Below are 144,179 nucleotides of genomic sequence, written 5' to 3' on the forward strand. Positions count from 1 at the left end.
TAGGCTGGATAATAGAAATGACACAAAGCAATGATTCCACATCATCATTCTTTCTTGAGAGTTCACTTGCAACAACATTTTTCTTCCCTTTTTTGTAGATAATTTCAAAGTCATAACCCAACATCTTTCTGACCCATTTTTGATGCTCTTTTGAATATAATATTTGTTCCAAAAAGTATTTAAGACTATTAATATCTGTTTTTACCTTGAAGTGTCTTCCCATTAGGTAAGGTCTCCATTGCTTTAGTGTATGTAGTATTTCCAACATTTCCTTCTCATAAATAGGTTTGTGTAAATACTTTCCTTTGATGGGATGACTTTCAAAAGCAATGGGTCTTCCTTATTGCATTAAAACAACACCAATTCCATTTCCCGAGGCATCACATCCAACAACAAAGGTTTTTGTGAAGTCTGGCGTAACTAAGACTGGTGCTTGGCACATTTCCTCTTTAATATGTTCAAAGGCTTTAGTTGCTTCTGGAGTCCAAGAAAATGCATCTTTCTTCATGTTGTTAGAGGTGCTGTTAGTCTCCCATAATTCCTAATAAAATTACGATAATACCCTCTCAACCCGACAAATCCTCAAAGATACTTTATGGTTGTGGCAATTTTCCATTCCTTAATGGATTTAATTTTTTTAGGGTCTACCTTAACACCCTCACGAGATACAATATGACCCAAATAATCCACCTCCTGTGCTCCAAATAAATATTTTGAGGTTTTTGCATATAATTGTTTCTCCTCTAATAGTTTGAGTGCCTTGTCAAGATGTTGAACATGATCATTCCAAGACTTGTTGTAGATTAGTATATCATCAAAAAATACTAACACAACTTTTCTAAGGAAGGGTTTGAAAATGGAATTCATCAAACCTTGAAATGTAGAAGCTGAATTAGTAAGGCCAAAAGGCATGAAAAAAATTCATAATGACCCTCATGACTTCTGAATGTTGTTTTAAGAATGTATTTAGTCTTTATTCTAATTTTATGATATCCTTAACGAAGATCCAACTTGGTGAAGCTATCCAACAATTCATAAATGACAGGAATGGTAAATTTATCTTTAATAGTGAGCTTGTTGAGCTCCCTATAATTCAGAAACATACGCCATGATCGATCCTTCTTGTGAAACAATACTATTGGAGCAGAGAAAGGACCTTGACTAGGTTGAATTATACCAGCTTCTAGCATTTCTATAACCATATGTTTAATTTCACTCTTTTGGGCATAGGGATATATATAAGGTCTGATGTTTGGAGGAACACTTCCTGGAATCAAATAAATAGCATGATCATGAATAGGTGGGAGGCCTTTAGGAGTCTCAAATACCTTGGAATGATTGTCTAAGAATTTTTGGAGATTTGGAGAAATAGATGATTTCGATGTTTGAACCTCTAATGAGAATAATTATAAAATTACACCCTATTGTTATTTCTTCAGAAGATTTTTCATGCCGTTATAGCTAATTATCTTTCATGGTTTCCCTACGATACCCCTTAATTCAATTTCCTTTCCTTTCTAAAACATTATTAAGAAAAGCTTTCGAAAATTAAAATCTATCATCTCTAAAGATTGTAACCATTGGAGTCCTAGTACAACATCAACACCACCCATTGGAATTAAAATAATTGAACTATTCAATACATATTCTCCCAGGGTTAGTTTTATATTATGGCACTTTCTAGAGCAATTTATAGCTCCATTTGCAACCATCACTTGACACTCTAGTGTTGGATATAGGAAGCAATTCAATTCCTTGGCTATCCAACAATGAATAAAATTATGGGTACTACCTGAATCAATCAACACTATTACCTTATTCTTCTTGATATATCCTTCTATCTTGAGAGTTTGAGGAGTGGTAATTCCTGCCAAGGCATTAAAATATATGGTCAGATTTATTTATTCTTTCTATGGGGTTGGTTCTTGGTGTATATCCTCCTCTTTTGATGTTTTTTGTTCCTTTTCTTCCTCCTCTTCACAATTGATGTAGAATAATTTCTTCTCAACACACTTATGACCTTTAGTGTATTTGCTATCACAAATGTAACAAGGCCCTTTTGTTTTTTTTCCTATAATTGTTGTGGCATCAACATTGTAGGTTGTGGAAGGCTAGGAACAACAACACTTCCATATTTATAGTTGTGAGTGGTAGACTTCATTGTTGCCACAATTTTGGTTTGAACTCTTTTTTCCACCTTGAATGCCTTCTCCAATGAATCAAGTTACCAAAGGCGAACCTCATGTTGGATGTTATCCTTCAAAATTTGTATGAAGACATCAATCCTATGCTCCTATGGAATATCATTTACCCTGATATTCAATTTTGGAAGTCCTCAATGCACTCCACCATTGATATTCTTTTTTTGAGATTTGTTAATTGGCTAAAGAAGGTGTTGCTCTTTGTATCCTCATAATGTGATAACATTTCCTCCGTAAAAATTGACCAAGTGACAAGTGGTTTACGAGAACAAATCCATCGATACCATACAAACTGATTGGGTTCTAAATATAAATATGCAATGTGTACCTTTTGTGTGTATGTTTCACATCATGGAGATCAAAATATTGTTCCATCTGTGGTATCGATGTTATGGTATCCTTACCATCAAACTTTTTCATATTGATCTTTGGAATGTGGTGGGTATCAAAACCAACACTGGTGTCTCTAAAATCATGATTCATATTCCTTTTGTTCTAATAATGAGTTTCATGGAATACCTTTTCACCATTAGGAAGAATTTCTTGTAGTAACTTTGTTAAACCTTCCTTCAAACCTTCCATGTATGCTTTAAAACCAATCATGTTGCCTCTTATTTTTGATTTTAAACCATCCATGTCACCTTTTAAGGCATCCATGTCCCCTTTTAAGCCATCCATGTCCCCTTTTAGTTCATATTTGGTTTCTCTTTGTGAGAGAGAAATTTGTTGCACTTGGTCCCATAATTTTGATATATCATGTTGCAATTCTTCCTCTTCATAAGTCACAATAGAGATTTATGAGGGCTTAATGGGTGTAGCATTATTTTTTTGGGAGGAATTTGATAACCAAATACTGATATATATGCTTCAATATGCCCTTTGAATCACACCAAACTGATTTTCAAACAAAAGTTATGCAAAATTTTAAAACATACACACCTTTTTCTTGCTTTTTAGGAGTTCAATATTGAAATTGATGTATCTCTGTAATTTCGAATCTCTAAGGTCTGAACTTTTGTCTTGTGGTATTCCTCTGAGTCTTCTTTCCAACCCCATAAGTCAAACTGATATTGGATTATTCAAGAAAGAGTTATGCACAATATCCCATGATGACCTACTTATAAACTAGTTTAGTAGAGTGAACTTTTATGGAGCACCACATGTCACTGTTTCTACCTTAAACCCTAAAAATAATAGGCAAGAAATTATAATATGTGCACTTATATTTAATTTTTACAAAATTCAAATTAGATGTTTGGAGAGAAATTTATGATGATTTTCCCTAGGTCGCCTGTTTGAGATAGAATTCTAAAGCTTACAAAAACCCTAACTTCCCTAGATCATATCTCCAAAAATGTAGCGAACCATATTCTAAAATTCGTACATGAAGTTCAACAATATTTTGGCTTCATGCGGTTGCAATTTCAGCTTCTAAAGCCTCGCAGAAAAAGAATTATAGCAAAAATACCAAGATGCCTTGTTTGAAGAAGTGAAACACTGAAATCTAAAGCTCCCATACCAAATGTTATGCAACCAACTCACAAAATAGAAGAAAAGATAGATCAATGACTTAAAAATTAGCCTCTTCTAGAGGTAATCCTCCTTTACATTACATAAATGAATAATTCTTGTATGATACAAATGATAAGCCCTCCTTGGTATATATAGGAGTCTAAGGAGTCACAATATAATCAAAGCCTACATAAAAATAATAATGTAAGGGCACAACAATAACAATAATGAGATTCTATGGGGTGCAACAATAATAACATGGGGGATACACGAGCACAACAATAACGACAGGGGGATACACTAACAATAACAATAAGGTAAATACACTAGTATTATAGGGACCTAACATCTTGAGAACATGTATTTGAAGAATTAATAATTATTCAATGGCTTTGAATTTGGAAGAAATATTAATTTTTTACAAGGATCCTAATTTTGGTAAAAATAACTCTTGCACTTTTGATATATATAATTATTTTCACCAAATGACCAAAATATAATGACAAAAAATAAGTTATATGCTTATTTTCATATAAATTAATGGTCATATTTGGAATCCTCATCACTTATATCATAGTGCAAATGTTATTTTCTCCCTTGAAAATGCTATCTTCTTTTATGTATTACTTTATTTAATGATTTATGGTTCTTTTTGTTATGAGTAAGTCTGCCCAGTTTTACCACCAATCACAAGCTGACTTTTAATTATAGTTTAGTTTTACTTAGTTAATTTTTACAACTTTGACTTATTTATTTTAATTTTAGTATTAATAACTACTAATTTAGTTTTATCCATATTATTTTATATTTTATTTAGTTTAATTAAATTTAAATCTCATTGTTTTACCATGAATCACAAGCTTACTTTTAATTATAGTTTAGTTTTACTTAGTTAATTTTTACAACTTTTTTATCCATATTATTTTATATTTTAGTTAGTTTAATTAAATTTGAATCTCATTGTTTTACCACGAATCACAAGCTTACTTTTAATTATAGTTTAAGTAAATCCATATTATTTTATATTTTAGTTAGTTTAATTAAGTTTGAATCTCATTTTTAATTATAGTTTAAGTAAATCCATATTATTTTATATTTTAGTTAGTTTAATTAAATTTGAATGTCATTGTTTTACCATGAATTACAAGCTTACTTTTAATTATAGTTTAGTTTTACTTAGTTAATTTTTACAACTTTTTTATCCATATTATTTTATATTTTAGTTAGTTTAATTATAGTTTAAGTAAATCCATATTATTTTATATTTTAGTTAGTTTAATTAAATTTGAATGTCATTGTTTTACCATGAATTACAAGCTTACTTTTAATTATAGTTTAGTTTTACTTGGTCAATTTTTACAACCTTTTTATCCATATTATTTTACATTTTAGTTAGTTTAATTATAGTTTAAGTAAATCCATATTATTTTATATTTTAGTTAGTTTAATTATAGTTTAAGTAAATCCATATTATTTTATATTTTAGTTAGTTTAATTAAATTTGAATGTCATTGTTTTACCATGAATTACAAGCTTACTTTTATAGTTTAGTTTTACTTAGTTAATTTTTACAACTTTTTTATCCATATTATTTTTATATTTTAGTTAGTTTAATTAAATTTGAATCTCATTGTTTTACCATGAATTACAAGCTTACTTTTATAGTTTAGTTTTACTTAGTTTAATTATAGTTTAAGTAAATCCATATTATTTTATATTTTAGTTAGTTTAATTATAGTTTAAGTAAATCCATATTATTTTATATTTTAGTTAGTTTAATTAAATTTGAATGTCATTGTTTTACCATGAATTAAAAGCTTACTTTTATAGTTTAGTTTTACTTAGTTAAGTTTTACAACTTTTTTATCCATATTATTTTATATTTTAGTTAGTTTAATTAAGTTTGAATCTCATTGTTTTACCATGAATTACAAGCTTACTTTTATAGTTTAGTTTTACTTAGTTAATTTTTACAACTTTTTTATCCATATTATTTTATATTTTAGTTAGTTTAATTAAATTTGAATCTCATTGTTTTACCATGATTTAATTAAATTTGAATCTCATTGTTTTACCATGAATCACAAACTCGCTTTTAATTATAATTTAGTTTTACTTAGTTAATTTTTACTTTCTTTTAATTATAATTTAGTTTTACTTAGTTAATTTTTAATTTCTTTTAATTTAATTTAGTTTTACTTAGTTAATTTTTACTTTCTTTTAATTTTAGTATTAACAATTACTAATTTAGTTTTAGTTAATTTTTTTACTAATTTAGTTTTAGTTAATTTTTACTTTCTTTTAATTATAATTTAGTTTTACTTAGTTAATTTTTAATTTCTTTTAATTTAATTTAGTTTTACTTAGTGAATTTTTACTTTCTTTTAATTATAATTTAGTTTTACTTAGTTAATTTTTAATTTCTTTTAATTTAATTTAGTTTTACTTAGTTAATTTTTACTTTCTTTTAATTTTAGTATTAACCATTACTGATTTAGTTTTATCCCTAACCATTACTGATTTAGTTTTATCCCTATTATTTCATTGTGTACATAATACTTTTAATTTAGTTTTACTTATTTCATTGTGTACATAATACTTTTAAAATTTTATTTCATTGTGTACATAATACTTTTAATTTAGTTTTACTTATTTCATTGTGTACATAATACTTTTAAAATTTAGTTTTATTTAGTTAATTTTTAATTAAAATTTAGTTTTATTTAGTTAATTTTTAATTTCTTTTAATTTTAGTATTAACTATTACTAATTTAGTTTTATCCATATTATTTCATTGTGTACATAATACTTCTATAACAAGGAATCCTCATTCTATACCTTCCATAACTTGTTATACAATTTATGTTGGGAGGAAATAACAATAAACACCGAGAAATATGTTCCCACACTATATGTGGGATAATGAATTAAATTTGTAGATCAACCATCAAGATTAACCCACATAGTAAATCAATGGTTGTTGAGTGCTCTCTTATGGTGGCCATATCTTTAGTTCCCAAAGGACGAATTGAGTGATAAATAACTTGTTGGAAAGATAACAATTTAATTAATATGTTGAAATAATTTTTATTGAGTGAAAAATTGAAAGAAATAAGTGAATTTTGGATTTTATTTTTCATATTTTATTATTAATTTTTATTTTGGTCTTAGGGTAATAATTTGGAAAGACAAAAAAATCGTACAAAGTGAGAAAAATGAAATGATATTGAAGTAATTATCAAGGGAAAATAAAAGGAATAAAATCCCATCAAATGAGGAGAGAATAAACAAAAAAAATAAAGTAGAAGATTGGAGTTTGAGATTTATTTTCAAGAAAATTTCTTAGAATTTTACAAATTTTTATATTTAAAAATCAGTTCGAGGAAAACAGGAAGAAATATTTTTGTTATCTTTCATATTCTATTATTTACAAAACTCTTTTCAATGACGAAAGGGTTGGGAATCATTGTATTGCAATCAAGAATGATATCTTGATAAGAAGTTGTTGTTAATTTTTGAAGACATGGGAGTCAATTTAGTAAATTCCTCTATGTATGGAGTATTTTAGGTGTTAAAATTATATTATATGCATCTTTCTTTTCCATTTCCACAAACTTTTATTCATTTAACTACTTCTTGAAATCGATTATTAGAATGTGTTTTTCTTTTCCTTTTAAATGAAATAAACAAATGTTTTATTAAGTCATTTGAAGTATTTTAGATTAGTTACGAGTCCATGAATATACCAATTTTCATTATTTGGTATTCACTAGACTTGTTCTCACTCTTGAGATAATGTTTTTTTTATGTAGAGTAGACTGAATATTGCATGCAGATAAACTCATAAAAATACAAAATATTTGGTATTTAGTAGACTTGTTCTCACTCTTGAGATAAATGTTTTTTTAATGCAAAGTAAATTGAATATTGCATGCAAATAAACCCATAAAAACAAAAAAAAATACAGTTTGTTAAATCTCTCTCCCATTAGAACACACACTTCTTAGGTAGCTAACTGAGCCTACATATCAGTTAGAAAGACTACTACCCCAAACAACTGCAAAACTCTTTAAAGATTGTATTTGGGTAATGTTTCCCTTACTCCTGTTGATTAGATAAAATAAGTTCATCTAAAACACATACAATTTGTATAGATTACGTAATATTTACTTGTAAATATTTTATGTCATATATTTCCCTAGTTTAAATTAGCTTTTATCATTTCTAGGATAGATTAGTACAAGCAAAAAGACCTACATTTTGATGAGTATCACCATACCATACAAAAGGGGATCTGATTGGGACCTTGATTGGTGTGACATCCCTTGTGCAATCACCTTTACGAACATGATTATGTTATTATTTACTTATAAATATTGTTTGGACATGTTGACAGTGGGGCCATGACTTTAAGTTAACTGATTTATGTAAAAACATTTTATGATGAATAAATGTTGATTCTTTTGGGAATAGTATGGGAAATAACATGTGAGTAAGGTGGGTTTCTTGCTGTCCAAGAATGTATTAAGTGGTTAAGTCCAAATGGTGGACCTTTCCAAATTCTACCAAAATTCCTAGGAGAAATATTGCCATGAGGGAAGCATCAAAACTGGAGAGACATGTTATGTTGAGTGGAAAGATAAGGTTAGCAAGATACAAATTCTAATTTGGGTAAAAGGATAAGCATAAACAAAACTAGAGATAAATGAGTGCTTATGAAGGAAAAAGGAAAGTTTTTTCCTATCTTTAAAAAAAAGCACAGGTAAAGAAAAAATGAAGCAGACCTTAAAATCAGGACAATGCTAGAGAAAATCTACTGGGAAGAAAATATTATATACCACTGAGTGAAATAATTTGGGGAGTTTATTGTTGTTCCAAGAGAATTGGGAAAAAGAGGAAGCACGAAGTCTGAGCTTAGGGGAGTTACTTTGTACATGACTCGTTGGTTGGGAGGAACGTGCCATCTCCCATAGTTTTCCTCAAATAATTCTTTCTGGTCAGATAAGTCATTATTTGTATCTAAGAGGAGCGTTAAATATATTTTGAATTATATTATTGGTTTGAGTTTTGTGAATGATTGTTTATATTATGGAATTCTCAAGCTAAATTAGTGAGATTTATTTATCAGTAGTAACCATACAAATAGTATAGTCAAATGGTAGTAGATTATTCAAACGAATTGCATAAGAGATAAAGGTTACTATTGGATGCCTTCTTGCATGCAAATAATGTATTTAAGGGTTAAAACTATAATTGTTCTTAAATATATCAATACTTCTAAGTGTTATCCAAGTAGAACTTGACTGTAATAGTAAAGGGAAAGGAAACATGGAATATAAAATTGGATATTAGCTTATCTTCTAACAATAGTATGGAATAATTCTAAAAAGAATATCTCTATATATTAAACATTTTCAGGAGACTTAGGTATGAAACAAATCTAAAGGTTCTCCATGGGAAGGCCTATCAGAACATATTGTATAACATTTCTATTTCTATATTCTATTAATAGTTCCTATGATGCACTTGGGAGTCCTAAAGAATCCATGTTATGGTTCTGAATGTAAATGTAACATGAAAAACATTTTAATAAAGGTGGTGGCAAGTAGTCTAAGGAAGGGAATGTAGGATGGTATCAATCCATAATATATAATACATGTCATATTGAGTAAACACAAGTTCAACAGAACACATATAGATCTTATAAGCCCTTATATTATATACATGATAACATAATATAAAATGAACAGAACCCATAGATAATTTATTGTATTTTTGCCTCTGTTTGTGAGTCTAAATAACAAAGAGAAAGCATAGTGTATGTAAGTACATTACAAAATAAAGTAACTATGGACATATAACTAGGAACATAGTGATATAAAAGTAATTCGGTAATTACTATCTCTAATATAATAACCTTAATGTTTATTTGAGTGCTTATCTATTTGGTTTATCCTATCATCATTGTCACCGTACATAGTGTTCGTAATTATATATCATTCATCATGTTATTAATAAGCCTCAATTAGATGAACGATGTTTATGATAAAAATTTTCATCAAAATACATTATGTCACGAAGTTGCACTAATGACTATTTCGTTATGGAAATAACTATTTTCATTTCTACAGCTACTTCACTTAATGATTGTGATTATATCATTTGATGATTAGTTAAAGAGTATGTGATAAGTCATTTGTGGGATGCTATACGTTGATAAAACTTATAAATCAAAAAAGAAAAAATCTTGTGTATTTTGTATGAGGTATATCAAGGGATCTTATAGTGAATTCATGTTTGGGAGTCCCTATAGGTATATGTGGGATGCAATCCTTGTAACATCCCTCTAAATCATCTTGAAATTACTTATAAATTACCAATGATTTTTTAAATACCTTTATTCAAATCTAGACATATATCATAACATGAATTACTTCAATGACTGAAACCCTGCAAGCTATTCTTATTATTGTATTTGATTTAATTCCATATCTCTCCTTCTCAAAAAAATAAGGGTTCTTTATGGATTCTTCTATCTAGGCTGAGATATGACATGGTTCTCCACTTGAGTTAACTTATTATGAATTAACATTATCCTTACATTACTTAAAATATATTTATTTGAAGTGTTGGTCAATCAAACCCTTCCAACAATCAAAGGTTTATGTGATGCTTGCATATAATATACAAATTCCACCATCATTGTACATTCCAATACCAAATTAAGTGTTATGTTCACCCTTAGTCTATATGGACCATGCATTCGACCTTATGCTATGTTATTAATAATTAAGAGCAATGCCAAGGGTTTATCTTATATACATATAGGTTCTTGCAAACTTTCATATATATATGTGTGTGTGTGTGTGTGTCGAAAAGGTTCTTGCATTGATTAAAATATCCTTTAGTAGTGTTAATTGTTTCTCATTCTTTCAAGAGTTCTAGACTCCTCGGAGTCCTTTGTGGCTATTCAACATGTCATGGAGGCATTTCCACCCTTAGCTCATGAAATTTTGATGTAAGTGGTGGTATGGTCTACCTGCCACTCTGCTTGATGACGTGAAGAGTTTCGATGGTCTGGATGGCTTAGATGTTCTGACCCATGATGATTTCCTTTTAGTTTAGTTTTGAGTAACTATCCCCTTACAACCTCACCACTGTCCTGGTCTCATTTTCTCATGCATTGTTGGTGAAACATGCTCTGTAACTAGAATTTATAATTTGGAAAATAGGGTTTATCCCTCAAATCCAAGGGTTAGCTCTGTAATTTTTTGGTTGGCTCTTTCCCAAATGCTTCGAGAAGAGTATTTTCTTGTGGTTGAGAGTAAAGATTAACCTCTAGGTCAGTAATTGACCCTAAAAGCACTCATTTTTCTTTTATTTTCATGTATATTTCATTCTTGCAACTAATTGTTTATGAATTATTATTATTATTATTATTATTATTATTTTTTCCCGGATAAATCTTAGTTCTCTAATAATTGGTATCTTTGGTTAAAATTTCAAGTGAAACACTAGCCTTTATGTGGCCTCCTGGTTACAATGTCCACTTGTTCCAAGATTTAATACAAAGCTCCATACCCTTCGGTACTTGTAAAGTAAAATTTCCAAAACCCCTTTATGCAAGATGTTGCAATAGGGAATTACTAGGGGGGGTGAATCAGTAACAATGAGATTCTTAAAAATTCTTCTTAATATGCTTGTAGTCCTATGTTTATATACTGTTACTTATTGAGAGAATTCATTCATAAAGGAGATGAGAAACAAGGTTAAGAATTCATGTTTATACAACCAAACACATGAGAAATAAACACATTTGACATAGTATTTTCACGTGGAAACCCAGAGGGAAAAAAGCAACAAATTTGTTGTTTGTTTATGATGTAAATTAATCACCTACTTAATTAGATCTATTTTTTTGTGACCACCCACTCACAGGAGGCACCGACCCCCTTTGGTAAGAAAGCACCAACTTGACAAGAGCCACCAACCTCTTTTGAATGCAGGCACCAACCTACTCTTGCCACTGCTCTACTTTTTCATACAATTTTCAAACTGCAAACAAAGGCATGTATATTACAAGTATAATACCAAAATGGTTGGTTGTAGAAAAAAATTCTGCTCTCTATCTTCTGTTGTTCCACTGACTCCCTTTGGTCTCATGCAACTTTTCTTTACTCGTTGCTCATAACAACATCTCCTCAACACTCTACCTTCTCTTGCACAGGCTCTCTGCCGCAACTCTCTCGGTTCAACTTCACTTCCTTTGTTGCATAAGCACTTAGTAAAATTTCGATGCTTAGACCTCTCTGTCTCTCCCACTCTTCAACACAAACACAATAGTATCAACTCCACACATTTCTCCATTGCAATCGATAATTTTGATCCATAGATACATGCTCCGCAAGGCTATCTTTGCTACCTGTACTCATACTACTCAATTGTACTTTGGAATGTCTCCTCCTGCTCTTGTTATGTATTCAAATTGAAACCTATCATAACATTAAACACAAAGATGAGATTTCTAGTTCTTTACTGTTTGAATACATATAGCTCCATGTTGAGAAATTAATTCTCAGGTGACCTGTACACTCCTCCGAGACATCCATTCTCATTTATCGCTCCACAGAGCTTGACAATTCACCAAGATGACCACTGTTATCCTCATTTAACATGACAAAATATGTACACAAAGCAATCGATTTCTTCCTTCATTCACCCAAATTTTTCTCTGTCAGAAATGTCAACTTGGTTGCCTTGTCTCAGTCTTCTACATGTCTAATTAATTTCAACAGCCAACTTTGTCATTCTGCATTCAATTTTCTAGCCACCGACCCATACATCAATTAAGCTCGTTGTACTTGCGTCATCAGAACACAACATATCGTAACTTACACATGAGGAAAGTTATGATATTGCATTCTCTGATATACTTGGCCCTCTAGGCCTTGACTCCTTTGGAATTTTCTTCCTCATGGGACCAAGGCCTATGAACATTGGCTTATCCCTATATTGGATCCCTCTCTGTATTGTAACTCACACAATTGAAATGTTACGATATTTCACTATCCGATATCCTTGGCTCCCTTAGCACTTAGCTCCCTCTGTGTTTTTGTTCTCATAGGACCGAGGGCTGTGACTAGGGGCTTGGACCTAGGTGCTAAGACCTATTGTTCCTTTTGGGGGTTTATACTTATCCTTTTAAACCTCCTTCACCCTTGGTTCCTTTGGGCTCATCACGACCGAGCATCAAACCAACATCGGAGTGCTCTTCATAAGAACCTCTTTAACCATTATTTTCACAAGATTTACAATATTACAATCCTCTGATATGATGTCATCACTAGCCACTATACGTTCTCAGACTGATTGTCCTACCGCCATGTGTCCATCTGGATTTTAGCACTATCAGCCTTGCTGGATAATGTAACTTCCTAAAACACATCTGTTTAGAAGTATAGATATTTCGATGTCCCAAACCTTATTATCTACTCTGATATTCGAATTTCTGATATGCCACCTACTCCGATATTTCGGTCTCCAATACTTTGGTCTCCTGGGTTCCAGTATCGGGTCACAATGGGCTCTGATTTATGATATTTCATCCTTCTTAAGACTTCAAGTCCATGGACTTTGACATACCATATCTTTTGATCCAAGAGTCTATATTTATACTACCACATACCTTTGGAAATCTCTTCTAGAGCACTTTCCAATGGAGAAGGTCTGATGTAGGCTTTGAGCCCATCTGCTACCTCTAATATGGTTGCAAAATATCTGCTACAATTTTTCTCCTTGCTTCTTTTTCTTGTGCTTGGAATCCTAAACTCCTAACCACCATAGTCATCAATTTATGGCTTCTCCAGTAAGCCTGCTGCTATGATGACTCTCGACTTGAAGCCTGTAGCTACCATGGGATTCCATCTAGACCATTACTGTAGTCATCATTTTATGGATTTTCCAATAATCCTTCTACTATGATGATTCTCTACATGAAGCCTACAACTACCATGGGATTCCATCTGGACCATCATCATAGTCATCATTTGATGGCTCTTCTAGTAAGCTTGCTACTATGATTATTTTCTACAAAGCACTCCAGTAACCATGAGATTTCTCCTAGATTCCAAATCATCATACTGACCCTGGTTGACATCAATCATCATGCTGAACCTGGTTGACATCAATTCCAACACTAACACAACCACCCATACACCACCACTTGTCCAACAATCTCCCCCTTTGCCATTGATGGAAACATCATAAGCTCCCCCTCAAGCTAGGAATGGTATTCTCCGATGCTAATCTTCTCCCCCTTTGACATAAATGGTAAAATAATACTTCTTGAATACTCCCCATGAACCATTGCAGCCTACTCTTCCATGAGTCCCACATGCTGAGTAGATGCCACCACCTACCGAAAAAAAGTCATTTGGAGGGAGGAGGCACAAGTCCAATATGCTTCTTGAGATATTCAAATGGTTCTCATATCAATGTCTTAGTAAATATATCTACAAGTTTCTCTTTAGTGGCTAGATATTCAAGTCTGGAAATATTGGTTGCAACTTGTTCCCTTAAGAAATGGAACTTGATAGGAATATGCTTGGTATTTGAATGCATGAATGGATTTTTGGAGATGCTGATGGCACTTGTGTTGTCACACATAATTGGAATAGGACCAGTCATCTCTACCTGAATATCTTTTAAAGTTTGCTTCATCCGTAGAATATGTGTGCAACAAGTAATAACAACAATATACTTTTCTTGAACAGTCGATAAAGAAATGGAGGCTTGTTTCTTGCTAACCCACTAAACCAAGAATTTTCTTAGGAAGAAAGATGCACCAGAGGTGCTTTCTTGTCATCAAGACTACCAGCCCAATCAACATCCGTGTAGGCCTTCAACTTGAATTTAGTTCTCTTGGCATACCACAATCCATATTATACTATTCCTTAGAGATATTTGAAAATTCTTTTAACAACAACAATATGGATTTCACGTGAGAAAACTTGAAATCTGGCCACAAGACCCACTGCTTGCATGATGTCTGGCCTTGAAGTTGTAAGATACAACAAGCTTCCTATCATTGATCTGTATGCAGTCTGATTTACCAGCGGTGTCCCATCTTCTTTGCACAACTTGTAGCCTGTAGTCATAGGTGTGCTTACTGGCTTGCAATCTTCCAGCCCAAATTTCTTCAGAGTTTCCTTGAGATATTTGGATTGGGATATAAACACTCCTTGTGGAGATTGAGAAATTTGCAAACCCAGGAAGAAGGAAAACTCTCCGATCATGGACATTTCAAACTCTGTCTGCATACATTTTGCAAATTGATGCCCCAATTGTTCCATGTCACTGCCAAATATTATATCATCCACATACACAACTACAATTAGTAGATGGTAACCGTCAAATTTGACATATCTGGGAGCTTATTTTAGTCCTTATAGAGCCTTCTTTAATTTGCATACGAACCCTTCATCTATGGTGAATACAAATCCTTCTGGCTGGTCAATGTAAACTTTTTCTTCCAAATCTCCATTGAGAAATGAAAACTTCACATCCATCTGATATACCTTGATGTTGTTATGGGAGGCAAGAGCAAGAAAAATTCTGATGGATTCCAGTTGTGATACTGGTGCAAAGGTTTCTTCGAAATCTACCCCTTCTATTTGGCTTTGCAAACCAATTGGGATTTGTTCCTGACTACTTGACCCTGCTCATTCAGTTTGTTTTTGAAAACCCATTTGGTTCTAATAACATTTTTCTCTGTAGGCCTTGGAACAAGCTCCCAAGAATCATTCTTTTCAATCTGGTCAACTTATTCATTCATAACTTTCATCCAGAACTTATCTTCAATCGCTTGGATGAGATTCTTGGGTTCTATCTACAATAACAAAGCCAGACTTGCATAACTTGTATTTACAACAAGTTTTCTCTTGATTTAGACACCATGTCTTTGATCTCCAAGTATCTGACTCTCAGGATGTTCTTTCTGTATGTTCTCAAAAGATGTCTTTGGCCTTGGTGCTATGCCTTCTTCATCGTCACTACCTGAATATGTTTCTTCTAGATCCATGAAACTCATATCTAAACTTTCTTCATCATCTGAGTTCATATTTATTTTTGAGGACTTAGGTTTTGAACCTATTTCATCTACTATCACGTAAATCAATTGTCAATCTTCTTTCAACACTTGTTGTAACACTTATATCTTTTACTTCGAGTAGAGTACCAGAGCAATATTCCTTCATCAACATGAGAGTCAAACTTTCCAAGATTCTTATCATTCCTTTTGATGAAGTACTTTCTTCCAAACACCTTAAGGTGTTTAACTGATGTAGGTCTTCCCTTCCACAACTCATAAGGATTTTTATTACTATTAGGCCTGAGTTGAGTTCTATTTGACAGATACACTGTTTCCTATGCTACTTCTCCCCAAAAGATGTGAGACACACCTACTTCTTCCAACATTGCTCTGGCCATTTCTTGGATTGTTTTGTTCTTCCTCTCCGCTACCTTATTTTTCTATGGAGTTCTTGCCATTGAATACTGCCACTTGATGTCGTTCTCTTCATATAATTCCTCAAATTCTCTTGAGGTGTGCTCTCCTCCTCTTTCCGATCTTAAACATTTTATCTTTAAGTATTTCTCATTCTCTAATTGAACTTTAAATGTATTGAAATGCTTGAATGCTTATGAATTTTCTCTTAAGAGCACGATCCAAGTGGCCTTGGTAAAATCATCAATGAGAAGCATGAGGTTTTTTCTCTAGTTGGGCCATAAATGTATGTGTGAATGAGCTCCAGATCTCTGGATGAAGAAAAATATTTTAACTTGAAGTGAGTCCTAGTTTGTTTTCTAAACTGACATGACTTACAGATTGAGTTATCGGGCCTTGACAATCTTGGTAATCCTCTCATGACTCCCATATTTATAAACTTGATCAAACTGTCAAAATTCATATGCCGAAGCCTCTTGTGCCACAACCGTGCTTCACTCGTTTTTCTTAAATAACAGTTAACCTTGAAATCGTCAAACACATCTACATTATTATGGGTTTTGTTTTCTTTTCCCGCCAGTTTTCCATTCTTCATGTTGCAGATCTCACAGTCTTTAGATCGAGAGGTCACATCGTAGCCATTATCACACATTTGGCTAGCACTAAGTAGATTATGCTTGATACCTTCTACATACAACACATTTTGTGCTTCTTCTTTTTGATCAAGACTGACTATGCCTTTACCGTTGATTCTTGTTGGAGCATTGTTTCCAAAACTGACATTGTTTCCTTTGTGCTTTCCTTTTAGCGACATAAAATTTATTTTGTCTAGTCATATGTTTGGAACAACGACTATCCACATACCATTTGTTTTCTTGATTATGAGTCGATAAAGCAAGTCCACACTGCATGCTCCTTTTAGTCTTTCATTTCCATCTCCCCTTATCCTGTTGAATAGATGACTATCTAACATTTTGGAACTTAGACTGGTATTCAAATATTCTTCTACACTCACTTGCTTTGTGCCCAAAATTATTATATTTGAAGCATTCTACTTCACTTAACAAGGGAGAGAAGACATTCTGATCTCTAAGAGAATAGTTTGGAGATTTAAAGTTCTGATACTTATTATATCTAGGGTTTTCATCTCTTTCAACTTTGATTCTTATACAATCAAAAAATTTATTTCCAAAGATATGAAACTTATAACAGTGACCATAAAATAAATATGCATGCCTATTGTTGGAAGTCTTATGAGATTGTGCATGAAAGTACCTTGGTTGTCTGACTGATTGATTCATTCTCCATTGACGATCTCCTCTTTGCCCTGCTACTCTTTTGTCTACATTGATTCTTTCATGATGCTTCTTCCCATATATATTTGGTTCTTTGAATCCTACGAACCTGGATTTTATCTTCTCCAAGGAATATTACTGTGTGTTTGAGTATCCCAGACCGATTTTGATTCCTGAGGGCCTTTGACTACTTAGAATCTGATCTAGTCTCCTTGTCCCTTCAACAATTTTTTCATTTAAACTCTTCTCGGTATTTGTTCTCTCAAGATATGTTCCCAGAGAGATAACCTTTGCTTCAAGACTCTGACCATTCTCTTCCCATTCCTGGATCCTCACTTTCTTTATCTCATCAAGGGCATTGATGAGTTCCCCTTCAAGGTCCACTACTCCTTCTTCTTCCTCTTCAGAGTCCATAATACCTTGTTTCTTGGAGTCTGTTTCGAGAGCCATAAGGAGATACTTATCTGAGTCATTCTTCAAAGAGTTTTCACTACCTGAATTTGGTGCTAAGCTATCCTGTTTGGAGTAGAACCCATTTTACTTATAGATCTTTTTCTTCTGATGTGTCTGAGACTTCTTTCCAAATTTCTTATCCTCTTCCTTTCTAGCCTTTTCCTTATAAGGGCATTTGAAAGAGAAATGTCCAACTCTTCGACAATCAAAACACTTAAAGGGAAACTTCCCTTTATATTTTCCTGAGCCATGCTTTAGTTTTTTGGCTAGTTGAGCTAGCTCCTGATCAGATTCACAACTGGAGTAGTCTTGATGATCTTTGTGCTCCTTGGATTTTTTTGATACTTTGAATGCTACTTCCTTAGGTTCAAAATTTTATATTCCTACTCTCATCTCATAAGAAGTGAGAGTACCATGCAACTGTTCCATCTTGAGATCCTTTTAATTATCCATTTCTTCAATAGCTGAGACTTTGGCATTAAATCTCATGGGAAAAGTTCTTAATATTTTATGAACAATCATCTCTTCCTTGACCTCTTCACCAAGTCCTATAATTATATAAGTTACTTCATCAACTCTGAGGAAGTAACCTACTATGATTTCCTTTTCACTCATTCTCATGCTCTCAAACCTCATTATGAATGTTTGAAGTTTTTTCTTCTTGAATTTTTCATCTCCTTCATGACTCTGATTAAGCTTTACCCATACTTCCTTAACAAACTTAAAATGCATAAATTTTACAAGTTCTGATTGACTAATACCAAAGAGAATGACATTCTTGGCTTTAGCATTATTTCAATATATTTTTTTACCATCTGCATCAATGGGAGGAATATCAGGAAATTGTAGTTTACTAGCACTGAAGTCCAAACATTTACTCCTAGGGACATAATATACACTTCCTTTCTTACTTTCCAAAAGGCATAGTTTGTCCCATCAAAGACTGGTATTCTACTTGAGTAAACCTCTTGACTCTCTTTCCTAGAAATAATTCCTTATAGATCTACCTAATAATGATTACACTATTCCTAAAAGAACTTAGCTCCGATACCAATTTTTGGAATAAGGAATTACTGGGGGGGGTGAATCAGTAATAGTGAGATTCTTAAAACTTCTTCTTAATATGCATATAGTCCTTTATTTATATATAGTTACTTATTGAGAGAATTCATTCATAAAGGAGATGAGAAACAAGGTTAAGCACTCATGTTTATACAACAAAACGCACGAGCAACACAGACATTTGACACAATATTTTCACGTGGAAACCCAGAGGGAAAAAGCCACCAAATTTGTTGTTTGTTTATGATGTAAATTAAGCACCTACTTAATTACATCTGTTTTTTGTGATAACCCATTCACAGGAGGCACTGACCTCCATTGGTTAGTAAGCACAAACTTGTTAAGAGGCACCAACCTCTTCTGAATGCATGAACCAACCTGATCTTGCCATTATTATACTATTTCATACAATTTTCAAACTGAAAATAGAGGCATGTATATTACAAGTACAATACTAAAATGGTTGGTTGCAGAAACAATTTTTCTCTCTATCTTTTGTGTTCCACTGAATCCATTTGGTCTCATGCAAATGCTATTTACTCGCTCCTCATAGAAACATATCCTCAATGCTCTGCCTTCTCTCGCATAGGCTCTCTGCTGCAACTCACTCAGTTCATCTCACTTTGTTCTTTTTATAATAATCACTTCACTGCCTTTGCTGCACAAGAACTCAGTAAAATTTTGGTGCTTAGACCTCTCTGCCTCTCTCATTCCTTAGCACAAACGCAATAGTCTTAACTCCACACATTGCTCCATTGCAATTGATAGTTTTTATCCACAGATACATGTTGTGTAAGGTTGGCTCTGCTACCTGTACTCATACTGATCAAGTGTACTTCGACATGACTCCTCCTGCTGCTATTACATATTCAGGTTGAAGCCTATCTGAACATTCAACATAAAGATGAGCTTTGTAGTTCTTTCCTATCTGACTATGTAGAGCTCCATGCTAAGAAATTAATTCACAGGTGACCTGCACACTCCTCCGAGACTACCATTCTCATTTATCACTCCATAGAGCTTGATAATTCACTGAGATAACCATTCTAATCCTCATTTAAGACAACCAAACATGTACAAAAAACAACCAATTTCTTCCTTCATTCACCCAAATTCGTCTTTGTCAGAAATGTCATCCTGGTTGCCTTGTCTCAGAGTCTTCTACAGGTCTAGTTAATTTCAACAACCAACTTCACTTTTCCTGTATTCAGTTTTCTAGCTGTCGACCCATACATCAATTAAGCTCGATATACTTTCCTAATTGGAACACAACATATCATAACTTACATAGGAGGAAAGTTAAGATATTGCATTCCCCAATATACTTGGCCCCTAGTCCCTTGGCCCCTTTTGCATTTGCTTCCTCATGGGACCAAGACTTATGACCATTAGCTTATCCCTATATTGGAGCCCTCTCTATATCATAACTCACACAATTGAAATGTTACAATATCACTGTTGGCTATCATTGGCTCTCTTAGTGCTTAGATACCTATGGTTTTTCCTTCTCATAAGACTGAGGGTTATGATCAGAAGCTTGGCCCTAGGTGCTAAGACCTGTTGTTCCTTTTGGGGGTTTATACTTTTTCTTTTAAACCTCTTTCACCCTTGGTTCCTTTGTACTCATCACGACTGAGCGTCAAACCAACATCAGAGCCCTCTTGATCGGAACCTCTTTAACCATTATTTTCACAACAGTTACGATATTGTGATCCTCCGATACACTGTCATCACTGACCGTTGCATATTTTCACCCACTGACCTTCCGCCACATGTCCATCTAGATTTTAGCACTATCGAACTTTTTAAATATCATAACTTATTAAAACACCTTTGTTAAGAAGTCCCGATATTCTGTTGTCTCGAACCTCCGATATTATATGCTCCGATATTCCAATATTCAATATGCTACCTGCTCTAATATTTTATTATCTGATACTTTGGTCTCTAAGGTTATGATATCGGGTCTCAATGGGCTCCGATTTTTGATATTTCATCCTTCTTAAGACTTCAAGTCCTTGGACTTCGACATACCATATATTTTGATCCAGGAGTCCATTTTTAGACTACCACTTATCGTTGGAAATCTCTTCTAGAGAACTCTCTTATGGAGAAGGTCCGATGTAGGCTTTGAGCCCATATTCTACCTCTAAGATGGCTGGAAAATCTATGCCACAATTTTTTTCCTTGACTCTCTTTCTTATGCTTGGAATCCTAAACTCCCAATCACCATAGTCATCATTTTATGGATTCTCCAATAAGCCTGCTACTATGATGATTCTCGAGATGAAGCCTACAACTACCATGGGATTCCATCTAGAACATTACTGTAGCCATCATTTTATGGCTTTTCTAGTAAGCATGCTACTATGATGATTCTCTACATGAAGCTTGTAATTACCATGGGATTCTATCTGGACCATCACTGTAGTCATAATTTTATGGCTCTTCCAGTAATCTTGCTACTATGATGATTTTCTACAAAGCACTCTAGTAACCATGGGATTCCTCCTCGATGCCCAATCATCATATTGAACTTGGTTGACATCAATCATCATGATGACCTTGGTTGACATCAATTCTAACACTAACACAACCACCCATAAACCACCAATTGTCCAACACAAGAATCAAATCCTATTTCTTTTTTTTTTAAAGAAGGGTTTACCATTACAATATAATCCTTGATACTAATATTTCATGTATTCTGGGGTAGTGTTTTGGACTACGAGTCCACATCAATTCGTCAGGTTATTTCCCTCATTGACCTTAATTATATTTTACCATGCTACTTTCATAATAAGGTCTTGAGAAATTTTCAAGGTTTCTAACCAAATTTCCATTTTACCTGCAGGCTAGTTATGGCTATGGATATCTCTATTGAACCTTTCCTGAAATGGATTTTCACAAGTTTACTTTACTTGGCTTCATGTTCATTTTAGGTGCTTATATAGTTTTTGTTTCTTTTCTTGTTTTCTCATACTCTGTATGACTGAGATCCTCCTAGAATTTCATAGCTTAGGGTTTAATGAAAAGGCCCTAGGTCATCTTGGTTCTATTTATTTTGTAGCTCTATGTGTAGCTTTCTGAAAGTTATATACGTATTAGAAGTCCAAACTTTGTAGATGATATTCTACCACTATTGGTTGTTGCTAGTGTTTAAGGGTCCTTTCCCACTTCAGATAAATTTATACAATTTTTATATACATTACTATGTGTTCAACCAAGCTTGCATGAGCATATTTGTAAATTCTTATTTACATTATATATATTCTTTCTTTCCACCACAAAATCTATAATATGTTCTTGTTATGAAAAGCTCTATTGGTTATTAGATAACAATGCCCGACAAGGTTTATTTTTGTTTTTTTCTTTCTAAATAAGTTGCAATTTAAAAGAAGGTCGTGAACCATGTAGATATAGATTAAATTTTTAAATATTTGTTCCATTGGTAAAATGCATAACTATGTAATTTATTTCATAGAAAAGATTCTATAAATTATTTGTTTCATTTCTACAGGAATTTAATGCCCTTACAACTATGGTTTCTCCACTTATTTCTATAAACATGCTTGCCATATTTTCGTTCTTTAAATTCTATGTAGTTATGATTATTTTCTTAATATACATACTTTGTAGATAGTCTATGTGATTTATGTGTACCTTAGAAAATATTTAATTAGGAGTATTTGATTACTATATACTATATTAGGCCTGAGACCTAGTAAATTATGTTATGGAAATTGCTATAGCTTTTTCTTTGAGCCCTAACCTCCTAATGTTTAGGAGTGCTATTCCTGGGTTAATGAATAAGGTTTTTCACTGGTTATGGCTTGGAGCATCTAACCTAGGCACACTCCCTTCTCCTTCCAGTCTTAAGTACCCCCCCCACCTCCACCTCTATTTATATATATATGTGTGTGTGTGTCTATATATATATATATATCTATATATATATATATATATATATATATATATATATATATATATATATATATATATATATATATATATATATATATATATATATATATATATATATATATATATATATATATATATATATATATATATACACATATATATAGCTAGTTTTTTTGTTCTATTATTATCAATATCCTATTTTGCTACCAAAACGAATTAAATAGACAGAGTCAGGTCTATAAGTTTTCATTCTTAAAACTTATTGGTATCACCTTTAATTGAGGTGACATTCATTGGGAAATTCCAAAGTGAGTTTATATTTAAACCTCTTACCTATCTCTTCAACAAAGGTAAATCTTAACCTACACCTGTAGTCTTCCAACTACCTGTAATAGATTAGAGGAAGATATACACACTAATACAATCACATTTATACATATCTATTTGTTACAACTATAACCATTATGAATATTTTCCCATAGTACTAACGCAATATTAAACCTCTAAGGTTCCTAATAACAATCTTTTCCATTTCCATAAATAAACTTGAAAACATAAAATTGAATAACATCTATATACTTATGTAAGGATTCCTGGAAATATGCTAAATGCTTCTACATTCCTCCCAACCATGAACTAGATTTTCTAGTTAGTTACCCCTCATCTCCACTCCTCTCTGTTAGGAAAACAAATCAAAAATATTTATCAGAATTCATCTCCTAATCCCATTATTATCATTTCACTAATTCTTTGGTTTCAAAACCAGTCTTTCTCTCCCATTGGTCTTATTCGTATGAGAAACTATATTTATCTCCCACAATTCTCTTGTACAGGTTCCACTCATGACATCTATCTCTAGTCATGAAATTTTTTTGGTGGTTCGTCTCTTCCAATTTCTGCCAAATAATGGAAAAAGGAGGATTTCTTTCTTCTTTTGTTCCTGCCCCTGTCCCGGGAATAAATAATTTCGACTATTTTCATGACAGTTAGGAGTTAAATCTCACATGAAAACCTTTAACATATTTTCAAGAATGTTAACACATAAAAATAATTTCTTTTTTTATTATTTAAAATTATATATTTATATTAGCATATCATGTCATTTGTCTTTTAATCTTTTTAGCCAATAGTTAAATGTAAAAGTCATAAAATAACTTGTCCAAGGGTATTACAATCCTCATGTGAAGAGCCAACCAATACTTCCTCATCAAGGATGGGAAATCATTCATCATGAATGTACACAACAAAAATTCAAAGATTCCATTGATAAGTTCCAACCAAGCCAAGAAAATATTAGTTCCATTACAAATTGTTTTAATTTTCTTAACAGAAAATTATTCTAGCTATAAGTCTATATGGGAAAAGGCATCTCTGGAGGGTTGTAATAAAGAATAGAAAGAATAGTTGGATGGGTTTCTACAAGCATACAAGTGATTTTTATAAGATCCTAAAGGGGTACCACCTAAGAGGAAGTGGAGCATGAAATCCAATTATTTCTAGAATCTCCATTGCCAAACATTGGGCTATATAAATAATCTATTCTTGGAGAAAATAAAGTGAAGAATAAATTGTAATAACAACTATAGTAGGGTTTGATGTGACCAAGTAACTCAACTTGTGGGTCACACATCATAATTATGCAAAATAAGGATGGGACTGTTGAGTCAAATTATAGCCTTATAATTTGATTCACATAAATCATCAACCCAGGGCAAGTAAGCTTATGAGATGCATGCAAAATATATGAAGGCTTAACACTATAAGTGCTTATATATCTAACCTAGTCAATCACACAAAACCAATGACTCTTTCCTGCATCAATCACTTAGCAGCAAAGGCTATAGAGTGGATCAAACTTCCCTCTACAACTCTTAAGATTGCTGATGATGATTAGGAAAAAATAAAGAAATCAACTTACAACAAACTTAGAAATTCAATCAACATTAGAAATCAAATCCTCATTAACTAAATTCCACACATGAATAGGAAACTAGTTCATTTAATCCAGTGCTGTTGATATATTAGAAAGAGTGCATTAGCTGTAAAAATAAATTGTTGCTACATAACAGAAATAAAATGCATAAATACTAAACTATGGGAGTTGTGAGCAAAGGGGGCCCTCCCTTACTCACAACCCCTTCAAATTAGAAGAGATTGCTCACAGAAGTAGATAGAACATATAATATTATATTAATTTGAAAAAGATACAGTTGAGTACAATCTGATACACAGTCTTAGCTGAAAACCAACCCAACAATCTAACAACCCCCTATCATAAAAACTAGGACAAAATTTATACATTTACAAAAGCCCATATATGGCTCGAAGTAAAGGAGGCTACTAATCTAAGCCATCATCTAACATAACTGTTACAAAATATCGATTTTAGCCATACTGAGTCTAATCCATGACTGAAAGCATGGATTAGACGAAATTCATTACATGGTTGTAGCTTTCCTCCAAACGGCCAACGAGAGAAGGTTTTTGAATTTGAGTGGTGTTGTTGGCAGATCTGAAATGACAAATAGGACAACAACCATATATGATATATTCCACACAAAACCCATGTTCCCATTTGACTTAGATATTCATGGAACATGGCTAACCGCCGATGTTGTTGCAGGAAATCCGGGCAGTTACAGGAATCCGCGACTACAGGAATTCCAGAGTGTTTGCAGGAAATAGGATCGCACAACTGTTTGCAGGAATGATGGGTGTGTTTCCGAGTAAAAAAAATCTACACAAGAACTCGAGATTAGTTGGCATGGTAATTAAATAAAGAACAACTAGCTAAGGAATACTCAAAGTAAGGTAAAAGACGCTTTTTAGTGTTAATTTGCATACCTTCAGCCTACGACACCCTTTTGGCAAAAACATAAGTATTATAACCGAAATATGCATAATAGGGGTTAAAGATAGTTCAAAATGGGAGAGGTAAAGTATAGAAAAGGGGGTTAAAATCGGGCAAAACCAGGCCCCAACATCTCCCCCACACCTAGCTCCTTGCATGCCCCTTATGCAAGCAAAACTGTTGCATATTCCCCAAAAAGAAAAAGGAAATTATTCCTTATCCTGAGCTGCAGCTACTGTAGCCAACTGATCTGCTACTTCTGCCAACTGGTCCAACTGGTTACCACTAGATTCTACAGGAATTTGACCCTTGTATAATTCATTCTTCTTTTTCAGATGGTCAATCCTAGCCTACTTCTTTTTCATAATTCAGGCCGCTTTCTGGACCCACTCTTCATGTTCTTTTTGTATACGCAGGCTGTTCTCCTTCAGGGTCTCATTTTCCTTTCTCAAGGCTCTCTCTGAAATGGTGAGCTCGGTGATGATTTCTTCCAATTCCTGCAGAGACCGTCTCTTCTGAGGGGTCACTTCCCCTTCCTGATGTCCTTGGAGAGATGGAGGGGACCCAAGGTCCTCCTCTGCTTGTTGTTCTCCTTTTGTGTTATTCCTGCTTCCATGCAGTGGGGAGTCCTGAAAGGACATCGCTTCTTCACTGATAAACTCAGCTGACTTGATCTTCTCTTTACCTTTGGGTGGGCTGTGGTGTTTCTCCTTCTTCTTATCTGGTGTCTCGGGAAATACTTCTGCATCTGCAGTATATTTATAGCTAGTTGACCAACTTGGCTTCTGGTAAATCTTTTTGTAGAAGTGGAAGTGCCATTTTTCGACTTAGGCTATTTGCCCACAGTCTCCCTTGTCACCACCACTTCCTCATCTCCTTCTGCTTCCTTCATCTGTAGCCTGAGGGTCTGAGGCTTCTTCTTCTTCTTTGGTTTTTCTACAGGCTTCTTCTTAGTGGGCTTCAGAGAGTCGAGGTCATCCCTTCTTTCCTTCTTTACCAGTGGCCTCTGAGTCTGTGACTTCTTCTTCACTTTTTCCACTAGTTTTTCTTCTGTAGACTCTGAAGGGTCAAAGTTTTTCTCTTCCTCTTTTTCTGTTATCTGTAGCCCATGCGTCCACAACTTTTTCCTTGGTTTATCTGTCGGTGCTTCCTCCATGGAATTTGAGGAATCATAATCCTCATTTTCTGCAAAGTAGTTTTCGGCCAGGAACTCCTCCCATGTCCACTTTTTATCTTTCAAAACCTCCACCAAGATGATTTTCACCAGCCCGTGGTGATAGAGGTTCTCCTCTAAATTGGCCCCCCTCTCCTTGGCAGTCGTCGACATCTTCATCAATGACATCCTCAAGTAATAGGGAAAGTTTAACGACTTGTCATGAAAATGGGTGAGGAGTCAAATATGAAATAGGAATGCAAGCCCAAAGCGACCTTCACACGTTATGTATTTCTACAGGAAAAAAATAAGTTCTGGTACTTATTTTTCAAGAAATCCTACGAAATTCCCTTACTCTTGTTGGGGTCCGCATGCTCTTTATGGTGGAAGGATGTGCACAAGCCTTTGTCGAAACGCTGGTTCTTAAACCAACGTTCTCCCAACTATGAAATCCCGCATGCTCGTGCTACCAAACCCTCATTCAACCTAAATTAAACATCCCCAACTTGAGCCTTATCGCCATTCAGGTTTAGGGTGAAATATTTTGTCACTTCTAAGTTGCAGTCGCTGAATCATTGGAAAAATGGTAGCCACCCTGCTTTTTCCAATCTCACCTTACTACGAGAGTCGACGTCCAACAACTCAGGCCCTTGCAACTCAAAGTGGATGGGGGCACATATTTTCAACATGGTGAAAGACTGGGAGATAGGGCGTATGCACTTCTTTGGAAATATCAGGTTTGAGCTTTGTAACGGACTCGTGCGACAAGGGAGGGCTTATTATAGAAAGTTATCGCAAAGCACAGGATTTTCGAGAGACAGGTCGTGATCATGATTATCATCATGATCTGACCTGCAAGAAGATATGGGGAGTACATCTACCAGTCGTGTTAGAATCATGGCGATCAGAGGAGGAGCTGGTCATAATGCACCGGATGACGGCTACATTTTTCTGCAAGGGTGACCATAGCCGAAAAATCATACAAATGTTAAAAATTAAAGCGTTAATTACCCTTTACCTCAAGTGTCCCGTCGCCGGCTGTACTTTACCTTTCTTACCTTCCAACGGTCTAGTACTTCCGATGATGCGTGCATGTCCTTGAGATTATAACTCACCTAATAGCTAAATCAGATATATGACTTCATAATTTATGACCTCGACTAGTAATTAAAATTTGTCAGTAGTTTTTAAATAAATTTAAATTAATGCTCTGTCTATGCTTTTTGTTTTTCAAAAAACTAGGGTGTTGCTACAGGAAATGGAACTAGGACTGCTGAGCTTTCTGCAGGAAATGGAACCGCGACTGTTGAATCTTCTAGAAAATCGAACTATGACTTTCAGAACTTCTACAGGAAATCATACCATGACTTGCAGAACTTCTGCAGGAAATCGGACCATGACTTGCAGAATTTCTACAGGAAATTGGACCATCAATCAATAATTCTTCCTCGTTTGTGTACAGTTCACTACACATGAATAAAGGTGCTGATGTTGAATGTGCAATGAGCTCATTGGATTACCAGCCATTGAGGTCAGCTGTTAACCAATGTGAGGCCCATCACCTTTAATGAGAGCGAGGACCAAGGTACCCTGATGCATCCTATCAGGTGTGAATTAATGTGCTGATGTCGAACCCCCCTATAGGATCCAATAGTCAAGGAGCCATAGTGATTCCCCATTGCTGCTGGTGAGATAACTTGTCATTAGGGCATACAAGCTTCAAGGCATCATAAGACTCTGATCTTGCACCCAGATAACTTGTTGATGTTGATGGGCCAAGATTGTTGGAAGGAGGGCCTTAAGAAATCCCACATCAATCCAACATGAGCAATCCAGATTTAACTGAAAACAAAATTTATTGAGAGAACCTACTGACCTGTAATTTTAATGAGCCCAGGGTAGTCCATGCTCGCTATATTTCATTTTTAGAGAGTCTGAAATACTTGGAAAAGAAGACTCCAAGGGGGCTCCTTTTCCGTAATTAGTCCATTGGGCCCGGAAAAAGGAATAAACCTATACCCAATAGACATTCCTCTCATGTTTTACTGAGCATGAGGAGGAACAGAGTGAGCTCATTGTGTCAGCAGGAAATCAAGAAGAGATAGTGGAAGGAATGACCCCTTCTCTCACCATCTCCAGCTCTCTTTTCTTCACAATTTCTTCCACAAATTCCTCCTTGGATTGGGGTTTTTGATATAACTTGAGTCTGTGCCCATTCACCAAGAAGGTAACATTCCCATCATCAATGGTTTTAACCCAAATAGATCCATTATCAAAGACTTTCTCAATTTCATAGGGGCCCAACCAATGTGTGTTAAATTTTCCTTTAAAGTTCTTAAATTTTGAATCATACAACAATGCCCAATATCCCTCTTTGAACTGCTTCTTTTTAATGTATCTATCATGCCATTTATCCCATTATTGCTGAATCAAGTCAGTATGCTGAAAAGCATCCTGCCTAATCTCATCCAACTCATTGAGCTGTAGGATTCTTTGTTGTTGAGCTTCGTCAAGGTCTATACCCAAATCTGCTGCCATTTTAAAGGTTTTGATCTGAAATTCAATGGGCAATAAAACTTGCTTTCCATACACCAATTCGTATGGAGAAAAGCCAATGGTATTTCTCCATGTGATCCTGTAGGCCCACAATGCTTCAGGAAGTCGGTCAGACCAATCCTTCTTATGTAATTGCACTATTTTGGTAAGGATTGTCTCCAACACCTTATTTGTTGATTCCACCTACCCATTGGCCTGTGGATGATAAGGGGTGGACTTCCGATGAGTAATATGATATTTATGCACAATTCCCTACATAAGCTTTGACAAAAATTGAGTACCTTGATCAATGACTATTTCCCTAGGTACCCCAAATCTTACAAAAATATCAGAAAAAAGAAAATCTACCACTGCTTTCTCTGTTGCTCTAGGTAGTGCTCTTGCCTCCACCCACTTTGTAACATAATCAGTACAAACTAAAATATACTTCTTACCTTTGGACATAGAGTTGATGGGACCTACAAAATCAAGAGGCCACCTCTCAAAAGGTTCTATGAGAACCTATGGCTGCAAATGCATTTCGTTTGATTGTACATGCCACCCCATTCTCTGGCAGCTATCACACTTCTGGACATATTCCCTTGCATCTTTGAAAAGACTTGGCCAATGGTAACCCAAGCGAAGGATCTTGTAAGCTTTCCGCTTGTCTACAAAATTTCCTCCACACGGTTCATCGTGACAAGCTCTCAAAATGTCATAGATCTCATCTTCCTAGAGACACCTGCGGATAATCAAATCAGGTCCAGTGAAAAAAAGATCTCCCCTAATCCAAGAGTAATCAACACTTTTTCTAATAATTCTCTTTTTCTGATTAGATGAAAAGTAAGGAGGCAACTTTCCTGTAGCAAGGTAATCAGCCATGTCCGCAAACCAAGGTGTTTTAACAGAAATAGCAAACAAATTTTCATCTGGAAAGCTATCATTAACAGAACACACCTGCATGGTTGAGTCTAGATAAGAAATCAGCTACCTGATTTTCCTTTCCAGGCCTATCCAATACTGTGATGTCAAATTCCTACAGCAACAAAGGCCACCTAGTGATTATGCCATTAGTAACTAGTTTATTCATGAGATATCGGACGACAAAGTGACCGATATGTACAAAAACTTCATAGCCCGTGATGTAATGTCTAAACTTATTAATAACATAAATCACAAGAATGAATTCCTTTTTAGTTACCATATAATTCAGTTTTGCAGGAGTTAAGTTTTTACTAACATAATAAATAGCATGGGTTATAGGATCCTGCTTTTGTCCCAATACTGCTCCTATGGCTGAATCAAAGGCATCAGTGGAAATATGAAAAGGTAATTTCCAATATGGGCCTCTCAAGGCTGGTGCTGAAGAAAGTTTTTCATTGAGTGTAGCAAATGCAGTTTGACACTCATCATCTAAATGAAATGCAACTTCTTTAGTCAATAATTTAAATAATGGAGAGGCTACCTTTGAAAATTTTCAACAAACCTTCTATAGTAGCCTGCATGTCCATGGAAACTTCAGACTCCCTTCTGATTGGTTGGTGGGGGTAGCTTTGTAATGACTTCAATCTTCGCCAGGTCAACTTTAATTCCTGCAGCAGAAACATGATGACCCAAAACAATACCTTCAATCATAATCATAAAACATTTTTCATTATTCAATGAGAGGTTAGTTTCTCTACATCTCTGCAAAAATTTCTCAATATTATGTAAAGCTTCCTCAAAAGCATCACCCATGACTGTAAAGTCATCCATATAAACCTCTACGCAATCATGCAAAAGATCAGAGAAAATACCAAGGACCGCCTGCTAGAATGTGGCTGGTGTGTTGCATAGACCAAATGGTAGTACCCTATATGCATAGGTGCCCTAGGGACATGTGAATGTAGTCTTTTCCTGGTCTTCCGGAGCTATCCTAATCTGATTGTACCCGCTGAACCCATCTAGGAAGGAAAAATATTTTTTTCCTGCTAAAGTGTCCAACACTTGGTCTATAAAAGGCAAGGGAAAGTGATCTTTCAAGGTAGCCTTATTTAGTTCCCTGTAATCCACACACACTCACCATTTACCATTCTTCTTGGGGACAATAACCAATGGAGATACCCACTAGCTATCTGAGATAGGATAGATGAACTCTACATTTAACAATTTCTGCAATTCATCTTTCACAATTTCCCTCAAAGCAGGGTTCATCCTCCTTTGTGGCTATCTCACAGGCCTGGCTTTCTCTTCTATATAAATATGATGAATGCATGTGTCTAGGTGAATGCCTCTCATATCTGTGTATTCCCAAGCAAAAGTATCTGAAAAGTTTTCAATGCTTGAATTAACTATTTTTCTTGCTTAGGGGTTAAGGCATAATTAATATTCAAAGGTTTTTCAGGAAAAAATTCAACTACCTTACTCCCCCATTCAGTCATGGAATATGTAGGAAATGCAGATAATAAGGATGAATGTAGTTTGACTGCTGTACTATACTCATGAAAATCTTGCAGATTAGTAATGCAATCAAAATTATGATTAGACTACCCTCCTTGTTAAAAAAAATCAGGATTAGAAATACAACAATTTATCAAATTTTCTTTTGAGTTTTCTTTAAGGCTCATGGTTTGGGCGATTGTCAAAACTGGTTAGGCGCATTCTGAATCATGCTCTTCTTCTTCAACCCAATGTGTATTTTCTGATCTTAAGATAGGTTGAGCAGGGGGGTACAAATTAATGTGCTTTATTTCAGTCCGATGAGTGATGGTCATGTTTCCGGACCTACACCCTATATAAGCATCTGCCATGGCTAACCACAGTCTCCCCAAGATCAAAGGATGCCCTCCTAAGTTAGTTTTAGGTTGAAGAACATAAAAATCTGCAGGGTACTTCTAGGAATCTAATGATATGACAATGTATTCTAATACTCCCTCTGGCTTTACCTTACACCTATCTACTAATTCTAACATGGTAGGAGTAGGCAATAAGTCAAAGGTTCCTATTTTAGACAGAGTCTCCATAGTCATCACATTAATGGCTGCACCCAAATCAATTAAAGTGTTTTTGTAAAGGCTGTCCATTGATAAAGGGGGTAACCATTGGGATTCCAAGGTATGCATATTTTTCAGTAACAAATATGGTAGACATTAAACTTGCAAGCTTTCAACCTACTTGAATTGTAGAGAGTTCTCTCTTTTGTCTTCCTAGTCTCTTGGTACGTTTCTCCCTTATTGTTTTAGCATAGATTGGGATATATTTAATTGCTTACAACAATGGGATCTTAATGCATACATTTCTTAATTTAGACACAATATCAAAATCGCGCTATTTTAGTCTCACTTCCAACCTCTCTAGAAAAGGAGGCTGGATCGTATGGGATGAGGAAGGTTCTTGTAGCCTTGAAGCAAGTTGTTTTGCTGGTTCAGGTGTGGTTTCAACTTCAGGCATTTCTAGAGTATATTCCTCTATAATCTCTTCAATTCTTCCAGGATGATTCACCACTTTTCCTGACCTCAGTTGGATTTCCTGCAGTGATAGAGGAAATTCCCGTAACACAAGAACAAATATTTCCTCAAGCAACTGTGGTACAATACAATAGGCAGGAAAAGTGGGATAGGTGACCAATCCAATGTTGTGAGAAGATTGGATGGTTTTATTATTGGGGTTAGACACTGGCTGGGCAGGGAGTTGCTGATCTGAAAAAGAGATCTAAGACAATAATAAGGTATTACAGACTTATGTGCATGGATTTGTCTATGTCATTTTATGCAATGGATCGATAAGATTGTGAAATGCACAGACAATGAAGCAGTAAAAAAAAAACATAATAGGCAACACATGACACAACAAATTTAATGAGGAGTTCACCCAATACTCTTGGGCTACATCTCTTGGTCTAGCCTTCAGTGGTGGCCTCTCTATTATGTCTTCAAGCAGAGTTCTTTTTACAATAGTGAGCTCAATTTGAGCCTCACACACAACATAATACAATAACAAGAGCTTTACTTGAACCTCTCAAGTTTTCTCTGAGTACATAGACTCCCTCAATGCTCTCTGTCTCTGTCCTAACTCTGTCTCAGCATTTGCCTGCAATACTGCTTTCTTTGTTGCGCTCTCTGTCTATGGCTTTAAAGCCAAAGATGTGCTGCCTGTTCGTTTCAGATTCTCGTCTCTCGGTCTCCCCGGCCTCTGTCTACTTTGAATCCCTCTTCCAGCATTATACAATCATTGCTTAATGCATAGAGAGGAGGTGGCCACCTATTCTGTAATGTAAGAGTGCCTTGGGCCTCTACAACTCTTGAAACAGCCGTGCTCTGTTTTCACAGTGAAAATGTATTTTAATAGAGAAAATCTACCAAACTCAATGTATCGGACTTCAAAAGCCCTTAAATCCACCCTATTCTCCCATCGGGTCTGCCTATTGGTCACTGTTGCTTATCGCAATGGCTCTGTCCCTTTGTGTTTCATAAATATATTAAAAAATGTGAAAATGCATTAGAATTGGCTTTCCTCCAAACTTGAAACTATATATAATAGCCTTAAGGTACCCTTTCAGGTCTAGCTTATTGCATCGGTGCTTTCTCCTTCGCATTTCATTTAACAAATGAAATTGTGAAAATACTTTAAAAATGGTGTTTGATGGATCTTAAGATCCATACAATATGGCTCATAATATTATCGGGTCCGGTCCATCAGATTGCATATATGCATATATACATAAACCCTCGCTCCTTTGTATTTGCCGATTATGATTTGGCGATGCAATGTGGTTGACCCCGCCAGTCGCCATCGCATCTCCTATGAGGTCTTTGCCGATAGCCGTCATAAGCCTTATGTGGATCCTACCGATATCCGTGGATTGCTGTCGTAAGTCTTATGTGGATCTCGCCGATATCTACCGAAGGTTACCACCGATTGCAATTTGCCGCTCTGATCTGGACCGTTGATTAGCCAGATTGGACGGCTACTGTGCATTACTTTGTTCCGCCTCTGATACTCTATTTTTTTCACTGATTTCACGGGTTTTTGCCTCCCGATAATATTCAGAAAGGCTTCCTTACGCAATTTTCTTTGGTCTTTGGCATGATTTTTGAGTTTTTGAAGACAGAGAGAGTGCTTCTTGGATCCATTTGGATCATGCCTTCCCACTGAAAAGGCTTTTGGACCGCCAAAAGTTGGTTTTCAAGCATTGTTTAAGTGAGGATACAACTGTCTCACTTGTCCAATCTCTATCCATTTTACACTGCTGGGTTTTGAACCTTTGAGTCCAATTCTAAGGTACTCCACATCCCATCTATGCATAGTCCTCACCTTCCCGTCCAGAACTGTATCTTCCTACAGCTCATTGAGGTAGTTAGGCAACATATCATCAATGGAAGGCAATTGACTTTGCTCTTTAGGATCTTCAATTAATGAAGGCTCAAACAGTCTTAAATTTTCTGCATTTACTACTGAATAGATGTGCATGTATGCTGGCAGATCAAGGTGGAAAGTATTCTCACCAATTTTCTCAAGTACCTTAAAATGCCCATACCTTATTGGCTTCAGCTTCTTCCCTTCACCTTGCATTCTGTCCTTGCTGATATACAACCAGACTTGATCACCAACTTAGAAGCTGTGCTCCACCCGGTGTTTATCATGCCTTGCCTTGTATTTGGCTTGGCTCTTTTCCAGCTGTTCTTGCACTGCCTGGTGAATTTCTTGGATCTGTTCAATGAATCTAGTTGCTTTGTCCACATCACTATGTCTAGCAACTGCTATGTCTTTTTCAAAGACAAAATCCAAGGGAGACCTTGGTATGAAACCAAAACAAGTCTCAAAAGGAGATCTCTATGTAGAAGAATGTTTAGCACGGTTGTAAGCATGTTGCACATAACATAAGTGTTCATCCCAAAGCTTGGGATGCTTGCTGCAATAACCCCTGAGCAACTGGATCACTATCCTATTGACTACCTCTATTTGGCCATCTATCTGTGGATGAAAGGCTGTGCTTTTCTTCAGTCTGGTGTCCATTAATTCCCACATACTTGACCAAAACTTCCCAACAAATTGGGAGTCTCGATCAGATACTATGGAAGTGGGTAACCCAAAATGCACCCAGACATGCTGAAAGAACAATTTCGCTATTTGTTCAGCTGTAATCTGCTTATTACAAGGTATTAAAATACACATTTTGCTGAACCTATCCATAATAACATATAAATAGTCATGTCTCTTTCTATATTTTGGCAATCCCCCAACAAAGTCCATGGAAACACTTTCCCAAGGATGGGAAGGAACTGGTAGTGGAGTGTACAAGCCTAGTTTTCTATTGCTGGGGTTTCTTTTAGCACACATGGTACACCCTCTTACATATCTAGAAACTATTTCATGCATTTTTGGCCAATAGCAGTATCTTTGCAGCTGTGCAACTGTTTTGCTTACACCAAAATGACTTGATATAAGAGAGGTATGTGCCTCTCTAATTATGTTAATTCTCTTTGTTTGTGAAATGCATAGCTTCCCCAAATGATACAAGAGTCGGTCCTTAACATAGTAATCCAATTCTTCTACCTTTTTGCCATTACTTAAAGCTGCATATACATCTTTAAAGTCTACATCTTGAGCATATTTTTTAGTGTAGCTTTCATGCATTACTGAGCTATGCTTAAGTATAGTAGATGCATTTATGATTGGTCTGGACAACATATCTGTAACTTTATTGTGTAAGCCCTTTTTATATCTGATGACTAAATGAAACTGCTGTAGGAAACCCATCCACCTATAGTGTCTTGATTGCTGCAATTTAGTTTGTGAGTGCAAGTACTGAAGTGGCTGATGATCAGTATGTATTATTGTTTCTTTGCCCATTAAGTAATGTTTCCACTTCTTCACACTCTGAACTAGTGCATACAATTCTTTATCATATGTAGGATAATTAACTATTGCAGAATTAAAAGTCTTAGAATGGTAGCATATGGGTTTACCATGTTGCATCAACACTATTCCCATGGCATAATCACTAGCATCTGTTTCGATCTCAAACGGTTGTTGAAGATTTGGCAATGCGAGTGCTAGTGCTGTACTATTTTTTTCTTTCAAGGTGTCAAAGGCTTTCTGCTATTTGCCTCCCCATTGAAACACCTTGTTCAATCATGTCAAAGCATGCAAGCGAGCTGCAACTAAGGAAAAGTTAGCAATAAAATTTCTCCAATATTGTGCTGCTCCTAGGAAGCTTCTAACTTCTGTAGCAGACTTGGGTTTAGGCCAGTTTACAATGACTACAACCTTAGAGGGATCTATCTTCAATTCACCACCCCCTACAATATGACCCAAATAATTCAAAGATGTTTTACCAAATTCACACTTTGATAATTTAACATAGAGATTTTCTTTTTTCAAAACATCTAGAGTCTGCTTTACATGCTTTAAATGTTCTTCCCATGTTTTACTGAATACAAGAATGTCATCTAGATATACAATTACAAAATCATCAATAAAAGGCCTGAGTACATCATTCATAACCCTCATGAAAGTGGCAGGAACATTAGTTAAGCCAAAAGGCATAACTAGCCATTCATACATCCCTTGCTTTGTTTTGAAAGCAATCTTTGATGCATCTTTCTCTGCTACTCTGACCTGATGGTAACCACTACGTAGGTCCAACTTGGAAAAGTAAACAACCTCTTTCAGCTGATCCAATATATCATCAATACGAGGAAGGGGATAACTATTCTTGATCGTTATTTTATTCATTACTCGGTAATCAATGCACATCCTCCACGAACCATCTTTCTTTCTCACCAACACTATTGGAGATCTGCATGGTGATGTGCTTGGTCTTATGAACCCTTTCTCGAGAAACCCCTGTACCTGCCTCTTGATTTCTGCAGTCTCTAAAGTGGATAACCTGTACATTCCGATGTTAGGCAATGTAGCATCTTGCTGCAAATTAATATCATGCATAATTTCCCTTTTGGTGGTAGACCTTTAGGTTCTTGAAATAAGATATCATATTCTGAAACAACTCTTTCTAAATCAACTTTTTGTTTAGCATCACAACCCTCAAATACATTGGTTTTTTCAGGTTTCTTTTCCTTTACAACCATCGGTAAAAATTGCTTGCATGAATTTACAATCCTTTTCATCTGCCCTGAGTTTATGAGGGTATAATTATTTTTTAGTTTGTGAGCTCTTACAATATATTCTATTCCATTTTTAACAAGTTGATACTTATTTTCAGCTCTATAGAAAATGGCTTTTCTATCATACAAGTAAGGACTTCCTAAAAAAATTCCACATATATCCAAGGGAATTACATCTAACTCAACCTCATCTACAAATGCTGAACCAATGGAAACCTAAGTTTACATTGTCTAGTCACTTGTAGCTTTGCTTTATCACATAACCAACCCAATGGATATGGCTTCTTGTGAGGTGTGGTTAGTAATCCCAGCTTCTACAATTGCTTCAGAAATTAAGTTTACTTGTGAACCACTATCAAACAAAGTATCAATCTTTTGATGCTTGGAAATAACTCTAATATGAAAAAGCTCATGTCTTCTTCTCTCATTTTCTTCACTATCAGTAGTTTGGGTAGAATTACTAGTAGATGCTTTAGAATTTTTACCTTGTACCTGTGGCTATGACGGTTGTTTCATCACCTGAGTCTAACCCTAAATCTTTCTGAACAACAGTAACAACCTTCTTCTTCTTGCCATCGAACTTCTTGGGTTTCAGCTCCAGATGCAACGACCATTAATGTTCATCATCATGTCCATCCTTCTTGCAGTGAGTGCATGAAGGTTTGGCCTTCTGTACAAAATTTGCCTTCCTCTCTTTCCATTTCTGCTTCCTCTTTTCCTTGTTCTTGCTTGCAGTGGGTTTAGATGATCCCCCAATCTCTGGGTTCACATTCTTGCCTCTAGCCTCTAGATGGGTAGCCTAAACATATACCTCATCTATGCTAGTAGGGTTAAACATGAGAATGGTGTGCCTCAAATAACTATGCAAAACACCTATGTACTTCAAAAAAGTTTCAGGTGAGTCTAAAGAAATACCTAGAATCAAAGCTCCTTTTCTAAATTCCTTGGTGTAGCTTTGTACACTTTGCCCTTTTAATTGGCGAAGAGATTTCCAACTCATCATAGCTTACTGCATATAAGCTAGTGGATATAATTGTTTTTTAATTGCAGAAACAAATTCACTCCAGACAGAAAGAATTTTACCATGCTTCTTCAAGTCAACTTGTTTCCTACCTTCCCACCATACCAAGGCAGTTCCTCCAAGGTGTAGGCTGGCCAACTGAATTTTACTCTTGTTTGAATCAATGCTCTGCACCCTACAATACACATCAATCTGTCTAATCCAGTTATCTAGCTTCTCTACATTTAACTCTCCATCATATATTGGCAAATCAAATTTAACATCTAATTTAATCAAAGATGTTTTCTTCTTTTTATTTTCAGGGTTGTCAGGAGGTGTGGATAGAGGAACCTTTTTTCCTTTCCCTTTGCCTTCAGAATGACCATCTATAAGAGATTCTTCTATTCCTTTGTCTTGTTTGGAGATTGAAGAGTCTTCACTTCGACCTTTCTTAAATTCTCTATACATTTCTTCTACCATGGCTCCCATGGTCATGAAATTGTCCATGAACTGAGAGTCTGATTCCAAGGGGTTTTCTTTTGCATTTCTCTCCTAGGATAGACTCTACCAATTTCTGTGTTAGTTTCAACCAGTTCTCCTTCTCCTAATTTAAGCTTTGACCTAGTTATCATACAAACAGTCCAACACAAGCTTGTCTAACCTTAGCAACCTAAAGCTCTGATACCACTTGATCTGAAAAAGAGATCTAAGACAATAATAAGGTATTACAGACTTATGTGCATGGATTTGTCTATGTCATTTTATGCAATGGATCGATAAGATTGCGAAATGCACAGACAATGAAGCAGTAAACAAAAAACATAATAGGCAACACATGACACAACAAATTTAATGAGGAGTTCACCCAATACTCCTGGGCTACATCTCTTGGTCCAAACTTCAGTGGTGGCCTCTCTATTATGTCTTCAAGAAGAGTTCTTTTTACAACAATGAGCTCAATTTGAGCCTCACACACAACAGAATACAATAACAAGAGCTTTACTTGAACCTCTCAAGTTTTCTCTGAGTACACAGACTCCCTCAATGCTCTCTGTCTCTGTCCTAACTCTGTCTCGGAATTTGCCTGCAATACTGCTTTCTTTGCTGCACTCTCTGTCTGTGGCTTTAAAGCCAAAGCTGCACTGCCTGTTCGTTTCAAATTCTCGTCTCTCGATCTGCTCGACTTCTGTCTACTTTGAATCCCTCTTCTAGCATTACACACTCATTGCTTAACGCATAGAGAGGAGGTGGCCACCTATTCTGTAATGTAAGAGTGCCTCAGGCCTCTGCAACTCTTGAAATAGCCGCGCTCTGTTTTCACAATCAAAATGTATTTTAATAGAGAAAATCCACGAAAACTCAATGTATCAGACTTCAAAAGTCCTTAAATCCACCCTACTCTCCCATTGGGTCCACCTATTTGTCGGTGTCGCTTATCGCAATGGCTCTGTCCCTTTGAGTTTCGTAAATATATTAAAAACTGTGAAAATGCATTAGAATTGGCTTTCCTTCGGACTTGAAACTATATATAATAGCCTTAAGGTACCCTTTTGGGTCTGGCTTATCGCATCGGCGCTTTCTCCTTCGCATTTCGTTTAACAAACGAAACTACGAAAATACATTAAAAATGGTGTTTGACGGATCTCAAGATCCATACAATATGGCTTATAATATTATCAGGTCCGGTCCATCGGATAATGTATATGCATATATACATAAACCCCCGCTCCTTTGTATTTGCCGATTGCAATTTTGCGATGCAACATGGGCCATCGATCTGTGCACTTGATCGACGGTCCTTGTTGACCTCGCTAGTCGCCATCGCATCTCCTATGAGGTCTTCGCTGATCTCCGTTGCAAGCCTTATGTGGATCCCTCCGATATTTGTTGATTTCTGTCGCAAGTCTTATGTGGATCACGTTGATATCTGCCGAAGGTTACTACCGATTGTGATTCGCTGCTCCGATCTGTACTGTTGATTGGCCAGATCGAATAGCTATTGTGCATTACTTTGTTCCGCCTCCGATACTCTGTTTTTTCACTGATTTCACGGGTTTTTGCCTTCTGATAGTATTCTGAAAGGCTTCCTTATGCGATTTTCTTTGGTCGTTGGCATGATTTTTGAGTTTTTGAAGACAGAGAGAGTGTTTCTTGGATCCATTTGGATCAGTTGCATAGGACAAGGTTGATTTGATGGGTCAAGAAACTGACGTTGTTGCTGTTGAGGTTGAATCATTTGCTGTTGTGTGGGCTGCGGAGGATAAAAGTTTTGAGAAGGAAAATTCTGAGTGGTAGGGTAAGAAAAGTTCCCTTGCCAAGGTTGTTGTGGAGGCCAAGGCTTCCACAACATTGGAATATGTAGAATTTCTTGAAAATTCTCTACAAATATACCTTTGAGATCTATGTAGAAAATCTGACTGTAGATTAACTCGATAATGCAATATACCAAAGAAAAATATTATAATCTACTTCTACTATCAAACTTGTGGAAGCTTAATCGATTTGAGAAAGATCAAGCATAACACACATAACCAGAAGAAGAAGAATCAATGCATAATACACATGAAAATACTTTGGGGAAAGCCTCAGCTAAAAACCCCACTATCTGTATTATCATACAAGGTGGAAATACATCAGAATTATAAAAAGCCTTAGCTCTCACAGCTAGCCAACTCTCAGTACAATCCTCCTAGATTCTCACAGGAAATCAAAGCTTCTCAAAAGCCTTCTCCTCTACCCTCCAATCTCCTATTTCCTTCCACAGTTTCACCTAGGTGATCCTACTATTACTAAGTGTAACACTGATCACTCACACGATCTCACACCCTGTAAAATTGCGCAATCCTCAAGGAACCTTGTTCCTTTTGCATGGATGAGTTTCCTTTATAGGAAAACTCATGCAACTGATAGTACAATGTCCCTGTCTTTAATCTCAAATGGGTCTTTGTCTGAATTGACATGCATGAGTTATTTTTGAGAGAATTATCTGGAGTACACTAGTTGCATGCATGCATGCATTAACTGACTGAACTCACAATTAGTTCCTTAAACTGTTTGGAACTAATTTAACTGGACATAACTCAGTTAACTGAGCTAACTAATTAGAACTCAAACACAACTCATCTTTATCTCCTTAATTAAGGGATAACTTCCTCAATCAAAGGGATAACTGTTGCATGACTTCACAAAGACTTCATGTTTGATTTTCACCAACTAATTAACTCAATATGAATTAATTAATTATTTTTCAAATAGCTGGTGAGACTAAATTCGAATTTTAATTCTCAATTTTGATTCAAGGACAAATCAAAATTGGTATATATCCCGAAATGCTATTTATAGCAATGCTAATTTTATCATTTCTATTTTTTGCTATTTTCGACAGAGTTGGAGTATATCCTAAAATGCTATTTATAACAATGCTATTTTTATCATTTCTTGTTGCTATTTTCAACACTCCCTCTCAACAAGAAAGGAATTCAACTCGATCCCGATCCTGAACCTTTGGAATGTTCTGCATGCAACACTTCTCTCAAGTGTTGTTGCTCCAACAACTCTAGAAACAACAAAAAAATATCCAACCTGAATCAGAATGATGCCTCTATCATCAAAGTCTCTGACTGCTATTGCCTCTATCGGCTGAAAACTCTGCACCTTTGTGCTCTTCAATATCTGACTACTCTAGCCTCTGTCACTTTGATCTCTGACTGCATCAATCAAACTGATTCCTCCTACTGCATCTGTGCTGCTGCTGGTCCTATCTCCCAGCACTGCATCTACACTGCACCTCCTCTCATCATGTTGAATCATGTTGCCCACTGCTGCACTGTAACTCAGATACTGAGAAGGAAGTAACTGATCTCCCAACTGACCTACCTATTGTGCTAGAAACACCCTCTGATGCTGAAGCTCCCTCTGCCGCTCCATCTGCATCTATCTCTACCCACTCAACCAGTCCTGCTACTCCTCGTTGGGGCTCCTGTAGCAAGGTATAATCAAAGAGGTTTGGTACTTCAAGGATCCTGTCCCTATTTCAGCCTTCTTGAGACTATCGCTTCACATCACCCCACCTCACACCTGGAGGTATGGCTGCATGTGATCCCTATACCCACTTGGCTCGAAATTCCCCCTATTGGAGGTCTCTGCATGAGTGGATGCCACCAATCGATCTCCTCAGCATCTCCAATTTTGGCTCCTCCACAATTGCTTGAGACTTCTTTTGGGGCTACATGTCGAGAGGTAATGTAATCTCCCTCTCAATTACCAAGTCTTCAACATTTTCCTTACTCCTCAAGGCTTTGCATGCATCTTGAACCTCAAGAGCATACAGGTTCTGTACCCGTGAACCGATCTGTTTCACCTGACCGGTGGTGATGTGTCTAAGGAAAACCTTTCCCTTAATGAAGATAACATCGTAGCCTTTGTCCTCCACCATCGCGATCGATACCAAGTTCTTCTTCAGTCCAGGCACATACTTCACATCTATCAAGGTGATACGAGCTCCATGCTCTCTTTGAAAAGCAATCGCGCCCACTCCTGAAACACTATAATTTTCATCATTACGCATCTCTATGCGCATCTGGAGGTCTTTCTCCTCTAAGGTATTGGATAAACTTTTATCACCGATCATGTGGAATGAGACTCCACTATCAAGAAACCAACCACAACCCATCATCGATGAAACCATGCATGCGATGAGGGTAAAATCCAATTTGAATTGAGAGGCCAATGCCTCACCTTCAGATCCTTCCAAGGATCCCTTCTTGGACTTCTTCAATGGACAATTAGTTGCATAATGGCCCAACTCATGACAATTAAAGAATCTCACTTCAAATTTGTCAATCTTCTTCCCTCCATGGGAAGAACTCGATTTGGAATGAGAATCCTTCTCCTTCCCTTTCCTTGCCTTACTAGCTAAGGCTAGATTTTCTTCATCATCCTTGGATGAAGAACTATCTCTGGTGCTCCTCCTAATCTCCTCCTGCATCAGATTCGACCATAGTCATTCCCAATCCGACAGTTTCTCTCTTCCATTCATTGAGTCCTGATAGCTATGCCAACTCTTAGGAAGACCAAGGAGAGAAAGACTCACCATATCATCATCAGCTGTCGTGATTCCTACACTTCCAAGCTCATCTCTGTAGGTGGTGAGCTTTTTCAGATATGTAGAAATCGTGTTGCCCTTTTCACACTTGATTTTTCGAAGCTTGTCTTTCATCGCTAGCTTCCTCTGGTTGCTACTATTCTGATATAGATCCTTCAATGTCTTCCACATTGAAAACAGAGTCTCCTTCCCATGGAGATTCGAGACAATATGGTATCGAACTCCCTCCAAAAGAATCCTCCTCGCTCTTGCCACACATTTCTTCCATTCCGCCAATTCTTGGGCATTAGCTGCTGCTAGCTTGGGAACTTCTTGATCAATGAAGTCCTTCAAACCATTGTCCTCTAATATCGCTTCCATGCGATCCTTCCAAGCTATGTAATTCGAGCTGCCATCCAGGGCATACTCGAGTCTCAAGCCATTGAACGCCATTGGTGAACTTTGAGATGTGACAAGAAATTGATTATGTACCTACAATCACGAACTTCAAACTTTGAACTTCTCCCTTCTTTGTATACTATTCTCCGCTTTGATCACCTTTGCTCTGATACCATGTAGAAATTGTATAAATTTCTCTATAGATCAGCTAGCTCCGATACCATGTAGAATTTCTAGCAAATTCTATACAAATCTACCTTTGAGATCTATGTAGAAAATCTGACTGTAGATTAACTTGATAATGCAATATACCAAAGAAAAATACTATAATATACTTCTACTATCAAACTTGTGGAAGCTTAATTGATTTGAGCAAGATCAAGCAGAACACATATAACCAGAAGAAGAAGAATCAATGCAAAATACACACAAAAATACTTTGGGGAAAGCCTCAACTAAAAACCCTGCTATCTGTATTATCATACAAGGTGGAAATACATCAGAATTATACAAAGCCTTAGCTCTCACAGCTATCCAGCTCTCAGTACAATCCTCCTGGATTCTCACAGGAAATCAAAGCTTCTCACAAGCCTTCTCCTCTACCCTCCAAGCTCCTATTTCCTTGCGCAGTTTCTCGTGGGTGATCCTATTGTTACCAAGTGTAACACTGATCAATCACACTGATCTCACACCCTGTAAATCTGCACAATCCTCAAGGAACCTTTTTCCTTCTGCATGGATGAGTTTCCTTTATAGGAAAACTCATGCAACTGATAGTACAATGTCCCTGTCTTTAATCTCAAATAGGTTTTTGTCTGAACTGACATGCATGAGTTATTTATGAGAGAATCCTTAGTTATCTGGAGTACACTAGTTGCATGCATGCATGAATTAACTGACTGAACTCACAATTAGTTCCTCAAATTGTTTGGAACTAATTTAACTGGACATAACTCAGTTAACTGAGCTAACTAATTACAACTCAAATACAACTCATCCTTATCTCCTTAATTTAGGGATAACTTCATCAATCAAAGGGATAACTATTGCATGACTTCACAAAGACTTCATGTTTGATTTTCACCAACTAATTAACTCAAGATGAATTAATTAATTATTTTTCAAACAGCTGGTGAGACTAAATTCGAATTTTAATTCTCAATTTTGATTCAAGGATATCCTGAAATGATATTTATAATAATGCTATTTTTAGCATTTATATTTTTATCATTTCTTGTTGCTATCTTCAACAGAATATTCCACATCTGATTTTGATTATAAGGAACTTGAAAATGCGACTGAGCCATACCTGCAGCACGTGGTTTCCATGGTCTTTGAGGTGCCATTGCATAAATTGCATTGACAGCTCCTTGATTTGCTAGATATGCTACTTTGATTTCAGGAAGTGAAGGGCATTGATCAGTGGAGTGCTCTGCTTCACAGATTCGGCATACCTCTATGCTATCTGCAGGACATTCCCTCAAGGCATGCTTCTTCCTGCATTTCGAACAAAACATGGCCAGGGATTTTTCTAGTTCCTCCTGTTTTTCCTTTTTCTTCTTAACTTGCAAAACATCGAATTGAGAAGATAATGTGCTAATAATATTAGTTTTAAATTTTTCAAATAAATTACCCATTTCAGCTTTGGTTACTCTAGCTCCAGCAACTGAATTGACAACCCTGGAAGAAGTATCTCTTGTTCCTCCTCCAACTTTAGAATTTCCTCTTGAATATCACCAACATATCTCACATACTTCATCATAGCCCAACTTTGATATGTCACCTCCTCCCATCAGATTCAAAATCTCCAGAGATTCTGGTCTGATTGCTTTGAGCAAAATTGTTCTCTTTGTATCCTTGCTTAGTTGATTCATTTTGGATCTCTGCAAATTATACTGAAATCTCTCCACCAAGTCCTCAAGACTCTCCCCCTCCCTCTGAGTCATGCCAAAGATCTCTTCTCTGAGGTCCCTAGTCTTGTAATAATCTTGATACTTTTTTAAGAATACCCTTTTCATTTCCTCCCAAGTTGTAATGGAGTTTGAAGCCAACCCCATAAACCACTTGAGAGCCACACCCTTCAATGTTGGAGGAAACAACTTCAGCTTCTGAGCATTGTAAGAATAGTCATAGCTCCTACATAATACATCGAACTCAAATAGAAAGGCATCAGGATCTTCACTGGGAACCCCACGAAAGTTAGGCAAGGCTGAAGGAGGAATATTCTTCATCTGAGTAGCTCCACCAGCCTCCCTGATAGGGAATTCGAATGTGACCAGTTCTTCTTCCTTCTCATCATATCCATCTGTGTGACTAGTCCCCTCTTCATGAGCCATTCTGGACCAAAAGGAAGTGGGGCCTTTGTAAACTATAGATTCTGTGGAATCAATGGTTTGGAATTCTGGTTCTTGAATAGGATTGCCAAGGAATTCCTTTTCAGGCTGACCACTGAGAAAAGATGTTGTTTTCCTTGTGATACGAGATTCAAAGTGAGCAACAACCTAAGATTTTCCTACAGAAGCTACTACTGTAGAAGCGAGAATATGTTCTAGGCTCTTTTCAGGACCACAGACCTCCTAACTGGACTCTTCTTCTCTTGTTGCCTTATATCTTGTAGACTTCTTTTTCCTTGCCAGTGTATTAGTAAATAAAGTGGTGGTCACACCACCAAAAAAGAAATTTGTAGATGCTGGACCTGATCATCTACTATGCAAATAAATTCAAAAGAAATTATTTACCAAACAATCAAGACACAACTTTGGCAAAATTTTGACCTCCTTTGGTGCGTGAGCTTTTCCCTTCGTCTTACCACTTCGAATCCCCCAGTCTTGAAGAATTCCAAACAATGCATGTAATATAAAAACACTTCAGTATTATCCCTTTAGCACCTCCTCGACAATGACGCCAAATGTTGAGTCAAATTATAGCCTTATAATTTGATTCACATAAATCATCAACCCAGGGTAGGTAATCTTGTGAGATGCATGCAAAATATATGCAGGCTTAACACTGTAAGTGATGATTTATATAACTTAGCTAGTCACACAAAACCAATGAATCTTTCCCACATCGATCACTTAGCAGCAAAGGCTATAGAGTGGATCAAACTTCCCTCTACAACTCTTAAGATTGCTGATGATGATTAGGAAAAAATAAAGAAATCAACTTACAACAAACTCAAAAATTCAATCAACATTAGAAATCAAATCCTCATTAACTGAATTCCACACATGAATAGGAAACTAGTTCATTTAATATAGTTCTACTGATATATTAGAAATAGTGCATTAGTTGTAAAAATAAATTGTTGCTACATAACAGAAATAAAATGCATAAATACTAAACTATGGGAGTTGTGAGCAAGGGGGCCCTCCCTTACTCACAACCGCTTCAAATTAGAAGATCTTTCTCACAGAAGTAGACAGAACATATAATATTATATTAATATGAAAAAGATATAGTCGAGTACAATCTGATACACAACCTTAGCTGAAAACCAACCCAACAATCTAACAAACCCCTATCATAAAAACTAGAACAAAATTTATACATTTACAAAAGCCCATATATGGCTTGAAGTAAAGGAGGCTACTAATCTAAGCCATCGTCTAACATAACTGTCACAAAATATTGATTTTAGCCATGACTGAAAGCATGGATTAGGCGAGATTCATTACATGGCTGTATCTTTCCTCTAAACGACCAACGAGAGAATGTTTTTGAATCTGGGTAGTGTTGTTGGTAGATCTGAAACAACTAATAGGACAACAACCATATATGATATATTCCCCACAAAACCCATGTTCCCGTTTGATTTAGATATTCATGGAACATGGATTACCGTCGATGTTGTTGCATGAAATTCGGTGGTTACAGGAAATCCACGACTGCATGAATTCCAGAGTGTTTGTAGGAAATAGGATCGCACAACTGTCTGCAGGAATGATGGGCGTGTTTCCGAATAAAAAGAAAATCTGCACAAGAACTCAAGATTAGTTGGCATTGTAATTAAATAAAGAACAACTAGCTAAGGAATACTAAAAGTAAGGTAAAAGGCACTTTTTAGTGTTAATTAGCATACCTTCAGCCTATGACACCATTTTGGAAAAAACATAAGTATTATAACCAAAATAGGCATAATAGGGGTTAAAGATAGTTCAAAATGGGAGAGGCAAAGTATGGAAAAGGGTGTCAAAATCGGGAAAAACTAGGCCCCAACAGGGACTTGGCGAATGTGCATGGATTAATTACTGTCAAGAATAGCTACCCTCTTCCTAGGACTGATGATATATTATATAAGTTGTAGCAAGTGAAATACTTCACATAGAACTAGGTTTGAGTTAAAGGTGAATAGAATTGGAAGACTACCTTCAAAATTAGACAAGGCTTGTAACAATGGTTGCTCATGACATTTAGTTTATGAAGTGCACTAGCTACATTTATGAGACTAATGAATGATGCATTATGCCATTATCTAGATTAATTTGTTATTGTTTATTTGGATTATATATTGGTTTACTATTTTGCATGGGAGGAGCATCTCACACTTGATGCAGGTGCTAGAGACTTCGAAAAAGTTCCAATTTTTGGAAAATATCAAGAACTATGGGTTTTTGGAGTAGTCTTTAGTGTATTTAGGCTATGTGATTGGAAAAGGGAGATTAATATAAATTATATGAATATGGAGGTCATCATGAAGTGGATGGTGCCTACAAATTTCACTAAGGTTAGGAGGTTTAGGCAACACAATACTTGAGGAAACTCATAGCTTCGTTTTTAGCTACACTACTTCATGCATTGCGGGAATTTTGAGGTAAAAAAGTGCCTCAAAACAAAAAATTTACTAAAAAAATCAACTTTAAAAGAACCATTAAAATTCAAGAAGATAATGTCATCCTAAGGGATAAATATTTTTGGAGGGAAAAGAAGAAAACTATTTTTTAAAATTGTATTTTTAGCCTATATTCTTATAGGTTTACTCAAATGTAATTTTTAGGCACCCATTTTGAGTAGACTTACATAAAAAAAGAAGAAAATACATGACAAAAATGTGTTTTTTCAAGAATCACATTTTTTTCATTTGTTTTCATTTTTTTTTTCTAGTTTCATTCTACTCAAAAGTATATAAAGTGGGTATTCATTGGATGTAAATTTTAGTTCTAAATCCAACAATATTCTACACTTAAAATTTCAGTAAACCTGCAAGGAGATAAGTTAAAAACACAATACAAATGGTAGGTTTTCTTTATTTTCCTTTAAAAACTCATAACTCTTATTTTATTATTTTACTATTTAAAATATCATTTTATCGTTTTCCTTAGGAGGCCCACTTTAGACCTCAAAATTCCCCTAATTCCATAATGGTGAGTGTTAAGAGCTTCTAGGGGGGGAAGGGTGAAAAGAAGGATTTTCATGAGTTGAAGAGAAAAAATAGGCAAGCACCAGTTCTTGAATTACCAAACTTGTAGAATCCATTTGAAGCAAAGAAAAATGCAAGTGGGTATGCCATGGGAGAAATATTGATGCAAGGAGGAAGGTTTGTATGCCACCATTTCAAAGTATTTCATGGGGAAATTCTTAATTATGTTACCAATGAGAAGGTGATTTGCACTTTGGTACATGTTGACAAAAAGTCGAAACATTGTCTAATGTACAAGGATATCATCGTCCACATAGATCACTAGCTACTATAACACATTTAGGGCTAAAGTAAGGTGCAATAGAACAAATATTACATATGGATGGGGTTGTTATAGTAATTTAATGTAGTTATTAAGTACAAGAAAGGAAACAAAATTAGGTTGGTAGACATACTTGCAAGGCCACTTGCATAAAACATCATAGCCTTGGGAACCCTAATGCACATGGAACCTTTCACCCATGATGCATACAAAGAGACATACATAGAAGACCGTGACTTCAAGGATTTATTTCAATTGATATAGGGATATAACGTGATGGTGAGAATATAGTTGACTATAATCTCTAGAGTGGGTTACTATACAAGATGGACACACTTTATATTCCCAATGGTGAGTGTTTGCAACTGATTAAAGAGGCCCACACCTCTAAGGTTGTAGGCCATTTTGGTGTCGAGAAGAGATTTTCCAACTTATATAAGTATATTTACTAGCCTAGAATGTAAGAAGATGTAGCAAGGTTCATTAGAGGATGTATTATTTGATGTATTAGCAAGTCCAACACTAAGAAGTACAGTGTATACCATGCATTACCTATACCCACTTATTCTTGGGAAATCATTTCCAAGGATTTTGTGTGAGGTTTACCAACTACTAGGAAGGGACATGACTACTTGTTTGAAGTAGTTGATAGGTTCATCAATAGGTGAATTCTCATGCCTAGTAAAAAAGCCATCAAAGGGAAATAATCAACAAACTTGTTCTTTGAATAGGTCTAGCTACACTTTTGGATACCAAGGATAAATATTTTAGATAGGGATACCCGATTTCTCAATGCATTTTGGACAACATTATAGGAGAATATGGACACATATTTAAAGATGTATACAATATTCCATCCATAGATAGATGGGAAAAACAATAGTTAACATGAATTTGGTCTAGATTTTGAGGCGATCATAATAAGAAGCATACAAAGATCTAGGAAGAAAATCTGGTATATATAAAACACTTTTATAAGAGAGAATTCCACATTTCTATTAGTAAGTACCCATTTGGAACCTATTTTAGATATTCCCTCCCTTCACCTTTGGTTGTGGTATATGGACAATAAGGAAGAGAGAGGGAGTATCTCACAGTGGATGCATTAAAAGTAGAAAAAATATTGATAATATTAGGAAGATCTATTTGAAAGTACAAGATATGTTGATGAAATCATAAGAAAAATACAAGGCTAACCATAATCCACATAGAACAAGGAAGTCATCCAAAGTGGAGATAAAGTATGGATATAGTTGAACAAGGAAACACTATAATGTCTTGGTGATAAGATCAAGGACCTATAATATGGCCTTTTTGAGATATTTGAAAATGTTGGGAAATAATTCCTACTGACTCAATATACCCCCTTACATGTGCATTTGCACATTAAAGAATGTGGAAATCTTATACACTATGAAGCTTCCATGTTGGATTAGGAAGATGAGTAGGTCCTACTTTACATAGAGGACATAGTGCTATATGGACAGAGAGAGTTGAAAGAGGATACAAATTTGTGGAATAGGTCTAGAAATATAATATATGAACAATGTAACCTTTGGTAGATTGGGTTGAAACAACAACGTCTAGTAAAAGTTAAATGGTACTACAAGGAGAAGGTGGAGGAAAATTTGTTCACTTGATTTAGTAAAGCTTTTGGGCACCAAATTCCTCCTTAAATTGGGAAATATGATTTGATTGGATCATCATATTATTTTTCATCTATTTTGATTTTTTTATAATAGGAAAATGGGAGGGTTTAGCTTCTAGGGTCAATTTCACCACACACTTATCTTAGACACCCTGATGTTATTCTACATTTAGATACCTTTCTAATGGTGAAAGAAGTAGGGAAAATTTTAGGGGATAATATTTGTAGATGGGCTAATTTTCCATGCCTTTTCTAGAAAAGAGATTCACCAATTTCCATTTTTTCGAAAAATGTTTTACCCAAATTTTATAAGTTAAAATGATTTTACCATAAAAATCGCCAAAATTTTGTAGAGGATATATAATTTCATTATAAATTTGAATATTTTTACAAACATATTGGCAAACATTGAACAAATTGCATATTAGTGACTATTAAGTTTTACTAATATTTCTAAATTTTAAAATAAGTTTTTGTCCTTAAAACTTTCACTAGAAAGAAGTGCATCAAAAAGATTTCATATTCAAAATTTATTCTTCCCATAAGTTGAACTACCATGTTGAACCTACTATATGAGTGGATTCCACATCATCCTTTGCTACCCACATATGTGGGACTTTCCATGTGTCGTGTTTCCAAGTCTCTAGAAGTTCAAATAGCATTTTCACTTGTTTATGGTTGAGGAAGTCAAATATTAGCACTAGATGGCTACTTATATATTTTGAATGCCAAGATATTAGGAGGAATAGGGGTTATGTTGTATGCTGTTTAATTTTTTTCCATAGAGAGAAGAAAATGAGTGGGAAATTCGAGATCTTAACGGAGGGGTTGATGTTCTGTAACATCCTTATAAGCCACAAGTTTGAAGCAACTCCATAGTGAGTACCTCTTCTTTTGTACTTGCACATTTCCATAACAGAGAAAAGAGAGAAGAGAAGCTTCATATTCTAGCTAGGTTTTCCCCACAAGGGTTTCCAATGCAAGCCTTTGTGTCTATTGTGGATAGTGTGTGTATTTATCTCTTTTTGATCTATTTCTCGTATTTCATCTAATTTAACTAATTAAGGAGGAAGACAAGATAATAAAAAGATCTGGAATCAAAGTACAAATTATTAGTAAATGTTTTAGTGATATTTTCACATCTATTGTGATGAAATATTGTAGTAGATATCAATGACAATTTACAATTCGTATCGGTATCAAAGTGATTCACTGTGTGTTGTAGTGATGATGTATAGGTTGAAACCTCCCATAAACTATGACCCATATATAACCTCTTTCAATTAATCCTTGGTAATATCAAACTAAAGAATCAAGGAACTATGGCAGTGGGGTTAATGAACATTAATTTTTTTTGAGAAAGGGACAACACAAATATTTCATTGAGTTTTTTTTTTTTTTTTTCAACAAAAAAAATTAAACTGTAAGATGTCACCATTCCCATTGACATTATTAATCTTTTTCTAAATCTCATCAATCTCCAAACAACATTAGGGACACTAAACCTCTTGATACAAAAGGTTGTAGAAGAGGGTGGGGATGAAGTTGATAATATTACACTAGAAGTAGTTCTAAAGCCTTACATGTTTAGGCATATGAAAATATTGTTTTAAGGAGATGTTGGTCCCAACATGTTGGACCTAAGAAAATAGTATTTTAAGAATATGTTGGCCCTGAATGGTATGGGATTTGGAGCATGGAAAGAGCACATGACTCATTCATTAGATGCATTCTAGGGGAACTTAGAGAGAATTTCGCATCAATGGAAATCATGGAAACCCAAAAATTAGAAACCTTCTCCTTGATCATAGGTACAATGGGCTGAATATTTATGGAACAAACAAGGGAAACAATAGCCATGGGTAAGAGGGTGGTAGTTCCCCCCATTCAAATGTAAAGGATGATTATCCATGTAAAGGTACATAAATAAGTTCTTATTGTAGGTAGGAGAGGAAGATATTTAGATGCAAAGATGAAAGCATTGCAAAATAATGGTTATAGGGAGTGAAACCATCATTGCATGAAGGAAAGCTTGACGAAACTAATTACTAGTCATTGAGGGCTGCTCATCCATGGTTCTAATGAACACACACACACACACACGATATAGAATTTATATTAAAATATACAAGAAAATTAATTAACCATCCTCTTGCCAATAAGAGAAAGGAGGGAAAAGTTCCAAAACTAAGAATTCTATTTTTCCTCCTACTTCATGAGAGCAGGAGTAAATTTTAACAAATTGCTTGCACATGAAAATGAAAAAACATAACATTTCTATAAATTTCTAGAAGATGGCCCATGGGAGTCTGGACCAAAGTTCTTTATAATATGATATTTCTGGCTTCTTGTTACTAGTGGGAAGGAGCACTACTTTTTAAGAAAATATGAATAGGAAGGGGGAGAAGAGGAGGGATTTTTCTCGGTCCCCTTACCAACTTCTTCATGTTTTAAAGTAGGATATACCTTTGGGGAAAGATTTACCACCATAGGTGTTTTCCTTGGAGGGTCCTAATTTGGTTCTTCTTCATCAATTGAATTAGGAGGGGCCATTGGAAAATGATTATTTGGTTGATTTGCTTCGGCCTCAGGATTCTATCCTTCTTCTGAATTTTCATCTTTTTCCTCAGGAACATTAAAAACTTCAAAGTTGTTTTTAGAAATAGGTTGTTGCTAAGATTCAACCTTATATGGTTGCTTCTTCTTATTTCCATGCTTCTTGTGTTTCCTTTGATTTGGAGTGAATCCTTTCTTATTTTCTCCTTGCTCTTATGGAGGCGATAGGTCAGGGGAGCTTTGAGAGGTGAAAGCTTTTGTATAATTTTTAGCAGTGTCCATACTAATGACACATATTGCATTTTAAAGGATTATGTTCATATTCCATAGCTTGGAGGTGAGGCCATCCATCTAGAGTTAGCTGAATTGCCTCTGGGAGGCCTTTTGAGAATTCCATTTCCATACAAATTCTAGCATACAAAAAATTGTTCCCATCATCTGTAATAGAGGAAATAAATATTCCCAATCTATCTCCTTGTGGTGCAGGTAAATTCTTATTGCAAACACAAACAATTTCTCTAGCCCAAGAGAGCGGGTCTAGCCATAAATAAACAATCTGTGGTAAATATCCTTAAGCTAGAATCAAATAAGAGGGCCTACCTCTTAGAACACTATTTCGCTTGCTGATGATCCTATTTCCTCACTCCAGCTACATTTCATTTCCTTCCTTCAAATACCTGAAACAAGAAAACAAACAACAACAACAAACGTGATAACATACAAATTACATTCAACTTACTTAACAGGTCAAGGAACATTAAGCCATCAAATGTAAGATAACACTTCAATGTAGGAAATCAATCAATAGTTGTATTCATATAGGTTAAGAAAGGGATTACAACCAATGCCTTTGACATTGCTGGTCTCCTCTGACATATCTGGGTTCCCACACTTCTGCTAGCATCTCATGGATAGCCCCAAAAATGGAAGTTTTAAGGCCTCTTCCCTTTAGTCTCAAACCAAATCAAACACACTATTCTCCCTCAAACATAGACTAGATAGCTACAAGCTATAGACGTCTTGCTAATTATTCAAGCTCCAAAAATACCAATACTGAAACTAGTGAAGCTTGTAAAAGGAGGGGTTTATATAGCTTGGATAGAGGGAGATGGTTCCTCTTGTCATGGGAGAAGGCTTTATCTCTTGGGTTGGTTCCATCCTAATAGGGGAAAGGAGCCCAAATTGACTTCCTCGGCTCCATCCAGCCCAACCATTTACCAGACTTTCGTTACGAAGCTTATAGACTTGGAAGCTTCGAATCCATATTTAAAAAACTTGCCAAAATAGGATCAATGAGATTGAGAAAAGGCTCAGTAGCATCGTATGACGCTAGTCTTGGTTTTAATCTCTTCAAGTTAGCGTGAGGAGTAAACTGGTCAGTAGCGCCGGTCTTGTAAACTGGGGTAAAAGGAAGATTCTTGGGAAATGATGCAAAAGGGAATCATTTTGCTCATGAAGAGGGACATAATGGGAGTTTCTTCATGACGGGAAAACATGTAGGGTTCATTGTAGTGGAATGGGGAGTGCAGGGAGAATGAAAAAATGCCGTGCAACAGATTCCCCCTAAAACATGAAGGCCGAACTAGAGTGAGGGTTACAAGTGGATGCGGGGAACCGGAGTCCATCGTCGGAAAACCTGCAAGCAAGCATATATACATATACATCACTGAAAACTCTGACAAATGATACATGAATCATGGCATGGACACAACCATCCAGAGAATGATCATGTAAATGGATCCAAGGCATGGGCGCAACCATCCAATAGAGAGGATCATAACGAAACCAAGGTATGGTCGTAGCCATCCAATAATGAGAAGGATCACATATAACAACTCATGGTATGGTCACAACCATCCATTTGAAAGAGACACGTATATCAACATGATCATGTCACATCGCCTCACAACCTAGACTTATGTGATCTGAGCCCAGGGTCTTGTGCTCCGACACGACCTGATCAAAGTACAAATTCTAACATGTGAATGAATGTGTTGAAGTTGAACATGTTAGAAAGTCACTTGATTATCGGTCAATGATGTGAACTATTAACAAGTTGAGAGAAACCACCAATAATGACAATGGCTCCGAAGGTAATAGTAGCACAATTCACGGAATGTGAATAAAGGAGCTGAAGTCGAACACCCATGAAATCACTTGATTGAAAGGCAATGGTGTGAACTTATTGTCGAGTGTGAAGAACTTGCTATTAGGGAATGCAAGCTCTAAGGTACTAGAAGGGAGTCTGTTAATTTATGGTATGTTCTATGCTTAGAGCAGCTTACTTATCTTTCTTATTACACAGATTAGCAATCACATGTACATAAATTAAAGTGAAGATAGAACATTAAACGATTGACAAAAAATAAGCCAAGACAAGAGACACAAGATGTGGCAGCTAGCCAGGGACAAACCCCAATTTCGGGAAACCCTTTGATCAAATCTTCCTTTATCTTCAATAAATCAGTAGAGAGAAATAGTACATAAATTTGACTTACATCAGCAGCAACAAACCCTAGATCAACCAAACTAGGGCAGAAAATATCTTGCAAACCAACCGTCAGATCGGCTCGATTCCTTCATAAAAAAATGCGGCCTTCTGAGGAGAGTCTGGAGCACCTAGAGTGCAGTTCCGAGAGGTAGACTGATGGTCAATGCTGGTCAAACTTTGGTTTTGCAGTTGCAGCCCTAAATTCTGCACCTTTTTTCCACATGTGTGAGAGAAGTGTCTCTTTCTGCGCAGTAGGAGAAGAGCCTCTTTTCTGCGCAGGAGAGAGAGAGAGATGTGATGAGTTCAGTGAGTCCAAATGAGGAAAATACCTCCTGTATTTATACACAACTGTTGATGATTGAATAGATGCGACTATTGGGCATCTAAGCCTACATGAGTTGTAGGTTGGCTTGATAATTATTCCATAACCAAAATAAATCTCCATAAATACTTATCAGAATTGGATGATCTTTAGATCAATCCCACACCTCTCGACGAGAGGAATCTAATAAAAATATTATCAGCCATGAATAAGATGACCCACATGGAGTTTGGCTCTAGTTGCCAATTTTAACACTCCCTCTCAACTAGGGAGAACTCCATCTGCAATTTGTCTGTCGGTCGCTACTATTCATCCACCAAATGCACTACCCTATACAACTTGACCCCTGCTCTTCTTTGCTCTATCCTGCCTACTCTGCCCTATTCTGTTCTACCCTATTATGATCTGCTCTGCTCTACTCTGTTATGCTTTGTCCAAATTATGAAGAGGGAGAAATGATTGAGGATGTATCATACTGACTGAAAGTCAGTCTCAGAGTGTGTACCACTGGTCCCAGGCCAGTCTCAACTGACCCGAAGTCAGCGTCATAGTGGGTACAACTCCTACCACTGGTCCAAGATCAGTATCATCCTCCACTGACTCAAATTGAGTCTTAGAGTGTGTACCACTGGTCCCAGACCAGTCTCAACCGACTCGAAGTTAGCGTCATAGTGGGTACAACTCCTACCAATAGTCCCAGATCAGTATCATTGATCCTAGATCAATGAAGGTCATCCTAGCATAGGGAGTATGGTAGATACAATGATGCATCCATCGGTACTACTATGGTCCCTATCCTAATTTCCCTACTCATTGATCAGATGAGAGGTACTTCCCATGAGTCCCAAACTGCATGGGTAGGATGCCTTGACAGGAGAACTTAATCAATCCTATCCTCACAGGAGAACTAATCATCCTACTACATAAACACCATGGAGAACACATCATCCAGGCCTCACAGGAGAACTAATAATCTTGCTACATAGTCGTCATGGAGAACACATCATCCAGACCTCATAGGAGAACCAATCATCCTGCTACATAGTCTTCATGGAGAACACATCATACAAACCTCACAGGATAACCAATCATCCTGCTACATAGTCGCCATGGGGTGTACATGTATACCACCAGGGGATGGTGAATCACCCTGTGGTCATATGTCGCTCCAAGAAGTACCCCGCACCCCCCCGGAGCTCCCAGAGCTCAATGCATCATACAGGACCCTCATCAGAGGGTCTTTGAACAACACCAAGTTGTTCTCGGAAAGTTAGGAATTTGACTTTCCCTAGGGGCTTTGTCAAAATGTCGGCGACCTATTCATTTGTACCAATATGTTGGAGCCTTATTGCTCCTCGCTACACCATATCTCGAATATAGTGGTACCTGATATTGATATGCTTGGAGCGATCATGAAATACAGGATTCTCTGACAAACGAATCCCACTTTGGTTGTCACATAGGATCACGGTAGTATCCAATGTAAATCCAAACAGCTCACTGAAGAGCTTTCACAACCAGACTGCCTCACAGGAGGCCATGCTAGCAGAAATATACTCTGCTTTGGCAGTGCTCAAAGCCACTGACTTCTGCTTCCTACTCATCCAGGATATCGAAGCAGATCCCAAGGTGAAGCAACACCCAGAAGTGCTCTTACGGTCCACCACACTGCCTGCCCAATCAGCATCAGTATATCCAAGTAGTCTCACATCTCCGGCAGTGTATCATAACCCATAATTGATTGTGCCATGAAGATATCTCAACAGATTCTTGGTACGAATCTAATGTATGTGGTGAGGTTCAACCATATGTTGACTCAATGTGTTGAATGCAAAGCATTTGTCTAGATGGGAGTTCACTAAGAACATTAATGCTCCGACGAGTTGCCTATACTCGATAGCATTTTGTAAAACAGGTCCAGCAACACTACCGCTTAACTTCTTGAAGTCAAGCTCCATCGGGGTAGTTACAGGCTTGCAGTCTACCATACTGAATCTTTCCAATATCTTCACTGCATATTTTCCTTGAGATAGGAAAATTTCCCTTGGCTTCTGCCAGACTTCAAGTCCTAGGAAATAGTGCATCAGTCCTAGGTCCTTCATTTCAAATTCAGAAGCCAACTCCCTCTTACATTTGTGAGTGAGAGGGTCTGCACCTGTTAGAAAGAGGTCATCCACATATAGCACCAGTATGAGAGGTTTTTCATCTTCAACCTTAAAGTAGAGGTTAGGATTGGCTTCACTCCTAGTGAATTCTAGCTTCATCAAGTAGCTATCGATCCTCTCATACCATGCTCAAGGTGCTTGCTTTAGCCCATAGAAAGTTTTCTTCAACCTGCATACATGAGATTTTTGATCATAAATCTCAAATCCTTCGGGTTGCTCCATGTAGACCTCTTCTTTCATTGAACCATGCAAGAACGTGGTCTTTACATCCATTTGATGTAGGTTCTATCCTTGTGAAGCCGCAAGGGCTATGATCGAGCAAATGGTGGTATATCTGGCAACAGGTGCAAATATCTTGTCATAGTCTATACCTTCCTTCTGGGAGAAACCACGAGCAACAAAACGAGCCTTATACTTTTCCGTACTTCCATCTACTGCATGATTTATCTTGTAAAGCCATTTAGAAGTGACAATTGTCTTGTCCTAGGGTCTGGGAACTACTTCCCAGACATCATTGTTCATAATAGACTCATATTCTTCGGTCATAGCATCCTTCCATACTTGATGCTTAACGACATCTGAGAATGATGAAGGCTCATTTTGTATGATCGTGCTCATGATGGTCAGGTATCCCTGATACCTGTTAGGTTTCTTACTTTCACAGAAGGTTCCTCAGGGTGCAGCATGTCCTTTAGCATCATCAAGTAGCCCCCTAAGCCATGAAGGTCTCTTCCTAGAAGAGGAAGGCTCATGTGGAGGAGGATCAATAAGATCCATGGGTTCTTCCACATTGGGCATTGTTTCATCATCCTTTTCTTTCGGTTCCCTGGTGTCTCCTTCTTGAGAGCTCCTCAAAGTTGAAAGATTGTCCACCTTGTTGAGAGCCATATCTTCATCAAAGGTGACATCATGACTAATCACGACTTCCCTTTGACCGGCTACATAGATTCTATAGCCCTTAGTATTTTCACCATAGCCCACAAAGATTCCTTTCTTTCCAGATGCACCCAATTTATTTCTTTTCTCTTTCGGCACATGAAAATATACAAGGCTTCCAAAAATTCTAAAATGAGATATGTCAGGTTTCTTACCAGTGAACATTTCTTTAGGAGTCTTGGAACCCAATGCTTGATGAGGGCATCGGTTTTGTACATATATAGTGGTGTTTGTAGCTTCGGCCCATAGAAACTTCGGAAGTCTTTGATCATGAAGCATGGCACAGACAGCTTCTACAATCGTACGGTTCTTCCTTTTTGCCACACCATTCTGTTCAGGAGTATATGGTGTAGTAGTCTCCCTCTTGATGCCAACCTCTTTACAAAAGTCATGAAACTCGTTAGATTCATATTCAGTCCCATTATCAGTCCTTAAGATTTTGATCTTCTTTTCAGTTTGATTCTCGATGAAGGCTTTGAAATGTCGAAACCAAGAGAACACTTCATCCTTCTTTTTCAAGAAGTATATCCAAGTCTTTTGACAATAGTCATTTGTAAAAGTAAGGTAATATGAATATCCTCCCAAGGAGTTCATAGGCATCATACCAGATATGTCTGAGTGAACCAGTTGTAATATATCAGAGGTCTTGCTTTGGCTTGAGGGGAATGGTCCCCTTCCCTTTTTGAGCTTTCCTTTGGCACATCTCAGACATACACCTTCTTTCTCTACTTGGAGTTCGGGCATCCCTGTTACCATTTGTCTTACATCGGGTAGAGATTTATAATGAAGGTTGGCAAACCTCCGATGCCAAAGTTCGGACTGAAGAGACGTGTCAGAAGACATGACACCTAGCGAAGTTCCACCGACCTGATATAATGAATCAACTCGAAACCCAAGAGTGAAAGCATCTTTAACATTATTTTTCCATATACGTACCTTGCCATCGCTGAAGGTTACCTTGTAGCCTTTGTCTTCCATTGCCGAGATGGACACCAGGTTCTTTTTGAGGTCAGGTACATATAATACATCCTGTAAGTGAATCGTATTACCTTGATTCAATTTAAGAGAGACATTGCCTACACCTTTCATGGGATATTTCATATTATCTCCAAGGACAATTTCCAGGTTAGTTTCTTTCTCTATCAGATTATGGAGAACTTCTTTGTAACCAGTGAAGTGCCTTGAGGCACCACTATCAATGAGCCAAATTCCCATTGAGTTCGAAGGAGCAGAGGTAGATAGAGCAGCTGGTAGATAATATTCATCCTGCTTATTATCAATAGTGTTGGATTCATACCTGGAATTTCTAGCCTTCTTGAATGATTGTCCTCTTCCTTGATTTCCAGCACTGCTTTTACCTTTGCTATTGAATTTGCCATTCCTTTGATTTCCATGAGAGGGATTTTGATCATTGTACCGGTTTTCCATTTTTTCTTGGCAGTAGCGGGTGCATTTGATGGAGGCTCAATAATATTGCCTCTCACATAGTCCAACACTCCTTGATCTTCTTAAGGTTAGATCAAGAGACATCTTCCATCCATGATAGTTAGCTTTCTCACGGAGCTCGTCTTCGGCAGGGAAGAGTGTTGAAGATCCCATAGTTCTTTCGGATAGCCTTGCCAATCTTCTCTTCGGTGATTGCTCTTTCTCTTGCTCGAGCTTTGTCTTCACCTCAGCTCTGATACCATGTTAATTTATGGTATGTTCTATGCTTAGAGCAATTTACTTATTTTTATTATTATTATCCACAGATTAGTAATCACAAGTACATGTAAAGTGCAGATAGAACATTAAATGATCGACAGAAAATAAGCCAAGACAAGAGACACAATATGTGGCAGCTAGCCAGGGACAAACCCCAATTTGGGAAACCTTTTGATCAAATCTTCCTTTATCTTCAATAATTTAGCAGAGAGAAATAGTACATAAATTTGATTTACATCAGTAGCAGCAAACCCTAGATTAGCCAAACTAGGGCAGACAATATCTTGCAAACTGACTGTCGGATCGACTTGATTCCTTCATCAAAAAATGCGGCCTTTTGAGGAAAGTCTGGAGCATCTACATTGCAGTTCTAATAGGAAAACTGATGGTCAACACTAGTCAAACTTTGGTTCTGCAATTGCAGCCCTAAATTCTGCACCTTCCTTCCACACGTGTGAGAGAAGAGTCTCTTTTTGCGCAGTAGGAGAAGAGCCTCTTTTCTACGCAGGAGAGAGAGAGATGTGATGAGTTGAGTGAGTCCAAATGAGAAAAAGACCTCCTGTATTTATACACAAATGTTGATGATTGAATCAATGCGACTGTTGGGCTTCTGAGCCTACATGAGTTGTAGGTTGGCTTGATAATTATTCCATAATCAAAATAAATTCATATATCCATAAATACTTATCAGAATCGGATGATCTTTGGATAAATCCTACACCTCTTAACGAGAGGCATCTAATAAAAATATTATCAGCCATGAATAAGATGACCCACATGGAGTTTGGCCCTAGTTGCAAATTTTAACAGAGTCTCTTGGCCAGCTTCCTGGATAATGAGCTGAAGTCGATAGGAAGTGACCATGTCAAAGGAGGGCCATGATGTATCTCACATCATTGACACGAGACAAAGGGATGCAAATGATTTCAGATGATACAGAGAATCAGGAGTAAGTGTAACCACAAAAGCACTAACTCTTGAATATATCGGTGACATGACTCCGGAGTTTGGCAGCTTTTGGATCCATAGGATCGGTGGTCATGATGACGTAGCAGAGATCAAATGGAAGGAAAAAATGAACGACCCAACCTAGGAAGTTCAACAATGAAAAGGAGGATATCCCAACCCGACTCGAAGTAGAAAGTTTCATGTTCAAGAGTGAGCTACTCACACAACTGATAGAATTTCCCATTTTCCCCCACCATTTCTGGTAGGTACCCCAATTATTTTTGATTGTAAGCTTGAAGGGGATAGCATGTTCTTGCACTGTAAGTTCATCCTTCGGATGAATCCAACCTAGTAAGTTTAATGAGCCCTAGGAAGGAGAAGCTCATGTTCGTCATGGTGACAAATGCAATGTCGTTTAATGTTTTAACGAGTTCAACAAAGGTGTAACTCGGTATCTTTTTCATGTTTAGAGAGTTTGAAAAAGATACGGAAAAGAAAACTCCACATGGTCCCTTTTCGTACATTTGTGTCTCTCGATCCCGAAAAGGTAGAAAACAATACTTGAGAGAACCGGTTGACCATTTCAGTCAAGGAGTACCTTTTTCGTAAATAGTTTATCTCTGCTCAAAAAAGGGGTAAATGTATAATGAGTAAATGACATTTCGCAACCTTTGAGTTCAAAATGACAAGAGCTCGGAAATATTTTCATTTTTAAAAGAGCCGGAAAAGAGCTTAAAATTGGGCCCCCCATTTTTATTCTCTTTTATGAGTCAAAAAGGGAAAAATACTCGGTGATCTTGTCATTTGAGTTTTACGAGTCGAGAAAAGAGCTTAAACATGACTCTAGTACCATCATCAGTAATCCGTCACTTGTCGCTGCACAAAAGGTAAATGCATTATCTAATTTCTGAGGCAAAATAGGTCAAAAAATACATTTAAAAACCTAATATTTTATGAAAAATGAACAAAAGGAGGAAAAAGGAACTATTTTTTACCATTTTACCTTGTGTAGAGCAATTTTCACCTATTTGTGCCCTAGTTTTTCAGGAACAGGTTGCGGGAGGTTCGGGAGGCCATTCGACGATCCGTTAGTTGCAGGTAAGAGGCAATACCTTTAGCTTCATTTTCACGGTTGTTTTGCTTGTTTTAAACCGTTTTTTGGATTTATTGAGGAGGATTTATCAAAAAAATTTCGCCCTCAGTCAGTGCAATTTCGTGAACATAAAATTTTCAACTTTTGCCCAAATTTCTTTGATTTGATCCAAATTTTTCTAGCCAAGGATGATTATTGACTTGATTTGATGGTTTTTGCAGGGAAAACATCGTGAAAAATGGTTGATTGGAAGGAACGTGAGCATGAGGATATTGACACACAAGCAATGGCAGACCCAAATTGCTTAAATGCCTTGAGGAACTATGGGCTCCTCAAATTCTTCCTCACACCAGGTCTATGGGTTCAACCCAAATTGCTACGGTATCTGATTAGTCTCTGGGATGTCAATCAGGAATTTTTTTATGATTCGTGACCAAGAATTGGAGTTGGAAACTTCCGAATTTTATTTCATCACAGGACTTTCCTGAAGAGGGGAAGTAGTCAATCTGTATGGGTCTAGGCCTATTGGGGCAAGTGTGAACATGTTTCTCACGGAACAATGCCCAGAAGCACTGAAATCAAAAAGTGGCAAGATAGAGATCATGATTGTTCAGGATCTTGTGCTGAAAGTGCTATTGTTGACCATCAATAGAGTGGATGGGGCTCAAGCACAACATGAGTCCAACAAGTCAAAGTTTCAATATGCTATAGACTATATGGCGTCGACTATATTCAACTAGGCAGAAGCCATGAAGGTAAACATGAAGCTCCAACTATCAAAAGCCAAGGTGGCAAACCTGAAGTAGTTCTGCTACGGTTCCATTCTAGTGACCTTCTTTTTGGAGTGGGTCCTGCTATTTCACTACCAACTTGCTGAGGTGGAACCATCATTGCCACGAGACCCATGGATGGTCTGTTGGAGTGCATTGATGCCTAGGATTACCAGGGGCCAACAACTGTCCTATAACCCCACCTTCTTCTCATGGCTATGTTGTCAGTTGATCGTAGTAGAGGATTGGCCCTATAGTGGTACTGACTTCTGTAGTGATCTAGATATTCCGCTCCCAAAGGGAGAAGATTATGACGATGGAGGTAAAACCAAACAATTTTAATTTTTGAATTTTTATTGTTTTTGAAATACATGCATTCATGACATTTCGATTTTGTAAATGCATATGTGGGACCATAGTGTCCTGTCGATATGTCCCCGATTACCAGGTGTGTTGCTTGGTAGTTCGATATCGCTCCTTATCAGGAAGGAAGCGATAATGAGGAGGAGATCACACGAAACCTTGAGGGATTGACCCATGGTATCCTAGAGTATTCCTAGGTGGGTGACATCCCATGCTAGTACCAGAGGCACACAGTGGGGGTATCAGATTGGATCTACTGACTTTTGACTCATGTAGTACGAGAAGTTACATGCTACCATGAGCACCATGCTGATTAGTTCATAGGTCTAGCATTCTACATTTTTGAGGCCTGCGAGCCACAGATGTATAAGGCCTGCGAGCCATGAATGTTTTTGAACACACATATTATTTTTTGGGGTTTTGATGTATGACAAACATTATCGAATTTTTCGCAAATGTCTATCCAACACATAATTAACTAATGAATCTGTCAATGTATTCATATGCCTAAGAATATGATGATATGTAATATAATCAAAATTTCTCTCCTATAGATGAATACATAGATACATTCTCAATATCTGAGGGTTTCTGATGGAACATTGCTCATTGAGTTGAAGAAAAACATGTTGTGAATCAAGGTTGACAACCAATTCCCAGATGTCAAGAGCGATAGCTTCTGACAACAATTCAACAACTGTGTTGTACTCAACAATTTTATTAGTTGTTTGACCTAAACAAATACATTGAAGATCAATCAACTCACCATGGGGGTCATAAATGGCCCATGCTGTGGATGATAGATTGCAGGTACTACGACAAGCAACATCAACGAAATCGATGTGAGGAGACACAAACATCTGCAAAGTAGGTAAAAACATAATAAGCAGGAAACATGCTTGCAACACAACACACCAAACCAAACTGCACAAAAATGAATAACACACTATTGTACAAAAGTAGCCATGCAAGATGACCTAAGCATAGTACTTTTTGAGATAAAGTCCATTATGAGGCTTGTCTAAGAGATTTCCCTCATAATCAATCAGCTCATAGGCCCCTTTCTGTAACACACGTTTAACAATGTAGGGCCCATGCCACATGGGTTCGAACTTGCCTACCCCGAGTTTATCATTAGCCTAATCATAGAGAAGAACCAAATCGTCCTCAGAAAAAGCTCAAGGAGAGACAAACTAATCAAAATGGGACTTGAATCACTTTTTCTGTGCTTCGATGACCAAAGCAGCAAGACGACGAGTCTCATCCAGTCGTTCTAAATACAAGAGGCATTCTTCTTGAGGTGAGGTCTCGGGGAGAAGTTTGACAACCAGCTTGAGGGATGGAATTTCACACTCAATCGGTAAAGTTGCATCTAGATCGTAGACTAGTTGGAACAGTACGAATCCAGTTGCATCCTTGGTCGAGGTTTGGTAATCCCATAGAGCTGAAAAGAGCAGGAGATGCCAATTTGACTTGTGCATCCCAATGGTGCACTGAAGCATCGTAACTTAGACTTTGTTCATAGCTTCAACTTGGCCATTGACCTAGGGGTAATATGGGGTTAAGACATCGTGGCATAAACCCAACGTAGAAGTCACCTCAACCATCATGTAATCTCGAAAATGGGAGCCATTGTTGGTGACAATGGCCTGAGGCACTCCAAACCTGGAAATAACGTGATTGAATAGAAATCAAGCGTCGTTTTACCGTCCGCAGAATATGTAGGCATCGCTTCGGCCCAATTGGTGAAATAATCCACAACAAGGATAACATACCCATGCCCCCCGGCCAAATGAGGGTTACGGGTCATACAATCGATGCCCCATTTGGCAAAAGGACCAACAGTAATAACAGGGTGTAGGTGAGTGGGTGGGGCGCACATTTTACGCTGATAAATTTGGCACTCATGGCATTTGTGAACAACAAGGATGCAATCCTTGAAGATGGAGGGCCAAAAATAACCAGCACAAAGGATTTTTTGAGTAGTAGCATATCCAAACAGATGACCACCACATGCGCCAGAATGGTAGTCATTCAAGACTCTCTCATCCTCCTTGAGAGTGAGACAACGACGAAGAATTGAATCGACACCGATGCGGTAAAAAGTATCTCCAATGATATGGTAAGGTTGGGATTGATGCTGAATGAGGCGGCGATCATCCTTGGTCAACACAGATTGGAAGGTGGATGTCTAGAGATACATGATGATATCACCGTACCAGGGGTCGAGAGTGCTAATCAAGAAAAGAGTCTTGTCTAGGAGCTTCTCATCAGCACCAGCAGGAAGAGAAGCAGAGGGAAGAGAGCAAATTAATTTAGCAAAGACCAGTGATTTCTTATATTTGGTAGTAGTGAACAGCAAATCAAATTCTTGGAGGATGACAATCCACTTTGAATACTTCCCCCCTAGCAACTGACGAGTTAGGATGTAGGTCATGGGGTTGCATTTAGAAATCACAGTGGTAGTGTGGAGGAGATTGTAATGCCGAAAGTGCTGAACAACCTGTACGACATCCAAAGCCAACTTCTTGACATGGGCATAACGCGTTTCAGTGTCATGGAGATTGCGACTGAGGTAGTAAATAACATGTTCATTGCCTTCGTCATCATCCTGTACTAGCACCATAGGGATGGTACTAGAGGCTACAGCTATATAAAGGAAGTAATCGCGATGATAGTTTGGAGGGTGCAACAAAGGAGCATTTATGAGGACAACTTTTAAGTCATCGAAAGACTTTTGGGCAACCTCATCCCAAACAAACCAGGTTCCTTGCTTGAGCAACCAGGTGAACCCTTAAGCTAGCTCAACATAGTTTGGTACGAAATGACGGAGGAAATTTTCTTTTCCCTGCAGACTCTACAGTTGATGCAATGAAGATGGAGGGGGTAAATTAACAATGGCCTTGACTTTAAGAGAATCAAGGTGAATGCCTTCTTTCGAAATGATAAAGCTGAGGAGTCATTCGGATTTGACGCAGAAGACACATTTATGCGGATTCAGCTGAATGCTGTAGTGTCTACAATAAAGAAAAATTTGCTGGAGATGATCAGGATGATCATGGCGTTTATGAGAATGAGCGGGAAGATCATCCAAGTAAGGCTGAATGATGTTTCAAATGTCGTGGAATGCATTAGACATTGCTCTTTGAAATGTAGCCTCAACATTCGTAAGGCTAAAAGGGAGATATTTATATGCAAAGGTCCCCCACGGATAGATAAGGCTGTCTTATCTTGATCAACCGGCACAATTCTTATCTAGTTGTAACCAAGAAAACCATGCATAAAGGAAAATAATTCAATCCCAACACATTCATCAATGATCTGGTCAATGAAGAGAGTGGGGTAATTCTCCTTTGGACAAGCATGATTGAGATCATGCTAATCAACACAAATGTGAATAGTGCCTTGTTTCTTTGTCACCGGTACAATATTCGACACCCAATCTATAAGAGGGATGGGATAAATAAATCCAACTTTCAGAAGTTTTTCAACTTCACCCTTGATGGCGGGTGCTTTTTTAGGGTGCACTCGATGAAGCCATTGGCGAACGGGCTTCGCATGAGGATAAGTTGGAATCTTGTGCAGGACTATACTTGGATCAATTCTGGGAATTTCTTAATATGACCATGCAAAAACATCCCGGAACTCTTGGAACAGACGTATATAGAGCTTGATCTCATCTGGAGAACAAGTTACCCCGATATGGACATTTTCAACGACACTAGGCTTGACAGAAATATCAATTGGCATCGTTTGGGTAATGTTACCAATGTTCCCTTCTAACAAAACATCACGAGTCATGATCAACGTCTAAAGTGGTAGGATCGGGAACTGAGAAGAGAAATTCTCAAGACAAGTAGACATGATTGCCGGGCCAGGCAAGAACGAGGAACAATGATGAGTGTCATTCCAAGGTGCTTCCTATAGAGACATTACTTCCATGATACTCTTGTCAGAAAGAAAAGCCTCGTCTAAGGGATCAGGAGATTTCGAAGAACCAAGCCACGAGGATTGAGAATACACATGGAGAGATGTTCTCAAAACACGATTATTAGAGGATAACAAAGGCGAAGCCGAAACAATCTCCACATAATTAATTTCAGTAGGGCTTAATGGCATAACCTCGCCCCATGGATCAACAAGATTTGGTGAGGGAATGACCCAAGGATCAGACTTGACCGAAATCATTTTGATAGAGGCAACATGAGGAGGTGGGAGCAGAAAAATACCCATCAAGGCAGGATATTTAAAGAGTCCTGCCCCCACACTCTCATAAGGAGCATCAGTGTGCTTTACATAAGGAACATTTCCATTCGAGGAGGAAGTGGTAAAGAAGGAAAGTTGGTTGACTATGACTATCTTCCCTTGATGAGGAAAACAAATCACATGGAAAAGGGAGGAGGGTACAGCATGCATGGCATGGGTCCAGCTTTGTCCAAGCAGAAGATTGTAGTTAAGATTAGCATCAACGATCTCTACTTTGATGTGTACTATCTTTCCCTCCAGAGTAATGGCAAGGTTGGGAAGGACATAAAATGGTCGCAAATCATGTCCATCAAAAGATTACAAAGTGTTAGGGGACTAGTTTAGAGTAGGAGAACCAATTGCCTTCCAACAAGCGATAAACATGATGCAGGTAGAAGCACCTTCATCAATGGCGGTCCTATGAATGGTTTTCTCATTTGTGATCACTTGAATGAGAAAGATGAGGTAAACATGGAACATGGTTTTCCAGATCAAAACAAATGAGATTAGAGTCAGTAGGATCAATACCCCCAATAGCTGACAATAATGACTTCCGCTGAGAAGGATAGCTTTAAAGGATCTTGAGAGTAGACATAGCTAATCACGCTTGAACCAAATCTTCAACAATGTTATAATGTTGAGCGGGTTGAGCATTTGGATTGTACGAGGACTTTTGTAACACACCTTGAGAAGGTGGTCGAATGGCTAAATTAGGATTAGGTCGCTCTATATGGAGAGGACTAGAACTGGATAGGGTAGAAGAAGAAGGGGTACCTTCTTTCTCCTTCCCTGCTGTCGGGGTAGTAGTTTGATAATCTTTTGACTTGGTAACCACGTTAATTGGTGTATTCATCATGAACACTTGTGAACTTGTGGAAGCGGATGATTGAGGCTGGTCTACCATTTGGGTCTTCTGGGACGGAAAGGGCTCTTTTAGGACATCTGGGGTCCCTTTGAGAAAATGACTAACTTCAGATCGTCTGGGACAGTCCTTAGTATAGTGATCCTCCTCATAAATGAGGCATGGATATTTGGGCTTCCATTGGGAAGCATCACCAGCAGATGACTTAGAAGGGCCCTGTTTAGGGGCATCGGATTTACCCTTGCCTTTGCCTTTCTTCTTGTCTTTAGAGTATTTTCCTGTTGCGGTAGACTGGACAACATGAACCTCTGAGGTTTTACCAGGGCCTGGTGAATTATGAGAGGAATCATTGGAAGTAGTGTTGGAGACTGACTTCTGTTTGGAAGAAGATTTTGCAGGGGTCCAAGTCACTGAACCAATTACTCCATCAACAGGAGGTGTATCCAGAGACTTAGATGTCTTCAGATTCGATGATGGTTTGGACTCATCAGGTAACACATCATATAATGTTCTAGATTGTGAATAGACAAGGTCTAGATACTAGACATACACAATGGCTTGTTCCTCAGTGATGCATCCACCCATAGCAATGTCCTCAATAATTTCATTGATGAATGATTTGGTGAACCACTCGATCAACAACTTATCAGCAATCTCAAAATTAATTAGGCAACGCCTGCGTCTCCATTCATGGATGTGATCGGAGATGTGGGTTGCAGTGTCTTGCTTGAGCGACTATTAGGATATGGGTTCTAGTTTCATAGCAAACTGACAACTAGAAATGTGTTAGAAAGGCCATGGAGAGTGTTAAATTCATGATAGGTATTTCGAGGTAGCTCAATATACCACTTGGCTGTAGCACCTGTAAGAGTTCGTTGGAAAAGCCGAAGATGAATGAAATCATCAACGTAGGAATTCGAGGAACACCAGAGGTGATATGTCATCACGTGGGCTTATGGATCCTCTTTTTCTTTTCCTTCAAACTTCAAAAAATCACTCGAGATCTTGGATGGAACTGGAGGGAAGTATGGCGAATGAAGAATCGGGTCATTCGTGAGTCGAGACACATCTGGCAATTCCAATGTAGCCAAGAACGACAATTGGGTATTGAAAGGAATTTGAGGTCGATAAGCGGACCCGGCTGGCAGGGCCCATCCCTGCTGGTAAGGATTTTGTCCCCATAGTGGAGGGTTTTGTCCATATGGCATTTGATTTTGCCCCCACTATAGGTTACCTTGCTTGTAGGGAGGATTCTAACCTTGAAAGCCTTGAAACTGTCCAGCTAGAGGCTACTGATAAGCAACATACGAGTTAAAAGGTTGTTGAGCCTACTGGCCTTGGACATATGAATTTTGCACTTGATGTCCCTAAGCATAAGGGTTTTGAGCCTGTTGCCCTTGGACAAAAGGGATTTGGATCTACTTCCCTTGGACGTAAGGATTTTGCACTTACTGTCCTTGGAAATAAGGATTTTGGACTTTCTTCCCTTGGACAAAAGGATGCTGAACCTATTGCCCTTGGACATAAGGATTTTGCACCTGTTGCGGGAGGACTTGACCTTGACCTTGCCCTTGCAAAGGTTGACCCTATTTATATGAGTATAAGGGTTGTTGCTACCTGGGTTGACCTTGTTACTACAAGGGCTGACCTTGCGGCTGTAAAGGCTGTCCCTATGGCTGTAGAGGTTGAGCTTGCGAAGGCATAGGTTGGGAGGATTGCAGCACATACTGCACTTGCGACTGCATGGTTTTCTGTAACAATTGCAAGGGTTGCCCCTGCAGTTGTTGCAGTTGTCCTTGCTGAGGCATTATCTGCCCTTGCTGCTGCATGGATGGCCCTTGCTGCAACGAAGGTTGCCCATGCTGCGGTAGAAGATGTCCTTGTTGTTGCAAGGGTACTTGAACAGTTCCTGGAATGACACCTTGAAAGTTCCCGAACTATATCTGGCCATATCCACCAGGCGCGATGGATGAACCAGGCTGGACATAAGGTCCAGGCTAAGGGATGTAGGGTAGATTAACCACCGCTTGTGAACCATATGGAACATAAGGAGGTTGGTATTGAACCTGAGCCATATTAGGCTGCTAGTATTGGATGTGACTTGACCCAGACATAACAACAGGGTTTGGATGTTGGTACTGGACATTACTCGATCCAGCAAGACCAACAGGGTTTAGAATGGCACCCGAAGAGGGCTGGTTCATTCCAACCATGTGATTTTGTGAGCCACTCACATTGGTTATGCCAGAAATCATAGAAAAATTCATACTTCCCCCCATGCGGTGGTACATTCTGTCCACCTACCGGAGGGATCGAAGAACTGACAAAGAGATGACTCAAGACCATTGGTTGAACTGGATGGGTTACTTGGAGCGACGAAACAAGAGGATTCAGAATGGTGGGTTGCACCGGAACTGAGGTAACTGCAGAATGCACCATCGGTTGGGAGGTCGGGTTCTAAATGAATGGACCTGAGGTAGGCATAGCGCTAGATGCTCAGATAGGGTTGTGATATAGCGATGAGGTAGTAGGCATACCTAAAACCAACTGAGCTAAAGTCACGTAATTATGTGGTAACTCAGGATGAAAACTGGTTGGAATGCTTCCCGTGTAAGGGAAACCTTCAGGAGGGAAATGATATTCCTACTCCTCGACTGTGCATGGAGTGGAAACCTCCGGCTGACCTGGAGAGGAGACCGGGATTTCACGTTCTGGTTCCATGGGTGAAAACAGGCGATGACGAACTACCGAAGATGTTTGAGGGGATAATTCCAAAGGAATACTTGGCTGATCGTACGGACTATACGGACGTTGCAGTGATATCACAACAGGATCAAACAAAGGATTTGGAGGATAAACAACCAGTCCAAGATGACCTTCAGAAGTCGGCGGACTCTCGGGAGTCTGGATAGGATTATCTAGAGATTCTGGGCCAATGTCAGAAAGTGACCCAGTGTCTGAGGGATGGGGAGGACAAGATGGCAAAGGTTGAATGCTCAGAATGATTCGAAGTTCAAGACCTTGGTCCTCAAGTACTGCAACAACTCAGGAAAAGGCTCCTCAGACGATATTTCAAACAGAGGAGGGGAAGAGGAACTAGGCGAACCTGATGGTTTGGTCACAATGATTTTGTCTTAATTAACCAGAAGAGAGAGATTGTTTCCAAGGCTTTAAAATGTATTTAAATGTGTACTCATGATGTGGTCCGGAAAAAGACTAACATGAATGTTATATGATCATGGGCAACAATTTTTTAAGACGCAAAAATAAATTGGTACTCTTTCATGTTTTAAGAGTCAACAAAGAAGCAAAGGCGACTCTATCACTTTCGGTTTGAAACGAGCTCGAAAGGACAAGCGGTCGGATGATATTTTATATTTAGGGAGTCAAAAAGATAAAAATGACTACTCAGGATGATCTAGGGAAAAGGATTACCTGGTAATCATGAACTATAGAATACCTCTCAGCGAACCGAGAAGTACGGATAGAAAATATCCCCGAACGCTATGTTCAGTGTATCATGTTCACAATGTGGCAGACTCGACTTCCTATGGATAAAGGATTGCAACCTAGAGGGGTCTCCCTTTATATACGCGATGGTACGGGGAGCACAAGTCTGTATTAGCACTGTCTAGTGCTGAAGCAAATGACAGCTGCTAGGTTTAAAGATGCCTGAACACGTCTCTAGCCTAGACCTCCTAAATGTGATCATTAGGTTTCAAATGCGCCTTAGGTTAATTGAATACATTTTAGAGTTTATCTTGAAATTATGTCTCGGTTTTTAGGCCTTATTGATTTGACTCGAAAAAACCCCTAAATGCAGCTAAATGAGATAAGACCCTTTCAATTCGATGAACTGTTTACACTAATGAGAGTAGAAAACACACATAATGAAACAAACAAGAAATTGAAAGAAAAATGACCTTTTCACTATTTCACTTTTTGAAAACAAAATGATGAAAAACTCTTTCCAATTCCTATATTTCCTATCAAACACACTTCAAGTAGCCCTTTCACTAGTAAAGAGAATTCATTTCTTTTCCAATGCAAATGACGATGAAACTCTAGTCTTCAATGATGCTAACTAATGTAACATATTGATTCAACAAACTAGAATTATGTATTTTTCAATGAAATGAGAAAATGAATCTTTCACAAACACTTCAATGAAATTTTTTCAAAAAAATCAATCTCAAGAAAATGTAGAGAACAAAAGAGAATTACTTCCAAACTAATGATGCAAAGACTCCACCAAAAACAAGATGAGAAATGTGATCTATTCTCGAAAAGAGACGATTAATTGACAAATGAAACTTTTCAAACTTGTTAAATGGAAATCGAAGCAACAAAAAGGACTAAAAATGAAATGCAAGGAGCAACTTAACTATCAACTTGACTTGCTGAGCACACAAACAGGTGAATGGATGACGAACTAGATGCTCTAGGGTTGCAAACCATTGAAGGACTCAAGAAACCAAGTGAAGAAAAGGAAAACCAAACAAGCACATAAACCAAGCCAATGGAGCTTTCCAGTTAGGGAGAACATAGTCAAAACAAGCTAAGAGATAGAAATCAGAAGGGCAAGACACACTGGTTATGATCTAGGGGAAACCTTGATCTTCACCTACAGGAATCGGCGCGACTGTCAGAAAAATAAACGCATTGACCGAGGATTCAAGGAAAAAATAAAAAATTTCAAAGGCTAAAACTAGACTTTCCACTGTAAATTTCAGGCTCAGAGCAGTAAACCAGGCAAAGAAGAGAACACTAAAGGGAAATGGTGATACTAGAAAAGTTCACACAAAACCATAAAATGACAATCAATCAAACAGAAGGATTGACTCCCCAATATGGTTGCCAATTTGCAGTGCAGGTAAATTCTCAGTGCGGACATAAACAATTTCTCTTGCCAGAGAGAGCGGGCCTATCCAAAAACAAACAATCTATGGTAAATCTCCTTAAGCTAGAATCAAATAAGAGTGCCTACCTCTTAGAATGATATTCCGCTTGGTGATGATCCTGCTTCTTCACTCCAACTACCTTTCATTTCCTTCCTTCGAATACCTGAAAAAAGCAAACAAACAACAACATCAAACGTGATAGCATACAAATTGCATTCAGGCTACATAATAGGTGAAGGAACATTAAACCATCAAATGTAAGATAACACTTCAATGTAGGAAATCAATTAATACTTGTATTCATATAAGTTCACAAAGAGATTACAACCAATACCTTGACGTTGCTGGTGTCCTCCGACATATCCGGGTTCCCACACTTCTGCTAGCATCTCATGGATAGCCCCAACAATGGAAGTTTTAAGGCCTCTTCCCTTTAGTCTCAAACCAAATCAAACACACTATTCTCCCTCAAACATAGACTAGATAGCTACAAGCTATAGACGTCTTGCTAATTATTCAAGCTCCAAAAATACCAATACTGAAACTAGTGAAGCTTGTAAAAGGAGGGGTTTATATAGCTTGGATAGAGGGGAGATGGTTCCTCTTGTCATGGGAGAAGGCTTTATCTCTTGGGTTGGTTCCATCCTAATAGGGGAAAGGAGCCCAAATTGACTTCCTCGGCTCCATCCAGCCCAACCATTTACCAGACTTTCGTTACGAAGCTTATAGACTTGGAAGCTTCGAATCCATATTTAAAAAACTTGCCAAAATAGGATTGACGTGACTAAGAAAAGGCTGAATAGCACCATACGATGCTAGTCCTGGTTTTAACCTCTGCAAATCGGTGCGAGGAGGAAACTGGTCAGTAGCGCCGGTCTTGTAAACTAGGGTAAAAGGAAGATTCTTGGGAAATAATGCAAAAGGGAATCATTTTTATCATGAAGAGGGACATAATGGGAGTTTCTTCATGATTGGGAAAACATGTAGGGTTCATTGTAGAGGTCATCTAGGATCATTGAATGGGGAGTGCAGTGACAACGACAAAATGCTGTGTAGCACTCCTCTAGCCTTAAAAAGGAATTTACTCCAGAAAAGAGTAGGGATAAAAGGAAATTTGATCCACACATGTGTCGATGAATTTTCCATCATGAGATTAAATATTAGAGACTAATGAGTGAGAAACATACCTCTAGTACCCATGAAATAAGGACCCAATTTACAGAACTAGTCTAGGTCTTCTTAGTTTTCAAAGAGATTCATAATACCCATTTCCACAATAGAAAATGCTCCTGGGTTCATCATTTACCTAGTTATAAAAAACACAATATTCAATGGATTCATAACTTAGACATAGGTCATGTTGACGGTGCTAGACCCGTGAACATGTCAGGGTATCTCCCCAGTAAGAAGTCCCAACTAGACCTCAAAACGTTTGGAGTAGGTGTCCCAGCAGTGGGTAGTACAATAATGCCTTGACTGTGATAGAATGCAGAGGTAAGAAGAATATATTTGTTGGAAGCAAGGGTGTGACCTTGCAGTGAGTCAAGAGGGATACATGGGGAGGTTCTAACACACGGAGGGGGAAAATAAGTGTATCCCTTAGAAGCCTGTAATAGTACGCAGCCTGAAAGGAAGACACGAGCTAAATGACATCACAAGCTGGAAAGCAGAATAGTCGACAATCCAAAGTGATGAGTTAAACCAACAACACGACTTCAATAATATTCATACAATCGTATACGAAATAGTTCATATACAAATGTGTAAGTTAAACAACATACATTGCTAAAGTAACTAGAATATTCGAACTACAATAACAACATATGTATGAAGATGTTCTGGCTCTATTATATTATATAAAGTGAAAGTTCCATCCATACATACAACCATGACAACCACTAGCCCAAATAGTGGAATGTTACAGTCAACACCGCTTGCTGCTCCAAAGAGATGTACTCACTCTGCACTGTGGAGAGGCCATGGATTGTCACAATACTCTCCAAGCCCTTCTCTAAACAATTCCTAGCAAAATCTTGGCTCCAAAAAGCCCATTCTATGAGTTATGAGGTTATATTTATAACAAAGGGTGGGGTGACCCTTGACATTCCCCTTTATGACTCTTGGACTACCCTCATGACTCTTCAACTTCATTACATATAACTCTTTGCATTACATATGATTGTTTTCATTCCACTAATGACACTTGGAATTTCACTTTACATCATGTTTACAAATACATTTTTCACATATACCCATGTGGGAAAAAAATAGGCTTGAGTCATCTAGATAAGACAACACTAAGATTTAGATGGCTGTGGAAAGACCATCTCATCAACATCCTCTCCGTGATCCTCAGTGACGAACTGATGCCAAGCTTGATATTGCGTAATAGTGTCTGAGTACTATTTGATGATGTATTTCTAGAAACATACTCTCGCTTCCATCGATTTTAGGTATACTAATATGGAACCTCTGTCCAAATCATCCTGTAACATGTGTAACTTAGTCCTGAGCATGATTGAACCGATGACATATCTCTGCATATTCTCTACGTTGATATGCAAATATGCGTTGGTGGCCATGTCCATCAACTGATCAAAGTACGCGTCGAGCTCCAGTTGGACTTGGTTCTTCTCTTTGGCCTCGGTGAGTGTTCTAATTGCGGGGTGCCATACTTTCTCACCACAACATCCAAACTCCTAAAAAACGTGTGTACGAAGCCTCAACATTGGTGATGAGCAGTGATAGTTCCTCATAGTTCTAGATCAGACTCTAGATGTGTGATTTGTCCAACTCTACATGTGGATTCATCATCTTGTGCAATTGAAGTAGGTCTCCCTTGTACCTCATCATCCATGTCTATACATGAACAACAATGACATGTATATATGTGAGTGTTCGCGCTATCTTGGTACAACACTGCTGATAACCATGTAGATGAACAACTACCTTGTGCACGATGACGAACCTGTCATACAGACTCCACATGACTATCTCAAGGGCAGATACTTCAACACATATCACTTTCTTTATCTCTGCTCTAGTGAATCATGTTGATTGTTCTTCTCTATGCCTGGATGCTTGTAATTCCTTAGCCATGCGCTCATTTTCTGCTATCAAGAACTTCACACTTGAGCTCATGGCTTTGGCATAAGCTTTCATAGCATCGGCTAGGGAAATCTTCACACATATAACACAATCTATGTGCCTATATAAATATGTGTTGTGACTCGTCAAATGCTAGGTTGTACACATATGTTCCCAGATTATCCTCAAGGAGAAAAATATCCCCTTGTTCACTTGGCACTTGCTCTGCTGTTGGAGCTAGTGAAGCCTATGGGGTGACCTCAGTTGCCTTTGGCATGAGGTCAGTTTCCTGATCCTATTTTGGCTATTCCATCTCCATGTCCATCGGTTCTACTATCAGTTCATCCTGCTGAGAAAGTTCCTACTATTGTGGCTGCTCACCCTGTTCATCATCTGCTGCTGGTGGATCTAAGTCTTTAACCTGTATCGACGCAATTTGCACTGTCTATGTGCCTTGAAATTCCTCCTATTCCTATTCCTATTCATGTTCATGCTACACTTCCTTCTCTCTTCTACGCAACTCTTTGCTCTTCTCTGAGATTCTACTCTACTTCCTCCAACTTCCTCTCTGTCTCTTCCAATCTTTGTTTATCCCCTCCTTTTATGCACTCCTCTCCTATCGTGATGTCATCTCTTTGCTTCTATCTCTAAAGCTAATCTCTCAACAAGTGGATCTTCCTTAAGCTTGTAGCTTTGCTACGCCTTTGCGCTTTCGACAATCTTCCTCTTACCTTTGTCTTGCGTAGGTTTGCTACTATCTGTTGCTATTGTTGCTGCTAGCCACTATACTACCATGTTGACCAGTTCATTGAGCCTGTAGGAGTTATAACAATATCTCCATGGGTCTTCCTCTCGCCAATGACACGCCCCATGGATCCAAGGATAGTACACTCTTGAACAATGGTCCCTGCATAAGCCATGCAGATCGTACGGATTGAAACTCTTGGTGTTGAAATGAAACTTCTTGAAGTCCTCAACCTTGACATCTTCTTCTTTCAAACTCCGGATCACGTACAACCTAATTCACATAGGGAGAATAAGCCATGGTGCCTTCTTCTTCCTGTGCAGTCAATATGATAACCCTGTCGAGATGTGGTATGTAACCTCCTGCATGACTAGTTTTTTCATAGCAAACTTCGGCAATAAATGAGAGCCTTCTCCACGCTATACATCCTGATGAAGGTGCCATCGGGTGAGGCATACCAATCTGTAATGTTTAGCAACACCTCCATTGCTGCCTAGGACGTGCAAGGTGGATCTTGTTCAAAGATCATCATGTCTAGAGGGGCAATGAAGTGGTCAGAAAGTCTAGCCATGAGTCCTTGATAGCTACATTCTAAAAGAAACTTGTAATATACATTGACGTCATTCTCTGAAGGTTTCCATGCTTAACCCATGCCAGGAAACTGTTGATGAGCACATATTGCATCGAGCAGGTAGGCGGGAATGAAGAATCTTGCTTGCTGATCCTTGGGTGGACTTTGGGCATTTGATACATGCACTTTCATTTGGAGAGACAACATGTTAGACTAGTTGAAAGGTTTTCCTTCACTTTCTAGCTTATACAACATAATGACCCAACTCTACGGGAAGGTCTCCGTACTCTCTTGGACGTACAAGTGACATGCGAAGATGACCAAGAGTTGGCAAGCCTTCCTGAGTGTCTTTGTCTTGTATATTTGGTTGGGTGTCATCCTAAACTTTGATGGCTCCCTTACCCAACACTTCAATATGTCTCTTGTGTTCGCGTTGTTGTTGGGAGTGTAGAATGGTGCATCCATCCTATTCATCGGCTATGGAAAATGATACATCTGCTGATAATATTCTACCTTGAAGGTAGCAAGCTCTACTCCACTGACACTACTCAGTATCATCATCTCATGATCAATGTTTGAGACAATCCAATGGATCACATCTACACACAGAAAGGTGGGATACCTGCATGCAACCTTGTACAATCCTGACTTATGATTTTTGACATAGTCCTTTCGGTCCTCCAGATTCTCATCGAAGCTGCTTGTGAATGTGTTATTGATGTCTTGCCATGTGATCTTGATGTATTTCTCAATGAATAGGTGTGTGTATGTATAAACGGGCAAGATCATAGACATCTATTCAACCACATCTCGAGTACTGCTTTCAACTATGTCCTTTGGTATAGCTCTCTCTGAGGCCATGTTACCCTTACTGTTGAGAAGCTGCTCAACACTTGATGTACCTAGAGACAGAGAAGACACTCACGACAAGCCAATGTTAGCTAAAAACATAAAGCAACTCGGGAATCAAGCATGCAAAAAACTAGGTGATTGCTACGCAAGGTTGCACAACATTGACTCAGAGAGGCTGGGAGACTATCAGCTGGAACTGCACATTGTGCAGTCCCAACTGCCAGTGAGGCCTGCTGTTGATTGGACTTGTGTAATGCATAGTCCAGAGAGGTTGAATGAGGACTGAAACTATGCAATGTGTAGTTCAGTCAAGCTGGGTTGTTGGCTGGAACTATGCATTGCGCAGTTGTAGTGGGTAGGACTCGGACATTGCCTTCTAGGATTTCACAAAGCACAATTGGGAGCCAGTGTGGGCAACCTCTATGCAATTCTTGGAGGAAAGGCAGAGCCTTAACTTCTGGGAATGCGTAGTGCATGCTGGGAGAAGCAAGATTTGGGCCAAGGCAACCCAGATCTACCCAAGGGCAACCTGAAAATGGGAAGGACTGAATGTGTGTGCAAATATGGTGCAGATCTGAGTGAATAGAGATGCATGCAATTCAAGCAAGTGAAAAAATCACTCAAACAAAAAAAAAGGAGCTCATGAAGAGAGTCACCGCAATGACAAATGTCAGTGCATAAACAATGTTATGCATGTGACAATAAGGAAATGCAATGAAAAACTCGAAACAACACTTCTACAAGTTAAAATACAATAAAACACTAAACGTCGTTCAATAAAACAAGGGAACTAACACTCACACAAGCTGAGAAATAAAAAGCGACATAAAAAGCGGTAAAGACATGAAAAGCAAAACTTACCTGGAAAAAATGTACCAATCGTGCCGAAGGTTCCTAGATGCCTTGAGGACGTGAGAGCTCCAAGATCGAACATGAATAATGAGATTTGAGGTGTCCATTAAATAGATTTGGCGAACTTAGGGTTTATGATGCGCATGCCACAAATCTAGGAAAAAATGACACTTGGCAGGAAGTTTCTAAAATCAACTTTGCATGTAACTCGCACCGCTAAGAATAGATCCTTCAAATCTAGGGACGCTTTTTTGCTTTTTTGCTCCCTTTTTTTTCAGGAAAATATACTTGCATGCAAGGAAGGATTGTACAGTTTTGGAGTGGTCTGGGAAACCTACTGACACATGCAATGGACAGTCACTGAGGGAAAAGATTTTACGTTGTTTCTGGACTGAGTGGCTCAGGATGTCTCTTAGTTCTGCGCAGTTTCCCAGAGCAAGATTGGTTGCCTACTGGGTCAACACAATTTTCAGCCTCAACTCACTGTCGGGTGGATCTGCTCAATTTTCAGAGCAAGGTTGGAATGCATGCTCTGCGAAATTTCTGGAAGCAAGGTAGTTGACCTGCTCTGTGCGGTTTCCAGAACAAGGCTGGCTGCTTGCTCTGCGTAGTTTCTAGGAGCAAGGCAGTTGGCCCGCTCTGTGTAGTTTTAAAGAGCAAGGTTGGTTGCCTTCTCTGCGAGTTTTCACAGAGAAAGGCTGATGGGCTGCTCTGCACAATTTCTGAGTGCAGGGTAGCTACTGGGTTGCTATGCTCAATTCCCAAGGGGAAGATAGATTGCCCTCTAGGATTGTGCGATTTTCCCAGAAAACACAAAGACCGGATGTGAACCAAGTGCTGGGTTAGCTTGCGGTTAGTCGACAGAACAAGTAAGTGAACACAAGCTATTAAGCGATAGATAAAATCAAATAAACACAAGTACCTGATTAGTGCAGGATAACTGCTATGATTTTGAGGAGGGAGGCACTGAAACGAAGCGAAGGAAAAATTTTGGAGGGTGGTTATAATCGCTACAACATGTTAGTATTCTTTCCTAATAACCCCTTTTCCTTCAAGATTACTACATTATTGTTTGTTGAGGACTAGAACCCCAGGTCCAAAGAAGGGTTTGATTCTTCCTTCTTCACAAATTTGTTTGGGGGAGTCATTGTGTATGCATTAATGATCCAAATTTAAACAGGAACGCAAAAAATTACAAATATAACCATAAATACAGAGAGGTAGTAGAAATAATGCTTCATTTCATTAATGTAAAATACTGAAATATGCTTACAAACATAAATGGAAATAAACCAGCTAGGGCGATGGTAGCTTATCTCTGAGAAGAGATGTGGCGGCTACATGCCTCTGAACTGTGTTACAATGAGGCTTAAAGGCCTATTTATTTTTGAGAAACAATGGAAAACCATAAACATCCAAAAACCTAACCCTAGGAGATGAAATGCCAAATTGTGGGTCCCGTTTGGGTAAATTGGTACATCAACTTCTTGGGGTCGTAACTTTGGCATACAATCTTCGTTTGACATGCACAATACCTCGTTAGAAAGATCTATCTGAGGACTGCAATTTTTGAGTGAGAAACATAGGTCTATGACCAATGTTGCTCTCGGTTTTCCCAAAAAACATCTTTGAGGGCCTCAAAACGGCTTCGAAAGTCCAGGGCTCGAAAAACTGCTAAAAATAGTAAATTGTGATACAATTAAGGAAACTAAAAAACTGAAAGAGACAGTTGTGGGGGTCCGAGTGGGATAGGTGGGTGGCCACCCAAATCCACCTATATCATTCCTCCCCCCTTAGGAAGCAATGGTCCCCATTGCATTGAGTTCCTCCATGAGATGAGGAAACTCCTGTTGAACATGGTCCGTAGTGAGCTGTTCTACAACCTCTGATGTGTCTAGTAATGGTGGGAAGCATGGTCGACGACGGTACACATTGAAAACTCGGTGCAAGAGAAGGAATGGGGGAATGCTGTGCTCCAAAAAATTGTTTCCCACAACCTTGGTAATGGTGTAAGGACCATGTCAGAGTGGTTAGAGCTTCTAATGGGCTCTTGTAAGGCGTTCTTTCTGCAGATGCAACCAGACTTTGTCGCCCACTTGAAACTTGTGTGGTACTTGATGTTGATCATGTAGCTTATTGTGCTTGGCATTTTCCAGAATGGAGTGGTCTTAGATCAGCCTGTTGGGTATAGGTGCTCCAGAAGTCAGATCGGACGAATGCTTGCCCTGACAGTACAATGGTACCCCTGTGGGTGAGGAGAAGATGTCCCTGTCTTCTTTCACGACCATATCCACTTGCTTCTGCTGCGTGGAGGAACCCTTCTCAGGGGCCATGGATGTGGCTACGATCTTCCCCTTACTTTGAGAGCGGACCAGACAGAAAATAAATTTCCTAGTCTATGAGATGATCTTACTACATTTCTTAGCAGAGATCAAAGAGGTGGCAGTAAGTGGGGCTACCTCCGACATCCTGTATAATGAATTGCACAAAGAAATAATAATAGAGTGAGGCCTTGACTCATACACAAAATGTCGCCTCCATAAGTATGGTTGGCCTAATAATACATCACAAACATCCAGAGGTGCAACATCACACAATACCTCGTTTGTGAAGGGCTTGATGTTGCAGGGAAGGCGGAACTGCTGGTGAACTTGAAGATCTCGTCCTTGGTGAGGCCACCTGATGCTATATGGTTGTGGGTGTGGTATGGTCGGTAGTCCCAACCACTTCACGACCTCTATTGAAATGAGGTTCTTTTGGCTCCCACTGTCAACAATGAATTGCAACAGCGAACCCTTCACCCACATCTGTGAGTGGAAAAGACTCCCCCTCCTTTGGATCTTCGGGCTCATTCTTCTGGATCATGGTGGTGGAAACAATGGCACTGGGCTCTGCATTAATGATCTGCTTCCCTTTGCCATTCCCCTTGTCGGGTTCTAACTCAGGGTTGGAATATGCATCTGATTCTGAAGCCTTCAACTCGGCCACCAACTATTGCTTGGTCCAACACTCACTTGTGTTGTGAGTGGGGCTCTTATGGAACTCACACCACTTCCCTATGTCCTTCTCTGAATTCGTGGTGTTGTTATTTTCTTGCGGCTTCGACGGGTTGTCTTGGGTTGACCCATCTTGGCTTTGTCCTTGGTTCTGCGATTTGGGGAAGCCTTTCCCTTACTTTGGATTCTCAGATCCAAAGTCTCACTTCTTCTGTTTAAATGTTTGCTCGATTTTGACAGCGTATCGGTACGCCGTGCCGAGTAAGGAGATGTTCAGGAACTCCATCTCGTCCTGGATACACCTATGTAGATAGCTGCGGTGTTTGAGTACCAAATGCAGCTCAGAATCCTTGATACCCAACTTTGTGTGAAGGGTATGAAAAATATTTGTGAACTCCTGCACATCTTGGTCCCTTCCCTGCCGCAACATGGTCCACTTTATGTATTTATCCCCATAGCTTTTGACAGGGTAGTACTGCTCCTTGATGGCATCCCGGAATGAATTCCAAGTGGGTGCGGCTGAAAATAGTGAGCCTGTACTTTCATCCTTCTTCTCACAGTAGGTTTCCCACCAATGCTTGACGTAGGGGGCTACTTTGAGAAGAGCGAAAGTAATCTTTTCCCGACTGGAAAAATCATGAATAGAAAAATAACCATCTAGTAGATTTAACCATTTATCTACAACTTCTACGTCTATCTGACCCTCAAATATGGGGATTTCAAAGTTAACTTGTACCTTAAAGGGTGTGGCATTTCCAGAGTAGCTGTTGGAAGCTGATATTTCACCCCTGGGTAGTCACTGAAGGATCTGAGCAAATTTTCCCATCATCGCGTTCCTTTGTCGCTCAAGGGCTTCTTCGAGCAAGATTTTGATAGGATCTCTTGTCCCCTCGTCTTTCTTTTCATTTGCCATGGGAGGCCGTCGTGATTTGCGAGGCTAGTCTTGCAAAGGTTCGATCAGTTCAAGCCCTAACTCCTTATAGCTCGACCTCGTTGGGGACATGCAAAGAAAAACAGAGAAAAACAAATCGCTCTGATACCACTGATCCAGATTTAAACAAGAATGCAACAAATTACAGATATAACCATAAATACAGAGATGCAACAGAAATAATGCTTCATTTCATTAATGTAAAATACTGAAATATGGTTATAAACAGAAATGGAAATAAACTAGCTAGGGCGATGGTAGCTTATCTCTGAGAAGAGATGTGGCGTCTACATGCCTTTGAACTATGTTACAATGAGGCTTGAAGGCCTATTTATTGTTGAGAAACAATGGAAAACCCTAAACATCCAAAAACCTAACCCTAGGAGATGAAATGCCAAACTGTGGGCCCCGTTTGGGTAAATTGGTACATCAACTTCCCGGGGTCGTAACTTTGGCATACGATCTCTATTTGATGCGCACAATACCTCGTTAGAAAGATCTATCTGAGGAATACAACTTTTGAGTTAGCAACATGGACCATGACCCATGTTGCTTTCGGTTTTCCCAAAAAAAGTCATTGAGGGCCTCAAAATGACTCCGGAAGTTCAGGACCCGAAAAACTACTAAAAATAGTAAATTGTTATATGTTCGCATTTTGTAGTTAAAACTTATGGTATGAAATTTGAATTTTCCTTTCATAATTTATAATAACTTTTTAATATAACATCCGACCATTGGTTTTTGGACGTACTTTTTAATGATTTCAATGTTACAACTAGTTTCAAGCATACTTTTTATTGATTTCAATTTTACAGTGGGTTTTGAACATACTATAGTAGAAACTTTAAATTCTTTTTTCAAGGTATTTATTTATTCATTTTTATTAATATTTTTATGTTTAAAATTTGTAATATAAATTATACAAAATAATTTGTTTTTTTTTTTTTTTTTAATATATAACTATCAAATCGTATAATAAAGGAAAAAGAGTTAAAAAGATTGTAGTTCAATATATTATAGTTGGCGGACTTATTTTTCTAAATCAACTATTTTTACTTAAAATTTAATTATGATTTTCAAAATTAAGATTATGTAATTTAATTATAATATTAATTTTTGAAGATTCTGCGTTTATTTTGATAATTAAAATTAAAATTTTAATACTTATTTTTTTAATGATGGTCAATCACTTTATTTATTTTAATATAAACATTTTTCATTACAATCTTAAAATTTAATAACGTCAAGTGATCTACAACATTAACATAAATGATGCATTGCAAAATATAAATAACATTAAAGATATTGTTACTTCTAAGTTCAAAGAAAAAATGTGGTGTGAGAAAGACTTAGCGGCTAAAAGAAAATTAAGTTATTATAAGAAGGTCATCAACCCCACCCTAGAAGATCAAAAGTATCTCTCTATTTTAACTAGCTCAAAGAAGAAAATTAATATAGCAAAGATTAGAACGAATTCTCATGAGCTCCATAGTGAAACAGGTCGTTGGGCAGTTCCTAAAACGCCATGGACGGAAAGGATCTGCCATATATGTGAGAATAGGAACATCGAGGATGAAAACCACTTCCTCTTAGAGTGCCCCGCGTATAACCACATTAGATCTCAGTTTCACAATCTTTGTTACAATACTGACCTTCCTAGCCTTTTACAATGTCAAAATTATAGTGAGCTCGGGAGGCTTCTCTCCAAGCTTTTTGAGCATAGGAATAAAATCTTAAATCAAAATAGATAATTTGTTTCTTTAGGTCCGATAGACCATTATTTGGTCTCAGCGGACGTTAACCATCATCATCATCATCAAAAAGGTTAATGACAATATTCTATATCTCTTTTAATAATAAAAAAAATGATTGTAATAATTAAATTAAATAATATTTTTGAGTTAAAATTATACAAATAAATTTAAAATATAAAATATTTTTTTTGAAAGAAAATGGTGGTCAAATTTTTTAATGTAAATATTTTTTAATTGAATTTTAAAATTTGATGATGATGACGATGATTAACGTCCACTAAGACCAATGCGATCTATTAGACCTTAAGAAAAAAGAAAGAAGAAAAAAAAGAAAAGAAAAAAGAAGCTAATTGTGAGCCTTCAAAATTTTATTTCTATGATAAAAAAGAAGGGAAATAAGTGTTCCAAGATCACTATAGTTGGGTTGACTTAACAAGTCAAGAATATTGGAAGTGTGATAGATGTTAGGGAAATGAGAGTGGATGTGAGTAAGAGTTGGGCAGTCTAAAAGGAAGTGTTTTTCACCTTCCATCCTCTTAATATCGCAAAGCTAACAGATTCTATCGTCCCAGGGAGTCTTGGGATTAGACCACTGTCTGATTTCACTTAGAAGCTCACGAGAATTAGTTCTTATCCTAGCAATATTCATTTTTTCTTATTGTTGGTATGAAACAGAGAGATAATTCTGGTTATCAAGGGTGGGGTTGATCACCTCCTTATAGTATCTTAGCTTCCTTTTACCCTCCAGCTCCTTATCATCCCACAATTTATCCTTAAATTTGGAGGTAATAGTATCTTTGACACTATCCTTTCTTCCCATGATGATCTCCTCCTTTATCCCGCAGTGTTTGAGCCAAGGCTGGGCATCCTGATGCCACCCACGCTTGAGGTAAAGGTGGGGTTTTGACTAAAGTTAAAAGAAATCTTGGGAAGCCTCTTGGATTCCATGTTGTAAAGCTTCTTCTTATACATCAGATATCTAAACATAGTCATGCTTTCAATGAGGTAAATGCCAACTTTGATAAAGAGGATATGATAGGGAGTATTTCCCTTGATCTTGAGGTTGTAGGTTATGAATTGCTTTTGAACCATCTCTATCTTTCTCCACGACTCTCTAGATATACTGCAACCCCATACTTCACATTTGTATAAGACAACAGGGGTGGCGAGGGTCTAACAAAAGAATTTCTTTTACTCCAAATACAAAGATCTTCTGACTTACAATCATTTTCAAGCTCTAAATAAGCTTTCCAACTTCCAATAATCCTTTTCTCAATGGTATAATTTGAGTTGAGTTGATTACGAATGTTAATACCTAAATATTTATAAGAAGAAACCTACTCTAAGCAGTGGTTATCATAGAGGAAATTATCATGGGTGATCTTTCTGGATTTAATTATAATGACTTTAGCCTTGTTGGTATTAAGTGTTATACCCATCTTGGAGAAGTAATCATGAAGAGTCTTAAGTTTTTTGTCTATATCATCATGAATTTTTGCAATAATAATGATAGCATCAACATAAAGGAGAAAAGTAATGATTAAAACAACAAGATCAATGCTCTTGCAACCCACAATTTTCAAACAATCCTCTAGCTTATCAATGTAAATTCCAAAAAAGGTAGGGGATAGGGGACACCCTAGCTTAACCCCGATATTGCATTTAATATCTTTAGACCACCAATTGTTGGTCTTAAGCTTGGAAACAACAATCTCATAGAGACAAATCACAACTATCCTCAACTCAAGAGGAAACATAATCTCTTCAAGTATTTTCCAAAGGTTTTCCCAAAGCATTTCCCAAGGGACAATGTCGAAATATTTTCTAAAGTCCACAAAACAACAAAACATATCAACTTTATGATTGCAACATTCCTCGACAATGATCCCGAGAGTGACAATATGGTCGATAGTTGAGTGATAACTCCTAAAACTAACTTGTCCTTTGACTCTTTTACCATGGATTTCAAGCCAAAGGCTAATCTTATTTTCCAAAATGAGCCCATAAAGATTGTCTAGGGTGTGGCTAATCATAATGGACCTTTAGTTAGAGGGAAAATTTTGTCTCCATTTTTAAAGATAGGCACAATAAGGCCTTACGTCCAAGGCTTAGGGAAACCATGCTTTACTACCAAATTGAGAAGCTTGTGGAGATGAGGGATGATGATAGACCTTCCCATTTTAAAGATCTTAGCTTGGTATCCTTCAATATTTTTAGATTTCCCATTAGCGAGCTTATTAATCCAGACTCAATATTTTCCAGAGAAAATATATCTTCCTTAATAAGAGTATTTAATAAGGTACCCATAGTGTCCAGAAAGTCATACAATTTCTTAAGATAGATGTCTCAATTTTCTAAGAAGATCGAATGATTATGTTTCATTCATAATATGAAATAGTTAATAATGAGTAATAAGTTTTTGAAATATTCATATTTATTTAAATTAAATATAATTTGAAATTTAATAATATTAAATAAATTTTAAAATATTTTTTTTGATAATCTATTCTTAAAAATAACTATAAAAAAATTCAAAACACATAATAGAAAATACCAAAATTAAAAAATACTTTCATAGAAAATGCCAAATTTAAATTAAAACACAATCTATGCTATGTTATATTCCTACACCATTAGCCTTAACACGAGTGTTAAAAAATGTTAGCTCGCTTGTAAATTTAATTAGGAAGAAAGGATATTGGGATTAGCTCACTTGTAATTGTGGTCGTAAAGAAATATTTTTGATATTTTCTTTGGTATAGGAATAACTATTGGATTTAGTATGTTCTTCAATTTAATAAAAGGCTCACATTCTATGTTAGCATTGTTGAATAGATAATTTTTATAGTTTTTTTGAAAATATATTTTCAAAATTAAAAGTTATTTGGAAGATATATTGAGTGATAAAAAAATACATTTCTATGAAAAGAGTTAAATAAATAATTAAAAATTAAAAAAATAATCAAAAGCTATTTAAGAAAACAAATTAACTAAAATTCAAAAATTGGAGATGAGGAGAGGGAAGTGAGGCTTGCAGATGGTACTTTTGTAAATTCTAGTTATGGCGGCGGAACATCGCAGCATCGGGGGTTAGAGTCTTTTGGGTTTCTAAGTGTTCTATTGTTTAAACTTTGTTAACTTGGCACACTTATTTTTTGTTGTATTTTTGTGACATTCCCTATCAAAGCTTAGTGGACACTTGGACGAGATTACCATGGTTTGTGGGCTTGGGATGCAAACTCCATAATACTTTTCCACTACAGGGTAATATATTATTGTATGGAAGTATAGGAGCTTTTATATTACGAATTGGAAGATTCACCTCGCTTCAGTATTTTTGTGTCTTATTTGGGTCATTTGCAATCTTTCTCTAACCTTGGGGGTCTGACCTTGGGGGTCCTCGCTGTCTACATCAGTTTGTCACTCTCCACTGCTCACAGTTCTAGTTATGGGTCCCGAAACCTCTTCAGATGCCAGGGACACTATGGTGTAAGCTTCTCAATCAGTTCCTTGCTCCGGGGTGGGTAGATGGAAACTCTTGGCAGGTTGGAGCTTAGGCTCGCTTGGTCTAGTTTGGGGTCGGAGATCATCTAAAATGGTTTCCTTATCAGATTTTCAGCTTAACAACCCTTCGTATATTGGTCTGGTTTCCTAGGAGTCAATTGGTTTTCTGTTTGACATGGGTGTTATAAGGGATTTCAAGCCAGTAATACCATGTCAGGCCTTTGTTCGATACTAGATTACAATTGTTCTTCGTTTCCAAGCACTATTGGTAGTGGCCCATTCTAGTGGAAATGCTCATAGTTTCTAGTATAACAAGTCAGGTTAGCACATTCCAGAGGGTTCCCCATGAAACCTAGCTTAGGGTTTCATCTTAGTATAAAATCAAATTATATTAGAATGGATCAAAAAATCCACACTGCATTCACATGAAATATTTCCCTATGGTGGCTTTGGTGTTAAGGGGACACTGTACGGATGGAGAGGGTTGCGGTAATGGCATAAATTTCACTTTTGGGGAGGGTACAAGGCCGTTGTTTCTCAATTCAAACCCTAAGGAGTGGGATGCACATGACATTGCTCCCTTGGTTCAGTCTCTCCTAGAGGTGGAGCTTCTTGTGAAGGGATGGATACATCTCAAATTCATGGCAGCAGGTGATGCAAAAGTTGTTGAAGAAAGGTTTGGCACATTAATTTTCCCCTATCATTTTAAAATTTTGGTCACCGATATTTAATGCTCGTAAGGAGTGGTTGGATTTGTTCCCCCTATGGGTTTGATTACCAAGCTTGCCTTTGTATTATTGGGTGGATGCGATATTTCAGGATATTGGTAATACTATTAGCACGTATTTGGCCTGTGATTCCTTGTATCTCATTTCGGGGATTTTGATTATGGCTCACTTTCTGGTCAAGGTGGGCCTTAGGGATGGTCTCCCTGAAGAAATATACCTTAGGGGTGGGGAAGGGTTTATGTAGGATCTTGATTACAAATTGGTAACCTTCTGCTGCCGCATATGTCACTAGTATGGCCATATTTTTAAACATTACCCAATGGTTTAGTTGGCTTCAATGGATGAGGAAAATCTATTTTGGGAAGATGCAGGGCTTTCGAACGGAATGCCTTCTTGTACTAGGGAGACAAGTGTTCCTCCTCAATGTTTGGAGGAGATGGAGTCCATGTCTATTGCACCTTAGATAACACCTATGAATGTGTATGGTGGTTCAATGGACCCCCTTGAGTATTATGCTCCTAGTACCTCTCTTACTTCCTCCTTTTCTTTTTCACATGATAATAATATTTTAACCTCTTTGGAAAATTTTAATGGTATTCCTTCATCTACATCTATATGGGCTCCCCCTTATTATTTTCTTGTTCCCTCTTACTTTCCCTCTCAAGCTCTTTTCTCCCTTTCTTTGACTCACTACGATTTATCCTCTCATATTACCACCCCCTCACACTCATAGTCCTTCTTGTCGGTAGATGACTCTTCTTCATACAATCTTTGTCCTTGCTCAAATGGTTGTTTTAAAAAATCCTTTGAATTAGTGCTAGGTCAATTTCAACTCTCATGTCTGGAGTCCAGGGGTTGGGGTAGAAAGTCTAATACCATTAAAGAAAAATAGCTTCCCCAGGTTGCTATGGTCGCTAGAAGACAAACTTCAATTCATGGGGTTCTTAGAGTAATTGAATCCCCCTTAAATGTGCCTTATGAAAATCCGCTCTTTCAATTGTAGGGGTCTAGCTAGTCTCTCCAAAATAAAAACTTTAAAAAATCTTATTGAATTCGAGTCCCCCGATGTAATCTTCCTTTAAGAGAACCTGGGTGTTGGTCACTCAATTGTTCGCTCTCTTGATAAACTATTGCACGAGTGGAGTTTTCAATGCATTGATGTTGATGGATCTTCGAGGGGTTTGGTGGTTAAGATAAAGTTTCAAATTCCTCAATTCATGAAGCATGGTGGTGGGCCTTCGTATTGAACTTTTTTTAGAGGAATTCTCTAGCTCCTTATCCCTACTCAATTTTTATGGTCCCACCCAAAATCGCACATAATTTTTGGAGTGTTTTTTTTTCTGTAAATATTTTCTAAATCAACCTACCCTCATAATTGAGGGAGATTTAAGTTTCTCCATGGGAGCCTCTAAATCTTGTGGGGACCAGGAAAATATCGATCCATTAGCGGATTTATTTCATGAATTATTGGTCAATAGGTCCCTTATTGATGTGGGGCCTCTTAAGATTTGCCCCACATGGTGAAATAAGAGGGTGGGTCCAGATCGCATTGCTGAGAGACTGAACCAGTTCCTAGTTACATAAACTATCATTGATCATTTTTTCTCTATCAAGAAGTGGGTCATCACGGGTGTGGTATTTGACCACTCCCCTATTTTCCTTGAAATTAAAGGTTCCACCCATAAGCCAGTTAGCTCCTTCAAGATGAATTCCTCCTATTTGAAGGATGATTCCTTTGTTGAGATGGTAAATGAGTAGTGGTCTCCTTTTTCTCCTCTTTCCAAAATTTCAGTTGGAAAACAATTCGTGGGGAACCTTAAGAATATAAAGTAGAAAACAAAGGAGTGGGATTTATAAAATAAACAAGAATTTTTTTGGAGCGCAAGGCAATATAAGACAATTTGAAGGACATTACATCTCAAGAGGTGGAGGGTTATGAGTATGTTGAATCTAGAGACCTACTCTTCCAATTGGAAAATAGGAGGAAAAATATCCTAGAAAACCAAGACGCATAATGAAGGTTGAAGAGTAGAATTGTATAGTTGGAATGTAGGGACAACAATACAAATTTTTTATATGAATTTTCCAGAGGCCATAAGATGAAAAACACGGTTTGGTCATTAAAGGATCATTTAGAAAGGGATGTTTCTACATTATTGGATTTTGGCATTATGGGTGTCAACCATTTTGAAGATCTAATGGCTAAAGTTTTAGAGGATGAATTGAAGACTTTCCTCCATAGTTTCCAAAATTATAAGATCTTGGTTTGGATGGATGGGGCATTGAATTCTTCCTTGGTATTTATAAAATTTTTGGGAATGATTTATTAGTTAAGGTTGAGAAATATCATAGGAATCGTCATATGCTCCCTACATTAGTCTACATTGATTGCTATGATTCCAAAAGTGGATTCCCTTGTTTCCTTTGATGGTTTTAGCCCTATCTCTTTATGTAATGTAGTTTACAAAGTCATCACGAAGGTGATTTCCCTTTGTCTTAAATTGATTCTTTCTTCCTCCATCTCTAAAGAGAAATTTGGTTTCCTTTAAGGTAGACAGATTCATGACATGATTGGGGTGGCACAGGAGGGTCTCCACAACCTAAAGATGATGAAACTCAAAGGAGAAATCCATTAGAGTAAATTTTAGCCTAAAAGTGCCCACAAAATTTTCATGTACATAATATGTAAACCAATCAAAATCCTTTAAATTTAAAAAGAGATAATGTAAATATTTTGAAGCTAAAAGATGAAAACTATTTTTTTTAATTATATTTTTGGCTTATATCCTTATAGGCTTACTCCAATTTCAAGTGTAGACGCTCATTGGATGTGGAATTAAATTCCACATCCAACGAGTACCCATTATGCATACTCTATGAGAAGACCCACATTGATAAAAATTGAAGATACATTAAAAATCCATGTTGAACACTCTTTTTTAATTCATATTCCATTTTTATCAATGTGGGTCTTCTCATAGGTATGTAGAATGGGTGCTCGTTAGATGTGGAATTTAATTCAACATCCAATGAGAATCTACACTTGAAATTTTAGTAAACCTCTAAGGACATAAGCAATAAATACAATAAAAAAGAAGTTTTCTTATTTTCCCTCCAATATTCATAACTCTTATTTTATTAATTTAATTATTGTTATATTATTTCTCCTTAGGAGGCCACTTTTAGGCTGAAATTTCCTCTAATGTTCAAGCTTGAATTATCAAAGGCTTATGATCGGGCCAGCAGGATCTATCTCTGGCTAATTTTAACTCATGTGGGTTTTAGTCTTGATTCCATAACATGGGTCATGAGTTGTATACAAAAGGTCCCCTTTGTTGTGCTAATCAATGGTGTAGCATCACCTTTCTTTCATGCTCAAAGGGATCTTCGCTAGGGGTGTTCCTTCTCTCAATTATTATTTCTATTAGTTGTTGAGGGCCTCAGTAGTTTATTGGAGAAAGAAAAAATCTATGGGGACTTCCATGGGTGTTTAGTAACTCGAGCTTTGGCTATATCCCACCTTCTATTTGTGGATGTGATGCAACAGAAGTCGATGTGGCGGGTTCATTTTGTTAAATATCCAGGTCTTAAAGAAAATACCCAAAACCTAATTCAAACACAAGGCTCCAAAAAACCTGAAGCGGGAGAAACCATTTGTGTCTTTGACCCAAAATTAAATAACTAGTTCCAACTACAATCATTTGTCATGATTTTTTTTTATTTGTTCTGACAAGCAGTCAGTCAGGGATTTGCCTTTTTCTCATTTTGTCTTCTTTGCTCTAGGCCCAAAGGCCTGACAGACTAGGTCCTACCTTGAAGTCAGAGGTTGGGTGGAGTTGGTTCCCCTTCACTGCTTGTTGCACATGACTCTGCCTTGGTCAACTAATTTTTGACCCAAATGTCTCCATCCTCATCTAAACATGACTAGCCAACTAATGGTTGGACCAAGTGCCTCCATCCTCAGCTCAACCCGACTAACGTTTTGCTTGAACACCTCTATCCTCTGCTTTGCACTGGATTTCCATTGATAGTCCCCTTTAATTTGATGAACTTTGGCTAGGAAAGAACATGACACTATCTGGTGGCTTAGCTACTTTCTTCTATCGATGAATTTGTATGGTTTATGGGAGTAAGGTACCACTCCAGTTTGCAATAATCCTAGGAACTTACACTCTACTTAAACCGAAGCAATTCTTCAAACAAATTTACAGGGAATTGCATATTCAATAGTGAGCACACATAAATTAAAAAACATTGTACACCTCTAATAGGAACCACCTAGGTTGCCATAATGCATTCAGCATACACTCTTCTCTAGTTATTCCTGCTGTTTTTCCTTTCCCAAGTCAACACGCGATGTGTTACAATAGAGTTACACTAAGAAATTTCACTGAACAAAACTAAGGTCATTCACCCATACATACAGGAAAATAATTTAAACTATATTATTTGAACATGAAACATTTACAATCAATTTATTTGGGCCCTTTGCCTAAGCACCACAGGTTCAAACTCTCCCCCTCATAACTCATATACCCACAGTACGTTAATTAATCTTAAAATATGCTTATGTAACCCCTTAGGTGGGTTCTACCATACATTCAAATATATTTCAAACACCAAAACACACAAACTATGTTATCTCCTAAAAGATGCATTTACAAGGAACTACCCAAATTTCATAAAGACTAAGAAAACATATTTACGGAGATAATAAAATGGCTCACTCGCTCGAGTCTTCCTGATTCATACCAACCCTATTAAAAATTCAAAAGAACTATATATAATGATAGTAATGACTCCCCACCCGAACTCCCTTTGCCTTCTTTTCTAGACTTTCCATATATTTACACAAGACAAAATATCTTCTAATAGACTTAGAGAGAATGGACACCTGTCCACTCCTAAAACTAACTCCTACCTTATCTAGACACTTGTTATTGTCACATATGCCCACTTGTGCATAATGACATCTTGCATAAAACATCTTACAACCTAATTGTCCAGGCACCTCTTACAATCATGACACATGGAATTATAACAGAATACTAATTTTAATTTTATACAGAATTACAAATTGAGGGAATTTCCCTTTCCCTTTGAAAATTTACATCACCCCTTTGGGGTCTGGTCAAAATACGCTACCTAGAGATGGATGCTCCTACATCAAACAACCAAGGTGGGAAAAATTCAACCTCATGGTGAAATGATTTCAATGTGCAAACCCTCAAAGATCCCACAAAAAATGTTTCTGACTTCTTACTATGCGGTCTTGTCGCATGGATTCTACTATCCGCCACTTGATAGGATCCAAAAATTTACTCCAAATTTATCTCCCTTTCTTGTTGATGTAACTTTTCCCAGTTAATTATAGTCTATTGAAAACTCTCCTTCTCCCTCCAATATGCCTCCTCCGAGACATTTTCATCATCAAGCTCCTTATTTCCCCAATCCTTATATCCAACTTTTCCTTTGGCTGATACACACATGGTAAGTTGTTGCTACTCCTTTGTTGAATTTTACAGTTGTTGTCCCTTACTGATTGTTGATGCCTCTCCCTTTGGTGACCTTAATACTCATGGGCCTCCCAAGGTGGATTGTTTGATGTCATCACTCTCCTCATTTTGGTATACTCTTTTTACATTAACTCTATTATGGTCATGTATTGTTAAATTGGTGTCCATGACTCTTATTTTGAAGTGGTTAATTTGTTCCTTTGCCGGACCAAGCTGTTGATACTATGCATTTGCAACACCTTTAAAAAATCCATGAATTTAATTTCCAATTCCGCTCTATCCTCAACAACAATAGGATTGTTAATTATCTGTCAAAAATCTTGTTGTCCACTAGTGATTTTCATCTTGGCCGTCTTTATGAGATAATGCTGCCTCATAATCTATGATAATGAAATTATGATTTTTTATGACTTGAGAATACATTTCTTCTCCTTCTTCTCCATGACAATTTTAGATGATTGTCCATCATCATCTACAAAATAACTTGCAATAATACATGAAAATTTAGATTTAAAACCATCTTCAGTATGATTTAATACCTTTTCGAGCGTCCTCTTATGCTAATTTGAACTCTCCAAGGAGCTCATGAGATTTATATAAAGTTACTCATCTTCCTCATGAGACAAATTTGTCTCATCCTCCTCTTCTTCCTTTGATAATGTCTGTTGTTCCATGCCCACAATTTTACTCTCAACAATCTATTTTCCATCCACATTACAACATGATTTGGATGCCTCAAACACCTCAACTTCTTCCAATTCCCTAGATGTAGTTTCCAGGCAGTATTCTCCATTCCTAGGACTGTCTAACCAATCTTCTAAATTTTTTAAATCCTTTTCATATTATGACAATCAAATATTTGAATGTTTTCATTTCTCTTCATTATGGGTGCTTTCATAATTTCGTTTTTTGTCTACACTTTGACTTATATTTTCCTTCTTATTCTTATTCTCCCTTTGATCAACCTATCCATGATTTTGACATTTATGAGACAATGGTGCCTGATGTCTTCCCTCTGTAGTATATTTCTAGATCTTTTCTTTATCCATGGTTCTTATGAAAGTTTCAAAGGGTTGCCCATTCTCTGCAAAAATTAATGTTGACTCATATGCTTCTCCTTCATTCTGCTGGGCACATTTATAAGATGATTTTTTTCTATTTCCTTTTAAGGAAAACATTACAGTCCCCTCACCCTTTATGACAACTTGTGAAGGCTGTCTTGCTTCATGATATATGCATAAACAAAGCTGATTAGTTTTAAGAGATTGAAGCTCTTAGGACTCCATTCATGCTTTTAACACCACCTTTAGATATGGAATTATCTCACATGTTAGCGCTCCATAAATTTCTCTAGGTTGAGAAGAGAAATCCTAGAGGTAACCACAAACCACTTTTAGCCTAAGGGCCAACCCCCCAGCTTTGTAGAGGGATCTCTCGCTATGTTCTTCTATCAAGAAATTGAGTGACTGAAGGGATTTGGGTTTTAGGCTGGTTATGATAATCAGCGTGATTTTTTTTTTTGAAATTGTGGCTACAAGCTAAAAGAGAGATTCCATTGGGCATGGAGTCAAAATAATATTTCAGTAACCAATCACAATCAACAAAACAATTTGAACTAGGGCAAGTTAGGCAAACTTTTGGATCTACAAAATTTATTGTAGTATGGCTGAGATGAAATGAGAGTAAGGATCCATTAAATATAAAACATGTATAAATGAATCTTATATCTAACTTTAGAAGAAAACATTGAAATTGTTTGACAAGCATGAGTAGGTTACCAATGTAAAATCTGCAACATAATTTTCTTTCAAACAATTAAGAAGCAAAGGTACATGTGAAAACTACAAGGGAAGAAATATCACAAAGAGAGGAACATCACCATTATGCCCAAACAAGAATTTTGGAACAAAACAATCCCTATGTTGATGTACTGATCACTGCTTTAAAACTTTCCCCACTATTTACAAAGTTTTCTCTTTTTACTCCCAAATTCCTTTTTACATGTCTTTACATCGTTAACTACAATAAGGAATTTGAAGTTACCACTCTATGTGGTCGAGTTCACTTCACAAATGTAGAATAGCCTAGATGCAATGCATCTACAGAAAAGCAGGAACTACCATATCGAGGTTATCACAATTTAGAAACATCAATGATTTAAAACTTAAAATAGTTTAGAAACATCATGTCTTAAAACTCAATTAAACAAACTTATCCACACTTATCCAACTAGAAAAATCACTTCTAGAATGTCCCAAAATACAAATTTAGGAAAATAACCATGTCTGATAAACTTGTGCCGCAGTTGCATAGGAAAGGGGACCAAATTTATGGAAAAATAAGGTTCAAATATGCGCTCATATATCTCAAATCCTGACAAATTTTACAAAACCAGAGGATTTTTTTGTATATGAGGATGTCCTTGAGAGAAACTTCTCTCAGTTTCCAAATATTATTCTCCATATTTTCACAATCTGCACCCAAACATGATAACTAAAATAGGAAAAGCCAAAAATTGAAAAATACTATAAAGATGCATCTGACTCTTCCAATATATGACACCTGTGCATAAAATGAAGAAGGTTTTCATTACTAGGCCCATGCTTGGAAAAAAAATCTTTCATTTTTCGAAAATCCAGCTCCATTTGGTTGGAAACAACTTTTGAAAATGATGATAAAAAAATCAGTTTTGCAGAAAATTCGCAGCAACTGTTTGAACTCAACCTACAACCTCTCCTTCAGCTTTCTCAATGATGTATTTCACTTTCAACTTGCTCCAAAGATCAAAACAGACTTTGGATGAGATAAAATGAGAGAAATTTCAAACAATTTTGAATTTTAAAGCCACCTAAAGCCCTCTCATGTCATGATGATGAAATTTGAAATCATGGAGGTATGAGAGATATAAACCACTAACAAACCCATGACATGACCCCTTCCACTCTATTAATGACACCTCATGGAATATTAAACCTTTAAAAATATTTTAACCTTTTTACACAAGGGACTCTTTAGACTATGACACGAAGTGACTCATAGGCTAAAATTGAGAAACATACCTCCAAAATGAAATAGTAAGAGAGGCAAACACTTTGATTCCTAGACTATAGGACCCTAATATTGGCTTCAATGGGGATGGAAACCTTCTAGTGAGGTTCCAAGAGCACCGTAGACTAGTAGCCTTAACCATTAGGGTTATTGACTCCTTGACTGAACTTCAAACTGACTCAAACTGACTGAAAACTGATTATATTTATTACAAAGCTCAAAGATTATAAAGGAAATTGAAAACAAATCACCGAAGCCTTAAGGAATTCTCCTGGGGATTCAAACTTTGATGATTGCTATCCACACTCGTTGAAGATAAATATACAATCATGTGTAATGATCCTTCCAATGTAACCAATCAAGAAAATGACTACTTGACTGATGCTTGTATTCAGCTCCACCAGGCATAAAGAAAAATTCAGAAAATGGCAACTCAAACTGTAACTGAGACTGATAACCATAATCCATAAATACAAGAAAATCCATCTTCCTTGATGACTGCAACAGATTGGAAAAAGGGTCTTGGAGATCATGAAGTCCTTGATTCGGTTGATCCTTCTCAAATTGCAATGCAACAATTTGTTCTTTCCTATCATCCAGATGAGAGACAAGGCTTGTATGTTCTTTCAAATATTCAAATGAGGCAACCACATCTTGAATAACAAAAGTTTCTACATCCACGGGGTTTAGACAACCTGCTCTTCTTCATTATCTGCTTGCAATGTTTATTAATTATTTTCTTTCATAATTACATTGTCTGAAACTTTCACACATGCAAATTCGAAATTCTAATTTACACAAATCTTCTCTTGAAATAACACTTCAGAAAATGGATGAGCTAGAGAGACATATGAGTGATGAATATGCAAAGATCCTTGTTCATGCATTTCATCAGAAACCTCTTCTTAGTCTTCATAAACCTGGTCTTGAAATAAAAACCTAAAAAAAGAACAATCTGAAAAAACAACTGAATGGTTATCTTCATACCTTTGATCATACAAAGACTTACAAGCCTACTGCAAATTTTCATCAATTTCAGAAAATAGATCTTGACTGTCATCATTTAAATCCTGGTTAATTTTCCTTTCATCCAATCTATCAGCCACCATTTCTTCTTGGAAATGGAAAGGTTTCTCGTTCAAAGCTTCCATAATCTCTTCATCCATGAATTCTTCCTCACCATATATATTTTCCATATTTTGGATAAAACCCTCAAAGTGTTCACAACAATTCTCAACGAAAGACAAAGAAGGATGAGATTCTCTGTATTTTTCAAAATATGCTGAATGAAAATCTTTAAGAGAATAAATACTAGCAATGGCAAACCTTAATACCAATATCTTGCTTTTTCCTCCAAGGTAGTCATGAACATCTTCATCAAGCAGGCTTCATGAAATTGAACCTTAACTCTACACACATGCATGTGAAACTTGACCAAATGAAGAGAAACATCATCTCCTTTTTGATCTATGAATTTTGGCAAATAAGTTTTCCAATCTACATAAGGCATGAGATTTGGAAATCTTGGAATATGAACGTGATGCATTGGGGCATAACTTGCAGATCTGTGATCCATATTGAACCAATAGAGTTTCTAGTGAAACAATGATTTCTGGATCCTGCTGTCAGCAGAGTCATTTGGATCAGGTTGAAATTTGATTGGAATCGTGAGGTGAATGGTTCAACCTTCATATGTCTGACTGATGTCCACCATCAACAACCAAATCTGAAAATTTGATGATTTTTCCTGGAGAAGATGAAACCTTTCATTCCCTGGTAATGACGCCACTATGTTAGCACTCCGTAAATTTTTCCAGGTTGAGGAGAGAAATCCCAAAGGTAACCACAAGCCACTTTTAGGCTAAGGTCCAACCCCCCTAGCCTTGGAGAGGGTTCTCTCGCTATGTTCTTATGTCAAGAAATTGAATGAATTAAGGGATCTTGGTTTTAGGCTGGTTATGATAATCAGAGTGATATTTTTTTAAAATTGTGGCTACAATGTGAAAGAGAGATTCCATTGGGCATGGAGTCAAAATAATATTTCAGTAATAAATCACAATCAATAGAGAAATTTGAACTAGGGCGAGGTAGGAAGACTTCTGGATCTACACAATTTGTTGTAGTATGGCTGAGATGAAATGAGAGTAAGGATCCATTAAATATAAAGAATTTATAAATGAATCTTATATCTAACTTCAAAAGAAAACACTGAAATTGTTTGACAAGCATGAGCAGGTTACCATATCGAAGTTATCACAATTTAGAAACATCACTGATTTAAAACTTAAAATAGTTTAGAAACATTATGTCTGGAAACTCAACCAAACTAACTTATCCACACTTGTCCAACCAAAAATAACACTTCTATAAGGTCCCAAAATAAAAATTTATGAAAATAACCATGCCTAATAAACTTGTGCAACAGAGGGGACTGATATGTTTGCACAACAATTGTGCAACAAAGGGGACCGAATTTATGGAAAAATAGGGTTCAAATATGAGCTCATATATCTCGAATTATGATATATTTTACAAAACCAAATGAGGTATTTTTATATGACATTGTCCTTGAGAGAAACCTCTCTCAGTTTCCAAATATTCTTCTCCATGTCTTCATAATATGCACCCAAACATCATAACTAAAACAAGAAAAGCCAAAACCTGAAAAATAAACTGTAAATATGCATTTGAATATTACAATATATGACATCTGTTCATAATTTGAAGGAGGTTTTAGTTCTTTGGTCCATTCATGGAAAAAACCTCTTTCAATTTTCCAAAATTCAGCTCCATTAAGTCGGAACCAACTTTTGAAAATGATGACAAAAACAATCAGTTTCGCAGCAAATTTGCATTGACTGTTTGAACTCAACCTGCTGCCTCTCCTTCGACTTTCTCAATGATGTCTTTCAATTTCAACTTGCTCTAGATCTCAAACCAAAATTTGGATGTAATAAAATGAGAGAAGTTTCAAACAATTTTGACCTTTTAAGCTTCCCAAAGCCCTCTCATGTCATGATGATGAAATTTGAAATCATGGAGGTATGAGAGATATAAACGACTAACAGACCCATGACATGACCCCTTCCACTCTAATAATGACACCTCATGGACTATTAAACCTTTAAAAATTTTATCTTTCCAAATATTTTGACCTTTTTACACAAGGGACTCTTTAGACTATGACACATAGTGACTCATAGGCTAATATTGACAAATAGACCTCCAAAATGAAATAGTAAGCTAAACAAACACTTTAATTCCTAGACTATAGGACCCTAACACTAAAATAAATGAGACCTTGAGCTAGTCCCATATTTTCGCCTTCAACATCCTCACTGGAAAAACTTGCATCCAAGCACAAGTTATTAGTTTAAAAAATGAAAGTTTGTTTAGCCTCATCTTCTATCAATAGCTCCCCTTGCTGGTTTGGACTCTTCACATAGTCCACGAGACTCTCCATTAGTATCCTCTCCTCATCATCATCATTGTCTTCCCCAAGGATTTTTCCTTGTTCTGGTCTACAAAGGAAAACATCTTCTATCATCTCTTTCTTCCTTGGACCTTCCACAAGTCCCTTCTCATTATCTTCAAGGAGTGGTCCTTCTTTTGCTTCATAGTAATGAATTTATCCTACCTTAGGCTCAGTTTCTCTGAGCTCTCCTTCATCCATCTAGGCTTTTATCAAAGGACTCATCCTTATTTTCCCCAACTCTCTAACTTTTGGGGATTTCTTCTTAAAATAATTATATCTAATAGACACTCTTTCCTTTTTTCTCATGTCCCACATCTGTCTTCGGCCTTCTTCCCTCTCTTGTAGTATATACATTATGATGTTGAGTCTTGTTGGAAATACTGAGACACTAATGAGAGGTGGATGAATAAATATTTCTTAGAAATTAGAGATTTATTGATATTTTCAGAGCATTAGTTAATATTCATATTTATTAGATAAAAACAAGCAGTAAACAAAACCATTCAACAATGTACAATAATCAAAACAATGGGCACAAATATTTTTAGGTTGAAAACCCCCTTTGGGTAAAAAACGATCAAACACTTCTTAATATTTTCCTTCTTCTTCAAAAAGAATAATTACATCAAGCTTTCAGCTCCAACTAAAGGAAGCTCCAACACCCTCTTTACCAATTGCAACTAGGAGAATGCTGCAAATCCCTAGATCTCAAGCTCCAACCTGATGGATGCTCCAACATTATGTGCACCAAATACAACTGGATGGATGCTCCAATTTATTTTGCAGGCTAAAACCTTCCCTAGCACCGCCCTACCCAACTAAAGTGTTTTTATGCTTCAATTTGAAGGTGACTCCAATCAACTACCTTGCTCCACCCTGCCACCCTAAAGTGTCAACATACCATGCTTCACAATTTTCACACTGGCTTCCCCTATGATATGAATCAATATAAGAGAATTGTAAAGGAGATTTTTTTGCTCTGCTTGATATGGATATAACTTAGCAAGTCTAGCAAACACATTGCTCAACAATGTTTTGACTGATTACTATACTTCAAAAATTGTTCACCAAGCTGACATCTACTCAAATACAATGCCAAATCAAGCCACTACATAAATGACACATTAAACCCTATCTATTGATGCTCTTACATCCACTAATCCTTGCACAATAAGTTGTCATTGCTGTTGAAATAAGTAATCAACATGATAGTGGTCAATATCACAGTATTGCATTGCTCATGAATGAATGTGTGATCAAAGCCTTATGAGGCAGCCTGTCCAAACCACTATTCCAAGCTGCTTGTGTTGCTGCAAGTACCGGGAAGTAATATGTGATGATGGCTCAATCCAAGATGCCATAGATCATCCTATGAACTGCTTGTAATTCTCAAACTTTTCCCAAGGAAGATTACTAACATATGTCTTATAGATGCTTAGATATGCCATGAAGCAACTTCTAGATTTCCATATAATGTTGTCCCTGTCTCACTATTTAGTCATGCATAGGACCATTGTAATTGTCTTACCAATTTGTAACAACCTTTGGTTGATTTTCTATGTAAATAAAATAAGACCAAGGTCATGGGACACGTATTCCAAGTTGAATGGTGGGAAATCATTATAGTGGGCATCACTTGTGGTTTATTTATGATTATGGAAATTGGAAAAGGCATTGGCAAAGACAAAGAGGTAATAATTGGCATTTAATTATGAAAATAGGAGAAAAGGAAGGTGAAGAGACACAAATTTGCATGCAAGGGAAATTAGAGGTAAAAAGAAGGAAAATGAAGAAAATGGAGACATCAATAATAAAAAGGCATTAGAGAATCAATTCACAATTTTTATTAGTTCTAGATTTTGTCAGTTTAGTTTTGGTTCACTCCTTCCACGCTCTCATTATCTCATACTCTTGCACACTTAGAGCATTCTTGGAGCACTCTAGCATTCACTTATATTTGGAGGAAGAAAGAAAGGAAGCAAGGAAGCAAGGAAGCACAGGGAGACAGATGGATCAACAGATACAATAGAATTACTTTGCAGGTAATAGGTTGCATGTGTGATCTCCTTGCTAGTTTTTGGATGCATGGTATATGCAAATGGTTCCTTGGTTATGGACTATCATTGGCATGGATATTTTCCTGGATTGATAGTGGTTACAACCTCTCCTTGCCATTTATTAGATAGCCATGATGTTGTGGGTTCCCCATTTGGATTTTATGATTGATTCTCAAGTTTCCTATGGTTGTGGATTGGAAAAAATTATCTAGAGCCCTGAAAAAACTTGGGTTCCCTAGAGGTTGAGGGTCGATTTACTAGTCCATAGAGCCTATGGATTGGGACAAATGTTTTGGAGCCCTGAAACAACTTGGGTTCCCCAAAGGCTGTGGGTTGAGTTACTAGTTCCTGGAACCCTGGAAAACTTGGGTATTAACCATAATCTGGTTGATGTTATAGATTTCTTGACGATATAGGTGAGATCACTATACTTGAGGGTTGGGGTGGTTTGGCCTCTGGAAGCCCTACTTGGTTCTATTTTGGTTTAACTCTTATGATCCCACATTCATGTTTGGAATATGGCATGGGGGTGATTGGCTGAAAGAGAGATTTGGTTCAACCCAATCTATGGTCGGGTGGTATGTGGAAGTCCCTGACTTGGTTGGAATTTTCATATGTTAATATGATATAATTTCCTATTGTGATCTATGAGCACTTGTACTGGTTATTATGGTGATCTTATGACTAATTTGTCATAGTTTATATTATGGTTGTATGCTGGTTATATGTTTGATTTTATGATGTGCTCTAGCTATGGCTCTTGTTCATGATTTGATAAGTTACTGGATGGTTTATGAATGCATGAGCTAACAAGTGTTGTTGCAGCTATCTAAAGAGGGCATAGAGCCTTCTTGGTGATTCTCAAATGAAGTTCAAAATTTTATGATCATATATGCATTCACAACCTGCAGCTTATATGTTTTTCATGTGTTTGACGAAAATTCTATCTTGCATTAGTCATGTATAGGTCAAGATCTTGCTCAAAATTTGATTGTTTAGAATTTTTATCAGTATTGTCACGATTTTGGAAAGTTACAAGAAGTTTTGGGTAGTGGTTTGGAGGCTAGCCTAAAAAAGTGGCATAGATCTCATGACTGCATGCTATGAACTGAGGAGTTTGGGTCATAACCACATGCAAGCAGGCTTATGGGTGCAGTTGGAGCCTCATAACTGCATGCACAATGTGTGAAGGGTGAGGTTGAGGAGTAAACCTAGAAAAAAAGAGTTCCAGCTCAAGGATTGATCACTTGGGGTGGTTGGTAGGCTCCTGAAGGATCTGTAGTCTCTGAGGGATGCCAGTTTACTTCCACTTTGTATGCCCCACTTCCATTACTGGAACTTGGAGGTAAAGTGATATAATAATGACACTCAACTCATGTTTACGCTCGAGAGCTTGTAAAAGTGGGTAAAAGTGGGACGGGTAGTTACACAATTGAAATCAAAACACCAAATTATCAAATCAAAACACACAACATCTATTCATCACTGTTGTATAAGAGAGTCATGCCAATTTCCTTTACAAGATCATTATATGTGTATGACTGCCTTGTATATAGGAATCAAGATCAAACCATTGTTATATCCTTGTTGACAAATTTCAAATTTCTTGTAGTAATGTTTCCCTTGATGATGCAACTACTATACTATCATAGGACAATCCTAACTACTCCTTAACACTGCTGCTAACAAGACCTTCACTATTATTGCTTAGAGAGATACTTGAAATCGGGAAAAATATGCTGACAAAGATAACCTGTACTTTACAACTGTAGAGATAACCAATACAGAAAAATACTTGGAATCCTCACGCTTCAAACAACTTTACACGCTACCTTGAAAAATTCCTTTAGTACTCACTATTCATATTAGGACATGAGTCACTGCCATGTCATCATGGTTGTTAATTGTGTCAAGTAAAATACTTTACAAGTGTCACTATTGTATATGAGAACACAATCAATAAGCCACTTCCAATCCTTAATGATCCTTGTAAAACTAGTAGTTTTTCCAAACAAAATTGCCTTGCTACCTCAAACCCTTATTATATAGATCCGAAACTTAAAGAAAAATCTTGTAACAAATGGATGCCAAGGTTCTTTTTCTCCTCCAACAGACCTGTAATCTAGTCTAAGCCCTATAGCTTCTTTTGACACTTCCTTCAATCAATACAAACTTCAAAATCATAGGTAATACATTTTCTGCTATTAGGAATAAGTTTGAGAGACATAGACTCTTGAAAACTTCACTCGCTGTCCTAAACTAGAAGGATGAGGCCTCTGCAGTAATGGATTATTGTTTAGGCTAAGGTTATGAGATGAAGTACCAACTTATTCTTGCAACTGTAATGGAAGCTGAGGTTCTAGAGTGTAGATTGAAGGCTGAAGTTCACTATTCTAAAGGGCAAGACTATTGGATGAAGGTTGAGGTGCCTAAAACAACCTGTTGTAGCAACTACAATCACCCTCTAAAAACTTTCCTATGCTTTGATTTTAGAGCCTCCCTTCTTATCTACAACAACTCATCTTGTACTGATCCAAGTATTCATTCTTTGACTAAGACTTATCTTTTCATTTTTTCTTGTGTTTCCTCACTTAGCCAATTCTTCTAAATCACAAATTGATCTCCCAACTTGATCTTAGAGAAGTTCTAGGATTGCCTCTAGAAACTATGCAATCCTAGATGACATATAGCCTTAATGATAGGAATCGCACAGTCCTGACTGGTAGTCAGTGTTATGCTCAGGAACTGCACATTCATGGGAGGCAGCCCAACACTAAGCCCAGAATCTGCGCAACCCTCACTAAGCTCAGAAACTATGCAGTGCACTAAGTTAGAAAGTTTCCTAGTTCCCAGAATTGCGTAGTCTTCGCTGATAGTGTACATGGCAAGTTTCCACAGAAAAAAAAGCAATCCATAAAAATAGGGATCTATTTTTAGTATCTTGAAGGAGACACTAGCATTATTTTCAGAAACTTCCACCAAGTGTCACATTTTTCTTGACTTTAGGCATGCAAATCATAAACCCTAATTCACCCAAATCTATTTAAATGATGCTTCTAGAGCTCATTTGCACACTCAAACTTGGAACTCTAGCATTCCCGAGGAGATCAAGGAACCTTTGGTGCGATAATCATTACTTTTTCGGGTGAGTTTTGCTTTTGTCATATTTTGTTGCTTTTTTTGTCTCTTTTTGTCATTTGGCTTGTGCGAGTGTTGTTTCACTTGTTTCTCTTCATGGTTGGTGGCTTTTTAACTTGTTTTAACTTGTAGAAGTGTTGTTTAAGTTTTATATTTCCTTTTCCAAGTGTCACATCAGTGTTCCTATTTTTGCACCAATGGTCGTTGTTGCAACGACTCTCCTCACATACTTCATTTTCCTTCTGCTTGATTAATTGCTATAGTCAATTCACATGCATTTACTCTTAGTCAGATCTACACCCATCTTCACACTTTCTCTCAGATTTTCTCATTTTCCACACTTCCCTTAGGCAGATCTGCATTACCCTTAGCTGGTTTTCACTTTGCCAAACTCGCAATGCGCAATCCTAAGGCTCAAGCCACAAGCTTGGCCTCTGGAATTACATAGTGTGTAGTCCAAGCTGGCTCCAACTGTACAATGTACAGTTTAAGGAGCCAACCTATCATCTTGGCCACTGAGACTCCGCAATGCGTAGTGTCTCCTAGAACTCTACCCAGGATGAACTGCACATTATGTAGCTTCAAGCCACAAGCTTTAATCTTGGCTGTTGGGACTATGCAGTGCACAATTCCAACATAAATCCAATCCCTCTTTCCAATGAGAATTATGCAATCATCCCCTTCTGATGCCCATTTTGCTGGTTGAAATTTTTTTGTAAGCATATTTACTTAAGATTGACATTTTCTTGCCATGAGTGTCCTTTCTGTCCCACAGGTACATCAGTTGTTGAGCACCTCTCTAGCAGTCACTATTACTACGACACTGTTGTGTTGTACAACAACCCCCCATTTCATAAAATTTTTCTTTAAAAATCATAATATGAAATGGGTCCCTTTTAAACATAGATGTGTGAATGAATTGGTATTAACTTATTATTAGAAAAAACCCTCATCAAAAGGTCCGATTGAAATATGATATCCCTTTTAAACAATGATAAAAGAGGCCTTTTGAAACAAATCATAAAGCTTTTTATTATTACGATAAAGCGATCGCAAGATCGCATATCGCAATAATAAAAGGAACATAAATAAAGGCCCATTGAATAACTCCGATCCAAAAAGGGAAATCGCCATCGGATATCGGAGAAAGGCAAAGCGCATCATTTATAAGGCATCCCCCATTCCTCCGATGTGATAAAGGCATTGCTATCGGAAATCGGCTGTGGTAATCAATGCGTTAATTGTGACACCTTCAAATACCCCGATGCGATAAGGCTTATATTTCGCAATGACATAAATAAAGTGACCCGAGCCTTGTCCCGATTGCAATGCATTAAATCAGGGCGCGTGTTTCTAAGCATATTAAAGATTGGCATGCATTATATCATCTTTGGTGATTGAACGATATTTTGGACTATTATGAAAACCCTCCCTTTCACGTCACCAATCATCAAATGCGATTAACCGCCAAAAATCTAAGCCACGCTTGAATCAATAGACGTTATGATGGATTATTTAAAAGCCTCCTTATCATGATTGACAGGTGAAGTGGCCAATTAATGAAGCAGCTATACCGAGATTTTCCACTTAGATTCTATCTCCAGCAATTTTATCACGATCTCTGATTACTCAGTAAAAGATATAACTCTTTCATATTGGCTCTTGCTATCTATTTCTCTGTATCACGCTGGTTTCCTTCCTTGTGCAGAATTCCATCGAAGTATCAAGTTTCAAGCAAATGGGAAAGAAATATAAGAGATCCGCTGCAGCAGCAGCCCCTGCAGTAACAGTCCAGCCCACCAGTGACCCAGGCCCAAGCAAGAAGGGCCTAATTTCAGAAACTACATGTCTCGGCCTGGGAAATACATGCTGGAAAAGCATATATAATTTGATTGAGGCAGAAGAACTGGAGGAAGTGTCGGAAGAAGCTACGGCAGACTCAATTAGCAAATCAGAAGCCTCGCTGAAAGATTTGGCCGACTCATTTTTACACAGGATAACAGCTCAGGAGAAAATTCTTCCTTACACTGACGTGGTCAGATGGGTGGTCAAACAAATTCCTGTTTCTAATAGGACCTTTTGCACAGTTGATGGAAGATTTTTCGATTCATTTCAGCTTGACGAATTGAGAAAAATGTACCATTTGCCCGAACCTGAAAAGAAATACAACAAAGCTTTTCTAAAGAAATTCGCAGAGGAGAATGAGATGGAATCAGCCCCGATTAGATAGTGGAGATAGAATCCCACAAAGCACAAACATGAATCATCAGATAAGTACTCCGTGGATTCCTTAGCATCTTCTTACTGTTACGCTGGGGCAATGATGTGTAGGATATGGGGAATGCATGATTCAGCAAAATTTGATATTGAAATGGTTCCTTTAATGGAAGCGGAAACTAGTAGTTATGTCATGGATTGGGCCAATATATTGTTTGATAAATTAGCCTCTGCAATTCTTGATTTTAGATTCAATTCACGCAAAACCACCAGGACTATTCCTCCCTTCTATTACAGTGCTTATGTTATGGATATGCTTTGTTTTAATTCTGAATAGCCAATACTTGGGTGGAGGTGGACGCCACAGGACCCTAAGCCAATCCACATCTACCATCAGATGTTATGGAAGGCACATTATAAAGATCACTTGTATCAAATCTGTAATGGTTTCATGTTGCCTATCTATTATGCTATCTTTGATAAGCCTGCCCCAAGGATTTCCAAGGAGGCAGAAATTGACTTGACTGCTGTGGGAAATTGGTTCGGGGAAGATAAATTCACATATATACGGGTGTTTGGTAGTGCCACAAAACCCCATGTCCTCCCATTATATGTGCTGGATAAACTGTTGGCACGAGAATTAGCTTACCAAATCACAACCGCTGGAACGTCCAAAACTCTTAGGACTTCCAAAAAGCAGCTATGGCGTGTATTCCCTTTAAGATGTGGTGTTTATACCATACTTGATTGGAAACATGCTAAGAAGGAGGCAGGAAAAATAAATATGCTCAATCTTGCGACCATCCCTAGCAGGCAATTCGATCCCCGGAAGGTTGCCTATAATGTGCTTGAACATGACAAACTTACTAAGTTTGACCATGAAAAAGATGAATTTGATGATTTATTTTCTTCAGCAGAATCATTGTCTCAGGTTAAGACATTGGCCAGGATGAAATATAATGATGAAGGACTGGTAGAATTCAATAGGCTCAGAGAACAGAGGTTGCAAACTCTGCCTCTGGACTTGTTGGCCACTACACCAACGACTAAGTCAAGCGAGCCTGGGTAGAAGAGCATTGACGAGTCTCCTGCTAAAGAGAAAATTCCCGTAAAGGAAATAAAGGAGGAGAAAGGGACAGAACAGGAGAAAGGAAAAGAGCAAGAAACATAGCAGGAAAAAGGAAAGAAGCAGGACAGTGGAGTCATTGATTTAGAGACTCAAATTGATCCCAAACTCCTCTAAGAGTGGCAGCAATTTGACTCTATTATAAACAATCTCGAGACTCCACCAGGATTCGGCATACCCCAAGTGACAGTCAGTCAAGAAACAACCACAACTACAGTGCCGATGGAAGGAACCAGTGGCCTACCCAGTAGTAAAGATGCGAAAATAATCCCCAAAGATCCATCCGATCAGATTGTTTTACAGATAGAAGACATACCACCATTAGACGTCTTTTACAGTCTTAAACACAGGGCTGTGGTGAAAAGACAGAGGAAAAGGAGGAGACTTGATCAATGTTGCCTTTTTTCAGATCAAACAGAGATGGCTAATGTGGTGTGGAAGGAGGAACTGAACCCTTCCGATGACCTTACGAAACTCTCCCAGTATATCGGAGCGTATTTGGCAGCCACCATGGATAAAGCCTCGGAAGTGAGCAGTCTCCTTAAGGAAAAAGATCAAATGATTGATTCATTGTAGTCGCAGGTGTCTGAAGCACAGCGGAAAATAGAACAATTGGAACAACAACTATCAACACAACGGCAAACAAACAGCCAATTAAATGAGCAATTGCACAAAGAGAAACAGAGGATAGATTCAAGTGCAGTGCAGAAACAAAAGGAACTATCCGAAGCGGTGGCCAAATTAAAGGCAATGAACGAACAAATGAGAAAGACTAAGGATGAGAAAATCGCTCAACTGTCACAAGAAGTAGAAAAGTTCAGGAGCCTTCCTCAAGTAGCAGAGTTCAGAACAGAAGCTCTACAAATCAATAAGGCATTGATTACACAGCTGAAACTGCTATGTCATAACATTTCTCTGGTTGAACCTCTTTGTGAAATTACTATGTCTATAGTTGATAAATCAGTTGCAGCTAGACAGGATTTAGAACAGGCTGATGAGACCTTAACCAATTTTCTTGCTTGGCAAGACTCCCTTGAAGGACAGGCTTCGGATCTGCCCAAAATTCTTGAGTCACACAAAGACATCCTGTTCCTAGAATGGCAGACCCAACTAATGAAGGCAGAAAGAGAAACCTCAAGATGTCGGTTATCTACTAGCAATTTAATTGAATTTGTCAACGACACTCTTTATCTGTCTAATATGATTTCACAGTGTAATCCAGGAAAATTAACATCGGCCAAAGCCTTGGAACAAACATGCAATTAGGAATTGGAAAAGAAAGGAAGACTAATCGCTGACATCCAAAGTTTAACTTGGGATACCTTTTGGTTTTTCTTAATCAAGCCATACAGTCAGAGGGCCGCGCTCAAATGTTTAACTGATGCTATCAGTTGCATGATCCCCGAGATCCAAGATGCCACATATTCAGCTCAACTGAATTCTCACCTAAGCTGCCCCCCAGAATTGCAATCGATGCTGGATATCTGCCAGCTCAAGCCAAAGGGAGATCATCCGAAGCAATGAATCATGCTGTCGACTGAAGACAAGCCAATTTTGAGGAGATATTCATAGCATAGTTGTACCAATTAATTAGCACTTTTATGTTGTAATTAGTTAGCTCAATTAGTATTTATAGGCCCTTTCATGCATTTGGAAAGGGTCCTTAGTTTTTGTATAAACTCAAATCAGGAAGTCACACTATTGTGCTTCTGATCTATTTTTTATAAAGACTGGGCAAGTATTATGAATTTTGACAAAGAAAGCTTTGATAATCTGTGCACTATTGCCTTTTGTGGAAGTGTTTCTAAGTTGGAAAAAGGAATTTGAATGCGATTGATCTTGGGAGTGACTCGAATAAACATATGGTACTATTATCTATGCTCTTCTATCATTTTTATGTGAATCGGCATTCGTTTAAATTTTGCTATCATTGAATATATATATGTGTTTTAACAACAATTCTTGTACTTTTCACTATTGAATGTATAAGGATTGTTATTCTTTCAATTATATCTATGTCTATGATATATATGAGGAATAGTGTAATAATGTTTGCTTGATTTCTTTGTTCAACTATTTGGGCTTAGTAATTATCATATGAATAAACATCTTTGCTTACAAACAAGAGTCATCTATATGCCTGTTTTTGAATGAGGACCATCCAAAGTTACACTAAAAGCAGCAATTTCTCGGGATAGAATAGTTGTTTATAATTTTACTTTTAAATTAAATCATCCATCCATTATCATTAGATATTATAGAATCAATCATTTATCCATCCTATTTACCAATAATTGGGAAATTGGTCCCATTATATCCAGTCGAAGCCACCACACCAAACGGAAAAGGAGCTGCCTTTAAGGTCTGGACCGGGTGGTTATCCCCGATGTTGATGTAGCGATTTTTGAGGCATCAACATTTTTGGCGCTAGAAGGAGGGCATGAACTGTGAATGGCGAGAAAACCCAAACCTATAATCCATTATGAGAGTAAATCTCCCTCCACCTCACCTCGTACCTCCTGTCTGCATGCTGGATCTCCAGTATCCAAGCGAGAAGAAGAGGAATCAACTACCACTGCTCAAACCCACCATACTTCAGAACGATTAAGTCCTGAGTCCCCTGAAGTTCAGTCTCTCATCCATAAACTTCAAGGCTTTTCGATATCACCATAGAAATCTGAGGTATCTCAAGGCAGTGAGACTTCGCAATTCAATCTACCTCACCCTCTCACCAGAATTCAGAGTGGAAAGCTCGGTATCGAACCTACTGAGTTGCCTTTACCTAAAAGGAAAAGGGAAAAAAAGAATATTGAAGGCTCTGACGGTGAAACATTCTCATCATCATTTTCCATCTCATCTTCCCCAGCACAAAGTTAGCCATCCACTCCTTCATTACATATTGTTATCCATCAGGGATCTGGAACCTCGACATGCCAACCTATTCAATCCCCAATATCAACTCCTTCCCAAAAATCTGGAATTTCATCAGCAATATCATCCACTACTGGTGTTTCAATGGCGGATCCTTGGAATAGTCTCGGTGCGGTCAACATGCCTGCACCATTACATCCATTGCCTGATTCTCCTGAAAAATGGTTATCCAAGTTTAATCCAAATGCTGGAACACAAGCTGAAGAACATATTAATAACTTCATGTTATCAGTTAATTTGAAAGGAGTGACAGAGGAAGATGTTGTCGTTAGGCTTTTCCCTTATACTTTGCAAGGATCAGTGAGATCTTGGTATTTTTCCCTGCCCTCTGGATCCATTACCAGTTGGAACATTTGCCAAGAACAGTTTCTTACTAAGTATTGCGATGATAGATCTTTAGCCACATTAATCAATGATCTCTCCAATATTAGGATAGAGCCTAAAGAACCTATTAAGGAATTCAACTTACGATTCAATAAACTCTTGAATAAGATTCCAATTGCCTCCAAACCAAGTGAGCAAATAATAAGCGAATGGTATATAATTGCCCTACCCTCAAATATAGCTATTTTCGTAGACAGGGCTGCAAAACCAACTTTAGCTAAAAACATGAAAGAGGTACTTTCTGTGGAGAAACGTATTAATGCTTTAGAAAAGAAAGCTGCTCTTGAAGATAGAAAATCCAAAAAAGTTTCTTTCAAGGACAATTCAAAGAAGAAAACCCCTAAAGATCCATATGATATGGAAGGTTTACAAAAAGTCCTCAAGACTATGTCAAATGGAATGGTCGAAATCAAGAAGCAAGTAGCAGAAACCTCAACAAAAAGGCCATTTAGAAATTTTAAGAAACCTGAATCAAAACCACCAAATGTTATATCCAACGCTGATTCAGATCCTGAAGAGGAAGAAGAAGATGAAACAGTCTTGCCATCCTAAGAACCCGAAGAAGAAGAGACTGTCGAATGCCATGGGATGTGGGATTTTATTTTACCCACCTCCGATACAGAAAATGAACAAGAAGCTTTCCGTGTGACTACCAGGAGTAAAGGTACTCCTGAACCGGTCTAGACAACTTCGAAGAAAAGGAATGCAGGTTCCACTACTACCAAAGAAAAGATTCCTACAAATAAAGTTTCGACGATACCATCTCAAAATCAACCATTATCTTCAAATCCATCTTCAACATCTAAGACGTTGGTAGTAACAGATTCTATGGACTACAACATTATCGAAGATATGAAGAAGACTAGGGCGAATATTACTATGTTTGAACTTAGCAAACTCAAACATTAGCAGAAATTACTTCTTAAGGAGTTAAATGCTGTTCCTTCTTCACCTCTTCCCAATGCTATATTGTCCAAAGCTACTAATGATTCAGGCCAACCACCTTCTAGTAGAGTGGAAGCTACTGATACAGTCTTAATTGGGGATAGATCAAATTCTCATACTCCCTTCCTCTTAACCTATGAGATCTATAATAGAAACCTACACAACTGTTTGATTGACTCAGGGGCTTCCTCTAATATAATGCCAGCTTCAGTTTGTTCCAAACTGAACATCGAAGCCCAAAAGTCTGCAATTCATATTGTATAGTTGGATAGAACTAAGGTCCAGGTTTTAGGGGAAATCAACTCAGTAACTATCAGGTTATCAGTTGATCCTAGAGTGGTTCAAAGAATTGATATTTTGATCATTGATATACCTGAATTCTATGGGTTGATTTTAAGTAGAGATTGGTCCGAAAAACTCCATGGTTATATTTCTACCGATTGGTCTCATATGTGGTTACCTTATAAAGGAAAACCAAATCAAATCAAGATTGATCGGGAGAAACACATGACCCATACAGTTACCGAGTTTTACCAAGAAAACCAACCAATAGCATTCAATAACAATATTTTGGGGAATTATTCATCTGAATCGTTCTTTGGCAATTTCACTGCCCAACCATCTCCTTTCCCAGTTAATAATTTCACATCTCAGATCGAAAACTTTTCACAAACAAATAGGTCAAGATGTTTTGATGTTACTAAGGAAACTATAAATAAAATTGTTGATAATTCTTTATTTTGATCACTATACTTTGACGGGTCAAAATCTAGTGAAGGCTCAGGAGCAGGATGTATTTTAGTTAGCCCTCAGGGAGAGAAAACCATGTTATCATGCAGATTTGAATTTGAATGCCCAAACAATACAGCTGAATATGAGGCCCTAGTCCAAGGACTCTACAAAGCGATTGGCCTCAAGGTTCAATATCTGAAAGTGTTTGGTAATTCAGAAATTGTTATTAAACAGGTTAGAAATGCAATTCATTGCCTTTCTGGTCATCTCAAACACTATTAGTCCCTGGTACAGGAACTCACCTCTCAATTTTTAGCATTCAACATTTCTCCCATCCCTAGGTCCCAGAATGTAGCAGCAGACCTGCTAGCTAATGTTGCTTCCAGACTCCTACCATCCGAATACTACAACCCAGATAGTTTTTCAGTAGAGTTAATTTTTAGACCATCAATTCTCGATAATGTCACCAATTGGAGAGTGTTCAATCATGATGAAGACATTTTAAACTTATTGACTTCTGACAAATCTTATGATGACCAAATCATTGATGAAAGTGATCATGACCTTTAGATGAAGGAAAAGCAAGAGGGAAACTTAATACCAAAACCAGTGGTCAAGCTTGAAGATCTTTATGATATTAAAGATAGGTTTAAATAGGTGACCAATTCAAAACTCCAGAGTTCCACTTTAAGATTTGAATTGATAAACCTAGGTACCGAGGAGAACCCTCAAAACATCAATTTGGGACTAGGACTTTCTATAGAAGAAAGAAAAACATTCATTAGGTTGTTAACAAAAAACAAATATGTCTTCGCTTGGAAATATGATGATTTGAAAACATACGATACATCAATTATTCAACATACTATTCCAATGCTTTCTGAACAAAAACCAGTGCAACAAAAGTTAAGAAAGATTCATCCTAACCTAGAGAGTCAGATAAAGGCTGAATTAAATAAACTCTTGAAGGCTAAGATAATTTTTCCTGTGAGACATTCAAACTGGGTTTCTAACATGGTGCCTATTTGGAAGAAAAATGGCGATATCAGGATTTGTATTGATTTCAGAAATCTTAATAAGGCAAGTCAAAAGGATAACTTCCCTTTACCTAATATGGAGCAGACATTACATTCATCAGCTGGTTCAGAACTAATGTCCTTTTTAGACGGTTTTTCAGGATATAACCAAATTTTGGTTCATCCTGATGACAGGCTTAAAACGACTTTCAGAATTAAGTGGGAAACTTATGCCTACCAAAAGATGCCTTTTGGACTCATCAATGCAGGAGCTACATTTCAAAGAGCCATGGACATAGCGTTCAAAGGATTTCTCAATAAATCATTAGTTGTCTATTTAGATGATATTACTGTATTTTCCAAGAAAAGGTCTAAGCATTTACAAGATTTAAAACAAATCTTTGAACGTTGTAGAAAGTATGGTATCTCTCTTAATCCAAAGAAGTCCTTTTTTGCCCTTAATCAAGGAAAACTTTTAGGCTTCATTGTTTCAAAAGATGGTATCTATATTGATCCAGACAGAGTTAAAGAGATTTCTGAAATTCCATTTTCTCATAATAAAAAATCCATGCAGTCATTTTTGGGTCAGATTAACTTTGTTAAACATTTTGTTCCAAATTTTTCCCAGATTATTTTACCATTACAAATGATGGTTAAGAAAAATTTGGTGTTTAAATGGCGATCTGCAAAAAAGGAGGCATTTGACTCCATCAAACAATCAATAATTAATGCCCCTGCTTTAAGCACTCCCAATTTTTCTAATCATTTCATACTATATACCCTCGCATCCACTTCGTCATATGCAGCAGTGTTGACTCAAATTAATGATCAAAACTTGGAAGCACCAATTTCGTTTTACAGCTCAAATCTTCAAGGTGCTGAACTAAACTATTCGGAAGTTGAAAAACAAGCCTTTGCTGTGTACAAAGCCATAAAACACTATAGGCCCTTCCTCTTAAAAGCTCACACAAAAGTTATAGTTCCTTTTTCAGCAGTAAGACAATTACTAGTTCAAAGGGAATTAGGAGAAAAGAGAGCGAATTGGGTCACAACATTACAAGAATATGACTTGGAAATCAAGCCAGCAAAGATTGTCAAAGGCCAAGGTTTTTACAGGTTGTTGGCAGGAGCATCCAACATTCAAGAACCTGAAAATACAGAAGATACTGAAGAAATCAATCAGATAAGTACCACAAATTCTGAATCACAATATACAGATCTGATTTTCTATTTAAAAAATGGGTACGCTCCTTCCAATCTCTCCTATAAAAACAAATGTGCCATTAGATTGAAAGCAAAAAACTTTACAATTATAGATGATGTATTGTTTAGGTGAAATTATGATTCAATTTTATTAAGATGCCTAGAAAAACCTGAAGCTCAAAAAGTTTTGCAGGAACTTCATGATGGACCAGCAGGAGGACATTTTGGAGCTGACACCACAGCTCACGAAATCATTCATGCTGGGTATTATTGGCCCACCTTGTTCATAGATACTCATGAATATGTAAGGAAATGCCAAAGCTGTCAAACATCCAGTGGAAGACAAAGAAAGCCAGCTTTCCCTTTGCAACTTGTCAACATTGAGCAACCATTTGAGCAATGGGGATTGGACATCATTGGAGAAATCACTCCACATTCATCCAAACAGCATAAGTATATCCTTAATGCCACTGATTACTTTACTAAGTGGGTTGAAGCAATTCCTTTAAAGACAACAAACTCTGAAGAAATTATGGAATTCATAGATCAATTCATTATTACCAGGCTTGGTGTCCCGAATGCTCTTGTTTTTGATAATGCATCTTATTTTTCTGGAAATTCTATGTTTGATTTTGCTATCAAATGGGGATTTTTTTTTTCCCCTGGAAAAATCCGTAAAGTTTTCATTAATATGAAAAGATTACATATGTAGATGCTATTACGCATATGCTATGATCGCTGTGGATCTGTACATTTTCAAAAAAATTACATTGTTCATTTGTCTGATATAAACACTTGTGCATTCCTGCTTTGTCTGTAAATATATTTGTTGCCTTTCAGCAACCTTCAGTTGTTCAAAAAATATAAGGTCTGTTCAAAAACTGTAGTCTGTGATAACTGCTGCCGATTTGATAAGTTTATGTATGGGGTAGACCCGCTGTTGGATAACCCGGGTCTATATAGGGCCGATGGTAGAATTTTCGTTCCTACTGATCCAAAATTTCAGTGATCTCCCAAGTGCCATGATCCATCAGCGCGGCCTCCTTGGACAATTTGTCAGCTTCCATATTATGCTCCAATGATGACTAAGAGCAAAATGCAGGAGGTGACGCAGAGTGATTAGCTCAGCATAATTATTTGTTCCCGCGCCCAAGCCCGCTTTGATATGGTAGGAGTGATTTAAGTTTTGGTGCAGAATGAAGCCACCCCCACAGCTTTGAGCATTTGCAGCTCCATCGAAATATGCCCATGGAGTGCTTAGATCAATTTTTGGTGGAGGGTTTGGTCGACAGGCTTTTGAGGGGGGTGGGTCAGGTAGCTCCTTGTATGCTGTGATAATGCCCGCTTCAATGAGCGGCCATCGAGGGACCTTATCATCAAAGATCAGGTTGTTCCTGACTTTCCATACAATCCAGTTTACAATAATAGGGAGGTTTGCTGCCTTCGTTCCTTTGTGCCTCTTATCCCAATTGATCCAAGCACTGATTGGGTCGGGACCTCCCCAGTCCCCATTGAAAGGAATGAAAGGCTTTATGTTGGTCCAAATTTGTTGTACAGAAGTGCAGTGCAGAAATAGATGAGCAGTGGATTCCGTGTCCGATTGACAGAGTGCACATCTCGTCGGACCATGAAATGCTCGTCGCATTAGATAGTCACCCGTGGGCACCTTGTTTCGCAGGACACACCAGGAAAATAGCTTTGACCGGGGAGAGGCTGCGAGCTTCCAAATATTCCGCCACCAACTGTCAAGAACCTCGGGCTTTTTCTGGATGATAAGATGTGTGTAACCCTCCTTTGGAGTGTACATTCCGCTGTCAGCTTGAAACCATATCAGTTCATCCGGACCCTCAGTAATTCTGATATGGGATTCAGTCAGGGCAGCACAATAATCTTGCCAGATCGTGTGCCATCTCGCTGGGAGGTTGAGTTGGAGAGCAGTCTTCCAGGCCTGGTGAAAAATGTCTGAGAGGTCCTGATCCGCAATCTGTGCAATTACTTTGATGTCATGTGCAGATAGGAAGTCGACCAGGTCCTGTGGCAATATGTGTCTCCCCCCACTACCATTCCAAGGGTCTAGACCAACTCGAGCTCTGTCCCCACTTTTTATTCTCCAAACAATGTTGTTCCTGATGAGAGGCAGAGCATGAAGCACGGCCTTCCAGATGGATGATATCCCTACTTTGTTCCAAGATGGCAGTCTGAGCCAGTCCAAAACATTTCGGGGCCAAATGTATTTGTGATAAACAATGGAGGTCCATAGACTGTGTGTTGTCATCAGGGCCCAGCCCATCTTGGCTGCTAGAGCACGGGCGAAAGTGGGAAGGTCCTTTAAGCCCCATCCACCACATTTCTTTGGGAGGGCAATCGAATTCCATCTAACCCAAGTGAAAGTGCGCTTTTCTTTGTTGCCAGCCCAAAGATATCTGTTACAAAGTCGCTGCAGCTTGGATAAAATGTTTCGAGGGATCCAAGCGAGCGCCATCCAAAAAACCGGTGTAGCTTCCAGCACTGATTTAATCAAGGTTAATCTACCGGCTCTGGATAAATATCTAAAGCTCCAGCAAGTGATCCTTTTCTCCACTTTTGCTACCAGCCACACCCAATCCGCAATCTTCTGAGAGGTGGGTTTGAGCTAGAAACCCAGGTATTTTAGCCCCCTGTCCAAAGGATGGGTGGAGAAAGGGAAAGCCTGGCTTGCAGCAAATGATTCATTTACTGATGTGCCAACCAGAGTGATAGAAGATTTTGTCCGATTTACCTCCATCCCTGTTGCTTGTGCAAAGAGCTTTAGAATTCTGTTGAAAGTGGAGGTGTCCTGTATGCTACCATCTAGCATGATAAGCACATCATCGACGAACAAAAGATGAGTAAGAAAACACTCATCTGAGATTTTTAGTCCCCTGATTGAGCCATCCCTTTTTGCTGAGATAATTAATTGACTCAAGGCTTCCATCACCATAAGGAAAAGTAGGGGTGACAGAGGACAACCCTGGCGAAGGCCTCTTTCGGAGTGGAAGAAATGGGAGGCAGCGCCATTGATGAGGATGCTAAAGGTGGGAGATGAGATGCAGGCCATAATCCAGTTGATGAAGTGGAGGGGAAACCCCAGATGGATGAGGATCATTTTGATAAAGGGCCAGCTAACTCTATCAAAGGCCTTTGAGAGGTCAATCTTGAGGAGAATGCATTTAAGCCTCTTTGTCCAGATGGAGTGGATTGCTTCCTGGGCAGATCCAATGGCTTCATGGATTTGTCTGTCTTCCAGGAAAGAAAACTGTTGTGGAGCTATATGCTTGGACAGAATAGGCCAGATCTGGTTGGCGATGATTTTTGAGATGATTTTGTAGAGGACATTGCATAAAGAAATAGGCCGGAAGTCATCGAAGGATGAGGGGGAGTCTGATTTGGGAATGAGGGCAATGAAGGTGGAGTTTATAGCATGGTAGATTTGTCCCGACATTCTACTCTCCTCAACCACCCTCAGGATATCTTCGCCAAGTATTTCAAAAAAGGCTGAGTAGAACTCAATAGTCCATCCATCTGGTCCAGGACTCTTTTCCTTCTGAAACCACTTGATGGTGCTCTCCAGTTCTTCCATGGTGACCGGGTCAGTGAGCGGATCTATGTCCTCCTCATTTACAAATCTGGGAAAATGCGAGGCCACCCTGATGATTTCAGCCAGATTTGTGCCAGCCGGACTTTTATAAATATTTCTGAAATGAGAAGTGCCTAGCTGAGAGAGCTTGTTAAAGGTGTCCGCCACTCCTCCATCAGGCATGGGAAGATTCCATATGGTGTTTGCCAGTCTTCTTCCCTTTGCAAAATTGTGGAAAAATCTAGAGTTCTCATCCCCTGCTTTGAGCCAGACAGCCCTGCTCCGAAGTCTAAGAGATTCCTCCCTGAGCTTTAGGATGCTCTGCTTTTGGTTTTCTAATTCAATCAAGCGTGTCTTGTCCCCCATGGATCCAAAAGCCAGGTTCCTGTCATCTTGGAGAGCTTGGAGCTCTTCTTCCACTCTGATAAGATGTTTGTCCTCCCTGATCTTCTTTGCTTTGGCCCATTCTATCACCATATGCTTGAGCTCTGTCAAATTTTTGAAAAAACCTCTTGCCATCGATGGTTCCCAGTCAATAGGGTGGGACTTCCAGTAATTTGATACAAGATTGGTGAAGCTTTGATCTTGGAGCCAGTGATGATTGAATTTGAATGGAGCTTTCGGCTTTGGGAGGGGGCCTAAGATCTCCATTAAGATTGGAGAGTGATCAGATATGCCACCTGATCCTACCCATTGTTTATACCGGTGGAGCTTGTGGATCAATGGACCTTTCAGCAGGAATCTATCAAGTCTGCGAGCAAGTGCTGCTTGGCCTACCCTTCTATTTCTCCACGTAGGTAGGGGCTTCTGCATTGGGACGTCAATAAAGTCATATTGCTCCAGGAGGCTTCTCATGAAGTCAGTAATGGAATCTATCTGCGCCATAGAGCCCCATGATTCTCTAAAACCCATAGAGAAATTTAGGTCACCTCCCAAGATGATATGGTCTAGTGCCATTAGTCTGCTGCTGAGCAGCTGTCTCCAAAATATCTCCCTCTGTTGGCACGGCCCATATATATTGACAATGCGCAGATTCATCCCAAGTTCAACTGAAAATATATCAATCCCCAAAAAACCAGGACCCCCCCAGGAAGAGTCCAGCCTGATGGATTTTGGGTTGTAACCAATTGCCAAACCCCCTGATCTACCATTTGCATCCAGGGAAATGAAATTCCATCGAGGCGAGATGAGGCTGAGAGAGCGGGAAATGGCCTCAGCAGGTCCTAGGGTTTCTTGCAGAAGGATAATATCAGGGATTTCGACCTCAAAAAGTCGCTTGATGGCCAGTTTTTTGGGGTTACTAGCCAAACCCCTGCAGTTGAAAGAGAGACACTTCATGAGGGCCCCTTCTTTGGGGGTTTCGATGCTCTAAGGACCCCATCAATGGTGGACTGTTGCCTTGATGCTACTTCGACACCGGCGCGCTTGATAGCTTTATTTAGATCAGACTTCCGGCCCCTCGTGGAGATTGACCCTATCCCTGGGGAAATTATGCCCAGCCTAATCGAAGGATCAGAGAGCTCCACATGAGATGTTCGAGGGCGAAGAGAATATGAATGGGGCGGAGGTCTCCTGGAGGTAGATTCCGAGGGGGGGGATGGGGATCGAGTCAAAGAGGGGGGGGCAGTGGAGGATACAAGGGGGGGAGGAGGGATAATGCAATGCGCCATGGAGTATGCTACTGAATTTAAAAATTCAATTGATTGCTCATTTGAGGAAGGGGAAGAGATGTGAAAAGTACCCGATGCCTGTGCGGCTGCAGCAGCTACCCATGCCCGAGTCATGGGTGGAGAGGGCGCGTCTATCTTGATCTGCTCGGATGCTCCGGTGTCGCCCTTATGATCAGCTGGCTTCTGGATCACTGGGGGAGAGAGAGGAGAGTTCCTTCTGGATGCAATGGGCGAGATCTTTGGAGAGCTGACAGGACTATTGATCAGTGGGCAGTCCCTGAAGAGGTGACCCACTTGATGGCACCGATTGCAGCGGAAGGGGACTCCTTCATAGTCAAGGATCTGCGAACGCCTGTGCTTCCCCGATCTCAGGGTGATTTTCTCTTCCAAACCTTCTCTGGTGTCCAGGTGCACCAGAATTCGAGCCACCGTCTGCTTCCCTGAGTCCATATAGGATTGGTCATGGTCCAAATATGTACCTAATGCATTACCGATTCTGATGAAGGCATCGTCTCTCCATAATTGTAATGGTAGTCCAGGCAATCGAACCCATAGTGGACCTGCAGCAATTTGTTCCCGTTCTGGATCAAAAAGCGGACTCCATCGTTTCAATAGAACCGGGGCTGTTTCTATGTGCCAAAATTTTTCAAGTACGGTATCCGTGTGATCCTCATGAGCGAAGCGAAGGGAGAACCACCCTCGTGGGAGAACCCGGACTGCAGGCAATTGAGTGAATAAGCCTCCCCAAATTTCCTTTACCCATCGCTTCAGTCTGTCCGTCGTGTAGGAGCGCCCCCGCACATGTCCGACCAGCACTGTGCGTGCAATGACCATGGTTTCTTCAAAGTCTGCAGGATTTCCGAACTCCACAGTGATGTCCTTCGAGGTTGCCCTTACGCACTTTGTTTTTGGTTTCTTCGATCTAGGGGCTGATGGATGTTCGACAAGAGGATCAGAAACCCTATGCTGTATTGAGGGTTTCGGTGGATGTACATTGACTGTCGGGGTGTCGAAGAAACCAGAAGATTTTACCCCAGAGATCTGGCTAGGGTTTGGCACGGATCCTACTTGATTCACTTGCACCCCTGGGGTGCCCGGAAGCAGAGAGGGGATAGAATCAAAGTTCAGAGCGTTGGGCGAGAGTGAGGTGAGAAGGAAAGCAATACCTGGGGAGAGGGGTGGTGCCTCCAAGCCTATTGCTGTGTTTGCGGATTCCGGCAGAGAAACCACCGGGAAAATATCCTGTACGCGTAACCCCTCAGAAAACGGCGGAGCTAAACCCGGCGAAGCTAGGCTAGGGTTTCGGAAAACTGTCTGTCCCTCGAGCGGATCCTCGGTGAAGTCCACGAGGTCCGTTATCTGTTGACCCTCCATGGCGGTTAGAGACCTCTTCCTTGTCGCGAGCTGTAGTCGACCTGTCACCTGTTTGCTTGTCCAGCTCCTGAAACCGTTCGCTAGTTGTGGTCCTATGCTGCGGTCTGCGGATTTAACCCTGTCCTTTTCGAAACACCGTCAGAGCTCCCATCACGTCTCCATCCACTATCAAATGGGGATTTAAATTGAGGTATTCTACAAATTACTACCCCCAGGGCAATGGTTTGGCAGAATCCACCAATAAAAACCTTATTAGAATTATTAAGAGAACTATTGAATAAAATCATAAAAACTGGCATAAATCTTTGATATTTGCACTATGGGCTGATAGAATAACTCAAAAAACCTCTATAGGCACTTCTCCATTCAATCTAGTGTATGGAAAGGAAGCTATCATACCAGCTAACTTAGTGCTTCCATCTTTAGCTTTAGTGCAATTTATCGAAGAAAGTCCCTCATCTTCTATTCAACTAAGACATGATCAAATTTTGAAACTAGAAGAAGAAAGGGAAAAAGCCAGAATTATACATGCAAAACATCAGCAAATTATCAAGTCATCCTTTGATACAACTTCAACCAGTTCAAAACAATTACAAGTTGGTGATCTAGTTTTGAAATGGGACAAAGCCCATGAGGATAAAGGAAAACACACAAAGTTCCAGAAAATGTGTCTCAGACCATTTCAAATCAATGAGAAGATAGGCCCTTCTACTTTCATTCCGCAAGATCTATCAGGAAAGAGAGACTCTCTTCCTGTTAACGGCCTTATCTTAAAAAAATTCTTCAATTGAGAAGGTAACACCTTCTCCCTTTGTAAATATTCAAATTTCACCTAAAATTTTGTACATAGCTTAGATTTTTAGGATTTTAGAAGAATAAAGTTAGCCTTCCATTGGTCTTTACTATATTGAAAAGTTTCTCAAAAGAAACAATTATGATATTTGCTTTTAAAATGGAAGCCTTAAACGAAAGGAAGATTTCTAGGAAATTAGGTATATTTAGATTTTGGAACCCCATTTTATTTCTGTAAACTCTTCTCAAAGATTAGAAGTACTGTAAACCATTTTAATGTTTTTAAGAAACCTGAAAACGGTTATCAATGCAAAACAGATACTGATTCAATCTTAGCATCTTCAACTCTTATCCTGTCATCCATCCTCTCTTAAGGAGAAAATTGTTCATCCCATTCATCAAGGGTTATAATTACTCAGAGTGTAATTCTAAAATATATTTGAGGTAAAAGATAAGAGTTCTTATTACAAGCCTGCTTACCATGATCATAGGGAAATAGTTCAACTGACATTACCAATACTGCATACCAAAATAAGGCAATGGCTTATAATTATGAGACAAGGGGTCTCATCACGAGCTAGCTTGTTCAGTTAAATTATCACCAGTGAATGGCATTGTCAAATAGATGGCTACCAAACCAGGACAATGGCTTTTTATCTTACAAAATAAAGAAAAAGAAAAAATGATACAAAATATGAAAACATATTTCTGGATTCATTCTTTTTAATTATACTCTGAAATGGATGGGATAATGAACGATCAAATGGTTAAAAGGTATCCCTGTCGAGACTATAGATGTTTGTTGGCAGCAGAGGCTCTACCTATGGCAAAGGAGTCATTATAAAGCTAAGTTGGAAAAGTTTTTGTTTTATCATTAGCAACCAAGCAAGGCTAGTTTGAAACATAGAATGTATTTAATTATAACATGAGAAGAGGATAGCAGAAATAGTTATCATTACATTCAGAATTTATGTTTGCCTAGTTATATTAGAATTTTTCGCTCGGATAAGATTTTCAGATTAAAAAGTTTAAGTATTTTAACTTTTCCCAGAGATAACTGTTTCTCCCAGTGAATCGCCAATTGTTGTGCTGTACAACAACCCCCCATTTCATAAAATTTTTCTTTAAAAATCATAATATGAAATGGGTCCCTTTTAAACATAGATGTGTGAATAAATTGGTATTAACTTATTATTAGAAAAAACCCTCATCAAAAGGTCTGATTGAAATATGATATCCCTTTTAAACAATGATAAAAGAGGCCTTTTTAAACAAATCATAAAGCTTTTTATTATTACAATAAAGCGATCGCAAGATCGCATATCACAGTAATAAAAGGAACATAAATAAAGGCCCATTGAATAACTCCGATCCGAAAAGGGAAATCGCTATCGGATATCGGGGAAAGGCAAAGCGCATCATTTATAAGGCATCCCCCATTCCTCCGATGCGATAAAGGCATCGCTATTAGCAATCGGCTGTGGTAATCAATGCGTTAATTATGACACCTTCAAATCCTCTGATGCGATAAGGCATATCGCCATCGGCGATCGGCGATTTCGCAATGACATAAATAAAGTGACCCGAGCCCTGTCCCGATTGCGATGCATTAAATCAGGGCACGTGTTTCTAAGCATATTAAAGATTGGCATGCATTATATCACCTTTTGTGATTGAACGATCTTTTGGACTATTATGAAAACCCTCTCTTTCACGTCGCCAATCATCAAATGTGATTAACCGCCAAAATAAGCCACGCTTGAATCAATAGACGTTATGATGGATTATTTAAAAGCCTCCTTATCATGATTGACAGGTGAAGCGGCCAATTAATGAAGCAGTTATGACGAGATTTTCCACTTAGATTCTATCTCCAGCAATTTTATCACGATCTTTGATTACTCGTTAAAAGATATAACTCTTTCATATTGGCTCTTGCTATCTATTTCTCTGTATCACGCTGGTTTCCTTCCTTGTGCAGAATTCCGTTGAAGTATCAAGTTTCAAGAAAATGGGAAAGAAATCTAAGAGATCCGCTGCGGCAGCGGCCCCTGCAGTAACAGTCCAGCCCACCAGTGACCCAGGACCAAGCAAGAAGGGCCTAATTTCGAACACTACATGTCTCGGCCTAGGAAATACAAGCTGGCAAAGCATCTATAATTTGATTGAGGCAGAAGAACCGGAGGAAGTGTCGAAAGAAGCTACGACAGACTCAACTAGAAAATCAGAAGCCTTGCTAAAATATTTGGCCGACTCATTTTTACCCAGGATAGCAGCTCGGGAGAAAATTCTTCCTTACACTGACGTGGTCAGATGGGTGGTCGAACAAATTCCTGTTTCTAATAGGACCTTTTGCACAGTTGATGGAAGAGTTTTCGGTTCATTTCAGCCTAACGACTTGAGAAAAATGTACCATTTGCCCGAACCTAAAAAGAAATACAACAAAGATTTTCTAAAGAAATTCGCAGAGGAGAATGAGACGGAATCAACCCCGATTAGACAGTGGAGATAGAATCCCACAAAGCACAAACATGAATCATCGGGTAAGTACTCCGTGGATTCCTTAGCATCTCCTTACTGTTATGCTGGGGCAATGATGTGTAGGATATGGGGAATGCATGATTCAGCAAAATTTGATATCGAAATGGTTCCTTTAATGGAAGCAGAAACTAGTAGTTATGTCATGGATTGGGCCAATATATTGTCTGATAAATTAGCCTCTGCAATTCTTGATTTTAGATTCAATTCACGCAAAACCACCAGGACTATTCCTCCCTTCTATTACAGTGCTTATGTTATGGATATGCTTTGTTTTAATTCCGAATACCCGATACTTGGGTGGAGGTGGACGCCACAGGACCCTAAGCCAATCCACATCTACCATAAGATGTTATGGAAGGCACATTATAAAGACCACTTGTATCAAATCTGTAACGGTTTCATGTTGCCTATCTATTATGCTATCTTTGATAAGCTTGCCCCAAGGATTTCCGAGGAGGCAGAAATTGACTTGACTGTTGTGGGAAATTGGTTCGGGGAAGATAAATTCACATATATACGGGTGTTTGGTAGTACCACAAAACCCCATGTACTCCCATTATATTTTCTGGATAAACTGTTGGCACGAGAATTAGCTTACCAAATCACAACCGCTGGAACGTCCAAAACTCTTAGGACTTCCAAAAAGCAGCTATGGCCCGTATTCCCTTTAAGATGTGGTGTTTATACCATACTTGATTGGAAACATGCTGAGAAGGAGGCAGGAAAAATAAATATGCTCAATCTTGCGACCATCCCTAGCAGGAAATTTGATCCCCGGAAGGTTGCCTATAATGTGCTTGAACAGGCCAAACTTACTGAGCTTGACCATGAAAAAGATGAATTTGATGATTTATTTTCTTCAGCAGAATCATTGTCTCAGGTTAAGACATTGGCCAGGATGAAATATAATGATGAAGGATTGGTAAAATTCAATAGGCTCAGAGAACAGAGGTTGCAAACTCTGCCTCTGGACTTGTTGGCCACTACACCAATGAATAAGTCAAGCGAGCCTAGGCAGAAGAGCATTGACGAGTCTCCTGCTACAGAGAAAATTCCCGAAAAGGAAACAGAGCAGGAGAAAGGGACAGAACAGGAGAAAGGAAAAGAGCAGGAAACAGAGCAGGAAAAAGGAAAGAAGCAGGACAGTGGAGTCATTGATTTAGAGACTCAAATTGATCCCAAACTCCTCCAAGAGTGGCAGCAATTTGAATCTATTATAAACAATCCCGAGACTCCACCAGGATTCGGCATACCCCAAGTGACAGTCAGTCAAGAAACAACCACAACTACGGTTCCGGTGGAAGGAACCAGCGGCCTACCCAGTAGTAAAGATGCGGAAATAATCCCCAAAGATCCATCCGATCAATTTTTTTTACAGATAGAAGACATACCACCATTAGACGTCTTTTACAGTCCTAGACATAGGGCTGTGGTGAAAAGACAGAGGAAAAGGGGGAGACTTGATCAATCTTCCCTTTTGCCAGATTAAACAGAGATGGCTAATGTGGTGTGGAAGGAGGAACTGAACCCTTCCGACGACCTTACGAAACTCTTCCAGTATGCTGGAGCATATTCGGCAACCACCATGGATAAAGCCTCAAAAGTGAGTAGTCTCCTTAAGGAAAAAGATCAAATGATTGATTCATTGCAGTCGCAGGTGTCCGAAGCACAGCGAAAAATAGAACAATTGGAACAAAAACTATCAACATAGCGACAAACAAACAGCCAATTAAATGAGCAATTACACAAAGAGAAACAGAGGATAGATTCAAGTGCAGTGCAGAAACAAAAGGAACTATCCGAAGCGGTGGCCAAATTAAAGGCAATGAACGAACAAATGAGCAAGACTAAGGATGAGCAAATCGCTCAACTGTCACAAGAAGTAGAAAAGTTCAGGAGCCTTCCTCAAGTAGCAGAGTTCAGAACAGAAGCTCTACAAATCAATAAGGCATTGATTACACAGCTGAAACTGCTATGTCATAACATTTCTCTGGCTGAACCTCTTTGTGAAATTACTACATCTATAGTTGATAAATCAGTTGAAGCTAGACAGGATTTAGAACAGGCCGATGAGACCTTAACCAGTTTTCTTGCTTGGCAAGACTCCCTTGAAGGACAGGCTTCGGATCTGCCCAAAATTCTTGAGTCACACAAAGACATCCTGTTCCTAGAATGGCAGACCCAACTAATGAAGGCAGAAAGAGAAACCTCAAGATGTCGGTTATCTACTAGCAATTTAATTGAATTTGTCAACGATACTCTTTATCTGTCTAATATGATTTCACAGTGTAATCCAGGAAAATTAACATCGGCCAAAGCCTTGGAACAAACATGCAATCAGGAATTGGAAAAGAAAGGAAGACTAATCGCTGACATCCAAAGTTTAACTTGGGATACCTTTTGGTTTTTCCTAATCAAGCCATACAGTCAGAGGGCCGCGCTCAAATGTTTAACTGATGCTATCAATTGCATGATCCCCGAGATCCAAGATGCCACATATTTAGCTCAACTGAATTCTCACCTAAGCTGCCCCCCAGAATTGCAACCGATGCTGGATATCTGCCAGCTCAAGCCAAAGGGAGATCATCCGAAGCAATGAATCATGCTGTCGACTGAAGACAAGCCAATTTTGAGGAGATATTCATAGCATAGTTGTACCAATTAATTAGCACTTTTATGTTGTAATTAGTTAGCTCAATTAGTATTTATAGGCCCTTTCATTCATTTGGAAAGGGTCCTTAATTTTTGTATAAACTCAAATCAGGAAGTCACACTATTGTGCTTCTGATCTAGTTTTTATAAAGACTAGGCCAGTATTCTGAATTTTGACAAAGAAAGCTTTGATAATCTGTGAACTATTGCCTTTTGTGGAAGTGTTTCTAAGTTGGAAAAAGGAATTTGAATGCGATTGATATTGGGAGTGACTCGAATAAACATATGGTACTATTATCTATGGTCTTCTGTCATTTTTATGTGAATCAACATTCATTTAAATTTTGCTATCATGGAATATATATATGTGTTTTAACAACAATTCTTGTACTTTTCACTATTGAATGTATAAGGACTGTTATTCTTTCTATTATATCTATGTCTATGATATAAATCAGGAATAGTGTAATAATGTTTGCTTGATTGCTTTGTTCAACTATTTGGGCTTAGTAATTATCATATGAATAAACATCTTTGCTTACAAACAAGAGTCATCTATATGCCTGTTTGTGAATGAGGACCATCCAAAGTTACACTAAAAGCAACAATTTCTCGGGATAGAATAGTTGTTTATAATTTTACTTTTAGATTAAATCATCCATCCATTATCATTAGATATTAGAGAATCAATCATTTATCCACCCTATTTACCAATCATTGGGAAACTGGTCCTATTATATCCAGTCGGAGCCACCACACCAAATGGAAAAGGAGCTACCTTTAAGGTCCGGACCGGGTGGTTATCCTCGATGTTGATGCAACGATTTTCGAGGCATCAACAGACACCTAAGTGAGATGATCCAAAAGAAACCACTGAGAAAAGTACTGGGGAAGAGGTTGAAAAAATGTTAGTTGATTTGCGAGTGTATGCAGATACTCAGTTGCTTATAGAAAAGGGATCATCATTGACATGGAAGCATGTTAAAGATGCTTTTGCAAAGGAATTTGAGGTAGACTTAGAGGAACAACAAGTTTATCTCAACTTATGGTAGTCAGGATTATATAAGGTTGCATGCAGGTATCCAACCTTCTTGTGTGTATATTGCATCAGTTGTGTTGTCTCACACATTGATGAGAACACCATGACATTGAGTAGTGCTAGCGGGCATAAGCTTACCACCTTCCAAGCATAAAACTTTCAGTAAATGTATCACTTGTCTGAACCAGTAGAGCGCATGGACTCACTTTCTATGCCACCCACAACCATGTGAACACAAGAGACATTGTCAAAGGCTGGGTAAAGAAGCCATTGAAGTTTTGACAGACACCCACCCATGTGTACAAGAAAAAGTCCCTCAAGAAGTTTTACCAGCTATTGGTTATATTCGCTTGCAGGAACAATGGTTAGGAGAGCACGAAAGCCTTTCTTGAAGGGTGGGAAGTCTTATTGTACCAAGTGGTGAATTATGGGAATCCTTTCAACTGGTCAGATCTGTTGGCTCGAAAATTGAAGTCCCATGTAGCAAAAGCTCGTAATCCTCCCTTTGGTACATGGGACTTCAATTGTTGAGCCAATAGGTCTACTTGGAGGAAATGAGAGCAACGATACTTAGTGAAGTATCAACACTTGGAGAGACCATGCAGGACCTCTATGAGAAGCCCATAACCATACATGAGGAAGTTGTTCACTTGCATGGTTTGTAATAGTAGAGTAGAGACTTCATCAAAAGGAATGTACAAGCTGCCATTTTCAGCCTGCATGAATGGACAATGTGATACAAAGGGGCACCACTTACTTTGGTAAATAAGATGAAGCCGTAGGCATAACTAGAGAAAGCAAGAGTTTGAATGTTGATTCAAAACAAAATGTATCTTGCCTCGTTCATTGGAAACATTCAGGCCTCATATGTATGGTTGTACAACTATCTGGATTTCCTGGTGAGAACCCACAATATCCCAACAGTCAGCTCACTTACCGAAGCTAAACGCAGACACCAGGTTAGGTAGTAAATTGGAGAATACTTGGAGCAACTAAGACAAATTTCCATCACAGAGGATATGGAGATGAATAGACATAACATGCGAAATTACATTGGTGGTCCTATCCATATTAGAACAATGTTGCTCTTGTTGGAGAGGGATGTTAAAATTGGCTCCAAGTCATTATACTCCGATGCTATGGAGGCTAGAGTCTACTTCTAGCCAAACACCATCACATAGTTTGGGGATGTCATCACATAGTACTGAGCTTAGCACCAATATGTGATCGAGAAGCAACAAGTGGAGGTTGTTGAGCTAGAGTTCTCCCAAACTCAAGCATCATAGTGTTGTGTCTTGTTAGGTTGTCATGTTGTCTCTACCCTATTTTGTCTTATATGGGTACAAGTGTAAATTGTAATATTATTTGTAATTATGTTGTAAGTGAAATTCCAAGTGTTAATATTGGAATATGAAGAGTCATGATGTAATGTAATGAGACATTTTGTAAAGAAGTTGAAGAGTCATGAGGGTAGTCCAAAGGGCACAAAGGGGAGTTGAAGTGTCATCCCCTCTTGTTATAAATGGAACCTCATAACTCATGTAAAAGGCTTTTGGTGTTGGAATTATGACACAGGTTTGGCACTATAGCACAGGTGTTGTCCTTGATGGCAACTCACTCAGATCGAAGATCTCAGTTCAAGCTCTCACAATGAAAGAAAAAGAGATATATGCAGGTTCCTCTTAAACAAGTCGCGTATACACACGGGTTTGACGATCATAAGGCGCGTATACATATGCACACACTTTCATGCAAGGAAAAGCGTGTACACGTGGGAAAACTTATTTTTTGGTCCATGGTAGTTAGTCCTTGGTATTTGGACCTATGGTTTTGGACCATGGTATCTTGTCCGAAGTGTTGAACCCAGGTATTGGGTCCATGGTATTGATTCTCTATGGTTTTGGACCATGGTATTGAGTAAGGACTAAGACTATAAAAGGGGAAGGAGATCATTAGGCAAAGGCATTCACTCAAGCATTGAATATCTTATGAAGAGCAAGATCTAGAATATTGGTCATTGGGTTATGGTGCATAGCTAGATTTGAACCAAGGAGGAACTTGAGCGCTAGAAGAAGGATAAGTTATATTGATGGGTCAAGATCTTAAGGCTTGAATAGTAGTATCTTTGTGTGATTTTGATCTGTTATATTTGGCGCATGACTTGATCTATAAATATGATAATCTGGGTATAATTGATCTCTGAATAAGTGAAAAGGGTAAATTATCTTTTATAGATTTATATGCAGGTTCGGCACAGCAGAGGCGCGTATACATGCTGGTTGGCCTTAATAGAGCAGCGTATGCACTTAGGTTCTGCATATTGAAGTAGCGTACGTCTCATGAAATATGTTTTAGCTACTTCTGTTTATTGCTGCAGTGTTCTGGGTTCAGGATTGGTTTTTGGTTACTGTTACAACATTCAGAGAAGTAATTGTTTGATTCAGTTTTGATTGAAGCAAAGGAGATTGGTTGATGTCGATGTATTTGATGGTTGATTATTGTTATTGATGGATCCAGTCTGAAAATTTATGAAACGTGGTCCCTGGAAGAAAAGAGAAGGTTGTAGCCTTCTGTAGGTCAGCACCTACGTACTAGTACATCAACTAGTACAAGAGCTAAGGGGGTTGTAGCTCCCTTCCAGGAGAAGCTGGAGAATGAAAGAAGGTAGTAGCCTTCTGCTGGTAGAAGCTTGCGTACTGGTATAAGACTGCACCAATATAGAAATATTGTAAAAAGAAGTTTCTTATTAAAAGAAGATAGAGACGAATTGCAGCAGGTGGTTTTCATCCACATTGGGTTTCCACCTTATATCTTGTGTCCATGTGTGTGATGATCTATTCTATTTTACTGCATTTGTTTACTGTTCTTATGGTTAATGAAGTTCTGATGCATTGATTAAAGATCAACATTTAATGAATCATAAGTTTACTGATATACGCTAGTTGCTTTAGACACAGTAGCATATATACGCAGTTTCCCATAACTGAAGTAACATATACAAATCTGATTGTGAAATGAAAAATACTTGATTTGATAATATTGATTCACCCCCCCTCTCAGTATTATTTCCAACATTTGGGAGCCAAGCTTTTGGCTAGGCTTAGGCTTGGAAAGAGCTTGGGAGTATTGTGAAGAGCCTTGGATTCTCCGTAGCGTAGACAGAGTATACTTCTTTGGAGAAGCAAGTGTTCTTGACTGTAATGTTCCACTATTGGGGCTAGTGTTCATCAATGGTGTATGTATGAATGGAACTTTCACTTATAATAATAAAATCAGAGACAACACACTTTCATGCATATGTTGTGAATATAGTAGGACTATTTTTCTTGAATTTGCAATGTATAGTATTTAACTTACGCTTATTCGTATGAACTATTTCATTTGCATTTGTATGAATCTTGTTGAATGCATGTTGCTGTATTAACTCGTCATTTTAACTTGTGGACTATTGCACATCTTAGCTTACGATGTCATTTATGTCATGTGTTTCTTTCAAGCTGCGTACTATTACATGCTTCCAAGGGGTGCACTTCCTTTTCTCTTCGTGTGTTGGAACCTTAATGCATTGTAGTTGAATCTCTGAAGGGTCACACACTTTCTCTCACCCCAAGTTATCATACATCCCTCTACACATTTCCACAGTCAAGGCATAACATTACCACCCATCGCTGGGACTCCTACTCCAAATGGTGTGAGGTCTAGTTGGGATTTCATATCGTGGAGATCCCCTAAATGTTGGCGGGTCAAGCACCATCAAAATTTCTGATGCTAGGAGGAATAAATGACAAGATGAGCCCTTGAAGTCTGTTTTGAATTTGTACACATATTTAATAACTTCTCACCAAATCATAACCCTTACATGTTTTTCTAGACACAAATATGAAAGTGCCAGCGAGAATTATTAATGACTTGTCCAATTTGAATAGTTTCTTGATTTTTGCACAAAGCACAACATCCACAGTGAGGATGTTGGCTTTGGGTTGTTAATTCTCACATTTGAAGGGAACATGTCAGAATGGTGTAACACATTTCCTAATGACTCCATTCTCTCTTTCAAACAACTTTTCATAGAATCATGTCATGCTTTTGATTTCTATGATGTTAAATATCTTAATAAGACAATTTTAAAACTGCAAAAAGAACCTATTGAATTCATTCAAGATTTTCATGATCATTTCATCCATTACTTCTTTGAATTTCCTGAAGATCAAGTTGATTGGACTTTCTTGGTAGACAAATTTTTATACCTTGTTCACGTTTTAGAAAATACACACGAGTTAGAAACGTTTGAACCTCTCCCAATATACCTTGCTGTTAGAGCTTATAAATCTGAGATGGAAAAGGTTGCTTTTCCAAGTGGCCTTCCATCCCCTTGTCATCAAATAACTCTAGTTTCATAGATCGAGGTGGGAGAAGTTGAGAATTCATCTGTTGATCTACCACCATCTTCTCCTACCCCACATACTTAGAATTTTAGCGCAGGTTTGGACTGTGACTTTGATGGTTGTGATTAAGTGTTGTCTCCTCATCCTCCATCCTTTACTCCCTCTGATCCTGCAGATTGTGATGTGTTGTGTTCTCCTATTTTAATTTTCTCTTGTGATGTTCATGAGGATCAAGTTGTTGATGGAGTTGGTGTTGAGAAACCAACATGTGATATCATTTTTGATGAGTATGTGTGGGAGTTTGAACAAGAATATACGGTGAAGGATGACTTGCTTCTGTCCAAACCTATTCCACATTACCCTGACATTGTTCATGATTTTGTTATTCCTGTTCAATCTTGTGAAAATTCAGTTTCTGATGTTACTAATTTCGATCATTCGCAGGAATCGTGGAATGCCATTTTTTCATTTAAATGTGAAGAGGACAAATATTTTATGTCTCATCCTCCCAATCTTTCATCTTATCTTTTTGGGAACATGGAGGGTGAAATTTATCGTTCTCCATCATCCCTTATTTATGATTCGTCAGATCATGAGGATGGCTCTATTTGTAATGTTGAATTTTCTGATCGTGGTTGTCGTGATCTTTTCATTAATTCATTTGATCACGATTATGATTCTTACACTATTGATCTTTCCAAGCCATCGGTCTTTGATGATCCATCTTCTAATGACTTGGAACATCCCCAAGCTAGTGAGGAAATTCAGCTTGAGTTGATGGTTATGTCAGGTTCTTGTAGCCTTGAGGTCAGTTCCACTTCCCATCAGAAATGTGTTGGATCTTTCTAGGCTCCTTATCACTCTATTGTACAAGTTGAAAATCAATCTATTTACAATTTTCATATCCTCCATCTGTATCACACGATCCTATCACTCAGACATTGGAGGATTCGTACATAGCGAGCACTCTTGAAAAATAAAAATTTTATTCTTTCTTCATGTTCGCTCATCTTTCAAGTTCGAAACTTTGTACTTACATGTCTTCCACACACAATGTGTTTGAATACCATGGTACTTCTGCAAAGTGTCTTTCATGTACTTTCATTTTTATTTTTTTGTGGGTTCTTTCAAACTTTGAACAATTTGGTTTGTATTGTCTTATCTTTTTTCGTTTGTTGGTATGCTTGTGTATCTTTATTGATATGCATTCCCTCACCTACATAGTCCAACCAATGTGCAGTGGCTGCATTGGAAGTATCACTTTACATAAGTTTGGCCTATGCTCTGTTTAGGTTAGGAGTAGGTGTAGTTTTGATTTTCTTGGTTGTTCCATTTCATTTGATTTTCTTTGTTTTTCTTTCACTTTGCTTCTTTCCTTCGATTATTTTCTTATCAATTATAGGTTAAGTTTTGCATGAGACCATGTTTGGCTCCTCCGCAAAGCTCGATGAAATCTAAGAGGAAGTTGTACTGTTATTAACGCTTGGTTATATACATGTATTCCCTCTCTTTATGTGAATATTTAATTTATTTTTAGTTGATTATAATCTCATGGAAAATACGTTCCTTTCAGAGAGAGTCACAGTGAAATCACAATGCTTTCATTTTTAACTGGTACCACCTTCTTTGACCGGTCTTCTGTTTTCAATTAATCTTGTCAACTAATTCAAGTAGAGTAAGGAGAGGGGGAAAACTTAACAAATATGTCAGAGGTATGTATAAATATCCTTCTTAGAAGGGACAATCTCTTCTTCTCTCAATAAGTCAGGATTCCACTTCTGCCCCATGAAATAAATAAGTTCATATGCTTAGTTCTATGAACAAATAACATGAAAAAATGAAAAAATGAAATAAAGGGTGAAAGAAATGAAAGGCTTCCTATGTAGAGAGGTGAAGTAAGTAACTCTGTTGGAGTACTATCTAGGCTTGTTGGCAGCGGAGCAATGCTAGTGTTCCTGAAGTGACTCTGCCGGGGTACTGTCCATGCCTATTAGTGGTGGAGCAACACCACAGATGAAAACTGACTTTGAAAATATTTTTTACCTGTGAATTTATATACTCATCCCCAATCAAAACAAATTAGTCTGACTTTTCTTGGTATGTGTGTTGTTGATGAAGAGAATGTTAGGGACTATATCTTTAACTCAAGCTAAGTGAACAAGTTGTGATAATAATTGAACTGAACAATACTTCTAGAAGAGTTAGACCTATTTTTCACAAGACAAGATCCATACAGAGAGCTGGAGTTCTACCAATGTGTTGTCAATGTTGTAGCAGCTACAACCACCCTCCAAAATGTTCTCTATGCTTCGATTTTGGAGCCTCCCTTCTTATCTATAACATCTCATCTTGAACTGATCCAATTATTCATGCTTTGACTGAGACTTATCTTTCATTTTCACTTGTGTTTGCTCACTTAGATGATTCTTCTAAGTTACAAGCGGATCTCCCAACTTGGTCTCATAACAATTTTGGGCTTGCCTCTAGAAATTGTGTTATCCTGGAAGGAAAGCAACCTTGATGATAGGAATTGTGCAGTTCTAATTGGAAGTCATCCTTGTTCTTAGGAAGTGCGAATTTATGGGAGGTAGCCCAACATTAAGCCCATAAACTATGCAACCCTCACTAAGCTCAGAAATTGTGTAGTGCACTGAGCCGAAAAGTTGCAAATTTCCCCATAACTGCACAATTTTCCTTGGTAGTGTGCATGGCAAGTTTCCACAAAAAAAATAAATAAATAAATAAAAGATCCCTAAAAAATAGGGATCTATTTTTAGTATCCCAAAGGAGACACTTGCGTTATTTTTAGAAACTTCTGCCAAGTGTTGCTTTTTCCTTGATTTTAGGCATGCACATCATAAAACCTAATTCATCCAAATCTATTTAATCGATGATTTTAGAGATCATTTTCGTACTTGATCTTGGAGCTTTAGGATTCCCTAGGATATCAAGGAAACTTCGGTGCGATCTTCGTTGCTTTTTCGGGTGAGTTTCTCTTTTGTCGTCTTTTGCCGCTTTTTCTGTAGATTTTTGTCATTTGTCTTGTGCGAGTGTTGTTTCACTTATTTCTCTTCATGATTTCTAGAATTTTAACTTGTTTTAACTTTTAGAAGTGTTGTTTTTAGTTTTAGATTTCCTTTCCCAAGTGTCACATCAATTTGCCTGTTTTTTCACCAATGGGTGTTTTTGCGGTGACTCTCCTCACATACTTCATTTTCCTTATGCTTAATTAATTGTTGCACTTGATTCACATGCATTTACTCTTACTTAGTCAAATATGCACTCAGATTCACACTTTATCTCATATTTTCTTATTTTCCACACTTCCCTTGGGTAGATCTACATTTCCCTTAGTTGGTTTTCACTTTGCCTAGCTAGCAGTGCACAAGCCTAAGGCTCAAGCCACAATATTGGCCTCTAGAATTGTGTAGTACGCAGTCCAAGATGACTATAAATGCGCATTGTGTAGTTTCAAGAGCCAACCTATCATCTTGGCCACTGATACTGCGCAATGCGTAGTATCTCCCAAGCCTTTGCCCAAGTTGAACTATGCATTTCGCAGTTTCAAGACACAATCTTCGACCTTGGCTGCTAGGAATGTGCAGTGTGCAATTACCATAGGAAGCTGATCCCTCTTGCCAATGAAAATTGTGAAATCCTCCCCAACTGATGCCCTTTTTTTGCTTAAACTTGCCTTGTAAGTATATTGGCTTAAGATTGACATTTTCTTGCCATGAGTGTCCTTTTTGTCCTAAGGTACAACAGTTGTTGGGAACCTCTCCAACAATCACTGTTACCAAGGCACTTAAGAGAGATGCTTCAAAAGAAACCACTGAGAGTAGTACTAGGGAAACAATTGAGAAAACATCAGTTTATTTACCATTTTATGCAAATACTTAGTTGTTTATAGAAAATGGATCATCACTAACATGGCAGCAGGTTAAAGATTCTTTTGCAAAGGATTTTGAGGTAGACTTAGAGGACCGACAGGTTTATCTTAGCATTTGTTAGTCAGGATTATACAAGGTTGCATGCAGGTATCAAACCTTCCAATGTGCAGATGTCATCAATTGGATTGTATCACACATTGATGAAAATACCATGACATTGAGCTGTGCCAATAGGTCGAACTTTGACACCTTTTGGGAAGAAAACTTTAAGAAAATCTATCACTTTCCCAAGACAGTAGAGTGCATGGAGCCACTTTTCTATGCCACCCACAACCATGTGAACACAAGAGACATTGTCAAAGTCTGGGTGAAGGAGCCATCAAAGTTTCAACAGACACCCACCCACGTGTACAAGACAAAGTCCCTCAGGAAGACTTACTAGCTCTTGGTTATCTTTGCTTGCAAGATCAATGGTCAGAAGAGCACATGAACCTTTCTTGAAGGGTGGGCAGCCTTATTGGACCAAGTGGTCAACGATGGGAATCCGTTCAACTGGTCAATTTTTTTTTCTCGAGAGTTGAAGGCCCATGTAGCACAGACTTAGAATCCTCCCAAGGATGAGCAAGCAAGGTTCTATATGTCTGCTTACTTACTAGATAAAATATTTTCACAACAACAATTCCCTGGCATGAATAGGACATGGACACCGCGAGAAATATCCATGCACATCTGTTGTATGTTTATTTCAGAATGCAGTTATCAAGGAGTAATGGCATGACTAACTAATCACTTCATCATCCCGACTTATCTTTAAAGAAGATCCACCTTGCATGTCACGAAAAGAAATGGAGGTGATAACAGACATCGTAGATTGGTATGCCTCACCAAGTGGAACCTTCATTAGATTCTTTGGTGGAGAGAAGTCTCCAAAATTTTTACCAAGGTATGCCACTGACAAAATTTTCATGCAAGAATCATCATACCATCTTACCATAGAGTTATCAACAACACTGCACAAGAAGAAGAAAGCACCATGGCCCACTCTTCCTTTGTAGATTGGATTATATGAGATAAGGAACTTGAAAATTGTGAATGTCAAGGCAAAGGAGATAGTGAGATTTGAATTCAACAGTAGGGACTTTAATCTGTATGATCTCCACAATATTTGTAAAAACCATTGTGTGAGAGTTTACATTTCATGGATCGGAGGGGAATTTCATTGGCCATAAGAGGATCCAAGGAGGCATTGTTACAATGCCTCCAGACTCCATGAGCTGGTCAGCTTAGTAGGGACTTCATAGTCTTCTCCATAGATGATAGCAAATCCATAAGCAACAACAACAGAAGGAAGCAATCTCATGCATGACAAGGGAAATAAGGATATTGATGACAACTAAAAGGGAGAAAAAAGCTACAAGATGAAAGCATATCCTATTCTCATGAAAGTAACTTTGGCAGAAGAAGCTAAGAGGAAGCAGAGGATATAGAGTGTATAGTAGAGGAAGAGAGAAAAGTAGAGGTTTCAGGAAGCAGAACTTAAGCTGCAGGAGATAGAGCGGAAGCTGAAGAAAGAACAAGAGTTGAGGAGGAGAGAACAAGAAGAGAAGAAGAAGAAGAAATAAGAATAGAGGAAAGTGGCAATGAAAAAGGAAATAATGCCTATATAGGTTGAAGAGAACTAACAAGACCAACCAGTAACTGAGGAGGAAGATGAACAGATGATGGATCGAGAGCTTGCTCGAAATATTGAACAATTGATTGAAGTGATAGGCATGGAGATGGAACAGGAACCACAAAATGAATATGTTGATTTGATGCTGAGAGAACCATAGGTCATCCTACACTCTCCACCACCTCCAGCAGTAGAGCCAGCCTTGAGCGAGTAAGGGGGTGTTGTTCCCCTTGATGACGATATGGTAATGGATGTGTACAATCTATCATTTGATGATTTCCAAAGGAGTATTGTACAAGCACAAAGAAATAATTTTCCCAATGATCATGTATCACCTACATTGGTTAGAGAAAGGGTGATAATGTCAGACACCAAGAAGCATCCAAATACCATTGCTAAAGCCAACTTGGCCTATGCAGGAGAAACAAGATCAAACATTCAATATCTAACAACTGAGAATGAGACTTTGTCATAGAACTTGTCGACTACCAGGAAAGAGGAAGAATAACTCTACGTAACAATGCATAATGAAATTTATGCATAGGTTTACTTGGAGAAGATGACAGTAGTGATACTTTCTGAAGTATCAACACTTGGAGAAACCATGCGGAAAATATATGAGGGGTTTGCACCGTACATAAAAAATTATCTGTTTGCATGACCTACATCAGCAAAGAAAAGGGTTTGTTAAAACTATAAATAACATACAATCTACCATTGCTTATGTGCAAGAATGGACAATGTGATACAAAGATGCACCACTTGACTTAGTGAAGAAAATCGGGAGCCACAGGTAGAGCTAGAGAAAGCAAAGTTTCGAATGTTGATTCAGAACAACAAGAAACTTACCTTATTCATTAGAAACATTCAGGATTCATATGTATGGCTGTTCAATAATTTAGATGTCTTGGTGAGAACACACAAGATCCCATCAGTTGGTTCCCTCGCCAAAGCCAAATATAATAACCAATCCCGACAAGAGAGAGAACAACTCCGCACATCACCATAGAACCCAGTCTCTGCATAGGTCTACTTGGAGGAAATGAGAGCAATGATACTTGGTGAAGTATCAACACTTGGAGAGACCATGTGGGACCTCTATGAGGAGCCCATAACCATACATAAGCCAGTTTCTCACCTGCATGGTTTACAACAGTAGAGAAGAGACTTCTTCAAAAGGAATGTACAAGCTTCCATTATCGCCATGCATGAATGGACAATGCAATACAAAGGGGCACTGCTTACTTTGGTAAAGAATATGAAGCTGCAGGCAGAGTTGGAGAAAGAAAGAGTTTGAATTTTGATTCAAAACAATAATAAGCTCACCTCATTCATTGGAAGCATTCAGGACTCATATGTACAATTGTACAACTATTTGGATTTCATGGTGAGAATGCACAAGATCCCATCAGTCGGCTCACTAACCAAAGCTAAAAACAGACACCAAGTCAGGCAGGAGATCGAAGAATACTTGGAGTAGCTGAGAGATATTACTGGTGGGCTCCAGTATTGCAGCAATAATGCTGCAACTCCTGGGACTCCCTTCTTTACTTTTATCAACTCGGTAGTTCGTAACAAACTTGGAAGTGACGGTGCTATATGCACAAGTACTAGCTCTTGCCGCAGGCTGTCACTTGATCAGCTGGCACAAGTCTGCTAGGAGCTTAAGCCAACTTATATGAGCTCTTAGAAGAAGCTTTTAACTGTGATGGATGAAAGCTAACTCAACTAGAGGCTAATCTAGTTGCAGAAAGAAGTTGAAAGCTGGAAAGAAACGCAAACCCTAACAAACCCTAGTTTTACCGACTAACCCTACTGGTGCAAGTAAAAGGATGAAATCTATAGAAATGGATGCCATTGACTTCTAGAAAGGTAAAATGCATGTGACTAAGCTACTTTTGAAGAGAAATATGAAGAAAACATCTTTTTGTATTTTCGAATAATATTTGTGGAATCACCTTGCAAGTGTTTTAACTATTTTGACTGTGCAGAGGTTGATTG

Source organism: Pinus tabuliformis, chromosome J (assembly GCF_031772625.1).
Source record: "Pinus tabuliformis cultivar Carrire ecotype Pingquan chromosome J, CPIR1, whole genome shotgun sequence".
Lineage (NCBI taxonomy): Eukaryota > Viridiplantae > Streptophyta > Pinopsida > Pinales > Pinaceae > Pinus > Pinus tabuliformis.